Source organism: Cygnus olor, chromosome 9 (genome assembly GCF_009769625.2).
Source record: "Cygnus olor isolate bCygOlo1 chromosome 9, bCygOlo1.pri.v2, whole genome shotgun sequence".
NCBI lineage: Eukaryota > Metazoa > Chordata > Aves > Anseriformes > Anatidae > Cygnus > Cygnus olor.
Window position 1 is genome coordinate 23,492,917 of NC_049177.1, and position 131,440 is coordinate 23,624,356.

Below are 131,440 nucleotides of genomic sequence, written 5' to 3' on the forward strand. Positions count from 1 at the left end.
CTTTTGTTCTTCATCTGCTTGTTTTTCTCACACTGCTGCTCTAGCTGTTTGAGTCTGTGTTAGTGCTGGGCAGAACCACAATTTCTGGAAGTTATAGTTAGCTGGGAGTACAGCCAATTTTTCCCCTTTCTATTTCTTTATTTCTTATGACTATTTGCCTTTGTAATAGAAAGAATTCACAGCATGAAGGGCATGGTTGTTGATATGTTTCTAGCTTTGTAATAGCAGTGGAAACATGAACAAAGTTTGCTTTTCAGGGTGACTGCATTGCCCTGAACGCTCAGCGCCTATGATGGGGGCCAGTTTTAATAGCCAAGCCCTGGCAGAGCCACTTCTCTTCTGCAAAGAAGGAATTTATAATATCTTGCCTGTAATCAGACTGAGTACAGGGCTGAGAAATGCAGTCTTTATATGCCACCTCTGCTTGTGTCAGTCAAAACCTATTAAGCTCACCTGTCACTTAGCATGTGATCTAATTCAGCTCTCGTAATTCCAGTGCAGACAGTTTCAGCATTGGCACAAGCTTTCAGTGTCAGATAATGATATTCTGAGACATTTAATTTCAACCCTTATAAAACCGCTTAACCGCGAGTATCACTCTCAGCTCTCGAGATACCTAAACGAACGCTCATTTGAAACCCAGAAGAATTAAATTCACTCAACCCAGAGCACTGCACATAGGGCCTCCCACCTCGTGGCACCACAGGGGCCAGGGGCAGCCGGACATGGGCTAACACTGAGGTCTTCTGCCCAAGCTACCTGCTGCCAAAAGGGTCTCAGTTCCAACTCTGCAAGAGCAGGCACTGCGAGACGCCCATGCAGGAGGCCCTGGACCTTGCTAACCTGGGCTCAGACATGGGGTGCTCTCACGGCGTGGTCAGAGTCCCTGGGGCAGAGGCAGATACTGAAACGTGCTGGGAGGGAAGGGCAGGACACCATGAATTCTTCCTAAGAAGCACTGTTTATATATTTACACATTTTGTTACAAGATCTTCATTCTTCTGCCTCGGCTCGGGCTGCTGTGATTGATGGGGCCCGGGAGGCTGTTACAACCAGTCAGGGAGCACGCTATGTCTTCATTTAAACTTTAATAGCTTGAATGCCAAAGTCCTTATGCACATTCATTTTTTTAAAGCCCACCACCTCGACAACAACCAACCAACACAATTTAATCAACAGAACAAGAAATGTGACAGATGTGAGACAGCAGGATAGATAGATATATACCCATCACTCACCTTGCAAGACTTGCATGGAATGGGATGGCCTACACTGCCGCATTTACCTGCCAGTGCCTATGTTCAGGGCACAAACATAAGATTCATTAAATTACTAGAATTATTTGATATATATAATATCCCTATATATTCATATACCTACCTACATATGCTGTCAAAGTTTTAGAAAGGCACTCATTAGTACTGAGAGAGACTCTTTGCACCTTTATTTCTGGCCTTAAAATGGATCAAGGGAGGACAAAAAAAACCAAACCAACCCTGGGTTTTATTTTGAAGTAAAAACGTCTTAGAAGCTACTATACAAAAGCTATCAAAATCCCTAATTAAAACCCCAGAGACCCCAGAGAACTCTAAAAAGCACTTATCTTCTCAGAAGGTAGATCTTTGTTCCCAGTATATCTGTGCTCATAAACTGAAAATAGGCAAATGCACTTTCAGCTGTATAAATTATTGTCTCAAATCCTATGCAACATGTACAGATATATTTCATCACAAAGGTATTTTTCCAAACATAACAAACATTTCCTGGCTTTATGTGGTATGTTCTTTACATGCCTAAATACTTCCTGGATGCAAGATGTTTAGTGGTTGCAAAATATATCAAAATTTTTTCACCTTTTCTCTACACTTTCTTCAAAACCAAATGGGTTGCAAATTCAATAAGATACAGGTATGACGGCAAAGGAAAAAGAGAACTCCTTTAAATAAAAGGAAAAATCACAGCCTCTTATTTTCTGTGGAGATGCTAATATCCCTCTACACGATAAGGACTTTTGAACTACATTTCTATGGATGCTGGTGGGAAGTCAGTTTATTTCTCCTGTGTATTAAAGAGAATAATTTATCTTGCAGGAAAAAAAAAATAATATGAGTGCATATGCAAATATCTTTTCCAAATAAAAGCATTCTATTAAAATTCACATTTGTGAATAAGGTAAATGTTGTTTAGCACTCGGTTGACAGCATTTATATAAGCAAAATGCAGAATAACATATTCCAAATGATCATTACATTAATTCCATTTTGCCTTTACTAGATAGTGGCACACTGGAATTAGGTATTTTTCTCAAATACGTGTATTTTACCATTATTTCATGTACTGACACTTCAGGCAGTACCAATTTCACCATCTGTTTGTTTCTTCAGAATTTCAGAGACTGGATTTAATGAATTTACTTATGCAAAATCCTGCTTGTTTCCCTTTCACTAGATTCCTGCAAAGGCCACAGATGTTAGCTTGAATAGAAAGAGAAAATACAAATTAATTCAGACACTTGTGTTTCAGTTTCTGATTTTTGGGGGCTAGCTAATGTAGAAATTCAGCTTGGCAACTCATCTCCATCCTTGCAGTTCTCAAGATTCAACAAGACAAGGGAACAGCCGACCTGATCTGGTATTGGTTGGAGCCGTGGTCAGGCGGTGGGATGGAGCAGCTGAGGGAGAGGTCTCTTTCAGTCAGCATTTCCATAAGCTACCTTTAGCTTTAAGATTTGTAATGATTTATTTGTGATAAAATTGGTAATGCAAACCTTGAATTTCTACACTTCATCCTGTAAGGTCTAGATTGGCATTTTTACAGCTGCACAATTAAAATGAAGAGCCGGTCCTTACTGACCACAATTCTGGGCATTCCAGGAGGGTTTTTGAAGTCAGATTTAATTAACAGCACATGACTTCAGAGCCCATGCCCATAATAAGCACTTGCCGTGTTAGTGAAGTCTAATTATTCCCTGGTGCCCCAGGCACGGGATGACCCATTCTTAAACTGGGCAGCTGTGTGGCAGCTGTGAGGCTGCAGTAACCCTTATCAGAGGGCCGCAGCTGGGCTGGGGGACTTCTGGATTACAAGAAATTAGTTTGTTTAGAGTACAAAATGAGTATCAAAAACCTTACAAAAGCACAGACGTACAGCTGCCTAATGGCATGTTACTTTCCTAACTGGAGGCTGCCTACATTTATACTGCTGGACTGGAAAAAATGGTCAAGATATGTGTTGACTATATAATATTATATTAGCATTCCCCTTGATAGTATCTACTGGAAGTGTTCGTTCAGAGAGAAGCCACAACACATATACAAGAGCAGATCTGAGGTGAATATGCAATTGCTGATGTTCGTGAGGCAGACTTTTAAGTGCTGGTGCAGGTGCATGCAGGGTGCCCTGGCAGTACTTGCTGTGCCACACCTAAGGACACGAGCTACCAGTGGGACTGCACGCCTGTGACACACGGGACTTCATATAGGCCCGAGAGCAGGGCCTTGAAGGAACGTGGTTTGTGTCATCTGATTCAATCCTACCTGAACAGCAATCCTTAATGCAAACCATGAAGGATATCAACAACAGCTGAAGTTCACAATATGTAGTCAAGATGTATTCAAAAGCCCAGGGTTAGGAAAGCAATGCTGAAGCCAAAAGGCAAATTCAATTAAATACTGAAAATCCATCCAGTGACTGACATGTAATCATACAGGTATGAGATCTTCACATCTATATACAATAATATTTAACTTCTACAAATTGTAGACGGAGCCTGAATCTTCATTCTGTGAATTACTTTTTCACATAAAATTGGAAATAAAATTTCAAAAAATAAATAATGACAGTTCATTTAAATTCCTAGTTTCAGTTGGATAAAGCTACTCTTACTACTATGCTTTTGGTAAATTCTTGTTTTTGCTACCTTGGGAAATCATAATATTTACATCACTCAAAAAGTGAGAGTTACCAGGATTATTAAGGGTTTCCCTTCAGCCAAATTTAAGAATTGTCACTGAACTTTTATTTTCCATGAAATCTAAGTAACTAAAAGAACTGTGCACTTTCTAAGATGCTCAAAATCCAATTTTACACTTGTCTTAATCACTGCAAATCAGTTCATCACACGTACAAACTGCCATCTGCTCATCCATTTATCAAATTTCCAAACAAACTCATTTCGCTACTTATGCTCAGACGGAGTGCCATGTGTGTAAGGGATTCTCACACAACTCCACCAGTATGCAAGCCTCTTCGAGATAAACCAACCACTGCAGATGTACTGGGACATCTCATGTATCACAAAAAAACAAACAAACAAACAAACAAAAAAAAATGTGACCTGTCCACAGTGACATCACAAACTACACAGACAGTGATGATATACAACACCTTGGTTACCCTTTTTTATTTTTTTCATCTATCACTCATCAGCCTCACAAAACAAGGCCACAGATTGAAATACCTGGCACTTAAATCCATACAAAGTTATCTTTTTTATATGTAGTCAGAAATACCCATGGAAAGGAATGAACTGATGCACTGAAAATCAGGCAAGATGTTCAGGGTGTAAGACAGTACATTGGGAGATCAGATAGGGGACGCATTTATGGTAATTCATCCAAAACTTATGATTTTATAAGCAACCAATTTCTGAGAATGGGAAAGTTCCATTAGAGCTATCAGTTGTCAAAATTTTATCACAATTCCATTCATCAGTCAGAAAATCTTAAAATATGCCTTCTTAAATATATATATATATATTTCTGTCGAAATGAGCTCCTTTACACACTTATCATCATAGTTCTTTAGCAGAGGAAAGAAAACAAAGGTAACGGGCTATTTTATCTCCTGTATCTGCTTTGTCACTAGATATTGAGCCATCAGTGCCATTAATCATTTCATAATATCTGCAGTCAAGTGTTGTCTTTGAGTATAAACCCAATTATCCTTGCCAGGTCAGTTTCTGGTTTAGGATTAAGAAACATTCTACTCTCATTGGAAAAGTCTGAAACAATGAAATAAAAAATTAATTTCATAACACTGTTAATTTTAAAATTATTTAAATTAAGCACTCACCATTAAAACTAAGAAGGGAAATAAGATTTCTTAATGGAGTGTCTGCATAAAGTAATAGGCTCATGTACATTTTTGTCTGTGTTTTAATTTCATAACATAATTTTTCTACTATCAGTCTTGCTGATGGAATGAAGTAAGTGCTACCTGTGTGAGGACATGCATCTTGGCACCCATGCTAATTTAGTCTCCTAAAATAATAATATAATTAAGCTTTCACTTCTTAAAAAAATAATAATAATAATAATAATAATAATAAAATAAATCCAAAATCTTCTTTGTGTACTAGGTATGAAATTAAAATGACTGACTAGAATGGGATACCAGCTAAAAATAATCAAATAATCCATATGTTAATATTATCAATGTTACACTCATCTCAATTGCTGTATTTGTAGGACCAATATATTTTACATTACATTTGCTGTTTTAGCATTCCTTCCTGGCTCTTGACATATATGCTATTTACAGAGATTTAAAAAATGGGAACTGTGAGAAAAAATTAATGATTATAGATGCTTGCTAGCTGGAACAGAAGTATATTGGCATATGTGATTCAAATACTCTTATCTTAAGGAAGGACAAAGCTAAAAATACAGATCAGCCTCTACAAGCAGCTGCTGAAAGCCACTGTTGACTTCAATTTGCCTCAAACAGTAGTAACTAACTACAAGGTTCACAAATGTACAACAAATGTATGACCATACACTACGGCTTGTCATGTCAGACAACCATACTACTACAGCAGTCTTCCCACTAACCTAGAAAATATATTGAAATTAAACCTTTTATCAGAAGAAAAAGGAGATACAGTAGGGGCAATATTGAATATTTCCGCTTTAAATATTCCATTTAATGTTACCAGCTTACAGCTGTCCTTATGAACACATGTACATGGGTTTTACTCTATGCAAACCAATAACAAAAGAGAAAAATGAAAAAGGCAACAGGCTCATAATGCCATGGAATGTCTGCGTGATGACCTTCTGTTTGGAAGAACCTGTACTTTGATTCAAAGGTCTTTCTTTAAAATCTTTAGAGAAGGCATTTTGTCAGGTGGCCTGACGTGGACAACTGAGCTGCTCTGTCCTATGGTTCAGATCATTTTCAGAATGCACTTGTCAGAAGGAAAACTCAGTAGAGTTACCTGGATTTTAAATTTAGTAATGTGAAATTAGGCCCTGGCCCAGGCTGCCCCAAGAAGCTGGGGCTGCCCCATCCCTGGTAGTGCCCACGGCCAGGCTGGGTGGGATTTGGGGAGCCTGGGCCAGGGAGGGGGCCCTGCCCATTGCAGGGGTTCGAACTGGGTAGGCTTTGAGGTCCATTACAACCCAAACTAGTCTGTGATTCTGTGAATTATAACATATACATGTGCACCATACATACATAAGTAAAGAAAAAGCAAATCCCACTTAGTTTTTATAAAAGGCTTTAAAAATACAGATAACTGATGCTACTTTTCATATGTAAATGGGTTAATGGACATAAAATTAATTTGTAAAAATTCAAATTGTAAACATACATAGCTAAAACAACAACAGCAACAAACAACTAAAAATCAAAACAAAACAAAACATGACCACCAAAAAAAAAACCACACCCAACTGTCCAGATGATTTTCAGCCCAGTAACAAACTCAAAGCCAGAGATTCGCTCTCAGAGGAACCCCATTAATACCCTGCTGAAACAAATCTGAATTTAATTCAACTCAGTGGGTAACAGTGTTGTCTGCTTTTCTCTTTACTGCTACACTATAAAAAAACAGGAATGAGATTTAGGGCTAGCCACCTGCTTTCACAACAGACTGCCAAAAACCGAAAGTATTCTCTTTACTTTTTTATTATCCTTTTTCAGGCTTATTATTGTTGTAGATATAATTTCATGAAACTCTGTTGCTTTGCTGATAGGCAAAGAATAGTAACAGGCAAAACTCTACATGTATTTTTATTCAACCACATGAAAATCTCAGACTTCTCCTCCTCCCATTTATCGGCCCCATACCATTTAGCTGATGAAGACGAAAGGCTGTAAGAATGAACAATGAATGTCCTGCATTATTAGTGAGATTAGCGCGTGAGGAGGCAGTGCCAACCGGAATCGAAGAAATTTCACAGGGCATTTGCATTTTCCCTACTTAGTCAATGGGTTCCTATGCCAGCTAGTGCTGTTTCATCTAAATCCCTGTGCTCTGCACTGCTCTCTGCTTGTGCCATGATCAGCTGGTAACTGCACTGCCCCTAAAGCACACCCGAAGCAGGTGAAAGTCATTGCATTTGTGCTGAGCATAGCTTTTGCTAAAAAAAAAAAAACAAAACTGTAATTAGCTCTACTAAGACAATTTTAGCACAAAAGAAGGCTGACAGATTAATGCCCCAAATAATGCAGCTTTACTACTCTTACCACCATTGCCATAGTAAATTTTCTTTGGAAACCTCCATGAGTCTAAAACCCTCCTTTTATGCCTCTCTCTTCATTACTATTACGAAATAATCATAAGTTTTGTAAGGGAATTTGATGATATTGAGATTAAAGACACTCTAACATTTCAAATGTTGTAACAAAAAGCCACTCTGTGCCTCTTTACTGGTAATTGGAAAGCCTTTAACGACGCTGCAACCTGATGCCCCAAAGCATAACCTGTAATGGAAGTGCCCAGACACCTGGCGACTTCCCCTCTGCAGAGCTACGGAACTGCTAAAGAGCACAATTGCTAGAAAGGAAAATGCTGAAGATTTTCAGAACAAATCAAATTTTAGAAGACATTTTATAACATAAATATATTCTCAAACACCATAAGGGCATTAGGGCAGGAATACAAAAGACAGAATGCTTTAAAAAATAATTATCCTTCATTTTTAAAAACAACATTGATCAAATCTCACCCTAACCTCAGTTTCCGATCCTATTCAGTAATGACTTCATCCCAGAAAGATGTGTATAAAGCCTGAGAGTGAAGCATGATACAAGCACTACTAAACACACGTGAAAAAAATAGGGTCTGGTAAGCGTCTAAAATGATGACCTACTGAATGTGCTTTAAGGAATTAAAATTCCCTTAAAAAATAAAAATAAAAATAAAAAAGAACACCAAAGCCATAGCAACCCAGGCAGCTCCATATGGGATCTGGTTATTCCAGAACTGTTCTGGTGAAGGGAGCTGGTTGTTGTCTTTGCCTGGCCCTGCCTCCCCAGATCCATTAATCCCCAAGTATCTCAAACACGTATCTCAGCCCAGGTACTTATGCAAAGTCTCTGGCCACAAGTGCAGCTCAGTGGGCTCTCATTTCAGGAAATATTTTATCGCCTTCGCATTTTCAGGAGGATACAAGGATAGGAACAGTAATGCCAACATTAACTTCCAAATCTAACCTAACACAGATTTGTCTCCTCCTCCTCCTCAAATCTAAAGTATTTAGCAATTTTTATCAGAGTATCTGCAGACTTTTTAAACAGCCTTTTATAGAGGGAGATAAAGGTACTTTTCTCCTCTGGTAATTTTCTCTGCTGGTTATCTAGCAGATAACCACTGGCATTAGATGACCAGTTTCCACCCTCCCACTTCTAAATGAACAGCCTGTACTAAAGCAAGGCTGTTAAACATTGACTACAAAACAGCAAACAAATGGCTTGGCTTGGCTGTGAAACTCTTTAAACACTTTCTACTCAAATAAAAAGCTGCATTTCCATCATGGCTACCTCTACTCTGATTTCTATTGGACTAAAATTTGGCTCAGGATTGTGAGCGAGCCCTAGTTGCAGGCAGAATTCATGCAAACAAATTTGAAATGATAATTGAGGGAGAGTTTCTGAATAAATGGTGTATTTGTCCTAGTCAATACCCCTCTGTGGTTCCAATCCTCCTTGTCAAAAGGAAGGATTATTTCCTGAACCTTTCGATTATGCTGAATGTGAATACTCACACACGCACATAGACAGAGAATGCCTCACCAGGAATTGTCTCTCTTTATTACAGACTATGCAGAGTCAAAATGTGATTCTAAAAATGCTCCTCACGAGAACCCAGACTGTTTGTACAGGCCATGCAAAACTACTAGCAGTCAGCAGCAAGTACTGGCTCCCTCCAGACCATCTGCAGAGCCGCACAAAGTGGGAAGGCACCAGAAGAGCTGCAGCGAAATTCCACGCCCTGACTCTACGCAGCACATGGGGATGCACAACCCCAGCCCATGCTCCCAGCGCATGACCAAAATGTAAATGTATGCAAAGTCTCTTTTTAAAGCATCCTGAATTGCAAACACTACTCCACGGCACATTTCTGTGAATTTACATTAGTAATGCTAGGGTGCAGTTTGTGGCTGGCATACAGGGGAACAGTACCTGTGTTTTCTCACCACGATGCAACAACGGCAATGTTCACCCTTCCCTCCAAAAGAATGATGAGATGTGGATAGAAATCAGATATGGATATGAAATTAGTCCACACAAATCTTAATGGTTCCAAAATTAAAGTGGATATCATGGGATATCTGGTTCTGTTTCTTTATTTCACATCAACCAAAAGAGGTTTTACCTCTTTACCAAGCTCTGTGATTTTTTAAGAATCGGGGTCTGCGTACAGCTGCTAAACGGAGCACTCCCAGTATCCACCAGCCCAGGTCTGACTCTTCTGGGTTTCGGTTTAGCAGTCCAGAGGAATGCAATGAAGTAAAACACAGTGCCAAAACACAACCATTGTCTTCCTTACATTGTCTGTTGCATTTCTGTGATGGAGAATTTAAAACAGTGTTGTCTATCATTAGCAAGGTGCCAGCAACCTCAGGAAAAATGAAATCAAAATAAAATGTAGCTGCCAAAATGGAGTCACTCTCTGAATCTGGTCTTGTATTGGTTTCAGTGCGTTTCTCTTTATGCTTGCAATGACTCATAATGGTAGAGGTACCTTCTGCTGCCAAAAGCTGCTGGCTCCTAAGGAGTTTGAGTATGTTCTTAGTTTGTTCCTAGTACATACTTGAAAATAAGTTTAAATAAGTTTTAACTGCCATTTAGCACCAGGCAGGACAAGGGAGGTGGCATTTCAATCTCTGCAAACCAAACCCAGAACAAACCATGCACAGATCTCTTTTCCATAAAGCTGGACAGAGCCTGACACAGGGAACAAGACGAGAGAGGAGCAATGTCTCAGCTCCAGGGACTCCAGGCGCACCAGGAGGTTTGAGCCCTCGGCATGGCTCAGCCCTTGGCACCTGGGCTCGCGTAGGCAGCTGGGAGCAAGCCATTCTGTCATGTCTGCTGCAATGCTATTTGCCATTTCCTTCCATCCTTGTCATGCTCACAGCACTGCCTCTCTCCTCACGTCCTGCATAAAACAGGTATTTTTATGCTGGGCTCACACTGAAGGATGAAGGAATCTGGCACACCTTTCTTCTCCAAGCAGAAGAACAAGTTGTGCTTACAGAGATGTCGTTTTATATACAGTCATGCACACCTCCTCCCAAAGGTGAACTCAGCACTCACACTTAGGCTAGCATGAAGGTCAGGATTTTGAAAATGTACTTGAAAGTTAGCACAGTATGAAAATAAGTTTCTTAATGCTACAGCCAATACCTTCTGTAGCCACCGACCGCAGCCGTGAAAGGTGCTGGGAGATGCTTCTGAAGGAGTTTTGCAAGAGCAAATAACGCATCATGCAAAATCTCTGTATTACCTGACCTGTTACCTGTAAGGATGTTTAAATGCAGTTACAGAATATTAGTTTTTCTAGAAGTTTTCTTCATATTCTGGGCTTACAGGATTCTGTATCCACAGAAGGCAACTTTTTATCTCAAAAAGCTGTACAACATATGCCAAGCCAGAAGTCCTGGAAGAGCCTCATGCAGTGCTGTCGTACTTTGACGTTAGCCCAAGTCCCAGGGATGTGCAGACGTGCGGGGAAAAGAAGCCCAGCAACAGAAATTGAACTTGTGAAGTCTCAAAATATTGACAGAGCTCTGAGCTGGTTCCTAAGGTATCTCAGTAACTTCATCCACAGTACTTTGAAAGTTGGGGGATAAACTAAAAAATCATTCTTGAAGACTGCTTAGAAGTCTCAGCAAGAAAGCAAGCTCCCACAAGACTGGGAATGTGCAAATCTCCAATTTCAGGTAGCAGGAGAGGGCGTATTGCTGAACACTTTTGGAAAGCTAAATTTTCCAGTCTAAAATAAAGACTAATCCTTTAGCCTCATCTTTAGGCTAAGAATTAAAAACCTAGTTTCACCTCAGTATGCTTTCAGTGAGTAGACAGGGAAGGAAAATATGTTCTGTTCTAAAGATTATCACCTGTATTTAGGCATTTAATATCTCAACACTGCAAACATTTAAACAGGGAATCCACAAACTACAAGCAGCTCCTAATTTAACACACTCTAAAGTCTCCTCCAGACTGGGCCATTATTCAGGAAAATAATGGGGCCAGAAGTGTTAAATATGCAGCCAAATATACAAGCAAGTTCATCTTTTTAGTTATTTCTTAAGAGCAGCAGTGCTCCCGAAAACCATCAGACCCTTCTGTGATTAGATAAACAAATCACAGCAGGTCACTTGGAGGCATAAGAGATGTGCAATCACAATTAAACAAACCCAGAAAGAAATAGAGAGAGCCCGTTGACTAGATAACATCAAGCAATATAAAATACATGAACACATAAGTTAATGCATCGCCTTTTAAATCAAGGGAATACAGGGACAAGATGCGAGTGAAAATCCTGGGAAATCTCTCATGGAAAGCAATATCTGACCCATTTATCTTACAATCAAGGGTGGCAAAATCTTTTACTTCACTCTGAGACAAAAAGCATTAGCTGACATTTGTAAGAGCTTCTTAGCTGGAAATCTGACCAGTCTTGAAGAGGCTGTTAAATGAAGATTACCGTAAACTGTGCTTCAAACTGTGTGAAATCATAGGAGGCAATCAAAGCACGTCTCACAACAGAAAGTAATTCCACGAGGATGCTTTGCTCCAACAGGGAGTGCAGGGAGAAGAAGCCGGATCTGTCCCATGGCCAGGAAGCAAAGCACTGATTCCCAAACAGCTGCTCCAACCCAAACACCCAGACAGCAGGGCTCACCAAATGCTTTTCTGCAGGTGTTTGGGCCTCCACATGGACCATCCAGCAGGGTTTTTGGTGTTCTGAATGAGTAACCATGAGGGTGACATGCCCTCAGGGATACGAATACTGTAGCTACAGTAATAACAAAATTTTGTATGCGGGCGATTTTGAATGATTCCAAAATCATTAGCCTCTGATCCTGTCCCACTGTCGCTAAATGGATGTCACGTTCTGCACACAGCCGGGCACTGCCGAATTTCTGCGGAGCTGCGGTGCCACTCGGGGAGGGGAAGAGGCATTTCTGTGCTGCAGGAGGTGGTGAAGGACAGCACTGTGCTGGGCGGCGGGGGCACAGAAATGGCCATTGCTGACAGCAGCTGACATCACTCGGTACTTCCCATGCTAAAGCAAAACTGGATTAGCTGGGGAGCGAAGGGGTTAAGAGGGAAGAGACAGAAGAAATCTGTTCCCACAATCTTCCAATGCCCTGCTGATATACTATCCAAAAGGTGACATTATCATTTTCTCTATCACTGATACCAGTTTTATGAAATATTGGAATGATATTACCTGCCATTATGAATATAACGCACTCAGAACTAGTCCTTGTATTGGGAAAGGAATGTGCCTCTCAAGTTTATTCCTCTTACCACAGGATTCACAGGTATCTTCCCATTTATTCTAAAAAAATCAGAACAAACTTAGTATCAGTAATAGCAATCTCGAAAAAAATCTAACCAGGAGATGAACACTGAAATTATAGAGCACAAAAATCTTTCAGGAGAAATTACAGTGCAGGAAAATAGCAAAATAATGTTATTGAACACAAGCTTTTATTTTAAACCGTAAATAACAATGTTTGTGTTGGGATTGTTTTTTAATTATAAGCCTAGTACAGTCGCATAATTTGTTATGTATTTAGCCTCCAGTATGAATTGTAGATAATTGCTAGATTGGACTAAATGAAAAACTCGGTAACACTCTGCACTGCCAGGCAGTCCACTAGTCTTCAATCTCCAATAGCAAAATTCAAATGAAAAAGCTCTAATTATTCTATGATTAACACTGAAACATAACTTTTTGGCTCTTGGAGATAATCTTAAAGCTGAAGTAGTTAATTAATTCAAGCTACCTGTTAAATCAACTAGACCAAGCACTAAAATGGACAGTAAATGTAAGAACTGACATGAAACAACATGAAACACTCCACAAATGAACCCTCACACTGTGTTGCATAATGGAGTCGTAACTTGCCAGTTACAGCAAATACTCATTCATCTGCAATGAAACTTACGCCTTAACAGTTCTAATTTATTTTTATTATCTGGTAACAATAAATTCTGTCATTAGTGGTAACTTTTTCTATTTTTGAACTGGTAATATAGAGCATTTCCTTTTTTTTTTTTTTTTTTTTCATATGCAGTAAGTGCTGTGTGTTTCCTTCCTCACATTTAACATGGTCTCTTCATCAGTTTAATGTCTTTTCTACTTGCTTTTGGCAATGCATGTTAGGCTTTTCCACTGCGGGGCTTAGGATGATGTATAACATTTTACTTCAAGGAAACACAGTATTTCAGGTTTTCAATTCCGTCTTTCACGTTGCACTATCTCAATTGTATGCAGAATGTAAAGTTATTTCTATGTAAAAGATATGTTACCTATTCTTTCTGCCCTTGAGCCTCTGTAAGGGAACTCAGGTAAAATATTTGCCACCTTAGGATTTTTCTAATACCCTCCTCCAAAATTTCTTATCAGATTTTGGAATAATTGCCTTGTGTCCATGCATAAAGACTGTTGCTACTTCATCTGAACAGTTAAATGTTGAAATTGAAATTTTTCCCACATATATATATGATCACAGGTTACCAATACAGATATAACTGGTTATTAATTTTTTCTATTCCCTTGCTTCTATCTTTTAATGCAGTACCTCATGTAGAACCATCTGTATGGAAAACAATAAACAAGAAACCTTCTTTAATAAAAATTCCTGACATCAAATGATAGCTTACCACTCTGAAATTTGATCTTGTATGAAAATTGCTTCTCACCCCACTATTTGAAGTGGTTGAGCCTAAGGATATCAGCATCCTAACTAGTGTCTGAATGTCAACATATTGTAGAAAATAAATAAAATGTGAATCATCACTTAGTATGCATAGACTATTTGACATACTTAGCATACTGATTTAAAAGTAATGGTGCCTCTCCAGTTTTTATTCTGCCCACCTCAGGCATAGATTTTCTGAGGGAAAAAAAAAAAAAAGAAATTGAATATATTTCACGTGCACTAAATCAGGAGAACTGCAGTTGGAGCTACTTGTACGCCAAGAGAATGACGTTCTTTCCTACAAAAAGTTACATGATGCATTGCAAAGCATCATCTCCTTGCTAGCCTATATTTTTAGCATTAAGCAGAGATAAGCAGATCTGGCTACAGAAATTAAATATTTCATGTGTCTTTTGGGGTCAGGGTTGGGGGGTGATATCAATTGGTGTACTTACACCAAAGACATCCTTCTGAATTCTCATGCAAATCATCTAGTTTCATTTTTACCCCCAGAGATAATCTTGCCCACTTGCTTCTCTCAGAACTGAGCTTCCAAGAGAAACGGCACTCGCCTGCATGCCGCCTTGTGCTCTTGTTCCCAGCAAGCACTCACCTACATTTTCTTCTTCTTAAATCTAAGTATCTAAACCTATCAGACTACTCATATCCTAATTGCTCAAAATTCATCTTCTGTATCTCTTAAAAGATGCTGATAGCAGTCTGAATCTCTTTGGATTTCAAAGAAACTGGAGTAATTTCTATTGCATTTAATAACGTTTACATTCACTGACCTTCGCCTGCTCCTGGGGAAATTACCAGCAGGAAAAGTAATCATTTCGCTGGTTTGGAAAAATGAAGGGCCCATCCGAGCTCCTGAGAATTACTTAGAAATTCCTGGAAGGGCTGCATGTTCCCAACGCTCAGGAGCACTTTGCCTTTCCCTGTCCACTCTGCCACGGGTACCTGCTGCTGCTCGCACTGCTCGCTGCCACCAGCAGGGTGGCACCAGGAGGGGACCCCTAAGGAGGGCAGGAGCAAAAGGAAAGAGCCCGACCTGAAGTGAAAGCTGCATGTACGAGTTGCCATTGTTGACAGTAAAAGCCCTCTTATCAGGCTCTACAAAACACTCCAATGTTTGTGCTCATCATGCAATCGATCTCTTATTTCCATCAAAATGATAGACAGAACAATCAAAATAAGAAGAATGTGCTGCATTGTACAGTGCTGTTTAATCATAAGGTTGGTTTCAGGCAACACGGAAAGCAAAGGAGAAAAGAAACATTGAGATTTGGGGTTTTCTTCATAAAATACTTTGTGCTATGGTAGTTACATATGCACACCTTATCTTTACCCTTAAAATGAATTAGAAAGAATTAGAAAGACAAGTGTGCTGACCCAGCATGTGAGGCACAAATCCTCAATTGTCCTGCTTCACTTGCAACAAGAATCTCCTCCAAATATGAAAATGTTCACACTGCTTCCTTGGGATTAGTCAAAGGATTCAGGTGGCAGCTAATGAGTTTGATGAAAGAAATGATTTGGGTAAAAGTCTAATCCAGGTGCCCAAGACACTTGAGAACAGAAGAGATCATTTTAGTTAGCCTCCAGGACCGAGGAGCTAGGGATGTGTCACTGTTTTAAGCTTTAACTACACATTTGAAAAGGAAATGATACAGGCAGTGTAATACCTCCTGTTAAGAGCCAGACTAGCTTACCTCTTAGTTAGGCTTTTTGGAGGAGAAAAAAATAAAGTGCAAGCCTTTCTTTTACTGAAAAAAAATGGATGTCTTAGCTGTTGACAGTAACAAAACCTTGAGGAATAATTCAGCACAAAAGGAAAAGGGATGTTTTGCCCATTCATATGCAAAGTACGTCTAGAACACCCTTTTCCTTTTGTGTATAACACATTTAAAATTAAGAAATATGGAAAACAAATGCGTAGGTGGAGGAAATCCAACTCTGCACTCAGGTATGTGATAAAGGGTAAGAATACAAAAAAATATATATGCTAAGCTCTTTGGCTTTCTCTGATATGGGGAAAGAAAGAGTTGGAAAGGAAGGAAAGCAGGACTACCCTGATACTCACCCATGGATGGATTTGCCTTGTGAATTGGGAAGGAGATTAATAGTATGAAAACTGTTGGAGTAATTATGGCACTGGTTGTCCCAATTCCTCACAACAGGACAGGTTTTCAGAATCTCCCCTGACAGAGACTACCCAATCTCTCCTTGAACCTTGGTGTAAAAGTCCTGCCCCACACTGTTCACACCCCCAGGCAATTGCTTTGATAAAAAAAGTGAGAACAGTAACAACTGCAAAGTACTTTAGCTGGTCCTATCTAGAGAGCAAATACGCTTACAATTTAGTACAAGAACAAGGGCTGCAGTCCCCTTCTGCTCCTCCTAGGGCGCACGAAGAGAGTCCTGGTGGCGTGGTGCACTTGGCCTGGGGGTGCTGGCTGACATGCGGCAAGCAAGGAGTGACCGTAACAACACGTCGCGGGCAGAAATCATTCAGAGAGCTGCCAAGGGGAAAGTGAAAAAGGAAAAAAATTACCCAAATGGCACCAAGGTGGGAATGGAAAAGTAGCAGCATGCTTTTATTCCTACCTAATAGTTCAGGATTATTAATGAAGGCTTCAGCCACACGCAGCCTCCACCCTGCCTACCTCGTCAGCTTATTTAATGCAGCGTGGTGCAAGCTGCCCGAGGCTATAGGTTAGGTGCTGCACCTTACTCAAGTTCTGATTATTTCTTTGGTTTTATTGCAAATACCACTTTACAAGATGAAACATTGGTGGCAGTAATATATTTAATCAGGTTGCAGCACAAGTGTGCAGTGAGGGAAAGGATGAAGGAAACATTAGCTTACTGCAAGCCACCAATCGCACCATTTCCTTGGGTGTAAAAGTTTTGGTCTGTCACTATTCTCAACTAAGGCTGCCTTTCTGCTGTCAAATGCACGAACACCTCAGTCTACATACTATAAACATATATGGCATCAGATTGGCAATAATGAACACCCCAAACTTCCTACTTCATACCCTAATACCACATCTCCCCAGCAAGAACATAACCGAAGTTTCCCAGCCCCTCTGCTGCTGCAGACACCTCCAACACTTCATTTCCCCAAGACTACCTGGCAGCTAACCAGACACAAGACGTCAGTACAGCCTTCATCCTCCCCTCCGCTTCTTTTATGTTTTTCTTCCCATCAAAATATGGTTTCCATGTTTATGCCTAGAATTCTCCTTGACATTTGTAACTGACTGAGGCTGAGGTGTGGCAGTGAGTACATTACAGATGCACAGATAAAAGAGAAAGGCTGCCGTGTGGATACGGGACCACAGCTCAGCCTGCCTGATGCTAAAAAGCCTAATTCTTCCCAAGCCATAGGCTCCCTATCTCTCTATCTCTCCCTAAAAAGCCATTTTCATTATAGGGTAATGCAGACCATGAACACTTTTGTTTGCTTGCCTTTTTTTTTTTTTCCTAAATGCATTAGCCATTTTCTTCACTTTTAAAATCCTATTTTGTATAGATAATATAATTTAAGTACTGCTGCAGTTCCGAGTCACATTCCCTTCACTATGCTTTTCTGCATTAGGAAGGAAGAGATAAATTTTTAATCTTTTATTTTTAATGAAGATTAAAGAACAAGTTCTGCTTGGCTTGCCTTGGCACACCATACATTTTAATGTATATTGATTTGTATAAATGTCTCATTTAGAGCATATTTTTGTTAGTATTAATGGTTCTTGGACAGATAAGATTAGTCCTCCTGTAATATTGCCAATCTCATTGGTCAAAGTTGAAGAACACATTACTTTGTTCTGAGATGAAAAAGGATGACAAAGAGACAGCTACTGAGACTGGAATATCAAAGGATCGATGTCCTCAGCAGGAACAGACAGCTATGGTCTGCAGGAGCCATTGCAAAACTCTTCCTTATATTGAGTAGAAGTGGGAACTTCATGCTTATTCTTACAAATCATTTTAGGGTTTTATCAGGAAAGGGATTTAAGAAACACTTTTAAAGGTGAACTGGAATCCACTAGAACTTTATTGCTATCTAGATACCTGGATTTTTTTTTGCATGTTTTGGCTATGTTGTACTATATGCGTACATATATGCTTATGTAAAGGAGGAAAACAGCAGTTCTCATTTTCAAAGCCAGATTTAAAAATACTTCTTAAACCTCCACTCTCATAATACAATAACAAAAATGCCACACATTTGATGAGCTTTTTTTGTTTGTTACCTACTGTGGTCCATTCAGACTTTAATGCTTTATAAAATCTCACATATGGAGTTCTAAACTATGTGAACACATAATCTGTCATGTCATCCAAAAATAATGCAGAAACTTGCTGTACGTAAAACCATACACCTTCCCTACAGTTTAGTGACACAGTAAGGAAAAAAACAAACAAAAAACACCCAACAAACAAACAAAAAGAAAACAACAAAAAACACCTAACCCATATATAACTTCCACCCATTTGGCTACTCAGTAGATGGCATCTTACACAATTTCCTACTTTCTTTTTCCTCTCTCTTGTGCCACCATCTTTTCACTCATGATATCAAATAAACACAACAATGGCTTAATAAAGTTACACAATCCCGTCTGTCACGCATATAATACTCCAATAAATTGACAGTGTTGAAAACCGTGACTAATATTTATCCAGTATTTACAGCTGCCATCAGAGCTGAAGGTTTTCCTTGCTGAACAAGAAGCATCTTGACCTTTCATTTCAGACTGTGAAGTCCTCGACATACGATGAAGTATCAGATGCTGAGGACTGGTGCAAGTATCTTACAAACTATGTGAATGCTACATAAATCCTGTTTCTTTCTCCAGTAGATGAAAAAAAGGAACTCTTTCAGATTCATCTGAACTCCTCTAAGGACATTGATACTTGCAAACGAAACTGGTCAAACTATTTTCAAAAGCTGTCCTTCACACAGCCATCCTCTTCTACCATAAAAATTCTTATTTGAAAACATTGAAGCTGCAGCAAATACATCCTGAACCATTTAGTCCTATCCGTGCCTGTTACCACAGTGAAATTGTTGCAGGAACAAATTGGCCATTTGCAACTAGATCCATGTCTTCTGTTTCACTTTCCACCCATACAATACAATTAGAAATCAATTATGCTTTTTTTTTCTGAACCTCACTCCTTTTTAAAATGGATTTGCTATACTTAGTGACTCTCTCTTTAAAGGCACCATTCCTTCCTTTGTAACAATAGATGCAGAGCAGGACCAAGGGTGTGGAACTACAAATGGAGAACAAGCCTTTAATACAATGTTCTGGAAAGAAGAGAGAAAAGCAGGGATACCGAGGTATAGCAACACTGCACTTTTCAAAGCAAATGTCAGTATTAGAACCTCAGAATACCCCGAGTTGGAAAGGACCCACAAGGATCATCGAGTCCAACTCCTGGCTCCACACAGGACCAACTAAAAATCGGACCACATGTCTCAGAGTGTTGCTCAAACACTCCTTGAACTCTGCCAGGCTCCGTGCAGTGACCATGTCCCTGGGGAGCCTGTCCCAGTGCCCGACCACCTCTGGGTGCAGAACCTTTCCCTAACACCCAGCCTGACCCTCCCCTGTCTCAGCTCCATGCCGTTCCCTCGAGTCCTGTCGCTGTCCCCAGAGAGCAGAGCTCAGCACCTGCCCCTCCGCTCCCCTGGTGAGGGAGCTGCAGGCCACCATGAGGCCTCCCCTCGGCCTGCTCTGCTCTGGGCTCAACAAACCAAGGGACCTCAGCCTCTCCTCATATGTCGTCCCCTCTAGATCCTTCACATTCTCCATTGTTCTCCTTTGGACACTCTCTAATGGTTTTATGTCCTTTTTATACTACTGTGCCACCCGAAACTGCACGCAGTGCTCAAGGTGAGGCCGCACCAGCACAGAGCAGGAAGGGGCAGTCCCTTCAGACAGTCAGGACAGGAATGATTCCCTTGACTGGCTAGCCATGCTGTGCCTGAGACACCCCAGGGTACAGCTGGCCCTCCTGGCTGCCAGGGCAACAAAGATACTCAAACTAATGTAGTCATAAATAGTTTAAGAAATACCTTGACTTATTTCTTGAACTTGTCCCTTAACTCGATGTTTCTCTGGCTGCGACAAGGACAATCCCCAATCCTTCCTCCCTCCCTGCTGCACTGTACAGATCCAGCTACACACCTGCACGTGTTGCCTCTTGGCAGCAACATCCATAGTGAGTTGAAAACCTGAAGTCAACACCAACATTACATTTGGTAGGGTAATTTCTCCATGTTGTGGACAATAGCTTTTATAGGGTAGGAATACCATGTACAGAAAAATAAATCACTTTTAGAAAAAAACATTTTTCAAAAATAGTTAAGTGCTTTGCAAATTGTAGCAGATTTTGTTTCACATCCCCACTGAAGGCTCTGTTGATCATCTAAGGGCTGCTGTCATGAGAGCTGGTCAGGATTTCTATCTAAAAAAAAACAATCACAGTGTTTGCCCATTCAAATTTTATCATAAATAAAACTACAGTAAAATGCAGTTCAGACAAACAGCGCAGCATATAATAGGTAAACTTTGGCAGCATCTGAATTTTGTACCTTATAATCAGAGTGAAGAACCTATTTCATTGTTAATTAAAGCCTATACACTGGTTTCAGTTGCATTGGGGTATTTACTTTTGGGGAAGGATTTAGTATGAGCCTTTGTGAACACAGAGGAAACCTCTGCCCCAGGAGGAAGGCAGGCACAGCCCTTATATCCTTCTTTTTGTGCCCAGGCCAATGCTCTGCGAGGGCTGTCTACGTTCAGGAGACCTTGGGCCGATGCTTTGCCATAGATAATACCTCTCACCCCTCAACATTGTGTCATTTCTCTTTTTCACACTACATGGATACCCTCATTATTCTGTGTTTTTATTCATGGCAAAATTCAACAGACAGGACAGGAATGATTCCAGTTTGTGGACACACTGGTCATTCTGCCCAGAAAAGCACTGTCACTCAGCGAGCAGATGTCAGAGTAGGCACCATGTGGGCACCAGGAAGAGCTTCCAAGATACAAAAAGTAAAATTCACAATTATGGTGGTTTTTACACTTGGTTTTACATAGTATGATATAGTAAACCCATTTAGATTTTTCTACCAGATATGTGCCACTTTACCCTGCTGTTGGGTCATAGGTTTCCTCCAGCTCCGATGCTTCTGAATTTATCAGCTCCACCAGCACAGCCATACTGCTTCAGGTTGTCAAGCCAGTTTATTTAGCTCTAGCTAAAGCAACAGTCTCCACAGTATTGTGCCATGAGACAAATAATTAAATGCCTGTCCTGCTCCAGTGCACTTCTCCAATGGGTTTCTGCCACTGACTTCTGCAGAAGCAGAACCTGCTGAAGGACTGAAAAATGTGTATTAAATTGACCACAGACTTCAGGCCTGCATTTTTAACCTATGGTTCTAAATGGCTTACTCCTGGTATCTTATGAAATACTGTAAACCAAAAATGAGTAATTAAAATAACGTGAAGAAAAAAAAAAATATGGAGGTGCAAAGACCAGCATGAAAAGAAGATAATGAGTAAGATTTGTCTGATGGATTATGGAAAAGGTACATCACTATTTTAATGTATTTACTACAAGGAAAAAAGATTTAGAAAACTTTACCCTCTATCAACAGGCACTTATGATATACTGGCTTGTTTCTCAAGACTGATAATGCATAACTATAGTGCATAACTCATTAATTTGATTGCCACCTGGATAGTCTAAAGATGAAAGAGAAACAAGGTTTTAGGAAAACTGTCCACTCAGTTACATTGTATGCTGTAACAAAGGACATTATCTCCTCCTTGAAATCTAGACATTTAATTTTGGGGTGAAATAAAGGAATTTCTTATTTTTAATCTCTAGTGATAAGAAACACAAATTCACTGATATAAACAACATACATAAAGGTCAGCTAGGGTTTGGGGAATAGTGGTTCAGTCGAGCAAAGCATTGGAACATATGCCTAATTCTAAGTATAATTGACTAAAGTGGTTAAAATTGAGCACCTTCTTAAGTGCTTTCATGGCTTGATGCCTAATGAAATATTAATCACAAATGGCAGAGAGCCATTATACCAAGAAGGCCTTATTTATATTGAATTAAATTATATAATAATTAAGGTATATATAATCAGCCTTTGTAGTATGTCTGTCAGTGTTCTCAACTGAATCAGCACATTTTAAGAGTGCTAAACCTACAGTGAAATATTCCTGTTTGTAATTAACCTTGCTAGTGGTTTTATTTTGAAAAAAACTTGCAAAGCACCTGCATTGGTCACTGAGACTGCCATAGAACAGCAGCAGCAGACTTGCAAGACTAATCCACCCCCTTCACTCACAGTGCTACGGTGAATAATGGGCTGTAGGATAAGCAATATATTAATAAATGATAAATAGGAATAACTTAAAAAAAACTCACAATGATAAAAATAGTAATTATGTTGTTCATGGGACCGATAGCAAACATATACATTACACCAGTTCTTTACCCTATTTCATCCTTTCTAGTGCTTGATGAAAATCAGGGAGTGCAGTAACGGTTTTCAAGTCTAATTTATACTGGTTCTCTAACTGCACTGAAATGATTTGTTAAATTGACAAGTGCCACATTAGACTTCTTTTAATTCTGTTTGGTCTTCCTATTACTCTGCTGAAGAGACAAAAGACAGAAGTGTATATATATATTTTTTAATTTTGAGACTTCTCAAAATGTAATGCATCCAAAAGATGTGGTTTCAGTTTTCTGAACATTGTAAAGTTCTAGAAATTTTTAAACTACTTGCTTTTCTTTATACCTCTTTTTCAAAGAGAAAGAGAAGAGCGGTATTTGGTCAAGACTTCGCCTGTACATTTTTTTAAATGTTATATAAAACAAAGTCAAGGCATTAACTGCTTTCTTAAATACGAGTGAATTATCACAATGATGAGCAGTTGCAAAACACAAATAATGTTTTTATGAAAATATCATTTTCACAAAATGAGGATATAGTTATTACTTTTTTTTTTTAAATACTGAAATATATAACAACGAAAATTTTGAAGGAAATTAGTTTGCCTGCATTTCCTGGAAACAATTTAAATACAGAAAATATCATAAAACCAAACAGATCAGAACAGCAAGTGGACTTGCATCTTTGTTTTAGTATTTTTTTACTTGGTATTATGGCAATTACTGCTCCTACAGATTCAGGATAAAATGGGGCCAATTACGCTGGATTCTTGGTTTATCAGATCACAATTAAAGGAGTCTGATATTTTCTATGAGATTTTAATAAGTCCAAAATATTTTTAATTAGGTCTGAGCATCTTGCAAATAAAATATTGCACTACAATGAGATGAAAACAAATTAATGTTTGTCAAATGCCGTTTGGCATTTCCAACCAACTGGGGACAGTTTTGCTCCGTATGCTTTTAGATGCGTGTAAGCACTGTCTGCCAAAGTAAAGACTGATGAGAACTTGTGCGCGTGTTGTATTTTGAATAATCTACTCATCCATCTCATTCTGGCAGAGCATTTAAATTTAAAAAGATGAGAATTTGGTCAATACAAAGTTATTATAATAAGCTTTCACTGCACTGTAACAGCAACAAAAAAAGTCTTGCATAAGGATAATTGTTGATGTTACTATTTTCAAGTGTTGATCTTCTCAGAAAACAAAACAATTCAGGACCAGTACCTGCTTGTAATCACATTCCAAGAGTAAACAACAACTTAGGGCAGAAGTGGCTGCATTTACATAATGTGATACAGGTGCCCTGGGCACTCTGTACAATAAATCCGCCCTGCGCGGACAACGATGTGAATCTGATGACCCAGCTGTCAAGCAATGACCAGACTCAACTGTGACACTGGGGGTGGACTGGATATGGTGGGACTAGGCGCAGAATACCAATGTGCAAGGCACTGCCCAACTACTGAATGGAAAATTTCCAGTTGGACTCAATGGTGATTCGTGACAGATGAGGCAAATCCAAGAAACACCTGCGTTAGCTTTGAGAAGAAGAAAAAAATTGGCACCATAATGTTTCACCAGATGAGTCATCAGAATAGAAAGGAAGAAACAGCGTTAAAGGGAAAGAATGAATTTCACTTTCAGATCTGCAAGCTACATAAGAGCATTTAATATTTCTTGCATCTTATCTAGTGGGACAGTGACTCATTTGGATCAGGATTCTTTCCTAATTTGACTTCAAGTAAATTATAAAAGCAGCTCTCAAACAAAGAACACATAAAAGATAAGTTTAAAGAAGACAATGCTCTAAAGGCGCACTCAGCTGTGCATGCTCCCTCAGACAATGTCAGTCTCTGTATAAATATAGCCTATAATAAGGTGTTACTGGTGCATTTTCAGCAGCTGGAATTGAGAACGCCTCTGAGTTTAAAGGCGCCTCTTCCAGACATAGAAGCGACTCCTCAACACGGACTACAAAGCCAGCAGATGACCCTGCTGAGGCAGGACGGTGACCGTCCCCGCGCTGGAGAGTGAGCAAGCAGCTGGGGGAAGTGAGCAAGGACGCGAGGGTGAGGTGGAAAAGGTCCTCATGGCGGCTGTTGGACTGCTACAGGCTGTGAGTACAATATGCCTGGAAGGAGTTTTCATTTAGTACATTTCCTTTATCCTGCCTATAATCATCACATTTCAAGCTCAGGAAAGGCTTGTAAGTCGAAGTACCTAGTGAATCTTATTTCTAACCACCCAATTTGAACCGTAAATACTAATGCTGGTTAAACCCAAACAATCTTCAAAATCTGAAGCAGTTCAAAGCTGTGACTCAGTCTTAGTTTCTGATGCAGAAATAATTTGTTACTCAAAGTTAAAATATTTGCTTTACAAATGGTGGTAGCATCCAGACTTTGTGTTACTAGAGGAGTAACACGAATTACAGTTTAGACATGCAGCTGTGGAGAGGAAAAGCAGCTACTGAACTACCTTAGATCATATCCATCATGTTTTAGAGCTTTCAAGTATCATCCAGAATGAAGCAGGTCATAAATACATGGTCTTGGAAACATTTAAGATTGCTAGAAAATCAATTGAGCATGAATGAGAAGCCTTTTGCAGCATCTCACAGTGCTGAGGTGGAATTCCTGCTTTGATTCAAAACAGTGATGATGGACCAGAAAACCTACTCACACAAGCGGGTTCATGAAGACCATCAATGTAGGGGTCAAAACACCCCATGCTCCTTTTGGCAGAGATTCTGAAAAGGTTAATGAACAAAACAGAAGTGGAAATCCACCTCTGACCTACCATATGTCTGCTACATTTCTGATCTTCTTCTGCAACATCTGTGTTTACAGAGAATAAGTCCCCACACGCACTGGGTACATCACTTTGGAGAACCTAGTTTAGGTAATGATATTAGCAGCAAAGGGGGAAACAGGCTTAATAATGTCACGTAGGTCATCAAATTGCCTTGGTCTTCTGAATATTGGCACAGATCCCTGACAAGAAAAGCTAACATGGATTATTTTAGGAACCCAATGAACTGTGGACAACTTATATCTGGAGAAATTATGCTATTACAGGATTTAAAATGTAAGTGCCTCAGAAAAAAAATGATACACTAAAACACTGGATGGGCAGAACAGCATGCACAGTAAGTCAATACCAGTAATACTGTCACCATACAGTTCCCATTGAACCACATCTCATCTGATGGAGAAAATTAATCTGGTTCTCAATGATGAATTATATTTATTTATTACGCATTGCTGCAGGAACGCTGTGATAACAACTGTATATGATAACAACAGTCAGTTTGCTCTAAATTCATTTTCCCCCAGTGTTAAAACCTCTATTCTTTGGCTTGGTTGGGGTAAAATGAGTACAGAAATGTATGTAATTTTCACATCACCTCATCACAATGTAATCTCCTTCAGAAGGAGATGAAACAACCATATTTACCCAAATGAAATGAAAAACTATTGAAGGGTTACTCCCTACCTCAGACATTTTCCCCCTCCCCGTGTTAGTTTGTGGTTTGCCCGTGCAGTTTGCCTGAGGCTTTATACACCTCATCTCACTGTCACTGTCTTCAGCAGGAGCCACAGTCCCGCATTCCCTTTATATTCCTCACTCCATCCAATGCAACTACAGACGTTTCCATTATCCATATAAATGTCTAATCCTTTTCTGAACCCCACTAAGCTCTTGGCTTCGCTGAACTCTTGTGGGAATTAATTCCACAGGTTAATTATGCATTTATGTAAATACTTATTTTCTTTAATGGTTTTAATTTTGCTGCCTTTCAGTTTCATTATAAGTCCCCTGGTTCTTGTATTATAAGAAAGGATAAGTGAAAGCACCAGATTTACTTTCTGTATAGGCAATTCATTATTTGTATATCTCCATCGTGTGCCCTCTTTATGTCCCCTCTCCACACTAAACCATCCCAGAGTTTTAATTCTTTCCTCACACAGAAGCCATTCAAGCCATTTGCCATAATTAAAACAATTAATTCCAAGAAAAATCCAGACTGTTATACAGAGAATTAGGAGAGGAATGAGGAATAAAGTTGAAAGAATGACTAAGCTTTCTCCATCTACTGGGATTTTTTGCAATTCTTATACAGCATGCATTTATCATACAGAAGCCCTTTGCTCTTAGGCTATCTAACTAATAATATTTAATTGTTTTAATTTCACTACACCAGATTATTAATGTTTTTAATTCATTAGGCAGCAATGCTGGGTTTAAATTCACGATTACAAGAATTTCAATTCATGATTGAAATTCGATGAGCACTAATTTTCTTCCTAAATTTATAAGCCTGCTTTCCTTCTGAGCAGAAAGTTGAGAAGAAGAAAGTAAAGTAAAAACAACAAAAAATTCTTTCTCTCCATAAAGCTTTGGGATACATACAGCACCAAAAAAGAACAAACAAACAAACAAAAAAACATAGTTACTTATATTGATACTGAGAAACAGACTTTTTCTAATTGAATTTTAGCTTATTCATATTTTAAAAGCATCAAAATCTAATTAAGATTTCAGTAGAGGTGACCTTTCAAAGAATTAGATATGTGTGTATATATATATTTGGCAGATGATAAGATGGTAGGGATGGCATAGCTCCTTCTTTCTAGAGAGATTTAACAAGAAGGAAAATTCTTATGCCTTGTGGTTTGGTGGGATGAGTCCCTTACTAGATTGCAAATCACTGAGGTAGGAAATAAATTACATGCCAGTAAGCTCATTCTCTTCTTCTCTCAAGGAAACTTTGGGAGCAAACTGAGTTTCTGCAAACGTATTTCACACCTGAATTTCCTCAATGCATTTGTTGCTATGTGTACGTTATAACTCTGGATTCATCACAGCCAGTTCAGTAAAGGCAAAGCTATCACACAATCTGCTCTAGAAGTAGATAGGTCACCATGACTGTTTATTTATCTTGTCCACTACAACAAGAAGTGGGAATTACTGCAGCATTACCCACAAACTGAGGGTGGTATCAGTCAGCAGGTCTAATAAATGCTGTTTTTAACAACACGGTACATGGTGTTTTAGGCATACTGGTATGGAAATGTATTGTATGTCAGTGGAATATAGCTTCCAGATGTATGCGCCTGTTTGGACAGTTATCACCCCGTAAGAGGCTCATTATTGGTTAATATTCGTTAACATTTTGCCTCCTGTCAGCAAGGTGATTCACACCCTTCCAAACACACACACACACACAACCAAACACAAGCTGAACATAGACAGCCACCCGCCCTGTTGAACACGTAAATGCACTCAAATCCAGACTGCATTGGTTATAAAGTACAAAGTCTTGTTTGCTGTAAGTGCTAAATGTAGGTGCCTAAACTGGCATTCAGTATGTCGCAGTCAACCATAAACTGGAATGCTTGGCATACCCCTTATTTAGATCAACTATCTTTTACCATAGCCTGGAAGTAAATAAGGATCTTGCATGAACACATGTTCTGTTGCACAAGGGCAACAGAACTACACACTGACCAGACAAGCATCCTTTTGAATTGTTTAACACAAAACAAAAGGTGTGGCTGCACTCCATTATTCACTTACTTTACACCTAGCTGCACTAAACCATCACTGGTGAGAACTGTCTCTTTTGGTAGGCAGCAAGCAACAGTCTTAGGGAAGGCATTCAGAAGGTGTGAGCCAGTTGTGACTGCATCCTCTCTTCAAAGTGTTGAGTTTTATTGAATTTTCTTTAAAAGACACAATTTTGGTATAGAAAAAAAAAAAAAAAAGTCTCCAAAGGAAAATCTGCATAATTTATGTGGTATCTAAGGTTTCTGTCACTGAAGTCAAATAAGAAATGAATAGTCTACATTTCATAAAAAGGATGTGATTTAATTGCATGCAGAAATCATGTTCCTTTCCCCTTTTTCCTGGCATTTTTTGTAGAACGCAGGAAAATTGAATGAAATATTTTATGCGACAGAAGAATAATTATATACTGTGTCTGCATTTTGCCTCTTCGTTTCAGGCTCTATCCCAGTTGTGGGCATAGGTTCTTCTGCCTTCACTCAAGGTGGGACCGGGAGCACCATCTCTGACAGTAAGCCAGCCTGAAAAATCCCACTGGGATGTCAGCACTTCGGGCTGTGCTTTGCTAAACAGCAAACTTTTCTCCCCTATGTTTTGATGACAATTGTTGTTCAGTTGTCCAGCCTCTCAATTCAACCTATAACAACCTTCTGGACAAAATGTTTAATACTGTTGCTCTTGCCAAAAATTTAATTGCATCCATTGATGCATCAGAAACAAAAGTGTTACCTAATGATTTTTTCCTTAACAGTGGCTTTATCTTTCCTTCTTCACTAATTTCTCAAGGTTATTGGACTATAAGATCCTCCTGCCTGCTATATCAGCACCTGGCTTTCAAGTAACTAATACCTTGGCTATTCTTTTTGAGTATCAGAGCTCCTGATCTAGGCAGTAATAAGGCTCTCCCAGTTGGTTACTAATTTTTTGGATGATTACAAAATGTTTGAGATGGTTTACACAAAGATGGATACCTGCCCAAGTTTCAGACAAACCGACAAAAGGAAAGGAAGCAGCCTACAGCTTCACAGCAAAGAGATCTGCAGGAAGATAGGTATATGCCTTCTTGGAAGAGGAAAACCTAGGAATTGTAATAACCCTGATGGCAGCTCTGGGGACTGATAAGGAAAGTGCTTGGGCATCTGCCCAAATTTAACAAAATCAGCCTGACTAAAGTTAGAATTGCACTTAGCTATCTTGTTAAATCACTTTTTTTCTTTTTTTTTTTTTTAAACAAATTAAGTACCAGCATGCTATGTTGGTCTGCTGGCTCTTGTGAGCATATCTCTAAATTTTTGTTGTACCAAATGTATTCTTCCTGGTTTTCTTGCACAATTTAGGTTTAACAGTAAAATTTGGTATATGGCTTTTTGTAACCTAGCTGGCCTGGCTCTTGAGAAAGCTTCCTCAGTTTGTCATTATTGATGAAGAAGAGAAAACTGATTGAGGTACAAACCAGAGATTTCTAAGGAATATAGATGGGTTCATAAAGAAATCAAATAATTAGCAGATGATGTATTTCATGATTAAGGTTTTGAGACCACAGTTACTTGTATGTGGCTATTTGAATCATGTTGAGCATTTAAGCTGTGAGACTGACTTCAAGTTTGCACTTTGTGAGGTCATACAAGAAATAGCTGAGAACCTGACCTTCCATGAACCAGTGAAAACTAAAGACACTGCTATGACATTTAAGTAGATGAAATATGTCTCTGCTGTAAGCAAGAATTTTCCATTTATCCAGCATATGCTGTCATAATTCTGAAGTGTCAAGGTCCGATCTGGATCATTCTCTGCGTGATGACAGATGAGCAATTCCCTGAGCAGCACGCAGTACACGGGCACTCTACAGCTCATGCTTGGAACGGTCTGTTTGCCACTTACTTGAATAGGATAAAATCCAGGGAGGCCAGATATGTGTAAAACCACACAACATCTCCACAACAAACCTGAAAATAACATTGCCATTTCTACCTGCACCAAGAGTGGTGTCAGGCCATTGACCTTTTCTGAATATTACCTTGGAGCTCTCCAGTAGGAGGGAAGGACTACATTGTACAATGGCAGTTAAGAACTTTTCAGCAGCACAAGTCTACCTCTAACTCCCAATGACAACTGTTTTTGTTTTTCAGCATAATGCTTATATATATATATTTTTAATATCAGAGTAATTTCTGGGCTCAGAACAATATCATTAAGGAGAGCCTTTTCCTACTCACCTCCCTTTCTGATGAGCTCAGAGTGTGCACAGGCAAAGCGCTTGCTGTTCCTGCCCACAAATCAATATTTACTGCAACAGAGGACGGAAGAAAGGAGAAACAGAGGATGAAATGAGGAACTGGAACACAGAAGACAAAAAAAGTAATAATCTTCTAATGGCATTCCTCCTTCTTCACCCCTATTCTTTCAGGTGCTATTAAAAACAAGTGAATAACCACCAATGTCTTAGCTCTGTTGCCATAAGACCTTCAGCAAACTAAATACTGCTGTTTGCTGTTCAGTTCACCTATATAATCGGTCCCTCTGCTTTTCTACAATTCATGAGCATGGACTTGCAGAGATCTCAAACAACATTTCAGCCATACAGTATAATCAGTAGAGGAAGCATATTTATCATTGCTTTTATAATTGCTTTTTTGCTCCTTTGCAGTTAGATCTCAGCTATAATTAAAATAAAAATGTACACGGACAGGGTCACCAATGACTCCTGATTTCCAAAAAATCAAAGGTTTGAGACAAAAGAAGAAACTCACCTCTTCTTCCTGTAAAGATATTACATGAAAGTACATTCACTGGTCTAGATTCTAAGTTAAACTGAGTTAAACACAACGCTCAGAACTACATCAGTGTACTGGAGCTGAAGCTGTAGCCCACAAAACATCCCAAAATGAAGCTGTAAGGCCTCAGGTCTGCCATCTGCTCTGTCAATCAGGAGAGATTACCTCATTCGTAGGATCTGGTCTGCATCTGGTTAATGGAAGCACTGATACTGGTGATAATGACCTTAACTAGAATCGTTTTCCACTTTAGCAGTCTCAACAGTGGCATTTAAAATGAGGATAAAGTTTTATTTATTGTGAATGGATGTCCCACTGTTTATGAGCACTGATTATTCAATTGAATTGTCTTCGAATTGAAGTTGTGTTGTCTTTTGAACCATCTTGTTATTCCTTCCTAGCACTTTTTCCTTTGGTCCTGATAGAAATTAATGGGATTTGTCCCATAAGCGTATAACCGACAGATGATTTTCAAGCCATGAAATCTCACTGCCACTCTATAAAAATGTATCGCTGTAGTCAAGGCACTGGAACATTTGTGGACTTCGTCCATTTTATTTATTTTGCTAAACCTTTGTCATGCTGCTTAAGTTCCCATATTTTTTCAAACAATTCAGTATAGTCATCCTGAAACAGTAAACCCTATTTTCATATAAGAATCCAAAAGAAATACATATTTTTTTCAGTTTAATAGACCACTCAGTCTACTCGCTGTTGTTTTTTAAATAATTAACCCTTTAAACCTTTCACTTTTTTTTTTCTGATTCAGACTAATAGAAATAACTAGTCTCACTTTCTATAATCTGGATTTATTTAAATTGATGGTTGCTATTTTATATTTCTCAATCCAGTTATTCAAATGATTGTTTAACTCTCTTTATCTTCTACTATTGTTCTAGAATCAGCCTCGTTGTCAGCATTATCAGTGCCAGTAATAATTAAATTAGTCCTTCAGAGAGTGCCCTTGAACCCAGACAAGCCACTACATGAGAAACCACAGTAAGCCAGTTCTGAGTACCCCTTTTTTTTTTCCTGTCCAGTTACTTAAGATACTGTTATCATCTCCATTTTGTGCTTTAACAAATTGCAATCTATTTACGCATTCCATTCACATGTTAGAAAAGCTTATCAGGAAAGAGCGATAAAATTTTGCCTTATACATTCATGCCAATAACAGATACCTACTGGTTCAACTCTTGCACTACCCATTTTTTTCTCTTATCACTGTTTTTGAGTTCTTCCTCACTAAACGCCATAATCCCAAATACATGTGTGCAGGCACATGCACACAATGCAATGTGATGCAGGTAGAGAAGAATGCCATTACCATATTTTTCATATTTACCTGTTTGTGGCTCCTAGGCAGAATCTTACCTTTAAGATCATAGGCCTCCACCTTCATCTTTTGCTAGATAAAAGCATGGGCTCTATGACTCAGCAATTTATGTTCTTTCAGCACCTGCTTGTTTTATTCTGACACTGGCGAGCTTAACTTCTGAGCACTAGCCAGTGCTCAGAGGGCAAAGGACCTTCATTACAAATGAAAAAAAAAAAATGAAAAAGACTCCTTAAAGCAAGAAAAAAATTGTAAGGATGCCTCAAGTATTAAGTGGTATTTCATATTCTGCATGAGGTAATTAGCTTGTCTAAAATATTTCATCCCTACCCAGAGAATCTCTTTCTTGGCCTTTCTAGAGCCACCCATGGCAGTACAGCGATTTAATGCAGCTTCAGGTCTCTTGTGACCTCCAGAACCAAGACATGTGGCTTCCTGCCCTTGCCTCCTAGCACTTGAAAGTCTTGCTAACCTCGTGGTTTCAAAATTGAGGATTTACCTTAATTACTCCTTTCTTCCTTCATTTCTATCGTTAACAAGTAAGTCTGTCAGTGCTGTACCTATAAAAGTGTACACACTTTTACAGCAGGAGAAAAAACAGTTTTTGCCTGCTCCCGCTTCCATCGCACCTGTCTCAGTTACATCACTGTTCCCACCTTTGCAGATTAGCAGGGAGATCTGAAACGCTGGTGTTTGTTTTCCTTTTCTGGCAGATAAACAAACAAACCACACATTAACTTTAATGAGTACCTCTAGGTTCTTCTATAAAAGAACTCTCAAGAATAGTTAATAGCTGAGATAAACACTCAATTAAAATAAGAAAGTTCTAAGTATTCAGATTTCTTGAACACTGTCCTTGTGGGTATCATACTGATTATTAAAAAACGCAACACATGGAAAAGAAAGGAAATGAGCAGAACTGACAATGGAGACACTGGGGGGAAATGTGAGCATGTAGGGGCACTGAGGACAGGGCAGAGCTTCGTCCTGGGCACAAGAGGAAAATCCATCTTTTATTTGAGATGCTCCAGCTTACATTGCTCCACATTAAAAATAAATAAATAAATAAGGGAACTGTAAGCAATTTTTTAAACTTGGTCTCTACAGGACTTAATAGAGCGGCTTCTTTGGTGTAATCAGTTATTGCTGCCAAATCCATCAATGTTTCTGGCATTAATACAGTGGCTACACTAAGAAAATCTAACATTCAAGTCAATGCATTAAACCAAGTTTTAGAAATCTCAGAGATTTGTGCAATCTTCAAGGCAGCCGGTGATGCAGAAAAGCCCTCACTTCATGACCAGGACCTTCTTATCATACAGAATGACACCACACACGGAGACTGCCAGGACAGACAATCACCATTGCTTTCCAAATCAAGGCTCTGACTCAGCAAAACATTTAAATGGTTGCTTCACTGTAAATATATGAACAGTCCCACCAGTTTCAGTGAGACTTCCACATATTTAAACATATTGAGGGGTTGGTCCCAAAGCATGGCAGGGTTTGTTAACATGACTTACTGCACATGACACTGCCTCCAGGTACCTTGTAACACACCATCTGAGAAGCATGAAAGGAGCAAAAGATTTTTCTGAAGCACAACAAATGCAATCAAATGTTCTCTAAGTTGACACCAAGCATGAAGAGAACCTATGCTTTTTTCCCTACCTTAAGTCTTAAGTTGGTAACATAAGTTAACTAACTGGCATAGAAGGCAACCATGTCCACACTACATTGGATGAGATGTTTTGAAACAAAAGCATTTTTAGGCAACACATTCTTATCACAGTCCATTTAGGACAAGTGGCTTTAATGGAAGGAGAAAAAGCCGAAGCCAAAATATCAATTTCAACAGGAATTCCAGAGAGAGTTCAACACTTTTGAACCAACTCTTAACTCTGTATCTTTACCTCTTTAGGTCAACTTTCACTTTTAAGGTTGTCTGATATCTTACACAGAATAAACCATGCATCATTAAAAGGAGTTTTAAAAGTTAAGAACTTTCAGAAATGCCTCATTTTATATGATATGCAATGATGCAAAAGTGGGGCAAAATGCCAAAGCAAGAATGAAATAGAAATGGCCAACTGTTTAATCTACAGAGCCTTTTATCTCCATTACCAGCTGAACCATCTGTTCTGCAGTTGTTTGGGTCTGCAAAAATAAAAGCCTATAAACTAAAACTTGTTCTGTCTTTTAAAGCTTAGACAATCTGCTGGGCAAAGGAGTTTCCTTCTATATTTAAAAGTAATAATCAATATTTGACGTTCAGCAATGTAGCCAAAATAACCTGCAGTACAAACTGTAGATGAAGATAAAAGATCCTGAGACTAAATACAGCTTCAAAGAAAGTCTGATCTTTCTTCAGCCCAGAACACGTTGCAGAAAGAACGTGCTATTTATCCTGGATTGTACACACAGCCATCTGCATGAGTCCCTTGCTGGGTCCTCACAGACACTGGCCCTTCCTGCACACATACCCCTTGCTGGAGAGGAAAAATAGAGCAGTGATTGCAGTGCTAATCTTGCGTTTTGAGACATTGTTTTTTTGCACTTTCCCAACAGAAACCTCCTAGGCGATCTTCAGGAAGCCATTTACTCCTTCTGTGCCTTGCTATCCACAGACAGAGCAAGATAAACGCGGTGCTGAGAGGATAAAACCACTGAAGACTGCAAGCACTCAGCCACAGTGCAGATGACAACCATAAAAGTACCTTTGATAGAGAGGCAGATGATCTCTGCTGGGACTACGCAGATGAGTAAAATGTTCACTAGGCTGGATAAAGCCACATTCACTCTCAAAATAATCCCTTTACTAGATCAATAGAACCACTTTACGGGCCTAGGTACTGTTCAGCCACGTGTCCCACCCAGCCATTAGTCGGTGCAGAGCTAGGGCAATGCGGAGACACAGCACTACGCATTCCAGGGCTAGGAATGGATTGTACCTGAACACAAAAAGCTACACATCTCAGCCTATGCTGTTGTTCATTGGACTTCGTACAGATCCACTCACATGAAGTTCTCGTGGGATTTTAAGCAGTGCACCAGGACCAGCTGCCACGGTCTCCAGTGGAAGTAAAGCAATCGTGTTTTGAAAAATTGCTTTGCATACTTACTGCTGCCTTTAGGCTTCTGAACACCAGGCCAAATCTGGCCCTCGAGATTTCCCATTCAACATTGCTGCTGACATCACTGGGACTTATTTACAAGAACAGACTATTCAATAAAAATATTTCAGTTTTGGCATACCATGAAGACACGTTAGACTTATTCTATACAGCATATCTGATAATGTTTTAAAATAACATAAAATGGGTTAAGAAGTGTAACAGGTTTTAAGAAATGGGCTCAGTGACCTGAAACCAAGAGATTCTGTGACATAAAATGCATCTAATTTATTTTCCTGACCTAACATTTGACATAGATTATAGTTCCAAAAGCCTTGTTGAAGCTCTTGGGCTATGTACTCTACTGTTTCAAAGATGACGTAAACAGGACATTTGTGCATGTTTGTTTCTGCTTTACGACTAAAGCCAAAGGCACATCCCTAAACCACAGGGAAAATGCAAAAGCTTTTTCAGAACAAAAGAACAAATTAATGAAGGATGAAGCCCAACTGGTACAACACTTTACCCTTCATTTTTTACATTAACTTCCATAATTTCTATTTTCCTGTATCTTGTCATAAAATAAAATAAACATATTGCTGCCCACCCTTAACAGAATAAACAGTTGAGTTTTGCATCAATTTCACAAGCTAAGTGTTTGCCAGTGCTCACTGTTTTTCTTCCTCTCCTTTCCTCTTTTTAGCAGTATACGTACGTCCCTGATCCCATCGGAAACAGTTGGTGCAGGGACGACTGAACCCAGCATTTTCCATTTCTGACCTGTCATCACTGAGACGCAAGCAGTAACTTCCACTGAGACACAGCAGCTTTCAGACAGGACTTTGAGATTCTTGAAGCCAGGCTGGTAAGACGATAAAGCACGTTCATAATATATGATTCCATTTTGTCCACTGGTTATTCAGTAAGTCTAAAAAAGACAGCCGCTCCCCAATTCCTAAAAGTGATCTTTCTTGGGATTTCATTAATACAAATAATATACATTAACAATGCATATTTTGCTTTTCTAGTGGGTTGATGCTCCATAACTCATTCATTATTTATATTCTTCTAATATGCTGCAGACAGCTGCTATGCATATACTAGCTTCACCACTCTAAAATCTCTTCAAAAGAAATGCTGAAACCTTTCATTTCCCTTTAAGGGATTTGGGGTAATATTAATAATACACATTAATAATTCAATTTTTTTTCTTTTTGCCTGTTGGTGGATGAGCAGTTTTCACAGTAGCTGAACAGTTTGCACACAGTATTAGCAATCTGCATTAATAATGCCTTTTTTTTTTTTGGTCTTTCTAGGTGGTTGATGGGCAGGTTGCTTATGAAGTAATGCGCTTTGATAATAGCGAGTTTTGCTTTGCCATGACTCAAAAATAGGAGACACTGACAGTGTGTTGTAAATATTCACTAAAGATAACATCTATCCATCAGTACGGACTTGTTAAGAGGAGCACTGGAGGTATACACCTCCTCAGCACTTCTTTCATTGCTTCAGTACTGTCTGAAGAAACACTGGAAATGTTGATTCCCACTACTAGGCAGTGGTGGGAATTGCTACCTCCAACTGCTGGTAGGAATACAATTTTAAATCCTTTCACATTCATGAGGGAGAAAAGGAGAAAAGTGATTATTATCACTGATAATTACTATATCACTCTTATTTGTTAACATCTTGAGAGGATCTAAGGATATGAATAGAGTCCAACAGGTCCTGGGGACCCAGAGAGGGAATTCCCACAGAAGGAATTTATATTCAACCCAAGAACACTCCAAGCACTAAAATTCTTTCCTTGCAATTCCATGATAATCCATTTCCATCCTTCTTCTCCCTGACCCCTTTTCTGATTTATGAGAAACCTGGTTAAAAGCATTTCCTATACTTAATGGTTTCCTGGCTATTTTTTTCCAGCAGCATAGGGCAGCATATTGTTACAAAAGCATATTGTTACGTGATAGATTTAGGTATTGATTCTCGTTAAAGCTGGTTTATCAGATGGAAGACAGATTTTCATTTCCCAGTCACCTCAGGGCCAGGAGCTCTTTTAGTGCTTTAACAATTATGAGTTCAAACCTGTCCACCTAAAGAAGATATCAATATATCATCCTGTGTTTATAAAGTACAATGAGTTTAAATGCTGCTTAATTGCATAATGTTTACAGTTGCTGGAAATGTTCAAAATATTTGAATGCATAAATGTAGTCATTCCAAAAGGACAAAACAAGAATAAGCAAGAAAGAGAGAGTAGTTGTATCTGCCTTTGCAGTTTAACTGGAATTTATTTTTAGTTAATGATAACAGACTCAATAAATAAATAAATAAATAAATAAATAAAATCCAAGCACTGAGCAATACCAGAAGTGTCATTTGGAACAGAGTTAAACACACTTTCGCTATCATTAATCATGGCAAAAGTGACAGAAGAAAAATGAGCTGGCTTGGTATATCTAATATATTAATTCTCCCTGCAGATTGGCTCAATGCATGAGCAAATAAAAACAGGTAAACCTTTGGAAAAAGAAGGGAATGTCAGTATAAGATTTTCTGTTAATAAGAAATAGTATGATATTTTGATTTCTCCTCAAAGAAATCTAGAAAAGTTAAAAAAATCTGAAGGCTCTGTTTTTCAATATGGTTGAATAATTACAATTAAAAAAAAAAAAGCAATGCTATAGCAGCTTAACCGCATTTTCACAGTGGCTGAGCACACATTTTCCTTTTTTTTTTTTTTTTTTTCCCCAAGTTCCTACATTGCCTGCAAAGAATCATTTCCTTTGCCAGAGATTTGGATAACTTTCTCCCTTACAGCTATCCTGAAGATGAGAATCTTCCCCCAAATTATTTCATTTTATTTCTACTTCTTAATTACATTTATAAGAAGAAATCTAATCTGTTGTTTTGTATATTTTCCCAGTTTCAGCAAAATTATGGCCATTCAAGAGACTCCTTGTCTAATGGTGAAACACAGGCAAGGTAAGGGTAGGAGAGGATGGGTAAAGGAAACTTCTTTTTTATTTCAGGCAAATTACAAAGGCTATGATTTTAGATCTGAACTTACTCTTTATTTTATTTTCTGATATGTTCTAGCAGTTATACTGCACATATGGAGCACTTCCTAAAAATACCAAATGGAGACCTACTTACAAAACTGGTGACTTTGTTGACATGATGAAGAAACACTACTGTGCAACTACAGGAATCCAAAAATAGTGAATTAAAATCTTTACCATCAAGTTCAAAGTTGATCCAAAGGCACGGGAAGAAAACCAAAACAAAAAAATTAGTACAGTCTACAGATTACATCCTGTCTGTTGGAAACAGAGAAAGCTCTTACTCACTTCAACGAAATTTCTATATACAGTTCTTTTACTCTAACAGATCATCAAATTAGGAGCTCCTGGCAAAATGAAGAGCTAGAAAACTTCGTACAACTCACAGACTGTTCTGTCCCAAGTTATTCATGTAATCCATCTGCAGCTTGCTTTTTCCTTTCCTAGCCTGTTTTTTAGACTGGAAGTTATAGAAAGTATTTTACTGCTACATAAAGAGCTATAAACAGGGTGACAAAAATGAGGGCAGTAATGTATTACAAATTGACAAATAATAATAACAATAAAACTACTAAAATTGGTAAAACCATAAAAAAAGTTAGGGAACAGCTCTAGTGGAATCTTCAGATTTTTGTGTCCTGTGTTGTACTGGCGCTGTCATCTTTTGGCATTATGAAATATGAGGCAATTTGCTGATTTATTTGGGATATCATCTGTTTGCTACTGAGGCATGACAATGTGAACAATGCATGGTGGGCAAAAGGTAGAATCACAAGAGCTTCAGATAAAGGCAGCAGGTAACGACTGCATCCAGGCAGCACAACAGAAGCAGTGACAGGAATATACTGAGTGAAATACTTCACAAAGAACACAGGACCACATTTTCAGTTTCCAAGAAAGCAAAATTAAGTCACATTGAAATTATAAACAGTGATGTGAAAAAATAACAATGAAATGACTGTAAAAAACAACAGATGCACCATGGACTCCCTATGATTCCAGTCGCACCTTTCATTTTACAACCGGACGTGTTAAGAGACAGCTACTTTAAGGTTGATTTACAGCAAGCCTACAGCCCATCTGCTTTTGAGAGCCAAGACACTAGAGATAATTTTAAAATAAAACAGAAAGATAAACATTGATCAGGGACACAATTTTCTCTTTTAACCTGATGAAATTTTCTTTGCATCCCATCTGCTAAATGGTAAATGAAATAGAGAAAGGAATATTAAAGTAATTGCATAATTTAGTTCAAAAATTATGTAAGCTATCAATAGTTTTTATGAAGAAAAAATCAGTTTCACCAGAATTAACTTCATTCAACTGGGGCAAACGCTACAGTGGTTCTCCAGGTGAGAGAAGAACAGGGCCCACTACATTAGCAGCTGCACCATGGTTTTATGAGAAGACCTACACCGGTGCTTAATTACCCTGTCCTCAGGGATGTCTTGAGAATCAGTGTGCCTCAAACACATCTCTCTGAGTCATAATTTTCTTCCTGTTCACCTGCAACTGGGGGAAAACATTAACAAATCTGGAGTCAGGATATTTTTGTTTCTACAAATCATTTTAGTCTGAAAATGCTGATGCTATCAAGCCAAAACTTTCTGCAAGACAGTTCTGACAAGTTTCCCAGACTACTTCTGGAAAACATTTTAATTTGGGAATCACACTAATTATAGCAGTCATAAGATTGTTGAAAGTGAATGGCAATGTTCTTCATCAACTGAAGCAAGACGCTCATATGACTTGAGAAGATTCATTTATTTTTCATTCTCCCTTTTTTTCTGAGATTTCAGACTTTCATTCTGACTTGAGGAACTGTTTGAGGTACAGGTTCACTACTGAATTCTATGTCCCAGAGGAGATAATTGCAGGAAATCCAAGGAAAGCATAACGTAAGGAATGAGCAAGGGAGGTTTACTTAAAGCATGCTCTTATTGCAAGGAGCTGGAGCATATTTTTCAGGCATATTTTTCTTTATTCCCTGTGTAATGGGGAGGACTGTGTCGGCTGCACAGGACATACATCCAAAACTGGTTTAAAGCACGGGATTGTTCTCTGTGGCTAAACTGCAAGTAAAAATTGCCAGCAGCTTTTAAAGCCTAACCTTCAATTTAACCACAGAAACTTTTTCTTCCCTTTCTACTTCTTCTGGAATAAATAATTTACCTGAAAATTCAGACTGACCTAAAAAAAAGTAGGTAAACTTTTGTGATTTTAATCAGCAGTAGAACCCAATTTATTTTAGATGTCACCTTTCTGGATAAAATATTAGTTATGAATCCTTAGAAATAGAAAAACTGCATAATTTTAAACCATTGTTCACTTCAATATGATTTTATAGGCAGATGGATCACTGTAATTTTGTTCTGGACCTGACCTTCCCTGTGTGTGAAAAGGCTGCTGTGTGGATCACGAACACTGGTTCAGGTTCATCTAGTGAAGAACTCACATATGAAAACTGGTTTGAACAAAGTTACAGTTCTCTTTCCTAAATACCTGTAACATAAAACCACAACGTCTTGTGACTGTAAAATAAATACGCATATACAGTTAATTCTTTTTTTTTTCTCTCTTATTTAACATTATGTGGGTCAAAATATGGTGTGAAAGCTCATTTCATGCTTTTCAAACTGATGAGAGACCAAACTCTCAAACTATATAGCTTCTTTCCCAAATTATGAACCTTGAAGATTTGGATATCGCTGAATATGCGAACACGAAGGCAACTACTGGTGGTCTTGGAAAAGTGCCAGCTCCCAAAAGGAGCTCTGCACTGCAAAATGCTTAATAACAAGAAATGCTTATAAATCTTCATTCATAGTTATCAAACCCCTGTAAAAATGTTGGCTTAAAAAATCCCAAAGAAATATTAATCTAACCTTTTGGCACTTCACAAATATTTATCTTTGTTGGTATTCCATGTTTCCCCCCTTATTCACTAGCTATAACCCAACATAGAAAAAAAGTATCTTTGCCAATTAATAATTGTATTTGAAAAACTGCTCACTGGAAAAGACTTATTCCTAAAATGAGATTAGTCATGTACTAAGTTATTTATTTCCTTACATAACCACAGAGGAACAATTATTTGATTGTCAGTCTTGTTTATATGGAAGAATAGAAGGAAAGCATTTTGTTTTAATAAGGTCATGATGCTTATTAAATAATTTGCATACTGAAGGTTAAATTCCTATCTCTATACAGCAAAAAAAAAAAAAGTATTTTTATCTATCCTTGAAAACTGGAAAAAATAAAAAGGTTTCAAGAAAACAAACATATTTATGCGTACTTTTTGACACCTATAATTGTTCCCTCATATTCCACATTCACACCCACTCAACATGAGGTAATGACTGCTGAAATTAAGCTCCATTTATCCTTTTCAATTTACTTCTAATAGACGCATCTATAGGTATAGCAATTACCTAGATAAGTAACAAAGCCACAGTTTTAAATTGTAATCATCAGCACAGGATGTTAATTAGAGAGAGGGGGGACAGAAGATGACAGTGTGTTAAGATTGTTTCTATTCAAAAATCACTTAAATAGAAAATCAAAAGGATCATTAAGCAGTCTGATGCAGATTCAAGCCTAAATCCTGCAAGGATCCTGCATGAAAGCCATTCACCAGACACCTGAGCTAGGCTAGCAAAACCTCATCCTCAGGTTTTGAGGGACACCTCTCTGCCCTCTTCCCTAGCTAAGTGAAGATGGATCCTTTCTTCCCCTTCTTATCATTACTTCTTTCTGTATCTATTTATGCCAAAGCCTGTAATAAGGAAAATGTACAAAATAATACACTGGTGATTTCACAAGGCACGTGGTATGCAGAGTTTCACGTACAGAAAGATGGTAACATGAGAACAGGAGCTGTCAATATCTCTTCTATTTACAGTGCATTTATGGGCAACTTTTAAAATAAGATTTTGGAGTTTGACTTCTCAAAATATTTTCCTACTAACAATTGTTATTGACTAATATATCAAAGAATACAGTTCCCCTAATGATGCATCAATGCAATACATCATTACAAACGCACTACCATCTTGATGATATATTACTCAATAATATAGCAGCAGCTGGCAAGAACTTCCATCGAATCTGATGATGCAAGTTTTATCGTGTTTGTTTAATTTACATCGATAGAAGTAAAGAAGAAGAGATGATGACAGACAGGCCAAGAAAGCATGTTCACATGAAAAAAAAGATATAAATTGCCTTAAAAGAATTTGACAGCTGTGATATATTTGTCTGGAAAGACAGATGCTACATTCCAACTTTCCAAGAGTTTCTAGAAAAATCCTTGTATCATAGCATGATTTACTATTTACACTTCAAGGAGTTCACAGGTATTTTAGCACCTTCAACACAGCTGCAAGGACTAAACAAGCCCGTGTGCTTCCCAGTGCCATGTGCAGCTCTCAGTCCAGACATGGCCTGTTTGCCCAGTAACTGATGACTGGGAACTCGTGGGTTTACCCATCCTGAACCTAATCCAGTCCCTTGGCTGCAGCTCCTTAACTCAGCGCCACCGACTGCAACAGCCCTGCGGCACCCTCCTCTCCTGCCAGACCACGGTGCTTACCACACGAAAGAAAGTGTAAAGCACACAAAAATGTTGTCCTTGTTTTTTTGCTTTTTTTGTTTGTCTGTTTGTTTTTTACATAAGAGTAATTTCTCCTGGCATGAGAGACTTGATTAGTTTTGTTCAAAGACTTCGCACCACCACTGTGCTGGGAGAAGCAGCGTGTCCTTTAAGTAGCTCCTACCACTCCACCAGCCTGCTGCTGGCTCTTCATTCATCTCTATTTCCTTTGCTAGGCCTAAGGTCTTTTAACAGTTTCTTTACTCTTTTGATGCTCATCTCAGACCAGCAAAGATTAAACCACCAACTTTACCCAGCGAGAGCCCAGCAAATTCTTTCTGTTCAACAGCTTTTCCCATCCTGCCCTCATCTCTGCCACTGTGCCGGGGCTTTATGCTCTCCTGTTCCTCAGCTACATTTACCGTAGACACACTATTTGATTTAACTTCATGAAGTCAGCAAATGTAACATAAACTGAAAAATAAATCTTATTTTCACATAATGATTACTCTTCCTGTTAGTTTCAAGGAAAGTTTAGATAACTGGAATTAGTGTTTAATCTCAAGGCAAAGCAGCTCTGTCTGGATGCTGTGCCACATTTTACAATTGGAAAAAAGGCATTTGCACAGCCACACGCTGTTAGATTGGATCACAATGTATTTCTACCACTTGAATTATACTCAATTTCTGAAACGAGAAATTGGTTACATCAGTTACAAAAAAAAAAAAAAAAAAAGAAAGAAAGAGAGAGAAAAGAGAAGCAAAGGAATAAAAGGCTGACAAATCAAAAGAGATTTGTGGTTCAGGCAGAAGAGGAATTGTGAAAGGCTACTGAAATTTTCCAAGGAGGAATATTGCATGTTCATGGAGAAAGCCGAAATTTAAACAACCATCAAAAGAGAATGGAGAGGACGGATAATTTGGAGAGACCATGGATGTTACTGTGAAACACCTTTAGCAGTGATCAGCTATATAGAAACAGACATCAGAGGCAGCTGAAATTTCAGAATAAGAGCAGTGAAAAAATGATATAAAGATACATAAGATTTGAAGATTTTGAAAGACTTCTTATTGAGGCACTTAACAGGTAAAAGAGCTTCTGATAGCAAAGGAGAAACAAAAGGTTAGGCACCATTACAATGGCTCTTTTCAAAGAGATTGTTTTGAAGTGATCCAGACCTGACTACACAGGATGATGTTTATAGAAAAAATCCATTTGTAACAGCAATAGCTTCATGGTTGAATGAATGAAAAGGTATTTTCTGTACTAAATGAAACCGGGATGTAGTACAATGTAACAGGGAAACTGAGTTCTGCAAATGCCTTTACAATAGAAAAAGAGAAGAAATAAAAGCAGCACAAGGGGTAACAACCTTTACCTGTAAGAGTCTTTTTGATTTCTGGATTTTCATTTTGTTTACTGCTATGGAAAATCATTCTGTGCCAAATTTTATAGCTGTGGTATCCATGAACCACAAATGTAGGCTTATTGGAAACTGTCAAATGCAGCACAGAAGACTTGGAGTTCATTCAAAAAGCAATCTAATCACAGTGCTCAGATAAAAAGCCAAAAACGTGAGATCAAAAAACAGGCACGTCCAATGATGAACACAAGCTATCTGGATGTTTCAAATGAGCATAATGACCTGTGACTATATTCTGGAGTTAGAAATGGAGCAGGCCAGAAATACTTTACAAACTATCCACTCCACTCAGGGAAAATAAATAAATAAATAAATAATCAACAACAAACAATAATAACAAAACAAACTGAACTCAGTTAAGATGTACCTCAAACTGCACCATGAGGACATCAACTTCGATTGGTTTGAAGTCCCACATCTCTGTATTCTGCTGAATACACACTTGTTCAGAAGCCCATGCCACAGCCTAAGATTGGAGACAGCATGACTACAGACTGCGAGCATATCACAGAGAGGAAAAAAGCTAAAACACAGATGCCTGGTGTCATCACACAACACACTTCGTATTTCTGCTTGCATGTTCCACCACTCTATGCTAATGAATCACACCAAGCATGGTCAGAGCGGGACGGAAATGCCAGCATCACAGTCCTGAAGCAAGAGCCAAGTATCAGTGCTTTATTTCTGATGCTGAAAAAAGTTTGGTCTGCAAGCGTCTTACATCACAGGACCCCAGAGACAACTGAAGCCTAGGAGTTTGCATTGCTCTTCCCTTACCCAATCCCTACATTGCTTTTTAGTCTTCCCTTCCCACTTTCCTGTACGAATTAGAGTTCTTTCAAGTTTTTAAGATATATTGGGGTACTAATTGAAGCAGTATATCTATGAAATAAATCCCAGAATTCGATCTCAGATCGAGAAACAAGTATTGGCCTTTAGTGAGGCTAAATCTATCTGTTGATGAAGGACAGTAATTCTGGGGGAATACTTTGAGCAGTGATTTATTCAAGTCATTGCAAATGCTCATGAAATAAAGACTTTGCAGTGTGACAGAATAAGACTGGAGGCCCTTAGCACAAAACTAAGCATATAAAGTAAAGAAACAAACAGAAGATCTATTTCATTTCTTTGATTATTTTCAGTGATAGGGAGCTTAGATGGCAAATCTACATCTTTCTCAATTACTAGTCATTTCTAGATTATATTTAGAACAACTTCTGGACTTTCTATTATTGAAAGAGTTTGATTTACAGAGGCTTCTTCTAGAAGACAAGGTGAGTGGTGGTTAACTGCTCTTCAAGCATAAGTCACTTCCACTCCATGTAGAAGACAACAGTACATGGAATGAGGTGACAGTGTTCATCAGATCTAGATAATCTTTATTTGTGAGTATATGAGGACTCATAAATACTGCTGGTAGATAATTTTCGGAGGACTTACAGGACCAAGCAGTTTATAGATATATTTATCTGATAAATCACAGAGACTGCAGGGGAGCTACTATCCTACTCTTGGTATGTGGGTCAGCATCGCTGCAAAAATACTCTACCTGGGTACCAGGAAAAGCACGGTTACAATTTGCCCTGACTAAAAATGTTTTGCAACTGAGGTATAACTAAATCGCATTTAAACCATGTTACCTAATCATTCCTATTTTTATGTCTAAAATGTAACTTGACTTAGGGGCAGAGTTATAACACGGTACCCATCGACGCTAATAGACCAAATCGCATTATCCGTTTCAAGGGATGATAATGCTCTAACTGGATTTTGTACTACAGAAGAACCCCTAATATTAGGAGAGAGACTGGTATTAAAAGACAAATATGAACACAAATATAGAACCATATCACCTGATGAACAGTGCAGATTTACCAATGGAAAAAAAAAATCTCTAGTTCATCTGAACAGTATATTATTCTGATGGAAACTAGGGTGGTGGGTCAGATGAGTGGTATCTGTACCGTAAAAAAAGCTGTATGTGCTTTGAGAGCATGAAGCAGAAAAATACGAATTTCCATGGATAAATTAAAATATTCTTCCATTTAGGCAAGGCCAGAGGTGCTGGCAAACAGTAAAATGTTAGAGAGAAAATAAGCATTGAAAGGAAAGCTGCTGGGTCAGCATGTTGGAATTAACTAGTATACAAATGAGGCAGAGAAGTGTTCAATTTCCAGAATGGCTATGTTTAACGATAGCACAAAAATAGTAAAAACCAGCAAAACAGCCAGATACACAGTGATTGAGTAGATTTGGTTTATGGGTGGATGCAGACGGCCCAGTGCTGGCAAAAGCAAGGCAATAATCTGGGTACCAAAAATAAACATGGAAATCATTGCTGAATACAGAAATCATAAGGGAGATCCTGTGGTGATTGCAAATAATAAAACCATCCGTCCAGCAGCAAGAAGCACTACACTGGGCAAACAAGAGAATGAAACATAAATGATGGAAAGGCACCCTGGCAATGGGAAAGATGCACCTGAAGGCTCATCTGGAAAATCATGTGCAATTCTGATTACCACATAAAGACATTGCAGAAATCAAGCAGGTGCAGGTCAGAGCTATCAATTCCCACAGAATTTGGGGCAGTTTTAGCTAGGAGAACAGATTCACCAGACTTGGCCTCTGGGTCTTAGAATCTAAGAGGAGTTTTTGGCTAACATTTATGAAACCTTGATGCCAACATGAATTTTAAAAGCAACAAATTAAACCTATGCATCCCAGGACAAGAGCAGAAGAGAATAGCATTCACAGAAATTAATAGGTGTCCTTAGACAAAGGTTGATCTTACCCAGTATAGAGAGAGCTTTCTCTCTTTTTATTTAAGCTCCTATTATGTTTTTAGCAGTATTCTCATACCACAAATGTACGGGTCTATACGTAGAGCGTAGAGATTGGCAATACCCCTCTGTACATGCCTGAGACAAACAGCTTTCCAGGGACCAAACCTCCTTTGATGTTTCTGTTTTGTGTTTTCTTTTCTAAACACAGTTTACACAGATCAGAAGTCACACACTCCTCCTGGTCCGGGTAACCTCTGAGCTCTGTGGCAGGGCCCACGTCCCGCAAACCCACCTGCTGACTGGTCAGTGGCAAGTAAAGTTGGAAGCACAGCGACCAAGGCTGTTGTGCTTTCTGCTTTATTGAGCGGTCTAACGGATGATAGGAGCGAGCTGAGTTTTGACAGAGATAAGGTTTACAGCATCTGCATCCTGAACAGGATGTATTTTATACAAGATCTGCTCCAAATCTTCTTAAGCTTAAAAAAAAAAAAAAAAAAAAAAAAAAAGGAACTAACATGAACATATTCCTGCTGGAAGAGTATTCTCAGGGTTTCTGCAAGTTTACGGTTTAATCACTTGTTTCCTTCAATTTATTGCTGCATTCTATTTCCAGCAAGGGTTGTGGTCTTGAAAGGGTTGGAGACCTTGGAGCCCATTATCTCTGTAAGAACACAATCAATTTTACCCATCACATTTGAAATTTGGTTTCAGCCGCATGTTTAGTGATGACTTCACAGTTTCAATAATACATACAAAATAAGAAGTAGGATACACAACTCTATAAAGGAACCACAAAATAAATTAGGTGAAAAAGATAAGTAAATGCTGCCTATTCTTTCTTTTGTATTTATGTTTGACTTAGATGATGGCAGTGACTACTGTGAATATGGAATGGCTGAAAGTATTTTACAGGAGCTAGCTGATAACAAAGATCCACCTTTTCTTCTTTATTTCTGCTAGTCTTTTTTCTATTAACAATACTATCTTTGTAAAAGCACACAGATGATACCAATAGCACTAAAAAAATCTAATCATTGTGCTATGACAAATATTTTTTTTAAACCTGCGTGGTTAAATAGAATACGAAATAATAATATATAATCTTCTTATTATACCTAACTAAATTGCAATGTTTTGACAAAGAATAAATCTGTTGTCTTAGAAGTCAGTAACAGCTTCTCTAATGACTTTAAATGGAGCATGAGTAGGCCAACACGTGGTTTTGGAAAACTAGTTTTTCTGCTGTAAACTGAGATTATTAGGAGCTCAAAGGAACTTAAAAATATCCATCTTTCCATCTGTAAATTTTCATCTTTGAAAGATGAATGTATTAGTAGCCCTATCAGAGTGTATTAAGTTAAACATACAGTTTTGTTACACAAACCCCTAATAGCCGTCTTTTCTCCTCTTGCAGTACATCTTATAAGAAGATACATTATCATCTTTAATATTGCTAAACTCTATCCAGCACTTAAATTTTGTACCTTTCTTTTTAAAAATAGGTTGAATGCTTGAAAACTAATTCAGTATGTAAGTACAAATGCAACAAATTTGCATTATACAGAACAAAAGTCAAGAACTCGATTCCGTAAGTCTTGAACAACAGGAGGTACCACACTAGCCGCTATTGCTAGTAGATGTCATTTCTTATATTCTCTCCTAAAATGCTGCACATACACATATACCAATGTTTTTTGTTTTCTTTTATCAAACTTTTTTTAACACAGTAAACGTCAGTTTGCATAGGTTAATACAAAATAACAGTATCGCAAGATATGTTTCTAACTCAGGTCATGTCTTCTTGATTTTGAAAATTTTAGCGCTAATATAGTTTTTGTTTATGATTCTGGATAATTCATACATTATTTAGGAAGTGAAATCACTTTTAAACTTCATTTAATCTGCAAACAGCTTCACTGTGCCTATTCATTTCACAGTGAAGTATGAAGCTTTGAAAGTTTCCATCTCGCCTGCTTTTTGAGTTTATGTGTGAACAATTCTGGGTAAGATTTACAAGTCTGTCAACTATCACAAAGAGCAACCTGGAAATTGGATCTTTCAGAGAAGTTCACAAGATTTATGCTCTGCAGAAAAGAAAAAAAAAATAAAAATGTGGGAGTCAGCTTGCCTCACAGGCACAGCTTCAAACTACAAAAGTTAACATCAGAGTTTAGAGAAAAGCTCATAACGTAATCGTGTTACTTTTAAGAAAAACAGTTCTTAGTATTTCTTTCTTGATTATGAAGTACTGGAATCTCATGACAGTCCCTCTCAGAATGACACACAAGAGTGAGTGAGTATTCCCACAGTAGAGGGCATCAAGTAAATTCACTGCTTTGGAGTGCATGAGAAGTGGGTAAACTCTGTATTGTCTGAGTTAGAAGAGGGTGTCTGTTCTCCAGAGACAGATTTGAACTCCATGGGACACATCTGTAGTCTAGCTGGTAGAAAGAGATGCATATTGTTGATTATAGTGTAGCTTAGAAAAAAAAAAAAAGGTGAACAAAGTAAGTAACCTACCTACTATTTTTCAACAGGAGGAAATACAGAACAACTACACCTCTTCTCTTTAGGAGAGTCATTTTCAATTTCAAAAGGGTACAGAATTCCTTCACTCTTATTCTGCAGCACTCTTCAAAACAGTTTAACTAAAGAAAATGTACATATTTCAGGGGAGTAAACACGTAGACTTCAACAGTTTGCCAAAGTAAGCAAAAATCGAGTGAGAACACACTCTAAGCTACAAACTACAATCTGTAAAGTAACAGGAACCTGTAAAGACGAAACCCCTTAAATGATGCACAGAGCCAAATTCAGAGTTCAAGCTGCATCTGCAGCCTTATGATTTTTCAAAAATTATGAACTTCCATTCTCTGCACAAGTTCAGCATGCAGTGACTTTCTTATTTGTACTCACGAGGCAATGTCTTCAGAGCAGACGCCGTCTATCTGGGCAGAGTTATGTCAAAAAATCTTGGCACACCAGGATTCTCATTACAGCCGAGTCTGTGGACTTACTGCAAGACAAAATAGTTGAAAATATATCAAAAACTTTAGAAATGGCTACTGACATTTCATTTTACTTTAAAAGTGGCTTTAAAGGGAATCATACTGATGGCAGGCGCAAAGTCAATGAAATAACACAACCGTGCCATAACAAGCATGAGAATTTTACTCCACAGTTAGGTAACCTCAAACAGCAAATTATCAGCGAGACATACTGACGTTTACAGTCTCTGTTAGGAAATGATGAGGGTAGATATAGAAGGGAAAAGAACAGTGTTTTAGGGAGGCAAATATGTCATAAAGAAAGTGCTAGAATGTACTTGACCCAGACAACTCAAGCATCCTGAAGATGTTAAATCAGAGCTGCTAAAGAAAAGCTTGCAAATTTAGTATCAATACACTAAATTTTCTAACACACTACAGCATGAACGTTGCAAGTGTAGTGTCAGCATTTATTTTTCATCTGCTTATTCTCCTCTTTCTTTGTGATGGCAGGAATGTTTCTAGGGATGGTCTTTCTGAGGGCACACTCCCCAAGCTCTGCTAAATTCAGAATCTGCTTAGTACCTCTCCAATCCTCCATTTCTCTCCGAAGAGCAAGGTGGACTTAACTGAGACAGCAAGATTGAAGAGAATGAAGATCTAAATCCGGTTCCTCATCAATCCTTTAAAATCATTAAAAAATAAAAACTATGAAACCAAATGCTAACTTTGTACTGTATGACCTCTTCAGCTATGCACGCTAGCTATAGCATAACCTTGCATTAATAATGAAATCAGTCAGTTTCATACCTTTTTAATAATGTATGCCAAATATATTTGGGTTTAGGAAGGATAGTGTTCATTTATTGATCATGATGCATTATCTCCACCCTGGAAACTTCTAAGAAGCTTTCATCTCCTGTGTGATTCTAAATAATTCAGAATGTAATTTCAGTTGGGTTATTTTGTTTGTTTGTTTGTTTTTTTATTAAATTTGTATTTTTTAATCAAAAGAAAAGCTGACAGACCTATAGCAAAGGGTCAAATGTGCATCTCAAATTACTCAAAAAGTCCCAGTGAAATCATCTTGAAAAGTCCCATAAGCAAGGGTATTCCAGTCTAATTTGTCTAATTCCAGTCTAATTTAGAACACCAACCTTTGTACCCACTGTATTTGTGTAGTGACATCTATATTTAATAATGATTATAATCACAGTAGCAAATAACATTGAGTTCTTGTTAAAAGGACACATTCACATTATAATTTCTTAAAAGTTATTTGTTCATTTTGCATTAAGATTAGTTCATCCCTGCCAATTCTCAGCATGAAAACAGAAATTTTGTTAAGGTTTCTAAGTTGAAAAGTAAATTTAAATATGCAAGAAGTGATTACTAATTTGTACTGAAGATCTGCATTCACTCAAAAGGTGAATTATTTTGTAAGGAACTGACAAACTATCCGGCTTGGAGATTTACAGGCTTATCTAGGGAATGTTTTAATATTAATGAATTTCCAGCAAGGTTAGATTTCTGTTTCCCCTATCTATAATTAGCGGGGCAGGGGGGAAAGGATGAGAACAAACAGATGCCATGGTGACAATGAAAAGGAAGAAAGAAAAAGACATATGAAATAAACAGTGTCTCAGACAAGTTAATTAAGAGCGTTCTGTAATTCCTAAGGCCTTTGAATGGTCAGTTCAAGAGATAATATTATCATAAAGGGATTACTGTAGGATTCTACAGATCAGAGGTCAAGGATTACATCAGATTTTAGGGTGACAAGTTGTGCTACATGAAACAAATTATGAAAAGTACATTTTCGTCGTTACAATTGGTGAAGGCACAGGGACAAATTCCAAAGTCATACATCAGCGGATGCAAATAAATCACGTTATAATAACTACAAGAATCCTTTAGAACTTCTCAGATCATCAACCAAAGTGACATTTGGAGTGCAGTAAGAAAAAAAAAGTCATAAAAAATAATCCAAGGAATTATCGGATTGTGACTCCTACCAGCAATCTGAAAGCCTCTACATGCTTCCATGGCTGCTGGGAGCACTTAGACGCCTTAGATCACCTTGAGAATAAGCTCTCAGGGCTCTGTGACTGGCTGCTGCATTTATATGGTGAGAAAAAAACTACAAATATTCAACTCCTTCCCCAGGCATCCAAGTGAGCTGGAAGTTCAGATGCAAATGTATGGATATTCCAAAAACAGAGCGTGACTCTCTGGAGAGGAATGATCTACGGTACAATTTAGCCTATCTGAGATAGGAGCCAAGAGACCAGCTAAAGCCAAGCTCTCTGATTTCTTTCTTAATAAAGACAAACCCCAAGTGGTCACATTTTGAATGTAATAACCTAGTTTTGTTGGGGAACTGTGTGAAGGCTCAAAATAAATGGCAAAACTGAAGACCCCTTGCTATTACCCACATTACCCCTGCACGTACAAAAACTTGCAATGCTTTACAACAGTATTTTCAGAGGAGTCAAAGCTGTGCGATGGTTCAGTAGGAGTCTTGTTTGCCAGCTGTACATGTCCACACAGCCCCAGCTGCACTCGAATTTAATTGCTGTGCATTGGGTTTCACAAGGTGGTACCTTAGTCATATGCTGTAAAGAAATTAGATTAGAAAAGGTTGAAAGCATGCTTGTTCTGTTCTTGATTGTGTCTGGGAGCTCCAGCATATCAGTGAAGTCATATTAACACAGTTTCTATTCTGGAAATTCAATTTTCTGCCCTGCTTCCATGTTCTACAGGCAAAGCCTGTTTACAGGACACGTCAGAGCCATGCAAATCTCTGCAGAGTCCAAACCACCCTTAACCTCCCAGCAGTGAAGCACGGTGCTGTGCTGAGGGCCCCGGTAACTCCCTGCCGGCACCAAGGATGGAAGGGGCTGCCCGTGGAGCGCTGCCTATGGCTTCGAACTGGGCCCACGGAAGACCCTGCGGGCAGAGCAGCATTTCCAGAGCAACTCTTACAGCACCATCCCCTTCCACTCCTCCTCTCTAAAACAACGCAAGTTTCTCATTATTGCATGCATGGGAGAAGCACATTGGTGGCACCGGCATCCCTCAGGACAGAGGAGCCATGTACGATGCAAAGCCTTTCACATACACAGTGGTGCGAGGAAAACATCGGAGAAGTACCCATTTCATTTCATCTTTATGGCAATGGACATCAATGTAGCCACACGCCATTCAAGTCCAGTTCCTTGGACTTACTGTCACTGGGTTTTATGCTTAGAGAATGGAAACAAGGACGATCTCTGATTTTCTACCTGCAGTCTGCTTTTCCAGCAAGTATCAGAGGAACTTTGGTCCTCCAAGACATAAATCTTGGCAGATAACATCCAGCTGTACTTTTAATGAAAACATTACTTATGGTCTTGAGTGACTCTACAAAACCATTGTTGCAATTTTTCTCGTTTCATAAGACAAGGAAGTAACTTATATTGCTTCCCCCCACTATATAATGCTTGAGTATGGTAATGCACAAGTCTTTCCTCAATATGATGTAGCACTCACATAAATAAGGTGAAATATTAGCTCTGAACACTGCTCATTGGGTTTAAATTTCCTCTCCAGAATTAATTTTGCATGGTTTTATTATGTTTAAATGAGTGAGGCCAAACTGAGAATCCTACTTTAGGGTAAACGATATTTAATAACATAAAATCTATCCCACGTGCAAGAACTTTTCACAATTGCATTGACTTCAGAGTGTACTTCTGAAGGCAGAGAACTTAGAGTCAGGTGCACTGCAACACATTTGTTGTCACAGAAGATAATACGTATAAAAATTCAGAATGGCTACACCTGATGAAAAGAGAAGAAATGGTGAGCAAAGAAATGGAGATGTGAGCTATGAAACAGATTTATCATGGCACGGATCAATAATTAGCAGACAAAACTAGTGAATAATAAGTAATATTAATGAACGTTCAGTCAACGTAAGACCTTTTCCCAGGACAAGAAGAAACCGGTGGGATATGGCAGGAGTATGTCAATGCCCAGGGCCAGGAACCATCATTGCAACTGTCTTTGGAGTTTTCTTGTGGATATGTTTGATGACTTTCTTACCCACAAATATTTGAAGTTTGTCTGGATTTGTGCAACTTCGGTTTCCCCCTGATTCTGTTCTCTGCCTTCAAACAACAGAGAAGATGGGAAAGAAAGCTGTGCAATCCTTTCAGGGGGAGTGCAGGGCGCAGAGGAGGAAAATAAAAAAGGAAAAGAAAAATGCTGGGGTATGAAGTCTGGCAGGTGTAAGTACACAGTAGATTTCAGTGACTATTTTGCAACAGTACAACACAAAAGAAAGCAATCATTATGTGCAATGCTGCTGCATAATAAAATACAATAATCAGGAAGACTTGCTTTAATAGAATGGCACGGTGATTTGTGATATACTGAACAAAGCAGAACATCCTCAGATGTAATCATCTTTTAAGACATTATTTCTTCAGAAGAAACTGTGCAATTATTTACAAAGAATCATAAAGACACAATAAAAGTCAGACTTTAAACTGCCCAAGCATATGCCATCTGTCAAAACAATTTTTCAAAACAAGTCAAAGTTTGTAAATTTATTTCACCACTGATGGCATATGCGAGAAGGCTGCGATCAGCGTGTTGAAGCCCTGTATACATAAACATTCAAATCCCATTTCTCCATCAGTGCCTGACCCTCACAGACTAAATATATGTGAAGTAATCTTACTTAAAGAGCTCTGCCATTCTAAAAGGAAATAATTTAAAGAACACAAATTAGCAGTTACAAAAATTAAAATGGAAAACGCTGGTATCCCTGGCTGGTGCACATTCCAAAGGACCGATAACGCACGGGGCCTCCATCTTGAGAACAGCACGCACTGTAAATTAAGCTGTCATTTTGATATTAATATGGCCAAACTAATACTAATTCTCTTGGGATATTTACTATCCATGAAGCTGGCCATAACGCAGCCCAGCAGAGCCCTCTTCTGATCAGGCAGTGGGACAGGTAAGGAGATTATGCGTGTGCTACCAAGGCAGAGAATTATAATAGCAAAAGGTATTTAGCAATGGGAATGCCAGTCATCCTAGCTGTATCTGCAAGAAGCTGTCAAGTAACTCTCCTTCATCTCCATGGAGTTTCATCACTACTAAAAGTTATTTTCATTTTTCCGTGCCTCGACTAATATACGCTGAAATTCACACAGGAGGTGATGACAATCCACAAACAAGCAAATATAACAGCCAAAAACGTGTAAAGGAATGTTCCAGTAGGAACCACAGATACTGAAACATCCTCCATTAAAGTCATAAATGGGCACAATAACGTTTAAGATATATTGCTCCACTCATTATTAACAGCTGCAAAGTAAAGCAACTGGGAATTCCTTCCTCACCAGTAACACGGAGTGGCTCTGCTTTACATTCAGACATGGAAGGCACCCTGGCAAGGCTGACGATGCTACCTGTGGAGATGCTACCTGGGTTTGGCCTTTAATGCCTACCATGAAAATACATCTTCAATAGTCAAAATGCAATTAAAATACAGAATTTCAGCCTGTTTGAAGTTCCCTCTCTAGGCCATAAGTCAGTTTAGCTGCTGCATTGAGAAGTACTATTTTCATTGCCGGTACGTCAGAACAGGCTTTCAGCTAGCTTTAAAAGACCCAATGCCAGACTTTTTTTTTTTTTAATTAAAAGTGTATGAATTTAAAAGAATACAGAAATAGGATCAAGCAGAAGGTGCAGTTATTTCTATGAACTGATTATGACACTAATTTCTCCTGTGAATTTCATTCCAAACTTTCTGTTAATTAATAGAAACAGGTCGCTACATACAAAAATACAACTCAGGCAAGGATGACAAATTAGAGAGAGCACTGAACAATGAACAGTTAGGAGCAAAATCTCAGCCCATTTCATGCCAATGGAAATTTTGTTCCTGAACTCAAAGCAACAGCATCCACATGTAGCAACTGCAGGTTGCACTCTTAGGTGCACCTTGCTCAGCTTCAACGAAAAGAGGAAAGAAAGGGAACTGCCAAAAATATAAACATTCATTTGCTATTTTCCCATGTGAGCAGAGGAGAGCATTAAAAAAGCATCTGTCACAGGTCACTTGAAAGGCAGCTGTGTGCAATCAGAATGCAGAAAGCCCACATTTTGTTCTTGACAAAGAGATATTTAAGTTCCTTAGAGTCCTCATTCAACTCTTAAATATTTATTTTTTGTAACCAGCTGAAAACGCACCTAACTCTAGAATCAAGCCCTTTAATTCAGATTATATCATGAGAGAACACTGCAGAATCTGTATATATTTCTAATCAAAAGAAACTGTAAAAATTCTCTTCCAAACATTTAACAGACCCATGTTCTCAAGTGAGAAGCATGCCGATGGCTTGTCCAGCGCACCCATCAGCACCCAGTGCCCCGCAGGGTTGGGTTCTGTTTGCCAGGTACTGCTCAGCGGGTCTAGGAGATTTGTCTCTAAGGCTGTGCGGGAGAGGAGGTATAAAGCTGCTGCTCACCTGCATCACAGCGCCAGCCTATTTTATGGGCTGATGTTATACTATTCTAGAAGCAGTATATATAATTTTTCTTTATATATTCACTCCGTGCTTCTCTGAAGGCTTCATTAGAAATTCCATTGCATTTAAAATATATATATTTTTCCAAACTATTTGAATAAGTAATGAATAAAAGAAATTTCATCTATCTTTATTAATGAGGTCATAAATCAGGAGGTTAAGTTAAGAAGAGCTTGTACTTATTGATGATGTTGCATTACAGGCATGGTGGAAACTACTAAGCAGTTTCCTCCTCCTGTCAATAATCTAAATAATTCAGAACGTAATCTCAGATTGACTTTTCATCCAGGCATCTCCCCTTTGAAATATATATTTTTATATATTTTTTATCATTGTAAAATTAGCAAATCTATGCAGGAGTTTTCTCATATTATCAGCTCATATTCCCAAATCATTGAAGGAAAACTGTATTATGATTTGGGAAAGATTTGGTATGCTGTACCCCTCAAAATATATGTTAAACAGGGGCATCTCAGTTACATTGGGAACTATAACTTTACTCTGTGACACCTTTATGATTCTCCTCCCCATAACTCTCCTTTGGTGAGGGTTAAGGAGACATTTCTTGTTCTTGATGAACAACTTTATAGATAAACTTTTAACTTATAGTTCTTGAAGTTTTCCCTTAATGACTTTTTTTTGTGCCCACTGCAGATGATGTGTAGAGAAGAACTTAACCCTGCCTCCCTTCAGCTGCTCTCAATCTCCATAACAGCAATTTCCTCACCAACATAAGCCCAGTATGGATATGTTCTTGAAATGATAAACAGATAGTCAGGTAACACAAAATTTTACACACAAAATTTGTTAGGACTTGATTAGATTTGTTTAAACATATGGACAAAACCAGACTAGGTGGTGATTTTTTGGTATTAAAGTGGGAGCATTGCGCTGGAGACAGGAAACACAAAGATCCTTGCAATAATTAAACATCACTGTTCAGTATAATTATTTATTAATGAAGACAAAGTGTGCTATTGCCAGGACCTTGAAAATCTGTTTTATGATTATGACCTAGCTGATCTCTCCTTGTACCAACTAAAGGTGATCTGTCTCCTTCAGCTCCGAGCAACATTTACCACCCTCCCCCAGAAAACACTGACAGGAACCCTACAGCCCAGCGCACTGGTTTCAACGTGACTCCTTCCCAGTTTGCCGCTAACATCAGAAAGGATGAGGGTAAAGGAGCTAAAACCACAAATGTGGACTGAGCTGAGGAACAGCAGAAGCGATTCAGCAGCACTTCAGGAATGCAGGGACGCACACAGCTCTGCTGGAGTAGCCGGGTACGGAGCGAGCCACGGACTGTGCCAGCAGAGCCGGTCTCAGCACTTCAGAAGAGAGTGGATTAAGATTAATTCCCTACTGCGCGGGGTCTGGAGACTAATTAAAGTGCAGGGAGATCATCCAAAACCTCCAGCACACAACCTACAGAAAATGTTGCCCGGCTTTGCTGAGGAAGAGAGAAACTTGCTCCTGGGGGATGGCAGTACTTACAGCAAAGTGGGAAATGCTACAGGGGAACGGGCTCCAGGAGCGCTTTGCATTTCCTACTTATTTTCTTTGATGTTTGATGTATTTCAGTGCCAGAAATGATACGGATCTGTTCCTTATTTCTACACAACGCTAGTACAACACTAATGGCTGCTTAATGGAATTATTTACAGAAATGCATTATTTTACATTTCAGGCTTTACTTACTAGTTAGACAGTATCTTATCTGCTCATGTTTTCATCATTTAATGTTATTTGTAAGGGAATCCATATGTATACACCACCTAACAGTAAATCAAGCACATTCATTTTCAAATCTCAAACATTTTATAACACCCAAATACATTAAAATATTTTCTGGCAAATTCTTTCAGTTCATACTTCGTATTATTTAGAATCATTTTGGTTTTTTTTGCAAGAGAAATAATCATTACGAGCTGAGCAGAACTGATGCATACACTCCAGTTAAATGTATTAGCAGAAATATATAATAATACTTTTAATTATTTCTTTTGTGGGTAATTTTTAGCTTTAACGGCCAAATATTTCTTGATGATATAATGAACCAATATGCTCTTCTTGGGGCAAGGGAATGGAGATCCCTTTGATCTTTGTGACTGATGTTGTTCAGCATGCCCAGCTCCAACAGCGCTCAGCTCCCCACTTGAGGGCACTGGAGGTGCCCATGGCTTTTGCTGTCTGCTCCTGAAAGCCAACTGTCATGCTGGACATTGTCTTTGGAAGACACACAGCTATGGCTGCTGAGAGTCTCTCCCTACATCTCAACTGCCTGAAAGGGTAATTTCAACATGGCCAATTTACAACCCACTGATCTGCCCGGCTCCAACATTTTGAAAACTATGACTTAGCATCTCCATCCGCTTATAATTGATTAAGATGTTCAAGATGAGCCAAAGGATAGTCTCAAAGAGTGGGCTGAAATTAGAAGGAAACAAGTCCAGGAGTAAAGAATTCCCTGAGTGACCCACCAGACCTTGCCTTACATTCCCTGCCCCATGATCATTGTGCAAGCACCAGAATGGGGAGAGCCAGAAACGAGATCTTTTGCAACTGGAACTCCACACCACAGTCACCCATCAAGCATCACCGTACACGGCGGTGGTCATCGCACCCCCTACCGTGTCTTCATTTGGGGAAAAATTTATTTTGGTTACACACCTGACCTTGGGCTATTTTATGTTCTTAGTGCAAAAGCAGTTAACATCCGTGGTGCTTTACAATGCCTGCTGTCACTAAATCATGCTATTCAATGGTAATACTTCTTCCATCCCTTCAGACATAGCACTCTTCCCTCAGGTTCACGTAGCACACTTGGAAAAAGAGACATCTTTCTTTGGGTTATATTATCTGGACCTGACAGCAACAGCAGTAAAGTGACATAGCTTCTCCCTGCTGATTTCCATGGGGACAAGATTGAGATTTCTAACTCGCCCATACTACTCACAGAAATCATTTATTACATTTTGGTGAACACCATTCCTATTTCCTTCGGAGTCTAAGCCTAACACATACCTTTCCTTCATAAAAGCTTGTTGCCTCTAATTTTATTTTATGCTTTTATGGAAACTCTAGGCTTCCTATTAAATGGAAGTTACTCTTCAGTGTTGTTTTGAAAAGTACTGCAACATCAGTTATTAGCAAACAGCTAAATGCACTACTGACATCTGTTTGATATCTCTGTCTCTGAGGAAAACATGAGTCTATAGACAAAAAGCCTGCTGCTCAGCTTTGCTGTCAGTTTATCATCAAAGAGCTGTCGCTTACCGCGTAATGACTATATAGTAGGTATTATCTATAAATTGTAAAATACAGCACTGCATCCCTGCCTGAAATGAGGAAATGCAGAAGTAACTAAGATTCAAAACACCTCTGTGGCACAAACTCTGTTTACCTGCGCATGCATCAAGTGGGTGCTGAATAGCCATTAATGAAACCACAGCCTTTTAATGAAACTGGCAGACCTTTTTCTGTAGCTTGCAACTATTGTAACGAGCCCTCTGAGTGTTCCCATCTATTGTATATTCTCTTATTTTTAGCACAGACAATTAGTCGTATGCTTATTTGTGACTAAGCACTTACGCTCGCTTCCAAACTTGCACTAGCACTGAAACCTGCATATTTTAAACTCTCCAGCATGGTAAAACACAGCCTCTGGGAATACACAACACAGACAGTAGGAAATCAAGCAAACGTAGCTGTGTAAGCAGTATCAATAATTTTCTCTGAGTCACTGGCTCATTTTATGCAGACGAGATCCAGAAAACACGGGTTCATTCCAGTACATCGGAGACATCCCAATAGCTTTAGGTGAACAGAAATAGGCAGCTGCCTTGGAATTCTCCAGCATCCTATATCGCATGTGAATGAGCTTAAACAAAACAATAAAAGTTTTTGCCTGATCACCTGTGACAAACTGTAATTTTGAAATGCCTGCTGCATTGTATTAAGCTAGCCTAAAAGTCCACCAAGAAAGACAGTTTTACTTTTTAAGTGATGGCATCAAAGCTGGTTATAGTCACAACTATTAAAAGTTGATCTTTACAAATCTTAGCAACAAGCATGTCTTATTGGTTCCCATCTCAGAACCCTCATTTCATCCTGGATTTTATATCAGTTGAAAGGTTTAGGACCTAGCATAAAGAAAAGAAATGCAAGAGACCAAAGATGAATTATACATGGAAAAGTTAGAGATCAGCTTGAAATTTTTATGAAAGTTTCCAGTGTGACCTTCTCGGGAAATGGATTAGTAGCCCTAATAAATCTGAGATAATTCTTCTCCCTTTCTCTCAGAGATTCACCAGACTGACTTCCTTACATAAAATGTTGTGTATACTAAACACCAAAGGCTCAGTGGGTTGTGTTGTGGTTTTCTTGCAAACTCTCCTGAAACCGTTTAACATGACCCACATAGAACAATGCATCCCAGTATTATTTTACTTGAGAAATTAACGTCATCCTATTATTTCACTTCTAGCCACTGAACTATTAATTTCTTTTTTTCCTACAGACATTTGTAAGAATCTGTATTTTATTACAAATGTTGCAGTAAATGATTTAATCAGATCTACTGACTTTAAAAAATATAGAAATAGCAATAGTAACATGGATTTCATTGCTGTCTTAACTCCTGCTTGTTTATTGTTTGTGCTTGTTTATTGTTTGTGCATGATGTACATTTTCGGATCTTTGCCAGCCATAAAAAGTGATTTACTGAACAAAGGGAAAGAAAAAAGGAAATCACAATGGTTCAAGAACTTAACCTTTTTTCATCTAGTTACTTTTCCAGGAGCTTTCACTTACAACTTTCAGCTTGTTGTTCATCTGCAGTTTTAAAAAAGTATATATTTAGCCCTAGTATATAATTCAAAATGTTGCAAAGAGATCTTTTATTTAAGTTTTTCTAAGTCAATTATATTAATCAGTAGAGAAATCTGGAGTGAGGCAATCATTCGTAACAAAAAAAAAAAAAAAAAAAAAAGACCTACTACCAGGACTTCAATAGAGATTTCTTTAAATGTTTTTTGTTGTTGTTGTTAACACAGATTTTTATAGAATTTCTTGAGAAAAATGAGGCCCTCCACGTCCAAAGTGCACAAAGCAATGGCTGGCCAGGCATTTATTTGACATTTAGGATTCATGCCGGTATCAACAGGTACAGTCCAAATTGGTGGGGAAAGTGTATGTGTGTGTATATATATATATATATATATATATATATATATATATATAAAAAAAACTTGAAATCACTTTAACTGAAAGTTAGTTGAGAAGAGAAAAGAGGTGATTTTTTTTTAGGTTTATTTAATACATCAGAGATTTTATATCTTCATTACATGCAAGCACCTTTGAGCTCAGAGTTCTTGCATGTGATAGAACTGCATCAAAAACTTATCAAATCTATGGATTTTCTGTTTATTTTGGTAAATTAATAAATGATGCATCTGTTACTCTGAAGGGTAAGAATAATTTAAGTACGTCCTACAAAATAAGTATAAAAGCACCATTTCAAAGTAAACTAAACTAAATGGTACTCGAACACTCTTGCATGGCAGAAGAAGATAATTTGAAAGGTTTGGTAAGTGAACCTTGGGAGAAAGTTAAACCCGAGTGATTGACTTAGAAGCTGGCATACTAATCTCTTATTATTTAAAAGGAGAAACAACCCGGTATAGAAGATAATCTACTTGTCTTATATTCTACATCTCCTGCAATAATTTTCTTGCTGCTCATGCATAGATAGGGTCTTATCTAGTCCTTACTGAAGTCAATGGCAGGTTGCTTGTTTGTTTTTTAAATAGCAGCTGCATTGGGTATCTACAGGGAATGAAAAAGTGAAAGGATTACAATTTTGACCTGTTAAAATTGATCTATAAGAGGGATTTTTTTCTCCTCTTATGTCCAAGTGATAAATTGGTCTTTCAGTTAAGGCTGTGTGAAAAACTGATTTGTCGATTGTAGTCTGAACAAAAAAAAATTGAAAATTACCCACTTCATTTAAAATATGCCATGATTTTGGTGGTTTGTCCTTTCTTTGTTGACTTGAAAAAGATGTTTTCCTGGAACGTCCACTGATAGGAAGCAATGGAATGGGAAGACTGAAGGTGGCAGAGAGGACCTGGGTCCTGCGTGGCACCAATGGCCTCGCAGAACTGCTGAAATCAGTGTGGTGTCACACCTCTTCTGCTTTCCATCTCCTGCTGAAATACTCACTAAAGGGTCAAGGAAAGTAGTCTACCTCACATCACTGTATTGAGTGGCATTCACATCTATTATGGCAGTAACTTGAAGCCAAAACCGAACAGGCCTCATCTTTGTGAGAAGAAATAGAAGGAGCCAAATGCCAAGAACTGATGCCTACGTCTCAAAATATATATTAAAATAAATAACTTGTTGCCAACAGCAATACTTCCCCACAATTCTCTACCCCTGGAATATCACAGAAGTTTCAGGAAGCAATGAAGCACTCAAAACTTAAGATGCTAAAAGACAGGATTTGAGAGAACATTTTCTGAGATCCAGACCTACTGATTAAAACTCCTCTCAAAAGTCCTGTTGCTCAAAGAAAACAAATTACATAGTCAGATGAGGTAGTGTTTACATGCACTGGTAATGAGAATTGGACGGGCAAACAGGTTAACATTTCATATGAACTCAAACCTGAGCTGAAGCCCTTGGATCCAGCTGTGGCCTTGCAGCTAGGCCAGGCAAGCGTAAAGCAGGTGTTAACCTCCTCCATTGGAAATTCGGCCTAGTGCTTCAGCTGAAGCTTGCAGAGCCCCATTTCCTACAGTCCTTTTTCTTTCTCTTGTGGGGTGAGAGGAATGGTTTTGCTTCCCTGTCAGAGGTCAGAAAACCTGTAAGAATCAGGTCATCGTCTAGAAAGCACCCCAGGATGCACATCTTCGCAGGTAGCCCAGCAAATGGCTAGCGACACGCCTGCGTGCTGCGAGTGCCAGGCTGTCAGGAGCACGCATCTACCTAGGCACATTCCTTGTGCAAGATCAGTGTATAAGCGCAGTCCAAAGATAACAGAAAATCAATCAGCCTCCTTTAAAGAGCTAGAACTTATTTAACAGATGAACAGCTCAGAATACCCCTTTACTTTAGCTAAGAATATCACGCTGTGAGATTTGTATCTATGCAGTATGTTAATAGGAAGTGACTTGCAGTATTCCCACACGGCCTTCTCAACCCTTTCCAACCCATGACAAGCTGTCACCAGTGAGACATGCCTGCAAATGGCTCCTGTGTCCAGGGGACCACAAAATCCTAGCATCCTCCATTGGGCTTGCTAGCAAATATCCATTGCTTGTAACAAGCCAAATAATGGACTTGCTTTCTCTAAATGATGAGTAACAAGGAATGCGAGGGCAAACAAAGATTATGTGGTAACAGCTCTTATATCATACTCCCAAAAAATAATAAATAAATAAATAAATTACCACTGCCTAGCATCCTGCCCAGCTCCACATACGAGCCAGCCCCAGCCCCGCCACCGCCACCTCTGCACCAGGGGCAGCAAAGGGCCAGCCACTCGCTCCACACTGATAAACCTTCTGAAACCACTTCAGCTGGGACTCGTTTGCCTTCCATGCAGCTTTGAGTTCATTAAAAGTGGGATCTCACTCACTGTATTTTCCTATTTCTTCTTATGCATTCCATTTCAATAAATATGAATAATCTGAAATTAGTTCTCTCATCTTTAACAACAACTACTTAGAGGCGCGCTGAGAGGATTAATTCTGAAGTACTCTGAAAATGTCAAGTGCTTATTAATTATAAGTTAATTGGAGTAAGAATTACACTTTGGTAAATAATAATAAATTAACATAGCTGATGGGCAAGAGGGAAGAAGCAGAGTGAACAGTATTGTTAAGGTTTATGTTTTTAAGAACCCTTTTGAAGAAAAATTCTGACTGATGATGTCCAGTAAATTGACTTCCACAGAGAATTTTAACATATGTGGAGAATTTAAAGTTATTTCTTCTCATTTGTCACCTTTGATTCACTGTTGGTTTCCTCTGATCTAAAAGTTATGGAGGCCTTTTACTCCATGCCATAGAGGTACATGCTTTAGCATCCATTCATCTCAGCTGAGAGCCTTTTAAAGCTGGCCAGATTGCTCATGGACTATAAAGCAAATATGGACACCACCTATATCCTGTGGTGGGAGCAATAATAGCTTTAGCATCTGTGAGGGTAGATGGGTGTATAATCCAATGTAGTGGTCAGAGGTAACTGGAATTGAAAGAGAGGAGTTGAAATTTTTCCTCTGCAACCAAATTCCTGTCTTGAACTTCATCTGTACTTAAAGGCTTCAGTAAGGAGAGTCAGCTACTTGCTCAAATAACATACAGTTAATGAGTTTGTACTGAGGCTCTTCCAGGAGTTTTATCACTGAAGAGGGGCTAAAATCCTGGGCAAAGGTAGCTACCTGTCTGCCAAAGAAACCCAGAGGTTCTCCGTACTGGGGGAACCTCCAGCTCTTTTAGCCCCAGCTTAGCTCCTGAAGGTGCTGAGATATTTTCCTGACCTGAGCCCTACCATTACTTCAAGGAACTTCTATTGAGAGATTAAGTAATTTCAATTCTACCTTGCCATTTTAGCTCGAGTTTTAAGCATTTAGATGTATTAGAGATCCATTCTTCCCTTAATATGCTAACATAATTGACAATAATAAGATTCAAAGTCATGTACTTTCATTCAAAGCTGGAATAAGAAACCTTTATGATTTTACTCGATTTTTTTTTTCCCCAAAAATAAAGATAGCACAAAGTGTTAGGTTTCACATCTATCACGAATTGGGATTTGACTGTTTTACAATTCCATGTAGATGTCAAGAAGGATTATACATTTATCATTAGCTGGTAATGCAGACTGAGTTTATTTTTCCTACTAAGTGAGCTCATGGGAAATTATTTCAGACAATGGGCTACCATCATTCTGGGGAAACTGACTTTTTAAGTCCCTTCCTTCTTTTAAAATCATACTTTAATACAAGATTTTTTTTTAATATAGCCCTTGTTACCAGAAGTTTTTATCTTAAGAGGCTTAATTACTGGCATGTTTAACAGAAATAATAATAAAAAAGCCTTTAAAATCAGAAATGTTTTTGGCATCAATATTCTAAATCACATTTTAGACCACATGAACTTTCTAAGTAAATGTGCTGATTTAGCCCAATAACAAATTTACATACAATATTAAGGAAGGATATACTGTTCCTATATGTTACAAACTGTCACTATTTTGTAAAGATATTCTGAATGAGCACTTAACTGACTTAAAATTTCATTTTTCTTTTAAAATAGAATTAAACAGAATGTTACCAATAATAATGATTTTTTTTTCCCTTTTGTTTAATTTAGGACTGCAAAAGAAAGCCTTTCATTCTAATTCTTTCAGTCGCTGCAATGATCCCTTTGTTTCTAAACCATCACTAGCTGAATCCTCAGTGCTCTGCCAAGGGCCAAGCTGTCTTGACATGAAAGGGAGCGAACGAATGCCCACAGGAGCAGAGCCACGGCCCTCGCTCCCCAGGCCCTCCTGCCAGCCATGGGCTTTTCCCTAGGGATTTTCATGGTTTCTACCATGTATGCACCACAATTCCACTGCTACAGCTCTAAAGGCCTATGGTCAAAGCTTTAAATTATAGTTTCCTCAGTGCTGAAGAAAACGAAGTAATCTGTCAACAGTTAACACTGGTTTCCTTGATAAAGATCTGCTTTATTTTCTAGGCATCCAGTTTAAAATCCATGTCTGCTTGGTGTAATTCATGATCTTATCAGAGAAGTAACATAACACAAAAGCCTATTTCCTCTGTGCCATATATAAATTGTCTTGTGATTTTGCAAAGTATAAATGCAATGGTTTACCAAAGCATGAGCGACATAGTAGATTAATGTGTCACTATTAACACATGATGCCTTCACCCCAGTAGTGTGAAATCAAATGCAACTCAACAGAAATTACCAAAAGCTATTTAATGTGAAGCCTCTAGGTGTTGTCTTCTAAAACAATGGGTATATTAAAACTTAATAATGTTCTTTGAAAAGCATACTCTGTAACCTGGGAGAAAACGTACTGACTCTTCATAGCAGAGACAAGTAGTTGCAGGCTAATTTAAAAAATTCTGGACATCAGAGCACCTTCAGAGTACACAAGCTTTTTAGGTTTTTGCCTGGTGGGATTACTTTCCACCTGCAGCTTGCGTTTCCCAGCTGGGTATACAACCAAGAGCAAACCTGAAGCAAATACTAACATATGCACAACTGAACCAAAAGGAAATTTTTAGAAGCAGAAGAGCCAACACAGACAGTAAAATGAGAAGTCACTCTGAAACGAAATCACGAAATCAAGATTTTGTTTGAGATGCTGAAATCCATGCATGAAGAGATTGTTCTGGAAGTTAAATCTCAAAGAAGCAAAGCTTTATTTCTGGATACCAAGTCCTCCAAACTTTGACCTGACTGACATTTTTTAAAGTGCTATTCCTCTTTGACACAGACCGGGCTTTGCTTTCACCCAAGAAAGATTAACCAGTATCTGATCACTACCTTCTGTAAGATAAATCACGAAAGGAGGAATTTTAAGATGTATTTTAAGTAGATAGTTCTCAACTTTTTGATTAAAAAATATCTGAAAGAAACAATGCAATATTCCAAAAGAGACAACAGGAAATCCCCTGGGGCCCCTGTTTGGCCGAATACTTGCAGTATTGGCTACATTCAGAAGCAGCTGAGGTGTAACTGCTGATTTGGGATGCAGACAGTTTCACAGATTGGTCTTCCACTTGGACTTGTGCTACCGATGCTCTACAGGTTCACAAAACGTGTGGGAAAAATGAGATATCTAAATTCATTTTGGAAATTATTTGGGGAATATCATACTTCTAGTTTAAACTAGCATGAAATTTGGCCAAGTTCTATAATACTTTGTACTTTTCTGAAGCTACAGAACGTAAAAGCAAAGTTATAACCACAGCTAAGTTCACCAGCCTGTCTTTGTACTTAGACTCAAACTTAACACACGTTTTTGTAAGGCAGTAAGAATCACTTTTTCCCCCATTGTGTTAAAGAAAAATTACAAAAGACACAATTGTTCTTACAGTTTTGAGACATAAGAAACTGGAGGCGTAAGTCCTATTCTAGATATATTTTTTTTCCTATTTTTAACCAGACTTCACTAGGCTTGGAAAACTCTCTCCATCTTCACAGGCATTCTACAAAAAAATTAGTATCACACCAGCTCCCAAATCTTAAAAGCAGCAACAAAAATCAATACTACTCAACCAAACCCTTTCAGTAAAACAACTCTGCAGCGCTCCCGAAACACCGCAGAAATGTTATTAAACTCAACAAGAGCCTCACTCCACAAAATTAAGGCAGTGGGGAGCAGCAGCATCCTGGGGTTGGCAGGCAGGGCTTGGCTGTTGGATGTCCAAGTTTCTACGAATGAGGTTGTTCTGCCATCTAGAAAGGGGAAGAGTATGAGGATACTTTGGTTTAGATTATACAGCACAAATTGATGAAGGATAGGTAGGTGGAATAAGAACGCCCAAAGGAAAATATCTCATTCAGAGACAGAAATTCATTTTGAAGAATACAGTTTATGCTGAACTCTCAGACTCCATAAGAAGTAGAAAATATAGTCTGTTACAAAATCAGTCTGATGTCTTCAGAATGAGGGGGAAAAAAAAAAAAAAAAAAACAACAACATATGGACCCAGGAGATCCTGTCTCTTTCTGACCTACTGAGAGAACACCAGGATCCCCTCAGCATTACTGCAATCACCGTTTATTTTCAGTGGTCTCTCAAGCAAAATTATAACATTGGTTTGTTCTTCCCGAGCCGACACCACTGAATTCTACAACTGGTGGGGTTACATTCATGCTTTTGAAAAAATGCTTCACTCATTAGTGCTTTTTGTTTTAAGTGACGAATCCTATTCATCCTTCCCATCTGCCTGAGCATTTCTGTGAACACAGGAACAAATGAGTACATCACACTGCCTGAGCGGGCGGAGGTTTGCTCCACAGCAGGGCTGAAGGAGCTTCTTGCGTGGCCTTTGAAGGGAGAGGGTGAGAGCCATTGCAAGGCAGTCCAATATACCAATATAACTCTGGGCTTTAACAAACCTTAGAAAGCAGCAACATCTCAGCATCATAGGTGAAACTTCAGTAGGTTGAAGAATTCTGTGGTGAAACAAGGATATTCTTCCAAAATCTATTTGCCAGTTACAGCATGGAAATAAACAACATCTGTAGGGTACAACTCCCTGTACAAACTGATCACTGGGCCAAACAAGCTCTTAAAGCCAAACAAATCTTCCATTTTAAATTCCATATTTTTAATCCAGATACCCCAAACTATTCTTACAATAATTATTCTATTCTGCCACCTCCAAAAAATACTTCTCCAATATCTATTTGCTTCCACAACCATAAGGCCTCAAATGTTCTTTACATTTCATACACATTTATGTCCCAAAATAGTCTTATGATTACCTGAACAGCACAATCAGTGCCTACTTCTGTCTTTTTAACTCTTTCTCGAATCAATGGCAAGTCTTATACAAACCCTAATGACTTGTTCCACAGATATTTATATGTAGCATCGCAGCAGTTGCATGGAATTAGGAAAAAATAACTAGTAGGGAAGATGATATAACCTTTTAGATAACAGGAAAAAACTGTTGGTTTTGTTGTTGTTGTTTGTTTTATACTGGCAGAAGAAGTTTCTTGAGGTCATTGCATCACAATTGCCATTTCTAATGGCAAAGTATCTCCATCCCCAGAGCTTATCTGCTTGGGGCATGGAGCTTGAGAAAGGGTTTCGTTTCTTTTTTTTGAGAATTAAATGCACTTCACTGTTATATTTTTCAGTTAAAAATAGCTTCAATACTCCACTCCAGCATACGCTGCTGCATTGCTGCGCAGAGCTAAAAGCTCTGTGTGGTTTTGTTTCTTCTGCCCCCTGCTCCTCCCTGCAGCACTGCCCTCTGCTTTCCCACCGCTCTGCTCCTCCACAACTGCAGTTCATCGCAGTGGGGAGGAAGAGGAAGAGAGCAGAAAGCAAACACCATGCCAGAACCCTCACCTGCTGTCCATTTCAACACACCTTTCAGTTAAGGAAAAAGGATTGAAAACAACAAAGCAAAGAACATCTGCATCGACTTTTCTTAAATAAAAAGTAAAATTTGTTGATGAATAGGATATTAACAGAATTCATTTTAATGCATTCTTCTTACTTCTGTTCTGTGCCTCAACATGTACCACATAATGAAGTAATAGTTTTGCTACTGGTAAAGCAACATTTTACAGTCCCCATTTCAGCATTCTCCAGTTGTTTTTGGAGTTCTGGGCTGTGCTGTTTCGAGCCTCTCTCTGTAACTGCAGCACCTGCTAAGCCTGAGTGGATTCACCAACTTCAGCCGAAGTACTCATCTGTTCAGGTTTAGGGATGTGCCTCAGTCTTCCTTTGAACTGGAGTCTCATTATATTTTAGGTTTGACAAACATTCTTTTTTCTCTCTTTAGAAATCTACTAAAAAGATAGCTACAGGACTTCTCAGTACTACTTGAACATTTTTATTATGACTAAGTTACTGAAGATCTTTAAGGTGTTTGCTAAAAGTAATTTCTTGTGACTACTGAGTAGTCCCCTTGATGAATATAACAACTTTCATGCTGAAGTATTTACCCAAACAGAGGAGATTTGATTTGCTTCTCTCTACATATTTGAGATAATTAGCACTGATTCTGCAGTTCCTCTGAACTGTGGATAGCTTTCAGACAACATTTAAGATACCACACCATGGGATATTCTAGAAGATGTTGGAAGAGGCTGGAAGGCACAGCTGCACAGAATGCCTGGTTTCATTCATCTGGTAGTGAAGCCAGAACAACTTTCTTCCTTGGGTAAGAACAGGACTAAAATCATGGAATAGTACAAACAAGGAAAATGAATTCAAGCATTTTGTTTTAAATTTAGGAATGGCAAGAAAAATAGTTAGACAAAAGATCCCAAACAAAACCTGTTCCTCCGTGGTATGACAGGCACATTTAAAAATCATTAATAATCCCCTGTCAGAAAGAAACCTAGAGATGTGATGAGATACCAGCATCAGTCACGCTACAAGATGCACACAAGCGATCCTAGGTACAAGCACGCTGGGACTGTCAACATGCAGGTGAAAAGTTGTGGGTGAATGACAGTAAATATGAGCAAAATCAATTTTGATTAAAATAATAAAATCTTGCATTGAGTTTTGCCGTTCAAATTTCCTTCACTAGGATTCATCAAGAGATTAGCCAAAGGAAAAAAAAAAAGAAAAAGATTTTTTATTATTTGGTCCTAAAACACACTTGATAGAAGGTAAAACCTACCCTACAGTTCACAGAATCACAAAGCTTGGTGATGCTAGAGGTGAGCCAGGTGACTTGTCAATCTCCAAATGCCTCCTTCTTGACACCAGGCCTTTGCCACACTGAGAATGATTTACACATTAAGTGATCAAGTCCTCTATATTTCCCTGGTCCTCTTCCTTTCTAAAATAACTTCTATAAACAAGGTGAAATATGTCCGACAGTGGCTGGGGATGGGGAGGACAAAATAGTGGGGTTTGGGATGTTTAGATACAGTCAAAGAGAGCGATCTTCAAGAGAAGTGCTCAAATCAGGATGAGCAGTTGACTGAGCATTTATGTATTCAGTGATCTGAAACCTGCATCAAGGCATGGAAAAAAAAATAGATTGAGGTGCAATTCAGAAGCAGGAGTTTAAATACTCCGGTGATTTAAGCACTTATCTGCACACACCTTTGCCCCGACGTTCAATGATCTTCGGTCAGGGCGCTGGCAGTGACCCCATCACTGCCAAACTTCCACTCATTACTGGGAAACTAGGGAATTTAGCCATGGCTTCTGCGTTCGGGGGACAGCTTCTCCATCCCACCTGAATAATTCAAATTGTTTCTGAAATAGCAGCTAAGAAAGTTGCATGTGGAAGTATGAGTAAATGGGATTTATCTATTCAACAGGAAAACCTGCTTTTCCAGCTATACAAATTTAGCAGAAGACATTGAGTTCATTTGGCTAAAATGAATGAAAGAAAGCAATATCTGAAGGGATACAGGAATTTCAGGTTGCTGGGGGTTTGGAATATGAAGGTCGAACTGAAAATAGGCAACAGCTCTACATACATGATCTTTAAAGCCAATAGAAAAATCTGGATGAGGGGGCAACCTGCCTAAAATGCTACCAAAATGAGCTTTAAAAACAAACAAGCAAGCAAACAAACAACAACAAAACTTGCTTTAGCTGGATTCAATTATGACGCAGAAAAATACAGCTCAAAGGATTATATAAACCAGAGATATCCTAAACCAATATCCAGTTGAGCAGACAAAAGCACATATCTGCAGCTTGTTGGAACTCAAAATGAAAAGGTCTAAACTGAATAACCAATAAAGTGTTCTTGGTTTATTTAACTCACAAGATGAGGTTGTTAATGCCAGACTGCTGCACAATTTATTTTGCACTCATGACATCAGCTTTGGAAATATGAGCTGAGGTCAAAAACCACGACACATTCTGGATGATATTTAAAACAGCATTTGGTATTGACTGAAGTACATTATATACCAAGTAACGCAGAAAAAAAGAAATAGTTTAATATATCTTCTCTCTGGTACTCATCTGGACTATTTTTTATATGTACTCAAAATTTATCACCCTGTGGTTTTGTTTGCAATAGGAAGCAAATGGTAGCAGAACTTGGATTATATTTTTAATACAATAATTTGGTAATCGAATCTGCTCTGTACTTTCTTAATAATCTGCATACCAGAACTGGAGGCCAAAACGTCAGCTGGTTGTTAATGACTATTTTAACATTGAACTCTGTACATATAATCATTTACAGTACCTCAGTGCCCTACAGGACCCTTAGTTGTTCTTATCTTGGTGAGGTGGATAGAAGTAGGAATACAGACACTGGCCCCTCTAAGAAAATCCATATTTGATTGATAGGTGAGAACTGAAGTTCGATAACAACTTAATATCCCAAATCAAAAGTGTTCACCTATGAGAGGTAGGATAGAGGTATAGCAACAGATCCCTGTGCTGCATTGCTTCGCTAAGGAAGATGCAAATGCCTCAGTTGGTTATGGTCACCCAGCAGTAAGGGGAGATCATGCATATGTGAAACACAAGATCACAAATAAGTCATGAGTATTTAAAGCTACACATTTCAGTAGTTACAACCAGATTCCCTCCCCTAAGGGGAAATGAAAGCATGCTGCAAATTGAGAAATTCACATACGTGTTTTCCTTCCTAGCAGTGTAAGTCACTACATACATATGAGTAACAGCAAAGAGTGTCTCATGCTATGATTCATGATTACTGCAGTGCAAGAGTCACTAAAGGTTTTCCTTGGTTTTGTCACCAGTATGACATAGATGGAGACAACAGGAGACAATGATGGACAAATGATCGGCTTTCAGATCTTGAAAATACTTCCGTTTCCCTCTTGTGAATTACAATTTCCCACTCGCACTGTTATAATACCTTCAAGTCCTGGTCTATTATGCTATACCTGCGTGATAACAAGATACTTCTATACTTAATTTGTCAGCAAAATGAATGTGCACTCAGTTATTTCATATGCATACAGTCATTAACGGCAAGTCACCTTTACAGGATCAGAACCAAGCCAAAGGACTAAATAATTTCAGTCAGAGACTACTATTAAGTTGCTAAGAGTATGGAAAAGCAAAGAAGTAAAAGATGGCATACAGATATTTAGAACATTTTAAGAATACTTAGAAATTAAAAAATAGATTGGGAATCCTTCATACATAATCATGTCTCCCATGAAAGTCAATGGAAATTCCTGAAAGGTGACCCAGCACCGTGCTCTGAGCAGCTATCTGGAACAGAGCAATTGTTGAAATCTATCATAGTAATGGTACCATTGCCTTGCAATATTTTAAACCTGTCCTTGTTACCGGACAGACCTTCTCTGCTAGCCGCTTTGTGCATTTATTAATACATGGACTTCACCAATGCACTAATGTCTGGTTTGATAAAGCATCACAACACTAAAACGATACCCCCAAAATCCCTTTTAAAGGCTGATATTCCAAAACAAACAAGGCCGAGTTATTCCTCATTTGGCTGTAAATGTAAAACACTTGCAATTCTATATGAGAAGCTACATAAATATTTACATTATAAATGGCAAAACTGGGGGCTCCTTCCAAATGACCTGACAACTTGCATTCTGCCTTCAGAGCTCCTGACTTACTTAAACCACACTGATAAAGGATCGCTTTCCTGTCTGGGCCCCAGTACAAGCTCTTCACTTTGTGCACGCACATACTTGGCTGGTTTCACGCCAACCCTTGTACCTGGGGGCCCAAACCGTGCCTGCTCGTTACACCAATGCACTTCAGCAGTCACCACTGCCCACAAAACACATCAGAAATACCTCAAACCAGAATAATTTGACCACTCTAGGAGAAAAAAAAAAAAAAGAAAAAAGCCTCTTGCATTTCCCAACCATCTAACAACACTGTCAAGTCCCAAAGGCTTAATTTAAGTATAAAGATACACTACCTTCCAGTTCAATACATCTTGTTTACACTTTAAGAGAATGAAAAGCCACACTTACACAGTGTATTTTCCTCCTTTAACATAATTAATTTTATATTTGCAGTAGAAATAGAAAAACATTCATGCATCACTTGATCAACAATGGGAAGTGAGAGTATCAACACCCACTTGAAACATTTTTGCTAGGTTTAAGAGTCTCCCCCGACCCTGTCATAATCCATTGATTCAGATTGCTTTAATTCAGTGCTTCAGTAAACACTGTGAAATCTAAATTTTCTATTAACCGTAGAAATCTGCCCAGAGCTATGGCTCACACGACTCGTCTTCTACATTTTAGCAGCCAGCAAATGTGAGAAAGTCAAGTCAAATTCAGTGTCTCCCCCAGAACAACATCCTAGGAGCCTTTTCAGTGGAGGTTTCAGAGGGTCACTAATGAAGCAATCTTCTTCTTAGAGCACAGACAGTTAGTTACACTACAGAGGGGTCTGTAACACCTCAGGAGAACACTTCCAAAGCCTTCTCTACGTAGCCTGCTCGACTGTGATGGAAGACTACAAGTGTTCACAAGGAGTTCTGTCCATTGCAGCAGGAAAACAAATGCAGATAGATTAAAATAGGTGTGCCTGCACAAAAGTAAGCTGACGCCCTCTTTTCATTTTCTCATGCATTTCTTTATCTTGCCAGTGGAGGGAAAACCTCAAAACGTTTCAGCAATAGGACACTTGGGAAAGTTTTACACATTGCTAATTGTCACCATGACAGTGACTTTTAAATCACTCAGTACATCCAATTAATTTGCTGCCTTAGAAGTGAAACTTGAAAAAAGCGCAAGTGGAAGGAGAATAATTCACAGTTTTATTATTATTTTCTATAAGCATACAAATAGTCAGATAATCTAACGAAGGCAGGGAGTTCCACCGTAAGAACTTCAAAGGAGAGTAAATCCCCATACAGAGAGATTACAACAGCTTTGATGTTCCTGAAACACACTGTGTTTTTCCTACAAGTTTAAAAGAATGTTTTAGTGAAAAGGAAACCTTTGACAAATAATAATCTTCAACTGTTTTTTGATAGTATCTGTATTTGTTATGTAAATTATATATTAATAATGTAGCAGTCGAAACATGACTATTATTGCTCGTGACAGACAAGCAAAAATGATATTTATAACAGAAACTCACATAAAGATTGAACTTATAAATATTCCATTTAATTGGTACAAGTTATGTTTTGTGACCACTCACCTCAGATTTTTAAATCAGTTCCAGTTGGGTACAGCCTCACCATTATGTTAAGGAAATGCTAATGGAAATGTCCAACAATAAAGTAGAGCTTTACAAACTTGACAGTGTACAAACTTGCATGACTTGCTTATATTTTCTACCAATCTGTCACTCAGTATATTTTACTTTTCAGAGAGAAAAAACTTGTAGAAGTAAACCCTATCAACCTGCCTGTTTTTATGGATTTTTTTTTTTTCATTTATCACATCAGAAACCCCTGTGAACTTCCAGAACTGCGCTGAAGACAACAGGTATTACCAGACACTATTAACCACAGCAGGGTGGGGATGTTTGCATTAAAATACTGCCTTTTTCCCCTTTTTTCAGGTCAATGATCCCAAGAGTTGATCCATGAAACAGTTTCAAATAGATACCTTAGAGGCTGTACTAAAAAGAAAAGCAGGTTGCAACATTAGGCAATGAGAGCCTTTACTGCTGAACAACTGAAACACAAAAGTTCTCATGACAGCCACCTCTTGCTGTGCTGCAAGCACAGCCATTTTATAATCACCATTAGATTGTTACATGGAAAGAAAAGCTAGGTATGTACCTCAGATATTAAAAGAAAGTTTGAAAGTACAGAAATAGTGCTGGTAGTGCTGCGGCATTAAATACACCATACTTAATTATTTTAAGTAAATACTATAAAAGTATTCAAAGCAGACATGACAACATTGCAATGTGAGGGGGAGGAGGAGCCGACAAGATTAACACATTTTTTCAAGCTGCTCTGAGCCAGAGATATTTTTTTTTCTTATGAATATTCTCAGACTTAATAACTGTATTTTAAACAAATTAATTTCCTATAATGTGTCATTAATATATCATTACTCTAACAAAACATGATCCAACTTTTTTTTTTCTTTTATTCATCTATTATAAGCTTGAATAACAAGTCCAGTAATTCTAGAATATCCAGACCTAGTCAATGAAACGCTGTGGATTTTCTTATAAAGAAAATGCCTTTGTTGGGCTGAGCTACGTGTGCACACAGCCAAAGCTCTGCATGCACTGGAGGTGCGATGCCGATAAACCCATCTGGTTCACACCACGGAACAGCAGCAGTAATTCACCTACAGATTCATGTTAGATCTCCAAATAACTCAAACATTTTTCTTTCAGTACTGAAGTGTTTTCTGCTGCTGGCCTAACAGTTCACACACACACCCTGGAATACCTGAGCTCAGCTTCTGAAGGGTCTCATATCTACATCATCTTTTCTCAGGGAGAAGTTGCCCTCATCTTCCAGCATGGAGATGCTCAGACAAACCCTGCTCTCTGCATTTGAAACCACAACGTGAGGCAGAAACGAATTAAAATGCAGTGAATCTGAAAAAAGGAGCATCAGAGGGAAAACATCCTCATCTCCTCATCTTTAACAGCCATATTTAAATTAAGAGCCATTATTTCTTATTAGGCTAAATCTTCAGGACAAAGTTATTAAGAGAATCTATCTAATGACCCACTGCTGGGTTGCTGGAAACTTACTGACTTCCCACAGCATGTTATAAATGACCCACTGAGAAAACCCACGGCCTCCAGACTTGGGCATCAGATTTTGATCTCTCACTCTGTCTCTGAGCTGAGCTCAACATTCGCAAACAAGAAATATCACTGGTGGTGCAAAACTCAATATGGTTAAACTTACAGATCTTGCAAAACGACATTCAGGGGTGTCTCAGGCTCCTAACTATTCTTACAGTCCTCAAGATCCTCAAGCAGGAGGGAGCCGCAGCTCTGTGTCTTGTGCAGACCTGCACAGGGCAGCCCAGGTGCTGTGCCCCTTTCAATGGCAGCACTGCTGCCAGCCAGCCGGCACAAAACTCAGCCAGACTCCTCTTCCCAACCCTTTCTTGTTGCTCTGAGAGGAGAACCCAGATCCCTTTGCAAAACAAAATATTTGTTCAGATGTGTCAGCACCCTGACTGCTCTACCTCAACGAAAGGGTGCCAGAAGAGTGAGCTCAGTGGGGACCCTGCCCCAGCCCATGACTGTGGTGACTGCACTGCTGCTGAGACAGGCTGTGGAGTTCACAGCTAGCCCGGGCAGCTCCAGCCTTTGTTTCAGGTTATTCTCTCTTTAAAATGCCATTTAAATATGTATATTTTTTTCTTATCTGTATGCCTGGACTACAGTTATTTAATGCTCATTTTCTTATTTTTTTTTTTTTTTAAATATAAAATATATACACCCCTGCCTTTTATTCACCCTGTTAAGGAGTTAACTTTCTACTGATTTGCCTAAAAACTAAAACTGGTTATACATCTGATAATGCTGTGAACACTGGCAGTGACAACCACAGCCTCTTTCATTGATTTGCCCTAAGATGCTTTGCAAGTTCTTCCTCTTCCAATAAAATAAGTACAGGCCATTAATTATCTGTTCAAAACAAACCCCACAGAAACATGGAATTTCCTCATACAGGTTTGCATTCCTCAAATGACGTTACAATATCAATTTTCCAATTTTATGGTCTGCTGCATCTCACAAAATATAATATGTGGGACTTCAGCAAGCCAATCCATGTAGACATGCAACTTTCCACATTCCACTAACACACTGATATAAAGCCTAAACTAAGTACTTTGATATCTTAGGGCTGCAGTACATTAAACCTTGAAACAAACGGTACTCCTCTCTTACAGCAAAAACACTTCAAGCGCTTTTCCTTCACTATAACTTCCTAAGTCCCAGTGGGGTTTAAACCCTACGGGATCTGATCACTCCCAAAGAAGTTTAAATCTCATTCCAGATTGTTTAGCCCTTCAATTATTTTTACGTTCACAATATGGAATCATGCTCCTTCCTCCTATTCTATTACTGACTCTCACATTTTATCCTAGGAATCACATTTGACAAACAAAGTTGGTTTCAAACTTCCTATAGGAAGGAGAGATGTTGCCTTAGAAAAAGAGACCTCTTGTTACCACTCTATGTTAATGTCATATCACAGGTCTGACAAGTAAATCAAAGTGGGTATTTTGTGCTCTACCTACAAAACCAGTTTTATATTCTGCACTTAATGACTGGTACAGCCTTTAATGTCATACCTGTTAAATACCTTTAACTCTAGATAAACAGTCCATTTTAACCAATACCTGTCACATTTCTTTTTAGTTGTTCAAATGCCAATTTATCAGGCCTTATTTTGCCATATCAGTAGCTCAGACCGCCTTCCTTTTGACCCCTTTACTGACAGAGCCATCATATTCTGCCTGACTGCAAAATTTGAAGAACAAATTCCACCTGGTGGTTTGGTTTCGCTTTTCATTTTCCTCATCTCTCTTGCTCATTCCTTAGGTCAATGTTTCCCGACCTTTCCTCTCATGGCAAAGTCCAGTGTCTGAAGAAATCCCTGGGCTTTCAGTGGTGAGACTACACTAAGATTTTGTACCTCCTGATGGAATATGTCTCATACATCCCTCAGCACAGACACTTGCATTACCAGAACAGAACCCCAGGGAACTCTTTCTGCATCCTTCACCTTCTCTTGTCCCCCAAAGAATACATGAAAAAAGTCAGGAACACAAAAAAGAGCAAGGTCACCTGCTGCAGTGCCTATATTTGTGTTAATGAAATAAAAACCTGCCCTCATGCTGATTCTTTCCTGCCTTTCGAAACTTTTTCCAATGTATCCTCTTCAGTCAATACATAAAATCAGTCCACCCCAAAGCAAATTTCTGTCTCATTTTCCTAAAACAGGAATTTCCTGCGAGCCCAGCACACGGTCACCAAGCTGCGGGAGGGCCTGGAGCCCTCGGCCACGGGGAGAGGCTGCTGGAGCCGGGGCTGCTTGGTCTGGAGAGGAGGTGGCACCTTGGGAGCTCCCCTGAGGATGGAACTGAATTCAGGAGAGCCCAGCACCAGGAGCAGGAGCCCCGGGCACAAACCAGAGCCCAGGAGTCTTCCTGGTGGCCAGAGGGAGCCACTTCTGTGTTGGGCGGGTGCCAGAGCCTGGCCCGGGTACCCCAGGGTGCTGGGGTCTCCTTGGGGACCTCCAGAAGCCACTGGGACATGGCCCAGGGCCCTGCTCTGGGTGGCCCTGCTGGGGCAGGCCTGGGGCAGAGGCACCCGGAGGTGCCTCCAGCCTCAACTATTCTGAGGTGAGATAAACTGAACAGTGTGCAAGTCGTAGTACGTACCCAAATTAACAGACCATTGCACAGTGCTCAGAAAAACCCATCAACTCCAGTCCATCACTATCTTGCTAATAAAAAACAATTTATTTGTCCTCTCACCCTGCTCCCCAGCTGAGCATGATTGCAAGGACCTTATTTTCGCTTACATCCCCAGAGCCCCAGATGTGTCTCTCAAATATTTCATAGCACGTAAGCAGTGAAATTACTGCTCATTTCCTTCCCTTGTTTCCACCTCATGGTTCCCTGACATTTGCAATTCCTGTCCACTTCCTCCTCCTTTGTACTCAGTCCAAGACTGAGTGTCCTGACATCTTAGGAGCAATAAACATCTTTCTCAAACGCAAGTGGCTGTTATACAGAAGGCAATTACTTGTAGAATTTAATTTGGCTATCTACTTATTTTCTTTCCTCATGACATGCTTTCACTTGAAAATCTGTGTCTTTCATCCTAAAACTAATTACTTATCTAACCAAGAAGTTCTACTGCTTCCAGTAAGTATCAGCCATGCAGCTATTATGCAATCCTGTGATAATTTTGAAACGTACAGGTAAAGTATGCAAAGTACTTACCATCTGCCACATCTCTGGTGTTTATTTTCAAGAGTTTGGCTCTGCTAGAAATGACCAGTTTTGAATGGCTTACTGGATGGTTAGGTAACCAAAGCTTGTGGACAATCCTGAGCCTCTCAGTGCTTGAGCCTTCACAACACAGACATCAAGATAAAAGTTTGGCGTTCCTTGGAACGTCCTTAAGGGGCTCCTCTGACGTTCGCTGAATCCAGAGCCTGCGTCTTTCTTCAGACTCACCTCCTCCTTCAAAATATTGCAACATTTGGCAGGATGCAGATATTTCAATAGTTTTGAGTCATTCCTATTTTTAGATCCCCCTTTCTATCACGATATAATTTCTGATTAATATTATTATTCACCATTGGAAATTCCCATTCAGTTGTGCCTTTTGATGCTTGTCTTTCTGAAGACAGACAAAATGTTTATTTTTTAATTATTTATTTTTAGCAAGGTCTACCTTCTTTGAAGAAATATCACTGTCTATTTTTAAAGGCCAGAATGTTTCCTCTGCTGATTTGTTATGTACTTAAAATCCAATCTCTTTTAAATTCTCTTTGTTTATATACTGTAGCTTTATGTTTCCTGCCATCTGGCATACTAGTTATTCTCCACCCGTGCCATATTTCTACCTCTCTTCTGTACCTGGGTGATGTGTTTGCATTGAAAAACCACCATAAAATCTGTCAGTTGCATAAAAACAAATAGAAACAAGGAAGGAGGAAAAGCCCTAGAAGGTTTTTTTTTATTATTATTTTCTCTTAAAAAAAAAAAAAAAAGCTAAATCACGTTCACTTTCTTACCAACTGAGCCTGATCTCTTTTCTAAACAGCAGACAAGCATTTGGTGTTCACTCATGAACCTCTGCAAAATTTTTTTTTTATTTTTTTTTTTTTTAAAACTAAGGTACCATCATGTCATCCTGCTGTATACTCCTGAACTAAAACACGCTGCCACTTTCGAGTGCTTTATGTTTGCCATCCAGTCTCCACTCTGTGCATCTAAAAGACAGGCAGAGGAAGGCACCAAGTCAAATATCTTGCTAGATGGCTAAAACTCCTGTTGCTATCTCTATGAACCTTCCGACTCCACAGTAAAATAATTAAAAGAACTAGATTGATCTCTTGCCAGTTTTCCAATTCTAACAAAATAATTGTCAGATGAAACTAACCTTCCATGTTCAGGTTGTTACCCACCTCTAGCTTCTTGCTAGGAATGGTAGGGCTGTTGCTAGGACAGCGCAACACTAAAGACCAAAGCACTCAAGATCTTATAATAAAAGCCACTACTGGTTTCTACATTTTCAACTCCCCAGCAAAAGATTAGCCTAGATAAATTAAGAATGCCAATTTCAGGTAAAATCAAAACTAAAAAAAATAATAAAATAAAATAAAAATCTATATGTATAAAGGCAAACAGTGCTTAGCTTAACTGCATTATAATTTTAGGACTAATGCAAAGTCTAATTTACTGTATTTAACATTTAAAATATATTTCCTAGGAAGGTTTTGGTTACAGCCTGTAAAATTTTATATCCTATCACTAAGCAAAACCGCTCTTGTTCAAGGAAATCATTAGCTACAGAAAAAGTAACAAGCTAACCTGTCCCTGTTTCCAGAGACAACCCAAACCAACATGTACTGAAAGCAACAACAAATTTGACTTAGAAATTTCTGAAGGCATTTGGCTAGTACATCTTGACAACTTATCCTTGACACGCAACTTCTATCTGTTCTGAGGTGTTACGTTACCTCTTCTTGGAAAGCAGTGACAAAGCCAACTCTTCTCCTACCTACGAGAACTGAGCGTGCACAAGAGGGAAATAATCCGAGTGCAGTGTGGCAGGCAGAAAAAGATAGCGTAAAGGAGATAAAATTAGGACCTGGGAGCCTGCAGTTCCCACAATTTGAATGGAAAGGGAAGGGTGATGACAGGAGCTCACAAAGGTGATGGAAAAAAAATGTCCCTGAGAACGAGAGCATATGGTACTTGCTGCAGACCAACAAGCTTAGAAAAAAAAATATCTAATGCACTGTTTTAAAAGTGACTACAAGCAACGGGTTTAATACTGGTCATACAGATAAACTGCGCACACAGTTGCATAAACTGTGCAAGGAGCCATTACAGAAGAAGAGAAAATCCCTTCAGAGCATGGCTGCATGGCTTTTCCCAAGAAGCCCCAGGCGCAGCAGTACTGCTCACCTTCACACAGACAGCGCAGCTCCTCCCTGGGCGTGCTCCTAAATCATCATTCCATGATTTCATTTCAAATAGTAGGCCCCCATTTCACACTGATTTTGAACGGTCGGAGATAAATTATAGTTAACATCATGCTGACTTTGGATACAATTGGCTTATTCTGCTACTATAACAAGAAAAAAAAAAAAAAGGAGAATCTGAAAAATTACAAAACTGATGAATGTCAAACTACAACTTCTGCATGCCAGCTGACTTGTTCTTGGGCCAATGAAGTTAACAGTAAGATGCCTGACATCATCAACATTGCTGTAAGGGACATTGAAAAGTATGAAGGTAATTAAACAAGACTTCCTGGCAGTATGAAAATAGCACCACTATGACAGTCATATTGTGTTTTTTTTGGGGGGGAGGGAGGGGTTATTAACGTAACTGATCTGTAGTATTCTCTACAGAAAATATTCACCGGAATCATGCAAAATGAAGTTTCTGATAATCCTTCTTGGAAGCTCAGTCTTCTGTTCTGTGACACAAATTTCTCTGTACTTCTGCTCTATTTACCTGCAGTATTTCTCCTCTTCACACTTTTAATTGTTACCCTTCCCTTCCAAGCGCAGGGTCCCTCCCATTTTTCTTAAAGATACACTTCTGCTTTTGAAAAAGGTGGAGAAAACCTAAAGACATAAGAGACAGTTTGGCAACTAAATGACTCCCCCACCTGCACAGCCTTCACCCTGCCCCTCCCACTCACTCATCCTCATTGTGCTCAGCTGGAAATGTATCCCCCAGCAACATTCAAAGCAAGAACAGAAGAATTAGCATTGAAAATAGGCTTGAATATTTTAGTATCCAGATTGTAGGAACAGATTTTTCCCCAGTGTGAACAATAAAGTCATGGAACTTTCTCATATAAATCAGCATTTGAGTGATGCTCATTTTACAGAGGTCAAAAACATGCCTGAGTCACATATCAATGAGGTTTCCCCAAACCTTTGAACAAATGATCGCTCGTACTGCTCAAACAGAAGCAAACTCGTAAATCTTTCAAGGTTGGATTTGATAACTGCCTTACTAGATTATGTAGGGAAAGGCATGCCATCAGTCAGGCCATAAGCTGGAAGCAACAACAGACCTTGTCTTAGGGGACGGTTTGGGGTTTTTTTCAGAACCTTACATGATGTCAGGGAAAAAAAAGATCTTCGTATATGCACCTCATCTCCTAACATGGGCTTTTTAATTATGGATATTATAAACGCAGTTCCAGAGCTCACATAGTGTCTTGTAAAGGCAAAATTTTGTTCCTCAAAGAGCAGTTAAATGCTGCCACTTGCACATCACACATCCTCTCCTGCAGGAGAGACTCCAGCTGCAGGAGACATGAGGACAGGCTGCAGCAGCAGGGATGTCCTGTCTGCACTGAGCTGCATTCCCCTGCTGTTTTGTGAATGTCATTTTATGGGGTTTATTATTATTTTTTTATTCTACAAAAAGAAAAGGAAAAAAAAATAAAAGAACAAAACAAAACCACTAGAGCCTGACCTTGACAAGAGGTTTTTCATCTTTCAAACTTTTCTGCCTGGAGAAGTTTATCAGCCAGCCATCAACTCTGACAAACCCTCCGTGAGTGCCTGACCTCAGCAGATGAAGTTTCCTTCAAGCAGGCAACCGTGTGCCTGCAAATCTGAATGCCCCAGTCCTGCCCCAGCAGAATTTTATTCTACTACTGGAAAGCAGTGAAGACCCCGCACCGCATCCAGCGCTGTCTGGAAACCTGGGATCCAGGAGGACAGAGCTGCAGAGGGGATCTCGGGACACACTCACTGGCAGGGGGACCCAGGTCTTGGCCCAGCTGGAGAGCAGTGGAGCAAGCAGCACAGCAACAGAGCTGCAGGAACAATCCCAGAAAAATATCTCCACCTTTAGGGAACAGAAACTGAAAACCGAAAACACGGGAAGGCTCTGCAAGATCCCTTACCCTGCACAGATTTGTGCCATTATGGTACTGAAAGATTTTTCCACTGTGCACAGTATTTTTAAATCCATATTCCACAAGGGCTACAAACAGGGAAGAAAATGTTTTGACATATACCACTCAAGTGTGAAAGTAACCTTTAGCTTTAATAGTTTGTTCAGGAACTATCCTGGTGTTTTTAATTAGCTAATGCTTCACTAAGATCTGCAGTCCCCAAAAGAACATAATAGTTCCATGAAATGGCTCTGTTTTAATTTCTCTAGTTTTAATGTAGCACACAATCTCCCATCCTACATCCCAACTGTAATTAGCATGGCTAATTACCGAAACTGTATGAATCGTGGTTGGAGTTGCTACAGTAAGTACATTTAGGGTATTTCTATGTACATTACTGATATTGCAGTTTATTATCAACATACAGTAAGGGAAACAGGGTGCCAATGCCACTGAACACTCATAGGTCTGGCAGAGGGGGGAAAAAAAGCGATTCTTATGAAACTTGCAGAATTTCTTAATAAATTGGGTGAGTTCCAGGGTTTCAAGTGCTTAAGAAATTGTTACGTAAAAATTTGCTCATTAAAAAAAAATAGATAAGAAAGAGCACATAAACAGCTGTTAAAACACTAAAGCAATTGTCATGAAAGCGAAGAAAAATATTTTACATTCTGTAAACCACATCAACAGTATAATTTCCTGACAAAGAGACTACAAAGTCCAAAACCTATTAAAATGGTTTTCACAACCTTGAGATTTGATAATAAATTCCAATGATGTGAAATCCCTTTTTAACAGACTTTGAATATTAGCAGTAATAGTTCCCTATAGTAAGTAAGATTATGAACTGAATTTACAGATCTCAAACAATTTCAGAATGAGGCAAAAAGGCAAATCTCTCCTCGCCCAGATCTGTGCAAGTGCTGGAGACAGTTAACTCTCAATTTACCTTTCATCGATTAATATTAATTCCTGACACAGATCACTTAATTAATGGAACAGTTATTCTCCTCCTTTTCATCTCATCTTTGATATCATACAAAATATCCCAGAGAGAAATTAAAATATCTGGATACCCTTCATCGATTGAAAAGGAAAAATAGAAAGTTTATTTAACTGGTGACACTACAGTGTCTTAGACATCCTGCCATGATATTCATCAGCACAGATACTGAGTTTCACAACTACGAACTTGTGTTTTTTTTTTTCCTTAGAATATTAAGCAATTTAAAAATATGACCTTGGGAAAACATGCAAGCTCACATATCAAACAGTGCTTCAGTTAACACAAGGAACCACATCGTGCCAGCAGATTCAGCCTCAAGCCACCACTCTCAGACCACGCCAGCCTTCAAAGAGAATCAGTATTGTGGTGAAGGAGAATCTCCAGAGAAATTTTTAAGAAAATGCAAAATAACAATAATAAAAATAAATAAATAAAACAAGATTAATAGTAGGCGGGCTGTCCAGCAACAAGCATGCACTAAGTTTTATTACATACAGCAATCAAATAGTCTAAGGCAATTTTTCCAGTGCTGGAGACACAGCTGGTTTCTCAGTTCTCATTAAAGGGTCACAGAATCGCTGACCCTCCATCCCATGGATGTGTCTGTGGGAAGGGAAGCAGCACAGGGCCACTGCTGCGAGCCCCCTGCGCAGAAGCGCACCACGTGCTGAGCGCGCTGCGGGGACCGCGTGCTGCAGGCTGCGCTTCCTACAGGCGCTGCTTCCTCCCGCTTTCTTTTGTACCCAACTAGGAAGTTGTTTTCCCAGAAATTGCCTTGAGATTATTTCCTTGCATTTTAATTAATGCAGAGGCAATTACTGAGTGACTTCGATGACTATATTTTTAAGAGCCTAATAATCTTTCTTACAGCGTCTGATTTCTTACCCTCAGACTGGAGCAAGAAGGTTTTTACCAGTACACGCCTTTGCTTGTCACACCTTTTGCTGACAGCACTGTCTGGCCAGTGTCCATCACGCTGTCTGTCTTGACTGCTGCAGCAACACCACCTTTACATGCAGCCTGTGCTAAATGCATCTGGGATAAATGTGCAAGTTTCTGGCAACCTCTTCACTAAAGCTCAAGGTATCAACTCCAGCTTTTTTCCTCAGCATTTTAGATGGCCAATGAAGACAAACTGAATAAAGATGCTGTTCTGCAGTCACTGGCTTCATGTGTTTGGCATCTGCATGGCAACTTTACATAAGTTATTTTTGCAAGAGTTCAGTAAAACACTTTTTATTTCCTTAAGACCTTCTTCTGAAATAGTTTCGTATACTGGTAGCACAGCTAACATGAGATTTCCCTAAATTGGTCACATGTACAATTTTATAACACAGAATCATAAAACCCGATATATAATCATGTTTTCACGAAAACACTTCCTACCAAGCCTCAAAGATGCTATACACCCCAAAACTGTATTGTAGAAATGCACTGAATTACATGGAATGCAGTGGTTTTCATTAGCATTTTCTTTAAGTTTTGATAACAGAGTATTTCTTGGTAAATTGTGTGTGCTGGAAATTTTTTATTTTTTTTTTTAATTTAAATAGTCACAGGGTGAAGAGAATCAGAAGAACTGGAAGCTTGGTACTTCATTCATCTTCCTAGCTAATAATTGGATGTGAAGAAAACCAGAGATTCTAACTTTCATAACTACATACCCCCTACCTACCCACTGAATGACTGACCTAACAACAAAGGCATAAGCATGTTAATATATTTCTTTTTAGGAAAAAAAAAAATCATGTATCTGAAATGAAAGATAGTCCTGCCTTTGGGAACACTGCAGGACATAATGACTTCTCAAACTGGAAGCAGTAGAAATTTGAAGAGATTGGTACTGCATTTAGAGTCACATAGCCCAAATAGTGGAACTCCTCAGTCCCTACTTTTCCATCAGATTGCATAGGTTCTTCCATGAATAACAATAAAAATACCAAAGCGCCTTGTTTTAGCTAGTGTCTTGTTGAAAAGCCCCTCTACTACAGCAGCTGAGAAGCTCCTCTAATGAGCTGGTGGTCACTTAAATGCCACATATGAGAAGCGAGAATGACATTTTAGGAGTTGGCACCAGTTTGCACAAATAAAGTACAGGTTCACCAAGACTGAATATGCTTTGCTTGGATATTTCCCGATGCTTACTCCCTGCTATATTTATCAAATGTTGCTGCTAAGACAATGCATGTTGGACATTTATCAGTACCTTCTGTTTCAAAGCTTTACGTAATTGAACAGTGGCAAACTCTAGAAATAGCAACATTTTCCTGAGACGTCACAATTTTTTTTCAGATAGTCACAATACTTACACCTTCCTAGCACATCACAGGCTAGGATTTTTTTCCACTATGGTTTGAACTGTTCATCTTAGTACCATCAGCTATGTGAAAACTGCTGAGCACTACTAATGTTTTATTCCAACATTTTTTTCTCTAGATTCAACCTGAACCTGCCTTCAGAAGGCTCAGCCACCAGCAGGGTAGGGGCTGGTCATAGACCTCCCTCTGTGGATCTTTCACTGGACTAACTGCAGCAAGGCTACGGGGCGTTGTGTGCTCAGAGTTCCCACCTCAGCACCGCAAATCTGGCCACACCTGCTCCATCCCATCAGCTGCTCACCTGCCTCCAAACACAAAGCTCACATCAGCATAAATGATATTAAAAAATAATAAAAAAATGAAAATAAATAAATTCAGCCTTATGCTGATCCATTTGATGCAGCATGTTATTTCCTCTCATTTTCCCAGTGTCATTTTTTTCCCCAATCAGACAAGTCACACCATTCCTGGTGGCATAAGAAAGCCTCACCTTTTTATGATTTTTAAAGTAAATAATGCTCTAATGAGCTGACACTGTAAATTTCAAAGTGACAGAAAAACAGCCACCATTTAAATAACACTATTCTTGAAAATTATCCATTTGTTTTGTGGAAGCAACTGCAAGCAGATTTGCCAGCTGCATAATTCCACACAGTCTTCATGTCTTCTGTGCTTTTTGCAAATTACTTTACTTATGAAACCCAGACTTGAATATTGACAGATGAGATCTACAACCTGCCTAGGTGAAATAGAATTTTTCCAATGACTTCAACAGGCAGTGGATTAGGCTCCATGTGAGACACAAATTAACCGAGTCTGATTAAGAGCGATGCTGCACTCGAACCTGATCTTGTGCGGGTGTTGGCACTGCCTGGGCAGCAGTTCTTCAGTGAGAAGAGCAGCTGCTGAAGAGGGCAAAAATCAAAGAGCAATTTTCTGCACAATACAACCAGTCAGAAAAAAATCCTGGGAGAGATCAGCTTTCCATGAATTCATTCAGCCTCCATTGCAACACAAACAGGAGACTGATGGAGAATATAAGCTCCGTATCTGCATGCCTTTACGCATCTGTTTCCCCAAAACAGAATACTACTCTTTCATGGGAAATACGGATATGTGTAGCTCTGACTGGAAGGTAATTTCTCTAAGTTAATGCTATAAAATACCTTTTTACTTTAGAAACACAATTGACAGATTTGGAAAACAATTTAAGATGCCACAGTCTTCTTTAACAGTAAATGCTACAACCAGCATTGGAGAAGCTGTTCATCCCACCACACTGTCAGGCTCCAATCTGGCAGAGATAAATGTGCTTTTGTGCACCATGAGTAATTTCACTGACTCACAGGGGTGGCTCAGACAATATTGCTAAACAGATGCATGTTTATTGTCGATTCCGGGCTTCAAAATACACATCCCTCTGACTGCTCAAAGAGGGTCTGAACCTGGTCATATTTCAAAGCTTGAGTGTTCGTAGCTGGCCTTAAAAATTGCAGCAGCCACTTGGTAAACAGCAATGAAATGAGTGAGGAAAGATGTACCTGAGTCCCTGCAGGACAAGGGGTACAAAGGCATAGAGCTGGAGGGAGACAACTACGACAGGAGTCAGCCCAAGAGGACCACCATGTTCCCCTCCATTGCAAGTAGAGCTCTTTCACAGCCCTACCCTGACTGACATCACTGGGACCTGGTAAAAATCACCCACAGGCTTTGTTATCCTGAAGAGATCAGTTTGATGTTCCTTTTCTAGCAGCAGGCCTTCCCTCTGCAGCTCAGCTTCAGTGGTTTGCTTCAAGCATAATGTCTTGATCAGACCTTCCCAGCCTCCCAGAGCCCTTCTCGGGTCAGAGCCCCCAAAACCTTTCACTGAAGGCACGACAATTACATAGAGGCAGCCAAAATGTTTGAAACTATCACATTTGTCGAAAGGATTACAAGCGGAAGCCATTCGTTTTCCATGGACCGCTACTGTTTGACACGCATTACAGGTGATGATATTTACTGTACTATTTCTACAACACAAGGGTTTCACCTCTTTTCTGTGTCTGCCTGAGACAGCAGTTCTGTCCCTGGGGGACTGGATTTTGCTGGGGACAAGCAGAGCTGCGGGACACCGCTGTCCCTTCCCACTCTTGCCCCGATCCCCAGCTGACTGACTGTGGGCCTGCGCCGCCCTCACACAGGCTCGTGCCGCCATCATACAGGCCTGTGCTGCCATCATGCAGGCCCGTGCCGCCATCACGCAGGCCTGCTTCATTCCTTGGGCAGGCGACGCTCAGCCTCTCTTGCTCAATTCCACTTCATTCTTTCCTTCACTATCTCCAAGCTGGTATAACACCAGCATCTAGTCCTAAAGGTGCCCTGGACACCTGCTAATAATTATCCATGACATATCCATTAAACTGTAAGCTTAGTTAAGGTTACTTTGTGAGCTTTTTTTTTTCCTTCCTTTTTTACTTAATCTTTTAAACCACGTTTCTTCACATGGAGGTGATGGAGCAAACGCGTTCTGTAAAAAATCCTTTAGTGCCAGAGTTTTTGTAACACTGCACAAGTAGACATCTGTACATTTAGTCAACCCCAACTAGAGATAATAAGTATTTTAAAGAAAACACATTTCTATATTATTTTGTTTAGTGCGTTTTTTGTAGTCATGAGGCGATCATAATTCTGGAATATTTTTTTTTTTTCCTAAAAGATTTAAGATTCAAGTCATTTGCAAAAGAAACCAAATAGAAATGGTGACTGATTAACATAACCCTGTGAGGTAAGTAAACAATATAAAATACATATCCCCATGCCTGCGGATTCAGATTTTTACTTCATTTGCCTCACTAAGAGGTTTTCTGTAATAAACAGCAAACAGCCAAGTTCACTTAGAGGCAGAATTTCAATATATGTGTTTGCTGAAGAGTGTAATCACATCAGAGTTTGAACTACATGAAAGAGAATATTTCTATGGGTCACAGACCATTCTGCAGCTGTGTTACTCCACATAAATTCATTCTATGAAATACCTTCTGTGGGGCTAAAACAGCAAGACTTCAACAAGGACTACGAATACACAGAGAGTCCATAACCCTGCAGGTATTTTGTACAAAACCTGCAGAGATATGTGAAGTTCTGATAAGCTGAGGAACTCCTCCGTGTTCAGCAGAGCCTTTATCTTTCTCTTTTTGATTGTGCCTAGATATAACTACAAAATCTGTGCTGGATTTAAAAAAAAAAATCATCTTCATTTTTGTATTAGACATCCAAGTACCCATTCAAATAGTTATTTTTACAGTTAATGAAAAAAGTTTGTTATAAAATATAATTAAGAGCCAAATAAAAGGCAATCAATCTGCATAGTTCACAAAATGAATCCATGTTATATAGTCAAAATTTTGAAGTATCACACATCCTTTTTTAAGATAACATTCATCAGTTTGGTATTTACATTTCAATTTTCACCTCTTCGTTAACAGTGATGTTTCTTTACTTTGGAAGAGAAGGGTTAAACCCACAGTACACGCACTGCAGAATTGGAAGGGAGCATCGCATTCTGCAGGGAGGCAAAAGAATGCACATAGTTCATTAAATAATGTGAGTAGTAATGAGGGTTTACACAAATCAAACAGTGTGTTAGGTAATTGTAATGTTGCTTTGTGGTAAACCACCTGTCAGGAAGCACTTCCAGCCGAAGTCTCAATCTGCTGCAGTGCCTCCAGATGATTTCTAATTAGTGTAAACTTCATCTGTGGCATTGAACCAACATATTAAAAGGTATCCTTTTTTTTTTTTTTTTATGGTTTCTGTCACTCTCCTCTTCCTAGCACAGTGAAAATGGCTTTTTCATGCGATCCTTTGAAGGTAGCTCTTAAGAGCTAAGAGAAGCCTACCACGCTCACCTGAGGAAATTGACATTCTTTCATACAAAGAGGTGAAGAGGAAAAAAAAGAGACCTAAAAAGACTCAAGTTTGTCACCAGATATAATCCTTGATTTCTTTTGCACTCTTCAGTGTTTTCTTATAATAGTAATAAATAATAACAACAACAACAGGATTACCAATCAGACCTTAGGGGAACAGATGCCCTAATGAAGCTTTTAGACAAAGTTGGGAAGCAGCAGCAATTTCAAGAAACTTGAGTAGGTCAAGTTTGCTTTTTTTTTCCTTATTAAAAGGAGAATGTTAGCATGAATTTTAGTTTTTGCTTAGTTTAATCAGTGGGGTAAAAACAAACAAACAAAAAAAACTTTCTAGTCCAAGTTACCTGTTTGGACTAGCATCACTTGATGGAATGACAATCAGATGCCATCAGCATTTACTGGGTTATTCAAGTAACGCCAATTATAAAAAGGCCCAATTCCTTTCCTCTGTATAATCGACCTTGCCTGTAAACATCCAAACACCTTAGCTAGCAGTAGGTAACTAGCTGAGGCATAACAAAAGCTGTCTGAGATTTTCTTCATCCCTAGAAAGCAATCAAGATGTGTGTGTGTGTTGCATTTCCCTGGAATGATTGGTTATATTCATTAACTCAAGCTGCACAGAGAGTATCTCTCACTCAATTAATCTCCAAGTATAGGGATAGTACTTGTGAATCATCTTGCCACCTCTCATTGCTTGGTTAGCTATAATTTTGTGCTCCACTACTGCTGGCTGCTCAGAGAAGTTACAACAATGATGAATGGCAGCCACTCTCATTACGGCTACTTTGGCATTCTCGCGACAACCTACAATAAGGTCTTTCTAATTAAGGCTCAGGAGAGTGAAGCTTGTCTAGTAATAACAGATGCCTTATGTTCCAGCAAGTAGTTAGGTTTCTTTAAATTGAGTTTGAAGTTACATTTTTAAGAGAAAAGATAGTTAAACTATTTGGATGTGTCAACATGTAAGCTCCCATGTGCCCAGACGCCCAACGTGGAGAATTTGGCTCGATTCTGAATTGGTACTTCCCCAACCCCCTAGGAAATAAAAAATTAGCACCTGGGTTACACAAATGCAGCAGGCACAACAGCAAGCAGGAGATATCTGTTCTTTAAGAATGAGAGCTGTGATCATGAGTCAAACGAAAAACAGAGTCACTACTGCTAATGCTGTACGAGGCAGTAAAAGCTGTCAGAGACCACAGTGTTGGAACTGTGTCAGTCACCATCCCCACGCTAACTGACCATTTAACTTTAACATTTAACCACTTAACATCCCATGGTAACTAACCATGGTAAAAATGGTACATAGTTAAAATGGTACTTTTCTTTTATTCTCAGTTTTCTGACTGATAACATGATTATAGTTTTTGGGACAGGACATTTCTGAATTTCGTTGGGGCCACTCCCAAGAAAACATCATGGTCCAGCTATGTGGGAATAGAAGAAGAAACATAAAAATAGAAGAGTAGAAATAAAGAAGACAGTCACTAATATCTTCAAGAAAGCTTTTAAATTCACTTTAAAAAGAAGTTGGTCCTCCTACCACATAAAAGAGCATAGGCTTCACTGTAAGTAGAGACTGATGAATTTTAATCATTTTCAACCTGCGTAATTATTACAGAAAATGATTTACAAGGTCCACAAGTTAAGCAACCCAAACAGCAGCTTGCAAGTTTGACTTGCTTCTAGGCGATACCTGGATTTTTACCTAGGAGGACTAGAGAGCAGGTCTGTAAAAGCATCTTGTAGGTGCAGGGCAGCTGTCCAACCCTCCGAGCCTGGAGGCACAGCATCTGGTTCTGCAGCACCTTCCTCCCCAGACAGCTCCACGGAGCCCACCCGCAAGCAGCAGTCACTACGGTACCACAGTGCCTGAATGCTGCTACAAGCGCTGCGGGACCAGAGCCGCAGCTCTCGGCTCTCCCAGCTCCACAGGGGGATTTCCTAGATGTAAGCACGGTCTCCTCACTGCAGGAGGCAGCTTTGATCCTCAGCACCAGATTATGAGAACTACAGGTTCCTTGAAAATCATTTCTCAGAATTCCCAGTTAAGTAGGAATGAGCAAACCACAGCTCGACGACAGCTGGAAGTAAATGTTACAGTTTAAAAAACTGCAGCAGTAGCTCTCAAAGTGTTTTGCTAAGGATGGAAACAGATGTAGAGCCCAGCTCCTCACCTGGCACAAACCTGCAGATTACAATATCATTGATGTCAGCTATGCGTTTCATGTATTGCTGCACTTAAAAACACTCCAATATTGAGTTTAACTGGAAAAGAAAAAATAATTTTAGATTTGCTATGGGTCGGGGTCATACCTCCCACAGCTCTCTACACTTCCGGAAGCAAAGATCATGATATCAACGGAAGACACCTCCTGGATGCTCAAGAATTGAGCAGATCGTTGATTCCCAGAAAGCTACTGATGTCCTTACATACAAGCTGCCACACAGGGGAGATGAAGAGAAAGGGAAATCACGTGCAAAATAGGATGTTATTTACCAGGTGAAAAATCTTCCCAAAGTCCTTATGAAGTCAGAGGACGAATCTTCAGGAGGAAAATAAACTTATTGCTCAACTGATTTTAAAAAATGAAAGAAGAAAGCAAGCAACCTTTCTGGTAACAATAAGTGGGCAAGTCTCCATTTTTCTGCACACAAATGAGAAAAGAATGATGAATCAAGCAAGAGTACCACCACAACACCTGTACATGGGGGGCACTAATATCAGTTTTTTAAAGCTCAGCATCAAATTAAGGTGCATTTTGTTCCTGAAAATGAAGCTATTCACCAAGCTTCCCTCCCCCATTTATTTCATAGCAGCTAGCAATTCTGTATTTATTGTCTGCCTAAACTAAAAAGACCATCTTTACAGCAGGGTTGGAGTGTATGTGGGTTTTGTGATGACATCACAAACTGAACAGAATCTCATCACTGCACACAGAACTGCACACATCACATCACTGCACAGAACTGCAGGACTTAAACAGAAAGCTGTCGTTTCCAAAGTGACAACAATGAAGTCTGAGTTTAAGTTGGAACTATCACAACGTCAGATTTGGGAAGGAATTATAACCAATACCAAATAACTTTCATGCAAACTTTTCAGCCTTTTCCAGTGGTGACGAAGACGCACGCAGACTGCCTACCTCCAACCACCACAGCCAGTTCCAGACCTCAGTTGGTTCTGTTTCATTTTCAGTTATATGATGGGTTTATGGTTCCAGTGTTTGCAGCCCTACCCTGTTAGCAATGCAGCATAAACGTCGGACTCCAGATAAACAAAGCCTACCAGCCCATCCATAGTTTGTCTCACTAGTGGCTTGAGAAAAGCTTAGTGACAAGCTTCTTGATTTTTATCTCTGGTCATTTTTTAAATCCAAATTCTTGCCTCACTGAGGATAATCAAAAGGAAAAAAAAAAAAGAACATAGCATTTAAATACATCTTTAACAATATTTGACAAGAAAGTGGTATAAATTCAGATTGAAAATATCGAAAACTGGGATTACCAATTATGATGCAACCATTTACTTCCTTGTTTCCTACTATATACACCCTCCCAGGCTTGCTTTGCCAACAAACAGCATTTGTCTGTAACTTATCTAATTCTCAATGTGTCTATGGTTTGTTCAGTTTCTTTGTCTGTGATGTCGCTTTCCTGCTTCCTGCTGTATGAACATATTTCACCCTATTCGGTGGTCACAACGTATAAAAGCTCCATAGCCCAATTATCATGGCAGGCTTTTGTTTTGCTAAGACTCTAACAGGAACACATGCATTGTCTTAAATGGGCTTCAGATTGGAATTGAATGTATAATCCTATGTGCTTCATAGAACAAAAATAAAAGTGTCCAGTACTTCACAAAGTAACTGCAAAGTGAGTCATTCAGTTTTGACCATTTAGCTAACTTGCTTACAATGCAGCCAACTCATCAGGCACAAAAGATTTTCACTTCTGATTTTAGGTAATGACTTCCTCCGTGAAATTTTCTAACACAATTTTTTTTTTTGTTAGTATAACATTTCTGCACAAGAAACCATCAAATGGCAAAATATGAATATAATAATTATTTCTGGTTTATAAGATTTTTATTGTAACACAATTCTTTATATATGACTGGGAATTTATGAAGTACATAAGCAAGAAAAGGAACAGCTCCAAAGCTTCTTTTATATTAAGATCCAACTAAATAACTCGCCTTAGCTTTTTGTTTCCAAGTTTTTTGTTGTTGTTGTTGTTTTTTGTTTTTGTTTTTTGGTTTTTTTGTTTCTCCTTTAAATCATCAGTGACAAGACCAGGTGCAAAACGCTGTGCACATCTCCCAGCCTCGTTTTGTTCAGTGTTTAGAGGTCTTCACCACTCCCCTTTGCCACCCCACCTTGCAAGCAGCCTGGTGTTCCCCAAGGAGCCTGAACAGATTCTTGCTCCAAGTTTTTTGGAGTGTCTCTTCAAGCTCAACTGGAGTTTAGAATTCAAATTTCAGCCTGGCTTACTCCTGCTTACTCAGATTCAGTATTTGATTCTATTAACTCATTCTGCTTACTTCTGTGGAGCAAGAAACAGCCACGAGCATATTCCATTGGAAGGAAAGAGTGTCAGTGGGTTAGAGCAAACAAGCAAGGGCTGTGGCACCTCGAAAAAATATTCTCTGTTCTGTGGCTATGTAATTACAGCCCACGTGTCCCCTGCTGCTATCAATAAAACAGTTTGTACCTCCGTAAACTGCATGAGACAGCTCAGCATCAGCGTTCCCATTGTTCATGTTTATAAGCCTGTCTTCAGATTCAGATTTATTTTCCAGCCTCTGAGGAATATGGCTTAGACAGCAGATCCAGGCAGACACCCCAGTGCCTGAAGCACATCGGGGACCCCACCTCGGGGGTCCTTCACCTGCTGCTCGTGCTGCCCAGGTCATGCAGCTGTCTGCACCCTTTGGCAGTGGCCAGCAAGGCAAGGACTCCAGCCAGCAGCGTTCCAGCCTATTCTCCTAAATGGCATCTCACTCCCTTTGCCCTCCCTGCAGCACTGCATAAATCCCACAACTTCTGGAGAAGCAGGACATACCCAGCCTGAGTTCTCGGCAGATGAAGATCCATGGGTGTTGATACCGACTAAGAGCATTAAAAAGAAGTAAAATAAATTATTTTATACTTCAGTGACCTCCACTGAATTAAGGAAACCAGCATTTAAATGTCAACTTGTATGATAATAATGAGACTCATGCAGACTTTAGAGATAGCTCAGGAGTACAACAAAATCATGGATATTTCAGTGTTTGTTGTGGAGCTGGATCACTCCCCCCAATACACAGACATACAAAACATACATTATGATAGCTTCATTTTGTGGCAGATCTATTTTTCATCCAACACACTTCTGAAACCATACTAAACTGACAGTCTGTGGTTTGCAGCATTTCACAGCATTGAAAATTTTTCCTGACTTGTGCAGTGATGTGATTTATATAGGATATTTATCCTTATCTATGAAGAATACCTTATAAATTATACACATCTCCAAACACACTTGGTCTTTATCCTGCCAGGGGAAGGTCATCTCATTCATTCACGTGAGAGAGAAGTCACAGTGGAGAAAAAGAGAAACGTGTGTTTACGCACAGTCATAATCTCATTCATAACCATACATCCACTTAAACCACTTTTCATTCTTTCCCATTTTTATACCCTTTGGAGAATAATAGGAGTCAGACTGAACAATGTATATAATTCTATGTCCTCTGTTATGCTAAAAAATACACTATTTCAAGATAAATTAAATAGCTTGCTACTGAGACATACTAGCACATTAGCAAAGCCATTACAATGGAATTACACTGAAAAACACTGGAATAATCACCGAATCAACAGCGAAATTAGAAGAACAAAATCTGGTCTGAACTTCCAATTACCATAAATTGAGAGGGTACAGGGAGGGTGCACACAGCTTCCACACTTTGCAAAAATCTTCCATGAAGTGATCGGTACGTAATTGTTTAGGCCATTCATAACTAACTGGCAAGTCTCAAAGCCCTGGAATATGACACCAGAGTTTCAGCATGCGATGTACAACTTGGGATTCAGTCAGAAGTGGCAGCTGAGGGTGACCAAGGAAGACCACCCTGGACATGATCCACTTCAGACACAATCGATGGAAGCTCCCCAGCTGAGGTCGGTGGGTGCTGGGTAAAGCCCACCCATGGCTCAGGCTCCAGCAGGAGCCAGCAGAGACAAAGGCAGCATCTGCTTCTTCTACCACACGTTAAACCAAATTAAATTTGCTCTGTAGATTTGCACACTCTTCCATGCTTACAGGTCCAACAAACTGACCGTTCCCAAATCACCATCAAAGCCATACAGCCTCTTCAAAACTCAGTATTCCTTACCCAACAGTCAAAAGCACGTATTGTTGCTTGCTATTACCCACTAATCCTCTCCATCAGCACTGCTATATATTGCAAATGCAAAATAAAATTTTTAAAAAGCTCACTGCTTCCCATGCCAAGTAATCGACTGTACATCAGATGCAGCAGAGCTGCCTTGTCAGCATAACACAGCACAATCCGAGCTATCACAAAAGAAGGTTCAAGCCTCTCTTAAGAGAGGAGGGTGAATACAAACCTCAGTTTTTAACCTCATGTTTTTACTTTCAAACAGATTTATCAGAAACTACTAAAAAAAAAAAGTTTTGAAAAGTTTTCTTTCCTCTGGATTGCTCCAACCTGGACGTCTCACTTAAAACATTACCCAAACCCTGCCCACCTGACGCACTAAATCCGTACGGAAAGCATAAAAGGAGCAGATGTGCCACGTGTTTTATGGGCACCACAGCAAGGACAAACATGGCCTCACCCCGTGGATTAATTACCTAATTAAACGAAGCAAGCTGCACCAAAAATTGAAGGACACGTGACAAAGTTTCTTAGCCCAGCCACAAATTTAGGCAGAACTTCCCTGGAATAAAACAGCCAGAAAGTCTTACACCGGGCCAAGTTGTTTATGAATATTTGTGCACCACTGAAGTAGAATACCTGTTTCGCATACAAACCAAGTTTATGCTCATTGTGCAGCGAGCTGTGTTTACTCTTGTGATTTATCTTTGTATGATAAAGCTTTCATGAGTTGTTATTTGGTATTGAATTTCTCCTCACCCCACCAATAAACACAAAATTTTCCTACCAGCTGTATCACACTAGCGTTCAAATAATCTTTTTCCAATTATATCAATATTCATTTCTTTTTTCATTGATCAAGACACAAACACCCACAGTCTGAAACCTTACAAACCTCACAGCTTTGCTCAGTATCATGCAAACTAGCCCACTGCCCAAAGTCAATGCAAGCTGCCTCACAAACTTCACTGGCCTTTGGAGCTAACTCTTGATTCCTTCACCACACCAGATGAGATGCTTTTGCTGTATCCCTGATACACGTTTGAAATTCCTCTTAAAATTCATGAGGTTATTATTTCTGAAGGGCCACTTCGTTAGGACTGTGTTACACAGCCACCTGTTGTGATGGCGAAAAAAAAAGAAATCCCACTTGTCTTATTAACAGGTTTCATCATATTATATTCAAATTATAAACTAAGATGACTTATGAATATTTCCTTTTGAATTAAAATACCAGTTTCTCATGTGAAATGGACTTTATGATAATTAGAGCTTATCTTCACGGTGTGATGTCTTTATCCTTCTTTAAATAAATAGTCTGCATATTAAAACATCAATGATAACTATCCTTTGACCTACTCAGGAACTTCATTGAGTATTCATTTATTTATTTATATTAATCACCTTCACCTGCTGTTTTATTGTTAGTCTCCCTAAAAATTTCATACCAGATGGTGTAGAAATTTTAGAGGCATTTAACTGACAACAAAAGTTTTCTTCCATTTCTAACAGAAAACGAAATAAAGATTAAAAAATAAAAGCAAACAATGCAGCAAACCGTGAAGGCTCAGATGTAAAGGTCTGCAAGAGCAAACATCCTTCCTATTTAAACACAGTAGTACGAGCACCTCTTTTGGCTGTTTTCATTGAAGCACCATCACCAAACCCACTGCCCTCCTCAGCAGGCCAGCTAGAGGAAATCATTTCTCTTCCTTCCAGTGCTGTGGGGCCAGGTCTCCATCTCTTTGTGAAGCAGCCTCTTGTTTTATACACACACTTTTCATATTTTCAATGCAAGCTCTCTACGAGTGGTTCAGCAAAGAAAAAGCAAACCATATTGTTTAAGAACTTTAATTTCCCTCATTCTTGCATTTTTCCTGGATCAAAAAGAAGTCGCTGCTGACTGAAATGAAAGTAGCAGGTACACCCTTTGTGCAAGAACAAAACTGCTTTCTCTTCACTCAAGTCTCATCCATCTGCCTCTTAATCTCCGGTAGCTCAGAGACCACAATTCCTTTTTTAATCTCCATAGGGATCATGCTGCTTCTTTGATAAAACAATTCTCTGCGACTATTTTCTGTTGCAGTAACGTCACAGCTAGCCAAATCATGTCATGTCTCCTTCCACAAAACATTGCCATTCTACAATATTTCCAAGCGATCTTTTTTTCTTCTGCATGAAAATACTCAGCATTGTCTTTTCCATCAGTGCTGCAATCTCCATCGCTCCCCTTTCTCCCTCCAGATAAAAATATTTCAGTAGCCACAAGAAGCTTCCTCTCTACTAGCTTTGCCCTTGCTACTCCACATATATATAAAGCTAATATGAGGACTTAATAGCTCGATAATCCTCTCAGGCATCTTAATTACCTACTTAATGGTATTCAAAGCATTCTTATCACTACCATGTGGTCTCCTGGTTACTCAGCCAAAGGCCAAAGATAACAGTCCTGTCATTTTCTTCAATTATCTGTTTTGATTTATCACTCAAATCAGGTAGGTGTTGACTTATATTTACCCACATGAAGTAGAACAGGAATAGTAAAAGCCATCTTTTTTTTTCCCCTCTCTCCTGCACAACATCTGAAATAATACCTGCTCCTCTTAGGCAGCTGACAAGCATTTAAATAACATCTTGCAAGCAAATTGAAAAGCTAGGAGGAGCAACATGTGTAGAGATTTTAGTAACTGAAACAATGAAAAGCTCTGCAGGAAAATGAATTTAATTAAAGTTACTCATGCAGCTTCTTTGCCTTATAAATCTATAAATCTGAAAAAAGTCATTTCCCTTTCAATTAAGTTTGTATTTGTCGTTTCAGAGAGAGAAAAACAACTCCCTACTGACCAGGTTTTCCAATAGCGAACAATTAGGAGGAATACATAACACAGAACTGCAAAATGCTTCACAAGAGGAAAAGAAGCCAGTGACGATTCATATTTCTCACAAGCCACACTTGCAAGTCCCACCATAGCCAAGTGATTCCTTTTTAAAATACAGATGTATCAACTGGAGATGTTTCAAGACAGCGTCTGCGCTATGACTAATACCCTGAGGAGGATTCACATCACTTCACTTGCACTTACATAATCACTGCAAAAAGAGTTTCTTTCCAAGGATTTTTCAGAACACCTGCATTAGATGCCTGATGTGAACTGCACTCTCATCCTCCTTTCCCCATCACTGTCCAGAGCCTGCAAACTCCCCTCTGGCTCTGCTGCCTCATCTCTCCTCCAGGATACAATGCAATACAGCGAAGAACTGGAACCAGTGGAACCGTTGCCACTGGCTACAGTCTCACTTATTTCCACAAAGAAGTTTTGGACAAGCACGCTCAGCTACTTTCTGATTATTCCCACATGCCAGGAGATCATGAATCTTGGCAGTAACAACAGAGGTGTCTTCACTGCTGCACACTGGTGGGAGAAGCTGTTCTACAGGACGTGGATCCAAGTTAACTTTGCTAAGTCTAAACCGAGCTTCTGCTGGCTTGAGTATGCCACCATCCATTTTCCCAGATGTTTTCTCTCCGCCTCCCACCCCACTACTGCTGCAAGTTGTGCTGCAAGTTGTAACAAGCAAGGAGTTCAGCTGAACTCCCAAATTCCAATTGTTGCAGTCCAAATACTTCCTCTTCATGCTGTCAGTGATGGGAGATGCTCAGGATGTCAGTAACAGCTGCAATTAATAGTTTGTTGTTCTGTGTGTGCTCATGAAAACTGAATTAATTCTAGTGAGAGGAATCAAGGGCTCATACTCTTTACTGCTAAGATTTTTCAAAGCAGTTTCATGGTAATCATACACGGTAAAAACAGCCGTTAGCACTCACAGATGTGGTATTCACAGTATTCTGGTGGATCAGCTGTTTTCCCAAAAATGAGCTTGAATGAAACCAAAGTTAATGTGAAGGTTCTGTTTTTCCCATAGGCAAAACTCCCACTGAGCTTAGCAACAACTGAATTGGACTCATGAAGGGTTTAACATTGCCGGTTTTATTTGAAAGCAGGGATCCAATCCTACTATTTATCTGTGCACACTTACACAGAAACACAAAAACAGCCCACACTCTGCTTGACCTGGCAGGAAGTTGGCCATTCTGAAGAAATACAACATTGTCTCCAAAAAAGTCTTCAAACACTAGACAGGAATAGGTATTTCACCTCATTCAGCTCTCCAACACAGGTAAGAGTAAACAGAGTGGTATGTGTGAAAGTTTCACTAAACCACAGAGAAAGCCATCCTTCCGTGCTCTGAAGGAAAAATTGCATCTCACAGCCGTTCAGAAACCTCACTCCACAATAAGTACACACGTATGCATGGAGGGGTACTTTTTCCAAGCAACAAAACCTCCTAGCTCTAAGAAAGAGAAAAAGACAACAATATTCCTTCCCTGTCTCCTCCTCCAGCTTTCATGCAAATAAAACAGGACTTGTTTTTGGCATCCAAATGGCACAGTGAACTTTTAGTTTGGATTATATGTCAAGATTTATCAATAAAAAAATTATTCTAGTACTCATATACTTCAGATTTCCTTCCACCTGCATCTCATGATTTCATTAATATCACCTGCACTGTATCATGTCCTCTTTCCTCCCAGTTTTGATATATCTTCTCCTACGATGATCATCACTGCTTGAAATTTCTGTATTCTTCTTCCCCTTCATTTTTTATCCTCTCTCCTATTTCTTGACCAATGTCTTCTAGGTACATATACATATGTTTTAGGATAAAAATTTATACTGAGTAGCTGCAGAACATAATTTAAAGAAAACGATGAAAAGAAACTTATACAGTGAAAATGAGCATACACACCAACTCCCATCAACTTCTCTTTTTTTTTTTAAATAAAATCTTGCATCTGTGTGCTTATACTGCACTACTTTAAAATTTTAGATTTCATTTAATTTTCAGCTGGCACAAGAAAAAAAATCTTTATGTTGTCTCACCCGAAGGGTGCTAACACTTTGCACTTCAAAAATTAAAGAAATTAGAGAAGACATCGTTTGTGTGTTTGGATCATTTGCTTATTTCCACAGGGGGCAAAGCTCTTGTACAGCTGCTGTCAGCTTTGCAGAAAGATTCCCAAGCAAAGCAGGGAAGTTGGAACAGCAGGCAATATATACTGCCATAGGTCCCCAGAGGGGCACAAAAGGGCTCACCTTCTATTTGCAACTGGACTGGTCAACAAGATGAGATAGAAGGGACAAATTCAGTAGACTGAGGAATTACATACATGTTACATACAGAACAACTACATTAAGCAGCACGGATTACTGGTCCAAACACAGGGACTGCCAGAGCAAGTGATTCATTGTCCTCTATTAGTGATCTGACATACAGCCTCAAGGCATTATATATGCTCCAAGTTATCTGAAGAGTTATTTGTTTGCCTAAGGAAGCTGCAGTGATGTTGTTACAATAAGAATTCAATCATTTTCCAGGCCCTGCTCTAGAAAGAAGCACCACAATAGCCCCAGTCTACTCCCCTAACCTTTCACAAGCTAGCTTAATGTAAATACTCAAACAATTTAATACGTTCACGTTCTTCTATCAGTGCTTGACCTGATGGTCACACTGCTAAATAAGGCAATGCGGTTTATCGAGGCATATGCTCTTCTTGAGAGTTGTTTATACACATGCAGACTTTGTGTAGACCGGTGGGTACAGTTCATTAGCAACCCAAGATGCCAACAATCCCTCCATGCTCAGTGAGCTACACACATGTTGACAAACAATTAATCAGAACTCAGCACTGCATCTGGCTTGTATTTATAGCCAAAGAATGAATTGGGTTGAAAAAGCATCTGAAAGGATAATACTTCAGCCTGATAACTTTGTAGTTGATTTTTGTTTTCCTGGAAGGAATCCGCTAACATATCATGTTTGAGAGACCCAACAGACATTGAATTTATGAGCCTTTAGGTAAACAAAACATATGGTGCTTGCTATGTTCCATCTATCTGGTAATCAGTCATTTAGCAATAAATGCAAAATAAAATTTGGCCAGCTTCTCAAGACATGACATCTGAGGAGATCAATTACAGACTTAATTTAGACAAATATTTCATAGTAATCTTTTTCTTTGTATTACATTATCTTTCTTGTTCCATGAAGTTTTCATTAATTCCTGTGGAAAATGAGACCTGGACTCTTCAAATCATAATATGGATGTAAAATATCACTGAGTTCAGGGCATGAAATGATGGATTAATCTGAGATGTCAACCAATAATAGCTCCAAGTTGTTCTGTTTGTAATTATATTGTCAACAATGCCTAAAAACTACACACTGAAGACTGTTGTTTTACTACTTTTTTAACTAAAGCTTCTGAGGAGAGTTCCCCTTTTCCCAGACCTTCCTCAAGCAGTACCTGAAGCCATAGAAGGGAGGTGAGGATTGGTGCCAGAACCTGGGCTTGGACACCCTCCTACCCACGGGGAGCCATTTTTCAGCCCAGGCAGGCCTTCCTCCAATTTTAACAGCAACCTGATTCTTTGGGGAATTAGGAAGGGAATGAAAAACAAGAGAACAAAAGAAGTCTGCAATTTGGCTTCGCTCCAGGGAAGCACTGAAGTATCCCTTGCAGTATGCACTAACTCCAGGCCTTCCATTTTCAGACAGGACTACAAGGTCACATCCCGGTTCTGTTGTGCATAGACAACGACCAGTCAGTTTTTCCATATTGAGAGTAAAATCTTCAGAAGGCTAAATACGAAGGTCTCTGATCCGGTGGCTAACCTGGGAGCCACAGAACAGCACTCTGGAGAGCTGCCGAAAGCCGCAGGCCCTGACACCTCAGCAGAGGCCCAGCCCCCAGCCTCCCGGCCCACCCCGCCCCAAGAGCCCTGACAGGCAGCATTGGGCTCTCAGAGGCAAAGCACTGCAGGAACCTGTCCAGAAGCCATGAGGCAGGGCTTTAAGAAAAGAATTTTAACAGCTTTTTTAATAGCATAAACACATTCAGGGTCAAGCAGTCACTAGCTACAAGTTTGGATGTGACTGAAATCTCTAGAGATCCACATGCCCACCAGAAGAGTTCAAGTAGGCCCTTTGTCTTCTGTGGGTCTATTCTTAAAGCTCCAAGAATTTATATGCCAAACTTCGGACAAGTGTATTGAATGAGTTCTTCTACTCACACATTTCCTGCATGATTAAATGCCTTACTCAATCAAGATAGCTAAATTTATTACTGAGATGCATTAAATAAGGGTGATGACTTGGCAGTCATGTAGAGTGGAGTGTGTATTAATAGGTCCAGAAATTATTCAGACCTCGTACCAAGTAGCTTGTCTGTGCTCCACAGTCAGCGCTTGTTCCTCAGCTTCTCTCGACATCCCTACAGGGCTGAAGCAAGCACCCAGCTGTAGCACTCTCCCAGAGTTTACCTAATGCCCAGGCAGCATTTTCTCAGCCAGTTTGCATTAGAAGTCCAACTGTAAAAACAGTTTAACTGGTCGTACATGGCACAATACAGTTAATGCTCTTTTGCAAGAACTAGTAGCCAGCCATTGCTTTGCGTATACATCTCTGCTTCCCTTTTCAGTAAAAAAAAAAAAAAAAAAGCGTAATGTCAGTCTCATTCATTACTACATTGTAGAACAGTGAGAAATTATTAAAGACTTGGAAAACCAATTTAAGTATTTTGAGACCCAAATCTTCAGCTACTGCAATTTGTGCAACATGACAGAACTCCATAAAGTGAATTAGAGCAAATCATTTCTCTGTTCAGCTCAAATGTGTTTAGAAGATGGCTTCTGTATTATATTACATCAAGGGAATTTAGCTTGAATACTTCAGTAACAAAAGCTGAGAACATAGGAAAAGTTGTGGTAAAATAGAGAAATGAAGATTTGACCCTGTTTTTATTGTAATAAACTTTTCTTAAAATAGTGTTTCACTAAATAATACATATATATATATTACAAATAAAGTATTTAATTTAATCTTCCATATGATGTTTAGAAAGTTGGGGGTGTGGAGTTAGTATTAAATATTGCATTCAATGTACAAGGACTGCATACAAAAGAACTGTTTTTACATATTGTGAATGTTTTGTTTTCAAGCATTCATTGGTTCATTTACAGTCTCTTCCATCCCATACAGATTCAGATACTCACGTTTTTGAGAGCGTGTTCAATGCTATAATACAGAAAACAATCTATATTTCAATATTTGCAGTCTGCGAGCTTGACATAAAAGATAAGAAACAGGTGTAGGCCCAGATGAAGAACTGTGTCTATTGTGAAGTTTAAGGGAAGACTTGGCACAAAAATAACTGAAGTCAATATGCAGAAAGAAAAACTGTCAGCAAATTGCAATGCTTGACTGAAGTCCAGATATATTCATTTAAAAAAAAAAAAGAATTATATGAAGGCTACATGTGGTCTACCAGTTTAAATGGATTAGTACTACATTAGAAGTTTTCTACTTTACTTCAGCCAAAATATCAATGACAAATATAAATGAAGAAAACACTGAAGTTGAATAATAGATCCCTTAATAAAACTTGGATTTGAGAAGCAGTGCTCAGCAAAGCGGCACAGAGCTGCATCATCACAGGCACACCAGCGAGAGCATTGTGCTGCTACCAGCCCCACACAGCCCATTCCTCAGCACTTCACATGTGCAGCAGAATCGCATCCCCAGCAACGTGGATCAAGGCAATAATGAAGGGAAGAACAAGTTGTGCTTCATTAACATTTCAGACAGCAAAAACCTATGGCCTGAAAGAGTCCTTTCAAAGGCAAAAAATATTACATTCTACATGTGCCATTAAATTCAAGACCTCAAAGTTTGATGCTCTCACTATGGCAGCAGAAACATCAATATCTTTTCATACACAAAGTAGTCTGCTTTTCCATGCTTCACATTCTGAATACAACCCACCTTCTTCCCGTTACCTCCAACATACTGTAAGACCAAGTGCCTCAGATTCTGCTGCTTCCCAGTTCATTTGATGGTAGCAGCCCACAGTGTAATATGAACTGAACAGTATGTATATTGTACATAATCATACAATGATTATTTTTTTTTTTAGTTCTGAACATGTCAACATTTCTATAATATTAAACAAGTATTAGGAGAGGAAATCAGTTTGGAAAGAAAAAAAAAGAAAAGTACATCTTCAATATCACTACAGAAACATAGTGACCAGCAGAGAAATAATCTCCAAAACATGAAGCAATTGAGGATTGGTTTTCCTCAGCCCAATACTTTCCTTAGTAAAACCAGAACAGTTTAAAGTTGGAGGAGGATTTTCACTGGTGAAAGTAAAAATTGAAGTCTCTGAAGTAGTCAAACGCTAGGCAAAAGTTATACCAAAGAAGAAATAATACTGTGTGTGTGTGCAATGTGTGACCCTGTAGATAGAAAATACTGATTTTGATTACCTTATTTCTTTAGTTCTAATACGTCTAGAAAATAAACATCTACTTACAAGCACACCTCCATCTATTCACTGCTTCTGTAATAAGTGAAGCAGTCCAGAGAATTTTATGATTTTTTTTTCTGAACTCATGGGCACTATAACTGCAGTTATTTCTGTTTAACAAGTTTTAAGCACAGCCATGACGGTTAAGCCTGGCTTCAGGCTCTACAAAAAAACACTTTATGAAGGAAGTTACACCGGGACTGATGAATGCTCAGCATTTCAACACAGTGCTAGTGTGAAAAAATTCAGACTGAAATTTTGATTTGAAATACTTAGTATGACTGGGGCAGAAAAAAAAGAGTCATACAAGAGAAGTAGGTACAAGAGCAACCACCCACCATTGCTGATGAATAAACATCTGGGAAGTAGCCACAACCATCCAACAGCATGGTTCAGTGTCCGTGCTGCAAAAATTAAAAGCAAGACAAGAAAAGCTAACAGGGATATAACAAAGACACATATTTTTGGAAGAAACTATGAAGTTTTACCCCACTAATACATGCTGAGTTGCACATTATTGAGTTCACCTTAAAATATGTTTGGGGAAGAAAAAAACACACTAATTCTGTGCAGCTTTTGTTAAACACCCATGAGATTGGCTCCAGATTTAAATAGCTCATTTAAACACCTCTTATTTAATAAATGAATGGGTCAGAAAAAAAACAGGTTTGCATTTTGAAATTAATAGTTTTTCTTCCTTTTTCCTTGGAAATAGGAGTTAGCCCTGGCTGTTTCAGATGGTCTTTTTTTTTTGTAGTATCAGTTTAACTGCAATCCTTGATCATTCCCTGCTGCTTGAGGCAATTTCAAACAAGCTCACGCATTTTAGCACAATTCTAATTAGTTTGGTTCTTATGAGTGTTGAACTTGTTTCACTCCCATTACATACATGTTAATTGTTATCTTAAAGAATAATGAATTTGCAAAAGTAATGGGTGTTTGACATCTATTTAAAACATCCTTTAATCTCCACTCTGATCTAAAAATAATTGAAATGGGCTTCGCTTTGGAATTTTTAATTATTATTCATATGTTATATTTATATTTAGATATTGCTACTCTGCTACCTATACAGCGTTGTTTTCAGTGTAGTCACCTCAACAACAAACCTGGAGTTTTAGGGGAAGAAGGGAAGAGTTGTTTTGTTTTTGCAGTGTTAAGCACAATCCTTCACTTTATTTTTTACCCATCACTTGTTTATCCTATGAAGATATATTTACAAATAAAAATTTCAAAAGCTAGTAAAATTCTTGAGAATTGCGTTTGACATTTTTCCGTCCTTGGGCCACCTTTACAAGTTTCATTGTTTGCCAAAGCCACAACAGCACACAGAGCTCAGAAGGTCACCAAAATAGTTTTAGCTCTTTAGGAGCTTGAGTAGCCTCCTGCATTGCAATGCACAGTGTACAGCCAAATCTGCAGCCTGACAGGCTAGAAAAAAATTAAATCTACTATAAAAACTCTATGTACGGTAACAACATGGTACTAAAATACTACACCACAAGATAGTGACAGCTGGCCAAAAAAGCATATGTCATTTTTTCCTCTCAGAGAAGAGGAACATGATTGTTACTAGCCTTAAAGTTAACTTCCAATCTCTTGGGGGGAAAAAAAAGTCCTAAAAACATTGAAGACCTCAGAACTTTGGACATGAAGTTCAATAAACAGAACCCCACACGTGCACAAGAGACATTCAGTCAGCATCTCATTCATTCAGCAAACTCCAACTTAATGAATTGCTTCTTCAAGTGTCATCACTATTCCCTTCTAACACAATTGTTCCGCTACACATTTATTTACTTTCTGTATTCAGAAAGATACTGTACTTAAAAAAAATAATTGTTATACAGCTCCTTGGGATTTTACTGTACTCTAGGAAAGAATAGGAAAGGCAATCACAAAGTCTCAATATTTTATACTACTTTCAATAGGTGGGGTGTTAGTTCCAGTAGAAGTGTATATTTTAAGTGAAGACAAGAATTCAGTATGAAACAATACAACAGCTGAAAAGTTCAGAGCCAAACCCCGACTGACTTACTACTAGCTCCTTTTTCTATAATTAGGCAAGCCCCAGGAAGCCCAAAAAGAACAATCATATTTGCTTGAACCAATTTGGGTGGAACCTGGCCTGATTTAAGCACAAAGGAAAAATAGCTGAATTTATGATACATTTCCTTCAAAATAATTATTCTTTCTACTTTAATTCTCTGCAAAGCCCTTGGTCTCAGTACATCCAATAAACTATGGTTTTCACATTCGATATTCATGAAAATAACAATATAAAAGCCAATACTGCGTTCATTTATCTCAAATTTATCTTCAAAAGGTTGGAAAATTATTACTTACCTACTGATTGCGTACAAATAAAAATGCTTGGTTACATGACTGAGCCACCTAACAAGTGTGAAGGCAAATATTACCATTCTCAGTTGTTCACTGTGAAAATAAGGTGAATTGGTAGGCTGAAGCCAGTCAGTTTCTTATATAAAAGTTGCTTAGCAGGTAACACATCACATCCTAAAAGTTACAAACAATGCTCTAGAATATTTATTTTATTAATGCCAATATTAATGAAGCTCCTCTTGCATCAACAATCCTGCATCAGGTGACAAACCCACAACAGGAGTGAAACTTCTTTCCATCGGGAAGTTCTGACACCATGAAGTTCATCCTCTTTTGCTCTTAGTTACAGAAACTAACACTCTACACTCTGAAGAAGAGTTTCAGAGCACCGCTAATATATTTTTATTCAAATATTCAGTATTCAAATTATTTTTAGTTATTGACTGAACTGATCAAAAGAAAATCTCTTCAAGATTTTCAGCATTTTAAGGATCCTAGCCAAACAAGCAGAGGAAATCCATTATAACCCACTCGGCACCTTGAAGCAGGCTATCCTCACGACTGCAGCTGAGCAAACTGGTAATAACTTATGATAAATCTCACCACGTCCTATCTGCATATTATCTGTAAAGAGCGAAATATTACCCGAGTAATTTTTGCCATGTCTTTACAACATCAACAAACGCCGGGTGACAAGCCACCAGTTAAAGACTGAGGCTACTTTGACCGGGTGTCCAGCACAGGTCACTTCTGCCCAGATACGTGCTTGGACTGGGTCTGACCAGTGAGAACATTTGTTGTCCCCTTCTCTATAAAGATTTTTATGAATGCACGTTTATTATATGAGCAAGAAAGCATTTGTATATGCCTTCAAATTAACATTTTTTTTTCCTGTGTTTTGCCTCTCATGTTCATAAATCTTGCTAAAACAGTCAGACAACCTTTCTGTAAATAATAATAAAAAACCAGTACTTGATTTCTCTTGGCACTCAGCAGCTGAGGTGATCTGTCATCTGTAAAGCATAATGATAAAACTCCATGATCATACAGGTCTTCGCAACACAACTTTGAAAGCACTCTTCAGAGTGGATTTTGATCAAAATTTTTACAAGGCTCTCTCTTTACAAGAAGTTCATGAACATCAATCTTTATTATGGTTATTTACCAACACTGAAATATGAGGGTACATACCTATGTAGAAAAAAAGTTTCAGGGAAAGCGTGCGTAACTCACGTGTACCTTTGTTGGGGGGAAAAAAAAATACACGGAAAGGAAAACTATTTAACACTGGGGAAACCAGGAATATACAAAACATGCTTGAACATAACCATAGGCAATTGTTGCAGCAAATGTTGATTAGATCTGTCTTTCAGTGTTTGCAGCTCTGTTTTCTAATAGCGCAGAAGAGCTAAAATTTTAGTACCAAAAATAAACCCAGCAAAACAAAGCCTTAAAAAAATCATTTTAATTTAAGTATGATTCAGCTGAAAGATGTGAAAAGATCCACAGCAGAGCACATCAACTAGTTAAGAAAAAACGACCCGAAATACAAACAATGAGTCAGATGAGAGACTTGACTGCAAAACCCTGGCTCTTCTTTAGCGAGGGTACCAACGAGGACTGATACAAAATCTGACCAAGGAGAAAGCTTTACAAGGTGCCTGCACTGAAGATTATTATTTTCTGACTCTAGTGGCCATTACAGAACCATTCATCAACCATCAATATTCTGCAATTCATCTTATGAAGTGACAAAAAAAATAAGGCAAGTAGAAGTGTGTTTCTACATAGAAACATTTTATTCAGAAAGCCTAAAACCAGGCAGGCCAACCTGCCTCCACACACTCTCTTTCTCCTAATTCAGGAGCAACTTCAGACTTCATTTTCCTCTCTCACTGACCAGAGGAGTTTTAGCAAAGTTGCACCCATATAAAATGAGGGCAGAAAGGTTTTATTAAACAAAAATGCACACCAGCTCCATACGTCAGGGTGTATTTTATGTACGAATTTGTAGCAGATCAGCAAGATAGATACCCAACATTCAGTTCTCTCCTTACTCTATTTGCCTACCACAAATCTCTCTACTCCTTTATACCCTCATCGCAGGCTTGGTTTGACAGCCGTCTCCCCTCGGTTCACATTGATTTAATGTAGCTGCAGCATATCTCCTCTCCATCGCTCCTGAAATCTTTTTTAGCTCCTTAACAACCTCCAACTTCCTTATCGACTTCTTATTTAATTCCAACTTCATCACCTTTGGAAAGCATTTGGGGTACACATTGTACTAAATACTATTGCCGAGAAAATTGTGCCACAACAAGAGGAAAAGAGCATAATAGCTTTGCGTGCTACTGAGACGAAGCCACTAAAGGGAGAGTATTTTTATCTGCAAGTATTATGCATTAACAAAAGGAAATATTTTTAGTGTCTGTATTCCCCAGCCTATACTGAGAGGCTCTGTTCTCGGATAAAGAAATACAAAAGCACTTCTCACACTTTAAATTTGCTTACTTATAGTAAGTTAGATCTTAGCAGATTGCAGATTTCCCATCCTTGCCTTGTTTCATTAAAAGACCTCAGCACATACCAAGTGAGATCATTATGGGAAGAAAACAACAACAGCGGTCAGACTCCTCACAAGCTCTCCCCAAACTACCTCACTGCCAAGGTCACCATCAACTCAAACGTATGCCAGGTATGTATTTCAGATATGGAAAAACAACAGCGGTTTATTGAAGAGACGGGTGCAATTTCACAGAAATAACAAAGTCATTTGGTTATTTATCTGAGCAGTGGAGTAACTTGGAGCTCAGAAAAAAAAAAAAAAAAAAGAGGAAAAAACACCGTGATACTGTAAACTGGATAAACTCCGCATGGGGATATTTCAAGGCACTTGGTAACTAACTCATGCCACACTGTCACTGACAGCCTCAGTAGATCACCTGATGACAGATTAAGGAGTACTTGATGTACACGTAGGAAAGGAACCAAAATCATATACTAGTCAAAAAAAAAATGGCTAAAGCTGTAGATAAATTCATGTTATTAGGTACTGCTATTCGAGTCCAAAATCACATGCATTTAATATGACAAACCCATGCTGTCCATTTACAGTGTTGTGTGTTTTCAAATGATTCAAAGCTGAAAAGATCTAACATTTATACCGTTTCCTTCAGCCTAAGGAAGTTCACTGTAGTTAACTACAACCACTGGCTATTTTTCCGATACTAAACAATTTAACATTTAACATTTTTTACTGTGATTTTAGACTCGAAGAATTCAGTTTGTTGTCATCAGCATTTTGCATACTGCATCCTAATTTATGTAACTAGACATTTTTGTGCTTCTCTGCATGCACAGATGCCTACTTGGCCATAAAGGTGCCAAACAGAGGGTGAAAAATGATGTGCAACTGTCCAGTCACATTCTAGATATAAAAAAGTCATACAAAAAGGAACTGATTACAAGCAAACTTACTGAGACAGATGCAGCCCTTCCATGGCGTTATGGAATGAAGTAGAGTTTTAGTTTCATAAATTCTTTCCAGAGTCTGAATTTCTGATGGATCCAGACCTAACCTGCACTTAAACTGAGCCAACAAAGCTTAGGTATCAGGACTTGCTTTTGTCTACCTGGTCCTTTTCCAGAAAGCAATGAACTTCTCTATTGTAAACTAAGTTCACAAGGCCGAGATTGAACTGAGAAATCTATTCATGGCTTCCCACCAATAACATGCCATTTTTCCTCACATCGGTGCTTTTTTAACTTCCTGACCTTTTCTCCCAAATCGGTATAAGCTGCCATAAAGAAGCCTGGCCTTTTTCATAAGGACATTATGAAGGAGTAGAAAAGAGATACTAAAAGCAGAAAGTTCAAAAGATATTCATTTCAGAAGCGAAGATTTAGAGGTTAACAATACTATTTTTTCTCCAACTTGGACTGTTTCAAAACCTTTTAAATAGTTGCCATTACACCAAGTTGAGAACAGTTCATCACCACTTGGAAAAAAGCGTCCCTGATGCTTTCAGTCACACTTCTCAAACCTTGCACTTTTTCACCCTTGAAATCAAGAAAGAGAAAGACAATTTGTGTGGCAAAAAAATATAAAAACAGTTTCTTCAGTATGTGTTACACTAAAGACCTTCAAACAATTTCAGAAAGCTAATGCTTTTCTACGGATTTAAACAGCTACATTTAGCAATTTTCAGGAAAGACCTGAAAGGAATCCTAAATACAGTCCCAAAGACCTCACTCGGTTAATTGTAAGGTTCAGCTGCAAGTTGTGGTCTCCTACATGTCAGTCCTACTGGCAGGAGCTTGCCAGACAGCTGAGTAACTCCAGGCTGCTGTCACAGAAACGCAGTTCCACAAAGGCGAAACCTCGGAGCAGAGTCAGATAAAACATATACAGACTCTAGAGGGAGTTCTAACTTTGCCATATTTTTCCCCTTCCCTTTCAAAAGTTTTTTTATCAGTAGCTTAAAACAAAACAAACACACAAAAAAATAAGCAGAACTAAGCACGAAGCTTGTTCTGGATGCCTGCTTCCCATGTTATTGGGCAGAGTGGGAACTGACTAGACTAGGTAAACATCTGCTTTCTGCTGACACTGACAATATTTCAGTTTTCCTTCCTAGCCTAGCATGATGTTCAGGAACTCCGGTCATTTAGTTATTCCTAGGCGACTTCAGTGCACCTTCAGTCTGAATACTGCACTACTCCATGCAGCATCTAAAAGACTTGCTGTATTTAATGGGGACAGACCACACTCAGCTACTCCTTAAATATTTAACGCAACCAACAATTTGTAAGGATATTTTCACCAATATAAATTATCTCCTTCCTAAGGCAAGTAATGCTGCCTGTGCATTCCTGTTACCAGTTCAGGGAGCGTGAGTGCATGGGGGACACACTGGAATATCCCAGCACAAGCACAGCTGGATCACAGAGATACCCAGCGTGTCTGCCGCACGCTCACCAATTCCTGACCAGCTTTACCAGGTTTTATGAAGCCTGGATGTGCTTGGCATCATGCACTTGGCAAAGTTACCCCTGGGTTGTAGAAGGAGCTACTCCAGAGCAGCCAGGAACCCAGCCATAGCATTCGCATTGTCTGTCTTCGTGTAATGTTTACCCTCGCCTTCTAGGATTGATACATACACACTTTATTTACGGCTCTGATTGAACTTTAGCAGCTCAGAAATATAACAAACTGACTATTGGATATCAGGAAGTCCAAGAAAAAAAAAAAAAAAACAACACGAACAGGACAATATACATCTTCAATATTTCTTTATATTGAAGGTAAGGCTAAGCAATTTAATATTGTAGTATTTTTCTGCTTTAAGGCACAGCATCATGTCAGCTCGTCCTAGCTGAAGAAATTCTTAACAACTGCAATAAAGGCTGGTAATCCTTTGTTACTGTACCTTCCTGTTAATCTAACATGTACTTTCACTGTTATTATTAGTGTTTCAAAAATAGATTAAAACTTTCCCCTTCCACTTTTGGTAAAGACAATTTATAGTGAGCAGGAAAAAAAAAAAAACCAACACCTAAACACACATTCCTCAGTGAAGTCTTCCAGTCTTCCATCTATCCAAAGTTTTGTTAACAACAACCCAAAGAGAGATACTTGACTTTCACATTTTTCTGTGGTACTGATAGAGTAGCACATTGCATGGACTTAACAGTAACTGACTTGTAGGAAAACTCAGATGACTTCTAACAAACTTCCACATGTTACAAGGCAAGGAGGAAGCACGCTTAAGACACCTGTCTCCCTCCTTGTCTTCCTCCGTCACTTCTACACTTTCACATTGCTTCAGTGGCATCAGAATTTGAAAAAAAAAAAGTGTGTAAAGCTATGAACCACAGCTGTCCCCAACCACTCACTCTCATTCTAATTCAAGGAGCAAAAGCCTTTAAAACATAAGCTCTCAAAGTATTTAAAAAAAAATAAAAAATAAAAATGAAGTAAACTGCATCTCAAGTGATTTTTGAAGGGGGGAAAAAAGAGTGTCCTTAGCCAGATACTCTTATTTTAAAGTGCTCTTTTGCTGTCTCCCAAACTTGACTGTGTTTCATGTCAGCATTGCAGGAACCATCCATGCTGAACTTGGGACATCTTCTCGGGCACCAGAAATGCTCTGCTTATCGGTCATTTCTGCTTTTCTGCTCCCCTTTGCAGTAAAACTCAGTGGATAATCAGGAAAAGACCTCCAAGAAAAGCTTCAGAAGCATTTCATTGGTGAATTTCCCCTCAAGTATACGAGAGGCAATACAACAGTCAGAAGGAGGAACTTCACAATCCTTTTTTTTTTGTGTGTGCTCTTTTCATGTTTTCAAACCATCTCCTTGGACTCCGGAATTTAAGCATTTATACAAGGTATACTTATTTCTTCCTCCTCGGTAATGATTTATAACTATTTTTCATAATAGGCTCTGAATAGCAGGGAAGAAAAGAAACCTTTCTGTCAAACATAAGAATAATGGGATAATGGACTGGCTGAACACATCCACGCTCTGCCTTCTATGGCTTGGACAAAGATGCTTGCACTTAAGTGAGCCACGTGAAGTAAATTGCCTATTTGTGTAAATATGCCAAGTGACTACTTATACACTTCATGGCTGGTCACGGGCTGAAACATTTATTATAACCCTAGATCACAAGTGTTTTATTGTTGCTGGTGCAGACTGTGATAGTAGGAGGGAGTTTTCAGGGTACTGCAATGCTGAACAGCGCTCTACAGAAGGGAGCACGTCGTCACTTGAATGGAGGGATGGATTTCTGCCGGAGCAAGCACCAGAGGGCTGTTAGGGACAGTAAGAATAGTTACAGCTAAGGAACCTTCACCACCAGTAATTCAGATCCCTAAATACAATTTATTAGGATGTTGTATATTAAAGAGAAAGGCACTTTTCCTACTAGCCATCATTTGATAGTATTCTTGACTACAACCTTAGCACTTACAACTTTGTATGCAAAAAGTCACTACACCTAACAGTACAGAAGCACATGGTGATCAGTACATGAGCAACTCCGCCAAACAATCCATAACAACGTTTGAACTTTTTAAACCAAGATCAGATTAATGCTTTAACTTTTTTTTTTTTCCCCCTCCCTGCACCGCATTTGTGGTATCTCTGACTTATCTGGCATACAGCAGGTCACCTTTGCTCTCAAGGAGCAGCATCACAGCCACACTCAAGCTACATCTCCAGCGGCACAGTGCTAACATGCTGCAGTCCAGCTCTCTAGCTGTCCATGACCACACTGTGACATTTTGATCTCTCATAATGCTGAGAAAAAAGCAAGCTTTATTTTCCAATTTATTTTTACAACAATTTTGAAGTAAATTACACTTGTGTTTGAATGATTTTACAATTAAGCCCATGCATTTCAATGACCTCTGATGAATTCTTGCACTTTATCATTTGCTGTGGGACACTGATAGCTGTTTAATGTCCTAAACATAGCCTTGAGACAACAGAAGTCAATGGACTTCAGAATTATATTCCTCACTAGGAAGCAAGTTCTGCAGTTGACATATAGAAAGATCAAACTGTTTTTCCATTCAAAATAAACAAAAATATTTATTTCCTGTTTTTTCAACTGTTAACTACTGAACATTTCAATTGTTTCTCTGCAAAGCACTCCAAACTTTCAGAAGAGCACTTCAACATTTCCTCCTCACTTTCACAAGGATACACAAGAGGCGGAGAAGTACAGAACTACAAATGGAGTAGAGAGACAGAGAAAAAACTCAGTATCCTGAAGACTCCTACGACTTGTAATCACATCATGATTACTATCCAGCATTGTTGAAATGGGGTAAATTAATTCAGCCTGTCAGTGAATCAGACCAGAACGATATGCTTTATCAGCACCTCCCAGGAACAGCCTTCCCAAAAACCCCTGTTAGTTTAAACAGCTGTGATTTCAGGATATATAGACCCTTCAAGATGTGTAAAATCTTTCCTATAAAAAACAAGCAACTGCTCGTCACACAGATCTACTGAGGTCCTTACAAAAGTTTCACGAATAAATGGATAGCTGTGGCTCAGGCACCGTAAAGCACAAGGCTCACCAGCTCCCTTCAGCTGAGAAGTGAGGGACAGAAATACTCTGACTTGCATATGCCCAGGCAACACTAAATCAGCAAGACTGCCTCTGACCTTCTCTTCCAACCCTGCATTCAAACAGTACTTCATAAGCTGTCTATTGTAGAACAGTATGCAAAAAGTTTCTTAGCCCAAGAAGGGACCTGTAGAAGCCAAGCAGATTTATAAACTGAGCAGCCAGCTGTCAGAGGGAAAGTCAGTGTACTCATTAGTCTGTCTCCGTTTCAGAGGGGAAAAGAAAGGAGGGAGGGGGAGAGAGAAGATGCACACAAAAGACTTTCAATAAAACCCAAGTATGATTAAGATTAAAGCTTACTTCCACACCATCTTAGCCTCTAAAATACATACTTTTATGTTTAGGGTGTCCTTTCATTCTGTTTCCCAAGCTTTACTTTTTTTTTTTTTTTTTTTTTTTTTCAAATCAGCATTGCAAAATCCATCTATGTTGAACTTAAGAGGATTTCAGGGACATTAGAAATACTCTGCGCATCAGTATTAGACTACTAAACCCACTACAAGTGCTAGGGTTTTCTTCCCTACTTTTCTGCTCCGTATCGAGGTAAAGCTGAGGGAAATGGGTGGGTGCATTTAGCACCTAACAGTCAATGCTCTGTTAAACTTGGCATGATCCCATTTCCAATAATAGAGATCTCAATATCTTTATAAACACTGAAATCCCCAGCAAAGGTAGCTATTAAAAAACAAAGTCTAAGCGGCAGATCTGTATACAGTCTAAGCAAGTAGGTTTTTCAAAAAAAAAAAAAAAAAAAGCCTGAAGACACTGGAAACTTGCTTTCAAAGAGATTCAAATAGAAGAGAAAGGAGTAAGAAAGAAATGAGGAGTTGAAATCGTTCAAAGGAAACAAGTAACTCTACTAAAGTAAAGAGGAGAAAGGAATTATTTCCATGTCTTTCATAAGGCCATATAAAACACTCAGAAGTAAACAGGAACCAGACACAAGCAAAGCACCTAAGGTACAAACTGTTTTTTCTAGCTACCACTGTTGCTTTACTAGATGGACAGAGCACAGTTCATACAGATTTCTCCAAAAACACAGTTAAGGGAAAGGAAAGAAGGCGTCCATCCCGAGGAAGCCACCTTCCCATCTGTCAGTGGGGCAACACAAAGCTTTATCTCCATGCAAACACAGATAGACGTTTGTAAAAAATATATATATTTATATGTATAAATAAAATGGCAAGGAGATGAGGTAGTTGTGGCAAGCTACCGAGGAGAGCACGAGCCTGAGCAAGGACCACCAGCCTGGCAAGAGGAACCGCACCAGGGTGAGGGGCCTGGACGTCTCTACATCCTTCTGTGTTACATAGCTTAAACATTTACTAAGCAGCATGCTAATGATAACTGTATTCTCCTGTTGATTACCTCTCCTGGGCAGCTAAATATTAACATGAGGTTATTCTTCCTAGCTAATTTAAGCATAAGCTAATTTAAATGAGCATATCCTTTAGGAGTAATCCATGTGAATAATGATCCTAACTGTTTTCATACAGTAGTTGCAACTTATTTAGGCTTCCACAATACTTTAGGGTTTCTAAAAGAGACACTATGCTAATTACCCTGCTTAGTAACAGCATGCTGGAGCAAGTTCCTCCTGTTTGTGTGTTCTTTATTGACTATTTTACACCGCTTCACGAATACACACTCCTACACATAGGAGGGAGTTCAGGCATACCAGATAATGTCTTATAACATCTTCCTACTCGAGCATCCTAAGAGATGTTTTCCCTTCATTTGTCCTTTTCAGATAAGCACATTGTGCTTTTCGCTTTCCAGTATCAAGACACTCAATGACGCAGGGACCGACGTGATAACAGCACTGCATCTATGGAACAGATTCACACTTTTTTTTCCCCAGCCAGTATTTACTTACTTTTTTTTTCACGTTTCGTAGGGCTCATCCTATTGGCGTTCAAAACCTATGAGCCATCCAATTTGCTCAGCAAACTTCACAATGAGGGAACACAACCCAGGCAGGGGACCCGAAAGGCCCCGCCGGCTGGCAGCCTGGCCAGGCCTATCTGGGTGCCTCTGTGCAACTCCCCTCACAAAACACAACTTCACTGCCCACCGAGGCCTGCTGCCCTGGGCTGGCAGTCTGAGAAGGCAGCAGGAACCGTTAATGAGCTCATGAACAGCTGAGGTTTATTTATTTATTTGTCTGTTTGTTTATTTTTTGCCTGGCCCTGCTGCTGTGAGCTCCCTCACCCCCTGTACCACCGCCAGGTATACATCCCCAAAGTGGCAGCTTTTTTTTTCTTCCTGTCAACATCATTTAAATAAATTATGAGCCAAGTTTAACGACACCTTTGTTACTGTTCTTGTGGCAAAGGCAAGAATCATCCCCTTCCCACTGGTACCTGCATGACATCAAGCATAAAACCCATTTTAAAGATGAAGACTCTGATTCATTTCACCTGATGTCTTTTTCAGTTGTGTGGGGCCTAAGTAAAGCTTTGACAGCTGAGGACCTTACTATTCGCACTAGGATATTTCTTTCTCCTCCCAGTGACCACGGCACAAATCCTACCTAACAGGGAGCTGTGCTGCTCCAAGGCTGGCCTGAGACTGGGAGGCTGCAGGATTGGTGTCCAGGCTCCGTCCTGGGCCTCGCTCCTGGAAGTGGCTTCAATTGAAGAAGTAAAACCAAAGAATCAATTTTGCTTGTGTAACATTTCAGCCAGTCAGGAATATTCTATAAAAAACAGGGCTGGGAGGAGGGGAAGAAATATTATAGTTTTTCTGCAAGCTATCTGAAGTATTATGACAAGATGATTGCTGCTTCTTATTAGATCCCAAGTAATATGGAAAAGGGTCACTACCTGACATTTTCAAAGTACAGCAGCGCTGACCACTTTATCTTCTACGGGACTTCCGAGGAGATTGCTGTGCATTTCAGTTACCTTAGTAACATCAGATCGCATGTAGATTCGCAAATAGTTGTTACGTCAACTTGCCAATCTGCTGCTACACCTACCAGGAATGCAGAACAAGCAGTCAATTACAGGGATATTACTCAAACGCATTATACTTATATGTAAAGAAAAAAAAAATGTTACCTATTTGCTTATGAAATTAAATTAATGCCAGTGGGAAACACCACATCCTTCAGGAAGAATTCTTTTTCAGTGAAAAAAAATCCTTGAAAGAACTGGTTATTTATTACTTCTGTTCCTCCTGAAACCACTTTACATAAATGATATGACATGACCCCAAAACAATGCTGTCCTGATTTTTAATGTTACAGAAACTTAATTTTCAGTTGGGAATTATATACTGCAGCATCTTTTTTGAAATATTGGAAACTGGTGAACCTTAAATATCCAAAGCAGGGAAATATTGTTTTCATAGAACATCATGAACTGCAGATGTTGAAGAAAAACTAGTCTGCTATTCATTGTTCTGCAAGCAAACAAAACTCTCAATGAAGACTTTTAAAAAATACATTTTCTAAGAAATAGGTCTCTCTCCATCATAAATGTAGCAAGAAAGAAATTAATGGGAAATGTGGTCTGAAATGTGATATATACATATATACACACACACACGGACACATAAAAGACATACTCAAGATTTCTTTTTCACTTTCTAAATAGCAGAAAGAGAAAATGCCTACAATTGTCAGCTGATGCCTTAAATCATATGTGCTAGGGTCGTACTGGAGATCTAAAGAGGATTGTGCTGTGATCATCAAGACATTTTTTTAATCCATTTGTCTTCCTCCACTATAGCAGACACCAGACAACTGAACACACTTGTAGGCCTATTACCTAGCCGACCATCCAGTGTGTTAGTTTAAAACATTGATAGTGCTGACCCCTTGCTAAAATAGCTCATTTGGGGAGGATGGTGATTTATGTTGGTCAATGTGCAATTAAGATGATTTGTGCCATCTCTCCAGCAGACAAGTGCACTGGCAGCTGGGGTAATAACGTCTTAGATCACCACTCTTAAATGGATGGGATGGAGCACATTTGCTTTTGGGGTCATCTCTTTTTAAAAGGAAAGTGAATCTTGAAATGACTGGATTCACTCCCATGTGATAAATCTCCTGTCTTGAAAGTAAAGTTAAAAAAAACGTTAAAAAAAAAAAGTTAAAAAAAGTTATTTTTTTAAAAAAGTTTTTGTTTGTTTGTTTGTTGTTTGTTTGTTTTTAGTGCTGCCACTAGGACATCAGCACGTAATATAGCCCTGCCACCACACATTCAGGTGTGGAGCTAAAAAAAATGACACTTTTTCCATAAGTTTTCAGCACCCAAACTTAAACTACAACATTCTCAGATTTCTCAGGCAACATTGTGGAAAGCTTTAAAAGATTCTACAAGAACTGTAGAGTGGGGCCCAGAGCCAAAAGAGTGTTTAGGTTACCTAGGTTAAACAGCTAGGTAGATAATATTGACCTGACTGGATGCTGAACCCTTCCTGGAAGTCTGGCCACAGTTGTAAAAGTAGGAGCTAAGGCTGAAGGTTTGTGTTTCATTCCTTAAAAGGAATGGAAGCAGCTGGATATTCATCTGGTAGCCCCATTACAATCCCGGTGAGGACAATACAATTATCCACCTGAGTGGCAAATTGCAAAAGTCAGACTGCTGTGCACAAGTGTGTGTATTTATTACACACAATATATGGATATGTATACTAAATTTGTGCCAAACAGCTGTTTGTTTTAGAGGAGACAGCTGTTATTGGGATTCAATTTCTGTTTTTTTCAAATGTCACAGGAAGAAACACTGCATGTTAGCTCACAGTTGCATAAACTTCTCACTAGAATTAATAAACTTTCTGAAAACCACGTATAGAATTACATTAATGAGGCTTACTCCTTACCATTTCAATGTTTTGTGTTTTCACCTGGCAAAAATGTATCTAAAATGCCACATTATATCACATCTTTTTTTTTTTTTCATAATCTTAATTTTCATACATAATTGTATGAAATGCATGATAAGTTTCAGTTAGCAATCAGATTAATATTCATTTAATTTGAAATTATTTTTAATTCCAAACATTAATTGTATAATATCAGGAATAAAAGTTTAGCAGGCATAAAAGCCCAATTTTACAAGATCCTGTACAAATGCAAAGTGAGAGACAAATATAAAATTCAGACTTTAAAATGCTATGCTAGAGTGAAGACAAGTAACGGTCTTGTTCCTGTACTGCAAATGGAAAAAAGTATACGTATCCAAATTTCAGAAATACAATTATTTTCCAATTCTCATTGAAGAAGTAGTAATGCATTTGAAAGCACAGTGATAAAACTTTGCCAAACCAAAGTCTGAGCTTTTTATACAATATGTTAAAATATGGGCTGTAAATCATTTCAGGTTTTCCCAGGTCAGAGGACATCCTTGGAAGATCAAGCAATTTAAATCCTTAGTCTTTTTTTTTTCCCTGTGTATAACAAATAAGCTTTTCTTTTCTGCCTGGTCCTCTTTTCATCTAGACAACAAAGGTTGTCTAAAGGTTGAGTTTTGAAATTTTAAGTATTAACTGCATGATATACCGGAGCCATAATTTTAAATATAATATGGCTTAAAAATATTTAAATAGAACCATGAGGGAATATATAATTTTATTGCCATTATGCCAAGCTTACCTTAAAAAATCTTTGTTTTAATAAAAACTAATGACACGAGACTACACTTAAATAGCAGAGCAGCATATTCACAATTTGCCATAATTAGAGGGAACAAGGCTCATTATGAAGATTGAGTAAAATACAATAAGTATTTAATTTTTCATAATGAATAGTAGATCGGTTTGAAAGTAAATAGCACTATGAACTCTGAGAGCTCTCTGTTTGTTCAGTGTACGCTTTCACCATTTTGTGCACTCAGAGTTTGGCTGCTCCCATGCAATGACACCAATCCACCACAGCGCAGCCTCACACAAACGTACCCAAATTAGACCCAGGGGAGCAACCTGGCTACTGCAGCCAGTGCAGCAGAGCCAACCTTAACACTCATTGTGTTAATTAACCCTCTCAAAGAAAATGAAGATGAATTGACTCCTCCAGAGTGTCTATGCCTTTCCCTGCCACACTTGGGTATCTATCTCCATTGTGCCATGTAGACACTGAAGTTTAATTTGATGCTAAAAAGCCAATAGCATAACTTCCTTACTATTGCCTATGTTGGGCTCACATCCCTTGTTTGCCAAAATGACAGGGGTTTGCCTGTGTTCCTCCAGCTTCATGCAGATATCCACTTTTCACAAATCCTGAACAAAGGGAGAGCCATCAGGATGTATGGAAAACACAATCCGGATTATTAAAACCAATAAATACTCTAGGTTGGCTTGTGCAGCACGGAGCCCAGGCAGTGGGGTGGTCATTGATTTTTCACTTAGGGATGTAGTAGCCACTGCTTGCCATCTTCCTCTGTCTAGTACAGCCTCCCTCCTCCCTGACTGTGCACATCAGTGCTGGCTGCAGGCACGGTGCCCCAGCTCCATGCTGCTTTCCTTCCCCACCTTTTGTGCATCTGTCCCCATCTCCATTGCTGTCAGGCCTTTTTCCCACCGCTCCACCTGCCCTGGTCCAGCTCCTGCCCCCAGCTCTATGGCTGCTCTTCAATCTCTGCCTTTGGCCAGGGATCACCACCTGGAGCCACACTGATAACATCGTGAGATCTGGGGGGGAATTTGGCCTCCTGCCTGAATGGGGATCTGAAAATAGCCGTGAGAAGAGGAAAGACAGTCTACCTGGTCTGGGCAATCAACTGAACTTCATTTGGTGAATAATGAAGCAAGTGAAAAGAATTACTTGAAAATAAATCACTAAAATAAGGGGTATAATTGCAGTTACACAGGACACATAATGTGTCCTGTAGCTGAAGCCCCTGCACGCTACATTGTCATCTAAAGGTCAGATTCATTCCCCTTGGACCAGCAGTGGAGGCATTTCTTTTACAAAAGACCTGTGCAGGAATAGACGAAGCAGAGACCAGATCTCCAAGGCACAGAGACAGGTCAAAGGTTGTATCGCGTCTGCCAAGTACAGGCAGCAATAAAATCTGTGTTTGACACAGGTCTGACAGACGTATGGATCTTACGGTTATTTCCTTGCTGCTTTCCACTGCCAACCTTCCCCAGGCCAGGGGCCCTCCACGGCTGCCAGAACTGCTGCTTACCGTACCCCACCTACACACTGCTACAGATGTCTGTGCCATGAGGCTGGACAAGCCTGATTCAAATAACTACTCGCATTGTAGCTATAGACCATTCTAAGTACCAAGCAAGGCTAAAAACATAAATAAGTCCTTATTTTGCACATCTGACACATCTTATGGGAATGAATCCTGCAATTTTTGTAATTGTGGTTACACTTTAGAATCAGAAACCTTGAAGATGTGTGTTATGCTCCATTTTCTCTAAATGGATGCATCAAATTATGTGAAATATATAATAACAGTTCTTAAAATGGCTGTTAAATGTTTTATATATCCCATTATCTCATACATTAAAATAAGATAATAGATCGAGCCTATTCCAATGAACTATGAACTTACAGCACTTATACTTTTGGTTACAGCTACTTCCTTCAACATAAAAAATGACACATCTATGATTTCTACTCTTGGTCATAACTTAAATTTTGAAATAGCAAAAAATACAAGCTGTGTAAATATCAACAAGGAAAATAGGTTTCCTGCTTCCATCTCATTTGCACTTCATGGGTTAATACTTAATTACTTTGAGCACTGAAGGAGAACTCATACCAGCACAAGAAGGATAAAAATATTAATACCTGAACTTGGGGGCATTGCAAACATTATTTACTTAAACTGATATTGCTCTAACGGGTCACTTAAATGTAAATATAATAGCAAAGTTATAGTTCAAACATGGGACTGTAAAGTAGAAATGTTGGCAGAAGCCATGACAGCTGCTTTAGTATGTGATACAGATAGATGTTCCTACAGGCCAACCTTTCAGCCTTCAGAATGCAAAATGTAGATCTGATCCTGGATATGCACTTACTAATGGGATAAGTTTGAACCTAATTGCCTCTTCGCACTTTCAATTACCAGACGGAGCATTTGAGCCCAGGATTTTATGCACACAGCAGTGTCTTGGTTAGGACCTCAGTGACCTGTGGGAACGATGTAGCTGCAAAAGAGCAGATGAAAAGACAGATTCACACAATGGTCTAGCCAATTGCTCCTTCTAGTTTTCAATAATCTGATAAATTCAACCAAAAGCACTTGGTATTTCTTCCCCTAAAGTTTTAATCTCTTCATCCTTGATTTTCACAGCTCCTCAGCAAAGTTATTTTACAGGATCATTTTGTGACTGAGGCACTGAACTGAGAGGCAAATGAGTTCATTCAGCTCTCGCTTTTGTTCCAGACTGCTTGTGTCATGTCAGGCAAGTCATTTAACCTCGTGGTATCTCAGGTCCTATCTGTACGGTGGGAAAAACACAACCTGCCTGAGAGAGATGCTGTGAGCATACATCTATACCTCAGGAGATTCTTAGATACACCAATAATATGGCCTGAATAAATACACAGTGAAAATAGGTTTCCATCCCTCCTGTTTGTAATTCGTGGGTTGCTACTTTATTACGTTTAGCACTGAAAGATAATTTATACCAGCATGAAATCGAAATAAACATTAGTATTTTCATTCACTAGCATTTTATACATGGTTTACTTTAAGATAGCATTGGACTGAAGGCCCAAGCAAATGCAAAGTGAAAGGGAAGAAGATCCTTTGCTTTTAACTAATTCAACACAAGTGCTTAATTCCTAACACTCCAGAAAGATGGTTTCCTCTTAAATCCACTCTATTTATCTTTAAAACCTGGTAAAGCATGAAAAGTGAGTATCTACTAGCATGTCTGTGCTGCATTCACTGCTGTGACCGTTCAGTGGTGCAGGCATTTCTGAGGTACTTTTAACTTCCAAACCTTACTGCACACTGGAAAACTCCCCCAGGCCTGAGCGGTTAATCTCTGGTAACCCAGCCCTGCCTTGGCCGTTTATCAACTGATTGGTGTCCATAAGGCACATTCAAGAGTTGATTGATTAGAGGCAAAGGTGGCTTAGGTGGCAGGGAGGCTCACACCCTGGGCCTGTCCTCAGAGCCTGAGGGATGCCATCAGGTGGGCCAATTAGACCAGAATATTATAGAGGTAAATAGGTAGTTTGCCTATTGTTAAGGCTTCTCTTGGCCATAGAGAGATCAAATTAAGCTGGATAGTGCCCAGGAACAAGCAGAAAAGAGACACGGACATTTGTGAACCTTGCAAGGAAACTCCAACTCCAGGTATCAGCCAGGCCTGCTTAAAAACTGGACAAACTCCTATGCATATGAAGAAGGCCATCTGTCCACAGGGCTCATCTTTGTGGCGGGAGCTTCACACTGAACCTAGTTAAATGAGAACAGAGGAAGGATATGTAGGGCACGAAGTTAAGGGCTGTCACTGCAGTCTGCCCCTTGTATCCATCACAAATGCTCCTCAGAGAAGGGTTGCGTTCAAATTATTGTCTCCAAGGAAAAGAAGGCAAAAGAAATGATTTGAAGATATCCAGCAAAAATAAAACACGGCTAGTTTATAACTACAGCAGACAAGAATGATAACCTAAACTGCCTGGTGTTCAGCACTATCCATGAGCTCCTCAGGTACATACTTGTCTGAGAGGTGCCACGGACTCAGTACTGACATGCGTGGTTCCCACCACAAACATTATAAGGCCAAGAGAAAAACAGTCCAGATAGAAAAGCGGTGTACCTGGCACAAAGACATCAAAGCCCTGGGGCCTGCACGAGTCGGGGAGATCAGAGCTCCACTGAGTCCTTCTGGGCAGCATGCTGACTGCACGAGAGGTTTTCCAGCAATAACCGATAAAGAGGCGAAGTTCTTCAGTCACATCCTGTCAGGACACACTGTAGGCATAATAACATATCTTTACAGCCAGTGATAGATACTCGCTCTTCAGGATTTTTGTTTGTTTTCTTTGATTGTCGTTTTCTCCCCCAGGGATGCATAAACTAAAAACATCTTTTCCATTTGTGAGTTTTCAAAGATAACATAGAATAAGTGATACAAATTTGGCTTTAGCTACTTCTTTAAGTGCACTGTGTATGCAGTCTTAACCTACAGTGCAGCACCCTTTTCTTCTTATGTATCCTTTCTAAGCTACGCACAGAATTATATAACATGCGGTATCTCAGATTTATCCCTGCGATCACAAATTTCTGTGCCAAAGATTAAACCACGGTCTTAGTGCTTTCCAACTTGCAAATTCCTCCTAGGCATCAAGGCAGCTCAACAGGCTGCTCATTACAGTCAAACTTTCCTCTGGTGACCCCTCTCCAGTTCTTATCCTCGTGAACAAAATGCCAGCACTTTGACCAGTTACATGAAATGGAGCATATTTTGTCTAGCCTTTGAATAAAACATATCTGTCACGCTTTCCATCTTTCAGGAGGTATAATGCTGGATTGTCATCCAGATGCTAGGTGGTTTCTGGCTCTGTAGGGCCGAAGGGCATGCATAGCTCTGTAGGATAACACTGTTATCAGCATGGTAATTAAAGTGACCTTCTCACAGACTAGCCCTTAACACTAAGGGTATGAGGGTGCTCTGCTCCGTGTGCCCACCATCTCCAGCCAAGCCTAAACAGGAACTGCTTCTCAAAGCCAAGAAATGTCAAGTGGGATGTGAGATTTATGGGGTGATGAACTTTCTTCTTGAGCGTGTATTAAGGAAATATTAATTAAGAACTTTTAATTAAATGTTTGTGGTCCATTTGTGAAAGCATTGTTCTCTGATGTTATGACATCAGCCTAAGATTAAATCTCCTACTAAAGATCAGACTATGAGGAGACTCACTTCCTTTTTTGCTGCTGCTGGTTACTGGTGTTTCTCTGCATTGGCAATAAGAATATCCTGCAATAACAGGATGGAGCACCTTTCCTGCAGAAAGGTACCCAAAAGGTAATTGTATACACTAAAGGAGAAGTGCAATTACGTATAGCAATGACAAAGAATGTTTTTTTTAATGGATGTCTAACACCCTGGATATTTTAGACGGTATTCATATTGCTAACTATAAATATATACAGTCAGCTGGCACAAAAATCCTCATTCCTCAGCTCCAAAAATCAACCCATGAGTTACATTTTTTTTCCTCTCTAGGCTTTTTGCTCTATCCAAAAAGGAGAAGAAAACATCACCTCCATATATATCACAAACACGACTGTAGTGTAGTACCTGAGAGCGCTAAATTATTCCCAGTCATAGTACCATCACTAACGATATGGGAAAGAGGAGCAAACGATGAAGCTAGGAGATCAGAAAAACAGCAAGGAGCAAAACAGACACATTAGAAATGTGAATGAGATTGAACTTCAAATGTTTCAGAATAACATATCTTCAGAAAAAAAAATTAATTGAAAAAAGCATTAATGGGAAGGGAGAACACGTAAGTGTAGATGTGCTGGAGCAATGAGCAATGACTGATGGAATATTCCTTGGCTATGATAGCAAGCATGAGAACTCTATGACAGCTAAAGGAGATCAGCAGTCAGCTAAATGAGCTGAATACTAAACTGTTGGGCCACAGAAATAAAGTTTTCACAGTTATAACATTTTTTCAGAAATCTATGCTATCTGACCTGTCCTGCATTTACAGAATGGTTTATGACAAATGTAAAAATAGAATAAATATAATTTTACTTGAAAACAACAATAGCAACTCTAAGGAATTCAATATTTCCATTTATAAATAGAGTATTAAAAGATGGAATCAAATGCATTTTTATACAAAGCATTTTTTCAAGATAAACACTGATCATAGTACAAAATAATATTTGCACAGTGATAAAACTGATTATATGATTCTGCGAAAATCAGATGACCATGGTGTCTCCTTTTTTTTGGGAGAGGGGAACTACACATAGTTAGTCAGTTCCTCAAGAAGGAGAAATGTCATTATTAAAAGTACTATAATTATTAACATCAATCTATTATCTGCAAGCATCGAGAGATCTTCATAATCAAAACCATTTTTCAACAGAACTTTGAATATACACTTTGTTTTTAATTCCACAGAAAAGTCAACCCAGCTTTCCCAAAGCATGCAGGGGAGCAAGGATAGGAGCCAAAATGAGACCTCAAAGAAAAGGGATATTCCCTAACTGCTAGATGGGAAAAAAAGCTCAGATTTACCAATTATAATTATTGATAATATCCAAAAAGTCCAATGGAATATTTGTTTCTATTTTAAATTCATTCCTCCCAACAACGGCTCAAAATAAATTTTTCATGTATATTTTCATGTCACAAGGTAATTGTTCAAAGGAATTTTAATTAAGATCATTTTGCCATTAACAATCTGAACATTAATGAAGTGTGAAAAACATTGTTTCTGTAAAATATCTTTTAGCATACAGGTGGCCTAATTACAACACATTGCCTGGCTGCTGCATCTACTACTTTAGCTTATTCAAGTTCAGAATAAAAAATATCTTTAATTCTATCAAAGGTCTCCTATCTGCTAGAAAAATACAAGGTAAGATGTGAGCTTATAATGAACATTAACATTCAGTGCCAAAAGGTGACTTTAAATTGCTGGTCCTACGTGTGTTCCCTTTAGGTCTAGGCAAACATTTCTGCTTTAATATCAGAAGCTGCTTGCTTTTGCTTTCTGTTTTGCTAGTATTTCTCCGGGCTGCTTAGAATTACCTGTTAGAAATATTTGATTGCCCATTTGCCATTATTAAAATATTTTAGAAAGAAATGTACATGTAGTTAGGCATGTGCATGGTTTAGAAATAAACAAAATAAAACACAACCTGATTATGACCAAATCAGTTTGGGAATATAGGAGCCATTTTCTGGCAAGAAACAAAAAAATAATTGAATCTGCAAATTCCCATTTTCCTTTCTCTGCCGTTAGGTCTGCAGCATTGTTGATTGATCTGGGCATGCTGTCCACCTTGCAAAAATTGCTTCATCGCAGCAATGCCTTCCGAGGTCCCTGTGCTGCTGCTGCTGGCTGGCCCCCGCCACCCACATTTCTAAATCAGAGTCAGAAAGTCAGTGGATGTGTAGGAACGGGCCTTTGTGGGAATATCTGTGTGACAAAAATTATGGGATCCTATTTACCTGGATTGTTATAGGATTGAGATACACATAATCTGGGTGCATAAAAATTCTTCACAGAGATACTTCGGGAGCTAAACAGACAAGCTCGTAGCT

General features: G+C 38.9%; 1 long non-coding RNA gene across 1 annotated transcript; it reads right to left on the reverse strand.

The window, feature by feature from the left end:
• Nucleotides 1-38,719: 38,719 nt before the first annotated feature.
• On the reverse strand, nucleotides 38,720-121,229 carry LOC121074835. The gene is made up of 4 exons (XR_005822558.1): nucleotides 121,051-121,229; nucleotides 120,102-120,938; nucleotides 50,252-50,351; nucleotides 38,720-40,046 (listed from the first exon to the last, which is right to left on the reverse strand). It is a non-coding gene; the product is annotated as an uncharacterized LOC121074835 (long non-coding RNA).
• Between the last annotated feature and the right edge of the window lie 10,211 nt (nucleotides 121,230-131,440).